General features: G+C 36.2%; 8 protein-coding genes across 9 annotated transcripts in view; 4 read left to right on the top strand and 4 right to left on the bottom strand.

The window, feature by feature from the left end:
- Positions 1-672: 672 nt before the first annotated feature.
- Positions 673-4,514, bottom strand: LOC131650727 (ATP-citrate synthase alpha chain protein 1). The gene is made up of 13 exons (XM_058920426.1): positions 4,336-4,514; positions 3,984-4,093; positions 3,092-3,268; positions 2,796-2,957; positions 2,603-2,683; positions 2,425-2,476; positions 2,167-2,281; positions 1,961-2,042; positions 1,706-1,801; positions 1,513-1,614; positions 1,290-1,406; positions 1,083-1,199; positions 673-994 (listed from the first exon to the last, which is right to left on the bottom strand). The coding sequence occupies exons 2-13, from the start codon at positions 4,080-4,082 to the stop codon at positions 923-925; spliced, it is 1,272 nt and encodes a 423-aa protein (XP_058776409.1). The 5' UTR covers positions 4,083-4,093; positions 4,336-4,514; the 3' UTR covers positions 673-922.
- A 9,721-nt stretch (positions 4,515-14,235) lies between these two features.
- LOC131650729 (uncharacterized) lies at positions 14,236-17,069 on the top strand. The gene is made up of 6 exons (XM_058920429.1): positions 14,236-14,608; positions 14,697-14,779; positions 15,498-15,584; positions 15,825-15,973; positions 16,188-16,319; positions 16,569-17,069. The coding sequence occupies exons 1-6, from the start codon at positions 14,470-14,472 to the stop codon at positions 16,756-16,758; spliced, it is 780 nt and encodes a 259-aa protein (XP_058776412.1). The 5' UTR covers positions 14,236-14,469; the 3' UTR covers positions 16,759-17,069.
- Positions 17,070-18,251: 1,182 nt separating this feature from the next.
- Positions 18,252-22,332, bottom strand: LOC131650728 (uncharacterized). Of its 2 annotated transcripts, XM_058920428.1 has the most exons (10): positions 22,125-22,332; positions 21,617-21,979; positions 20,803-20,836; positions 20,613-20,637; positions 20,425-20,522; positions 19,675-19,764; positions 19,253-19,318; positions 19,078-19,169; positions 18,947-18,994; positions 18,252-18,619 (listed from the first exon to the last, which is right to left on the bottom strand). In XM_058920428.1, exons 2-10 carry the CDS (start codon positions 21,961-21,963, stop codon positions 18,502-18,504), a joined length of 918 nt encoding a protein of 305 aa, XP_058776411.1. In that variant the 5' UTR covers positions 21,964-21,979; positions 22,125-22,332; the 3' UTR covers positions 18,252-18,501. The 2 variants fall into 2 exon arrangements, with proteins under 2 accessions (XP_058776411.1, XP_058776410.1); XM_058920427.1 differs by having other exon boundaries at positions 20,425-20,637; positions 22,125-22,325.
- A 22,844-nt stretch (positions 22,333-45,176) lies between these two features.
- Positions 45,177-45,838, top strand: LOC131650730 (ubiquitin-ribosomal protein eS31 fusion protein). The gene has a single exon (XM_058920430.1). The coding sequence runs from the start codon at positions 45,239-45,241 to the stop codon at positions 45,704-45,706; it is 468 nt and encodes a 155-aa protein (XP_058776413.1). The 5' UTR covers positions 45,177-45,238; the 3' UTR covers positions 45,707-45,838.
- Positions 45,839-82,552: 36,714 nt separating this feature from the next.
- Positions 82,553-84,765, top strand: LOC131646189 (axial regulator YABBY 4). Its single transcript, XM_058916311.1, has 7 exons — positions 82,553-82,772; positions 82,858-82,995; positions 83,091-83,196; positions 83,308-83,356; positions 83,459-83,534; positions 83,902-84,006; positions 84,404-84,765. Exons 1-7 carry the CDS (start codon positions 82,692-82,694, stop codon positions 84,482-84,484), a joined length of 636 nt encoding a protein of 211 aa, XP_058772294.1. The 5' UTR covers positions 82,553-82,691; the 3' UTR covers positions 84,485-84,765.
- A 5,802-nt stretch (positions 84,766-90,567) lies between these two features.
- Positions 90,568-91,042, top strand: LOC131649099 (uncharacterized). Its single transcript, XM_058918844.1, has 2 exons — positions 90,568-90,702; positions 90,797-91,042. The coding sequence occupies exons 1-2, from the start codon at positions 90,568-90,570 to the stop codon at positions 91,040-91,042; spliced, it is 381 nt and encodes a 126-aa protein (XP_058774827.1).
- Positions 91,043-95,431: 4,389 nt separating this feature from the next.
- On the bottom strand, positions 95,432-97,370 carry LOC131646190 (DNA-directed RNA polymerase subunit 10-like protein). The gene is made up of 4 exons (XM_058916312.1): positions 97,220-97,370; positions 97,014-97,072; positions 95,824-95,918; positions 95,432-95,741 (listed from the first exon to the last, which is right to left on the bottom strand). Exons 1-4 carry the CDS (start codon positions 97,253-97,255, stop codon positions 95,716-95,718), a joined length of 216 nt encoding a protein of 71 aa, XP_058772295.1. The 5' UTR covers positions 97,256-97,370; the 3' UTR covers positions 95,432-95,715.
- Positions 97,371-143,820: 46,450 nt separating this feature from the next.
- Positions 143,821-144,179, bottom strand: part of LOC131649100 (uncharacterized) — a 3,400-nt gene continuing 3,041 nt past the window's right edge. Inside the window, exon 2 of the mRNA XM_058918845.1 lies at positions 143,821-144,179. This exon is cut by the window's right edge and continues 837 nt beyond it. Coding sequence (XP_058774828.1) covers positions 143,821-144,179 — 359 coding nt within the window.

Raw genomic sequence — 144,179 nt, forward strand, 5'->3', positions numbered from 1 at the left:
AGGACTTTGAGTTGAGAGTTGTTCATGTCAAGAGAGATTACCAACTTGAACGTTAGAGTGTTAACCTTACAGGTCCACCCCTTCTCCACTGCATCGAAAGTTTGATCCACTGCACTAGAGGACTGATATGTCGTATCTAAACTCCATTTCATCACTTCATCACATATCTCTAGTTCCTAAACGGAGCATGATGATTCCCACATCTACGTGAACGACTCGTATCAAGTAGGATCAGGACCCACATTGTATATTAGAAAGACTTCCTATTATTCCTGCACCTCTTTAGAGTGGATGGCGAACCCAATACTTTGTTTAAACTACAACTTGTTTTAGAGAATTTGTTTCCTCTTCTCTAGTTGTCTCTTGGTTTCAAGACATGTTGAGCACTTCTATTCTAATGTTGCCATCCTTTCCTCTTTAACATAAGGCAGCTCACAATCAACTTGGAATTGTTTGGTGATGGGATTAGAGAGAGCTTGGCTCCCTAGGCCCAACGCTAGTTTTTGCTATAGACTGCTATATGATTGGGTTGTATGACCCAAACATTCTTCCAATTTCATGCTCATGTGAGAGATTTTATTTTAATTACAATTTTACCTTTCGATATAACTTCACGTACCATGTGGTTTAACTACATTGGAGAACATAACTGATAAGAAATGATACTTGATAAACACTGAAAAAAAACCTTTATTGTATCAAGACAGTTTATTGTATCAAGACAGTACCATCAAATTCTACAACAGAAAAATGATGCAACATTCTCGGCCACTCTTTTTGGATAACTTGATTTTATAAACACATGGTGTAACTAAATTTACAAATTCCAGGAATGCGAAAGGAAATTACGAACCAACGTTCACTTCAAATTAAACCTGCAAATGACACGAATACTTTCGAAGCATTGACCTAAAATGGATTCTTAAGCGGAAGCAGTAATGCATTGTATCGCCTCTTTGCATATACCAGTCATCGTTGCTTCAGGTCCATACACCTGTAATGAAGATATTCAAAAGGATTAATAAACATTTCCTCCAAACAATTTTTTCTATCATCAACAAACCATTGATTAATCAACTAACCTCAAGAGGGATTCCAATTTCCTCTCCGAGTGCTCGCATTTTAGCTAGACCCTTTTGGTAGTTTGGACCTCCTCTCCTCACATAAATGTGCATTCTTGCTGCCTTTAACTTCGATTCCTAGATTGCAATAGCTTGAGATTCAATTAACTAGACTACAAGAAGATTCTATTGATATAACTAAGCAAAACTTTATGATCATTGTGTTACCTTCTCCTTTAGTGCCCGAATGATGCCACTAAAAGTAGCAGCAACATCGGTGAAGTTAGCTATGCCTCCTCCTATAACGAGAGCCCTTTTTTGGCCATCGGGATCTGCAGTTGCACACTGGAAAGAAATAAAAAGATTACCACTGCGCCATTGTAAGCACTGCTGTTCGATCTCTAAATTGAATAGGTACATAAAAAATGAAGCGTATATGAAAATGAATTACATCAATCACAACTCTGGCGTATTGCAAAACCTCCTCTTCATTGGGTGCACCGCTGTATTCGGCATAGTTTCCAAGCTCAGATGCAAAGCCTAGATCTCCAACCTGATTTAATAGTAAGCATAAAAGATGTCACTTCATGCTGCAGATACGGATATTCGGTATGAATTTGGTTTGAAAAATAAGAGACACTCACTGTGTCAGCATAGATGACACTAGCACCTCCACCAGCAACCATTGTCCAAATTCGGCCCTTTGGGTTCAACACAGTGAATTTCAGAGATGCACTGGTCTGCAAAAATTAAATAAACATATAAATTAAAAAATTTAAGAAAATAGAAGCGATTGAATGTAACTACATGTTCGATGACGTGTTGGACAACGGAATCGGAGATGTCTTAACTGAGTTGAACAAGATTGTACATTTAGGTCAGAAGTTATATAAGCGTACCTTTTCATCTAATCCATGAATGAAAGACTCGGTGGCACTCATAACCCTTCCAAATGGTAGTGGAAACTCAATGTTCCCCCACCTGCAACCATTACGACAACGTCTGTTTATTTAAAAATATTTACTGCAAAATATCGATCGGTATGAACTAGCACGGGTATTCCGTCCTAAAAATAACACGTGTTAGTTAGAGAGAAAGAACCTACTTCTTGAAGTTCTTGAAAGCAGCAGTGTCATCAAGTTCGCCTCTCATATCCAAAGGATAAGGCTTTCCATCAACCAATGTGAAAGGATTCATCTCTAAGAAAGTGAAATCCAGGTCTAACACAAAACCAAAATAAACAATTAAATATATAAATTTTAAAGAAAATAGTATTGTTTAAATGTAACTACGGTTGATAAAGCAGACGATTACACAAGTCCATCCATCGGTGTATTAGTATATATTTTGTTACTTTGTATACCTTGAAACAAAGTGAAAACCACCTTGAGAAATTCCTCGATTTCCCCTTTGATCTATAAAAACACAAAGTACAGGGTAATCAATCGCATCAAGTTATATGCATAAATATAATATGCATAAAAAGTCCAAAGTTAGTTTGTTTATAAAATATAAAAAACTGGTAGTAAAATTGAATTTACCTCCAAGGGAAGGGTTGCAACAAGTGGAGCAACAATTTCTGATGTAACAGACACTCCCGTTGGAACAAATACAGTCTTAACCTGAAATACGAACAAACCACTTTGTAGCCTATGGGTATTATAAGGGGAAATTTTATATGTGGAGGACATAGATTGTGTTCAATCTGCGAGAGGAAAATTATTGTTGCAGTACCTTATCCCAATTCTCTTCAATATCGATTCCTCCACATTCTGAAAAGCTTACGCTGTTCCCGAGTCTGTCAGAGACAATGTTAAGGTAAAACTCTTCATTATGTGGGATGAAAGGTTCAACAATGAAAGTTGTTATCGGTCCCTTGCATCCACCCATTTCAACCTATATATTCAATAAACACATAACTAAAATATATCAAAAGGATCAGAAGGAAAATACTCAAAACAACTAGAAAAATAAAATGCAAGATCATGAACGTAACAGTCCGAGAGACCGAGCCAGAGATCGAAAAATACCTCTTTACCGAGACGCTCTTTCACAAATGAAGCAACTTGTGCCAAATCCAAATTCAAGGCAACCAAACCACTTTTACCACGCTTCCCAAATAACATGTCAGGCTTCACAACCAATTTAGAAGAAGAAAGCCAGGGTTCATTGTCTTGCAGCTGAGTGATATCAGTGGACTCCGTAACCTTAAAAACCAAAACAAACTCATTACCAAATCCGATATGCACGCTAAACTGAATCAAGAAAACATTGTGAAATCTTATTGATTTCTGAAATATTAACCTTTTTCGAACTTCTATCGTCACAAGTACTAAATCAGTAAATAAACTCAAACAAGTCCATCCAAATAGGCCTAAATTCTTGTACGATAAGCTATTATCGAATAAGCACTTAATTAAGTGTGTGTTTGGTTCTACGGTGAAGATAATTGATTTTGAGTGAATTGATTATGTAAAATTGATTCCGACTAAAAGTGATTTGAGAGTAAAGTGATTTATGTTTGAATAAATTTTTGTAAAGTGAGTTGAACTGTAAATTTCAATATAAAAACCACCTTTAAACTCAAAAGCTACAAATCTTAGCTTCAAGCAGAATCAATTATATAAAGCATAATCAATTCTATTCTACTCAAGGGCAACCAAACATGTCAAAATCAATTTTACATATCCAGAATCAATTCTAAGTCCTCCAAACGAAACCAAACATACAAACTTATGCTAATCAAGGCAACATTGTGAAAGCTTATTAATTTCTGAAATATCGACCTTTTTCAAACTTCTATCATCACAATTACTTAAGTAAGTAAATAAACTCAAACAAGTCAATCCAAATAGGCGTAAACTCTAGTACAATAAGCAATTATCGAATAAGCACTTAATTAAGTTGATTAAGAGTACTTACTTGTGCAGACTTGATAGGTAAGTCTTTGCCAGATAGTCTCTTAAAGTGTTCCTTCAACAATCTCTTGGAATCATACTCTCTGATCTTCTTGCGTGCCATTTCTTCTTAATCTAATTCATCAACCAATTAACTCAATTATCAAATAATTCATTCAATAACAAAACATACAATAAACTAAAACATAAAATCTCACTCAGGAATTCAATTCAATTCAATTCAATTCAAGCCAGTATAATTTCTTTGATTAAACAAAAACCCAATTCAGAATTAAGATAAAAATCGAGGCTTTAAGATTCAGCAATCTGAAAAGAGTAAATTTTAACATGAAAGAAAGAGAAGATCTAGGGATTACCAAAAGAGGATTAGGCGGATGGGATGGGTCGTTGGATCTAACGAACAGATGAACGAACGATATGGGTTTGTGTGATGGCTGTATTTATAGTTGAAAAGTTTTGATTTTTTTTTAATATTAAATGAAAGAAAAAAACAAGGGAAGTAAGAATGATGAGGTTGTTGGGTTGGTGAAGAAGATGGTAAGACATGCACATGAGGGGTACCTAACTATATTTAAATTTTCAACCTTCAACAATTACCTGTATTGAGTCATGTTCTTTTTTTTCTTTTTTTTCTTAAAAAATAACATTTTTTAGAAAATACTCGATTCTCCTTTTGTTATCTTAATCTAAATTAATAATTAATTTTTTCCAACTCACTTTTTTATTTTCCAACTCACATTTCACTTTTCACTTTTTTACTTTCCAACTCACTTTTCACATTTTACTTTTCATTTTTTATTATTTTATTATTATTTCTAATAAATTATTAATCAAAATATTTCAATAAATTATTTTTTATTAAAAAAATTATTATGATCATTTTAAATGATTGTCAATTTACATTTAAATAATATTTTTTAAAAATTAACTTTAATAATTAAATATTAATAACGAAGAAATATAATTTGAAATAATTTTTATTTTAAGATAGAATACTTGATCTTATCGAGCAGATCAGATGGCCAGCAACAAAGAAGGCTTGAAATCCGGAGTGGTTGGAAGGGGAAAAAAATGGTTGTACCTGCAAGGCACTCCGATCCAAAGTAAGTGTGTGATCCACAAGGTACAACAAAGTGAGAGATTATGGGGGTAAGAAAAAGATTATCTTGCCCTCTGAGGTTAGAGGGTTATTTATAGGATAGTCCCAAGCGAAATTGGCTCCGCTTTGCAAGGCGTGAATCTAGACAACGTGTGAGCTGTCTGCTACCGGGCACGAGGCTCTCTCGTGCTCGGTTATGTTTGGTGTTTGCCCGGAGCGGACGGGGGGAGTCTGTCGTGCGCGTGTCCAGAGTGCCTTGGGCCGAAGGCTGGATTGGCCCAATAAGAGTGATTGGGCCGGTCCAGAACAGGAGCCCCCCAAGTCGTTGCTTCTGCTCGTGGGAGTGACGACTTAGAGGGCGTCGGTCGGAGGAGACCTTCCGGGGAAGTGGACCTGGCGTTTCCGAGGGAGATCGGTCTTGAGCTTTCGGGGAGAAGAAGGGTCAGGTCGGGAGTTAGGAAGCGTGTCGCTTCAGAGTTGTCAGTTGGGGAACGTGTCGCATTTAATGCGAAATGATGGCTATCCTACTTGTAGGCTGCTAGGGTTAATGATGGCCATACCGTTTCCCAGAGCTCGCGTGCGGTGCACGTGATGTTCTCAATTGCTTATAAATATCAGGGGTTGTCATTTTCCTCAAACTTTTCAAATTCTTCTTCGCTCTCTTCTCTCTGCCGCCGATCGTGAGCTCCGCCGCAACGTTCCTTCTTTAATCTTCATTCCTTCCTTCAGAATCATACTCGTAAGTTTGTATTTCCTTTCGTTTTTAATTTTTTTTTTCATGCTTTGATTGTTCTAGAAATCGTTTGCATGCGATTAGGGTAGGTTTTTAGGAATGGTTTTGAGAAAGGTTTGGGAGTTTGTTGGTGGTAGACGGCGGAGGTAGCTAACTTCTCCGTCGCTGACGGCTACATGCGACTGAGTTATTCGTTTTGAGCCACCTTATGGTTTGTAGATTGTCGTTTGGAATCTTGATCACGCGTTAGTGCGTTTTTAGCGTTTTTTCCAGAGAAATGGATCATCGTGATGTAGCATGAGTTTTTGCCCTTCCCTTTGGCGCGAGTCTTCTTCTGCTCGACGACTGTTTTCCTGGGGAAGGGCATGGTCGGGGGGCCATCCAGTCCCCGGACTGTTAGTGCGCCCTTTCACTCTAAACGGTGGTGGAAGGGTGGATTTGATTGAACTGTCGAATTCACTATTCTCCCCTGTTTTTCAGGTGAACATGGCCGAGGCAGGTCATCCGTCAACGTCGGGTTCGTCGTCCTTAACTCCCCTGGCTCAGCGGGAGGTGCCTCTGTCGGCTTGGGTGCTCCAAGAGGCGTTCGGCATTGAAATTTACTTCGTGGAGGATGGCTCGGACATCTTCTTGGAGATCGGGGGTCACGTGGATCCTGCCGGGGACTCCTCCAGGAACGGGTGGTCGGTCCTTATCCCTGCTGAGGAGGACCGCATCTGTGATGTGTACGCCCCCGACCTGATCCCGATGTATGAGGTGGTTTTTCGGGAGATGGGGTTCCGCGTCCCCTTTTCCGAGTTTCAGATGGCTGTTTTTAATCACCTGGAGGTGGCTCCCGGGCAGCTTCATCCTAATGCGATCGCTTTTATCCGGGCGTTTGAGCTGACATGTTCCCACTTGAAAATAGAGGCGACGATCCCTTTGTTCTTTTTCATATTCTGCGTGCAGCGGATGGTAAGGGATGGTCGTTTTGGATGGGTGTCCCTGAAGCAATCTAGAAAGATTTTTAAGTCTTATTTGGATTCTCTGAAAAACTACAAGCCGCGTTTCTTTCTCATCCGTCCCCAGTCTCGGGAGGCCTGCGACAACGTTTTTGCTCGAGTGCCGACCTTAGATATTCATGGTCGTCCGGTGCTCAATGATATTGGAGAGCCTGTTACTGCCCGCAGGCAAAAGTTCAGGTTTTTCTGGTCTCGAGACCATTTTGAGTACTGGACCGACCAGTATATTACTAAGATTTCAGATTTGGACGAGGATGCTCGGGCGGATTACGCCATCCTTCAGAAGTTCGTGCAGGGCCTTCCCCTGATTTCGAAATTGGATCGATCGGGGAAGCCTGTTGTTGATGAAAATGGGGTGATTGTCAGAGAACCGGGCGTATTCAATATAAAGGAACTTCTGGCCAATGGGACCGATGAGGGTGCAGGATCCTATCTGGGTATCTGCTCCCTCCTTTGTTCCGCGTCTGATATATTCTTATTTTTGTTATTTGTTGTTATATATATTTTACGGTGGTGACGGGATGACTCTTGTGTGTTGCGTGTTTTTCTTTTTCTTTTCAGAGTCGATGGATCGGGCACGCCGTGAGAGGATGCTCAAACAGGCAGTCAAGGCTAAGGCGGCCGTTAAGAAGAGTGTTGGCCCTCGGCTAGCTGTTGTGCAGAGGTCCCCGGCTACTGGTTCGGGCACTTCCTCTTCCTCCTTGACTGCTGTTGGTTCACCGCTGCGGGCTTCTGACCAGGGCGAATCCCTGAGGCCGGTCATGGTTCTTCCTTCTCCTCTCCGTCAGCAGCCGGATCCGAATGCGCTAGTTTGTCACAAGCGGCAGAGGGTCGAGGCCGTGGATCTAACCCGAGAAGAAGTTGGTGATATCTTCACCTTGCCTTCATGTTTCCTCCAACCCCGGTTCTTTGAAGGAGGGCCCTCTCTGACTATTCCTCGGGCAGAGTCTCTCCATATTGAGGGTCTGGAGTCGTCTGTTCGTCAAAGGTTCCTGGTGCAAGATGCTTCAGTTGTGGTCAGGGTTCTCGAGCTAGCTACCCTATATGCTCGTTCGGCGCCTTTGTCCGTGGAGGCGGCGAGGCTGCTCGAGGAGGATGCTAAGGTTAAGGCGTCTGCTTTGGCAGAGCGAGACCAGAAGCTGAAGGAACAGGGTGAGGAGCTGGCGGCTGTGAAGGCTCGGTTAAGTGCTAAAGAGGATGCTCTGGCGGATGTGCAAGGCCAGTATACTCTGCTCTATCGGACTCTGTACGGGGTGATGCTGTCTTCCTCGGTGAAGGAGGCTTCTCTTCGCCGATCTCAGGCTCTTGCTGAGGACGAGACGGATGAGGAGAAAGCCCTCTTGACTCGGGCATATTTGATCCAGTACATAAGAGTCCTGGGGGGCGATTGTGTTGCTGCTGCCGAGGACACCTACAACTCCACTGTGGCCCAGCTTAAGTTGAAGAACCCTGGGGTGGAATTGGTGACCGAGGGCACCGGGCCGTACCATCGCATGGAGGGCGACCAGATTGTCTCTCCGAACTTTGGGGACGAGCCATCGACTCAGGAGACCGGGGAAGTTCAAATGGAAGAAGGTGTATGAAGATTTTCTGTGTTTAAGTTTTTGGCCTGCGTGCCATTGTTTTTTGTTGTTATGTTCCGGGGGGTATGCCGCCCGTTTTTTATTTGTAATAATATTATTGGCTCGGTCGTCACGGCCGTAGTCGGGCACGCTTATTGGGCTACGTGTCCGTTTTAATTTGCACGTACTTTATTTTTAACGCATCTGTTTATTGTGCCCGTTTTTTTGAAGTCTGTGTGCATGCGTTCTGACTTCTCGGACGGCGTGTCGCTGGGTTCCAACATCTTTGTCCTTTAATGACTTGTCCGTTTCCCAAGCGTTTCTATCCCCATTATTCTTCTATAAAAGGAGGTCTCATGGACCTTTCTTTCTTCAGTTTTACGCAGGAATGGGCGGCTCTAAGGGAAAAAAGGTTTCTTCAACCTCATGCTCTCATGGAGTGAAAGAGGTGAAGGAGAGGAAGAAGAAAGTTTCTGTAACACCCCAAATCTACCCGATAAATTATACGGAAAATCAGAGTATAAATTCCAAACAAGTTCATTTGAGGTATCACATATTCGTCATCTCAAAAACATTTACGACTTACTTGCCTTCATATAGATACATAACACAAGAATTTAAAACGATAATCAAATCATTACAAAAAAAATCACTTTGTTTAAATTCAATAACTAACTCACAGCGGAATCAACAAACTTCATAAATATTCAATTCAAGTCGTAGCATCATTGCACGGTAACTTTAAGTTACAATTTAAACCAAAACCATATAAAAATTCAGCAAAAGAAATAATAATTAAAACAATCGTTTTATTCCCCGAGTGCTACGTATCAAAGCAAGACACCAACTCGACTAACATCAACTAAAGACTTCATAAAATCACTTCAAAACTTCCACTGCTATCTTGAGTACCTGTCTGTTTCCCACGGTAAGGGAAACATCATTCAGAAGGGGTGAGATATCGAAAGATATAAACAAAAGTATGATAATTAATATATTAGATCAGATCATAAGATTATCACCACCTTCAAACAACAGTTATAATAACATCTAGCAACAAGTTATAACAACAATTATAACAACCATCAGCAACAACTATTATCACAATAATTACAATAATTATTTTGCAACTCAAACCAACACAACTTATATCAACATCAACTCATATCAACATTAACTTCACAACGACTCAAAATGCGACACTACTATGACCATGCATGTGGTACCCAGGGCTTCAGCCCCCATCGCTAGTTGCTAGTTAAACTGAGGCATCAAGGCATAAGCCTTCGTCACTAATTTTCCAATCCAGGCCATCGCCAAAATGCATATGTATATGAATGCAACAAACACATACAACAACAACAACATCATCGTCACAAAAGGCATAAGCCTATATCGTCGCTATACCAATAAATAGAGGTATACATCGTCACTGAAACATACTTCAACTTCGCATAAAACAACAACAATATACACATCGCTCATAAATCACAAAGAAATAACAACACAACGTACTTATCATAATTCACAAAACAAGCCGATTACAATCAACTACTAGCATATACGAACTACCTCTATAATTTTCAATTAATTTCGGATAACTAAATACACCTAATCTCACATACAATCATCATATTCCCGGTTATATAATTCGAACCCCACCCTTACCTTGGTAAATATGGACTCTTTCATCATAGCTCTAAGTTTTTCTCCAAAAGAAATTCTTTCTAACATCAATTGGAAACACACCTAAACACCAGTTCGGGAATCAGCTTATCAGACGAACTTAAAACCCTCAAAATCAAAATCGCTCCGGTCAGAAGTTACCTCTATGAGTCAGGAACATTGTGTCCAAGTACCATGACGATCCAACGGTTAGATTCAGAGATACGCCCGATTTGGCAAGGTGACTCTATGCTGAAACTTGCTGCGAAAAATAAGGCTTCCTCCATAATTTTCTTCTTCTCTCAAGTGCTCCTCCCTTCTTTCTCTTCTCTTTTCTATTTTTCCTTTCTCCCCAAAAATAAGTTATGAGACTCAACCTCTAAAACCCTAATTTTCTCCTCTTACTATCTCTTTTCTCTTAATGGGCTTAACCCATAATCCATCTATTACGTTTCTACTACTAAGGCCCAGTTAATTATATCTCTCATACAACTTAATTAACCCAAATAACACAAACACACGTACAATTAAATATTTCAAATAATTATTATATCAAATAATAACTAAATAAATAAATAATATTAAAAAATACCAAATAGTATAATTACTAATATAATTAATAAAAATATTAATAAAATCGGGATATTACAACTCTCCTCCACTTAGAATATTTTCGTCCTCGAAAATCTATACGACATCACCATACTTAACACATCCTTCACATCCAATCCTTCGATCAAACGACAACCCGGTCACGGTTTAAATCTAGTACTTATTCCATCAATCTTCTAATACGATTGCAACATAATCCTTACTAGCTTGCCAACCATTTTAGCAATATCTTGAAACATCTTACAACGTAGCAATAGCTACCACTTGCTTACATCTGGTTATACAATCTCCCTTCATCGTCCTCAGCAACCTATTCAACACCAAACGCATACGCAGTTCTTATTTCCATACTTGTCAATACCTTTCATAATCATCAAATAAAATATAATTTAGTGATAAATAATTAATTTCAATCTAATCAAAATGGTTATGATACATTATGATTCTTGTTGGTCATTTTTTAGCTCCATCTTATTTCAACCATTTTCACTTGTTCAGTCAAAGCATTTTACTTTGGTTGGAGGGGATCAAATGTTCATTTCTTTTATTTGCCCGATCAATTAGGCCACGTCTATATCCTCCTCCTTAGCCTCACCCTTCTTTTTGGTATTGCTATAAAACCTGGTAAATTCCCTTTGCTCCCATAAAGTCAGCGTTGATCGTGGTCGATTCACCATGTACATTATGGTTTTGAGTTTAAGATTGATGAGGGAAGCTACCACATCTAGGGTCGCTGCAAAAGGCCTACCCAAGATGAAGTTGTACACTCTCTTCTTGCATGGGATAACAAAGAATTGAGCGTCAATGGTCCTAGTGTCTCTTCCATCCCATAGAGTAACCATCAACTTTACATACCCCAAGGAAGGGTCACGATGTCGTTGAAGGTTTGCAGGCAAGACCCTTCATAGGGCTACAACTTTTCTTTCTTCAATCCCATCTTTTAAAAACGATCAGAGTCCATAATATTGAAGGAACTCCTTCTATCAATCTATATCCTAGATACGTCGAAGTTGGAGATCAGGGTCGTAATGATGAGGGGAAATTTTCATCAGGGATTCCCCAATTTTTCTCTCACCATATAGGAATATTTAATAGGGGATTCTTTCATACTCCACAAACAAATGAGAAGGGAACACCTATACCGAGAGCCCTAAATCGTGTTTGGACACTCCTTTAGATCCTCTTTCTGTGACGTGTTCAACAGAGTGTACTAATCAAACCTTGGACAAGTCCTGCATTTGCTTTCTTCTTTCTTCCGACCATAATCCTTTATCGGATAACTCTCTATAATCGAGTAACCTTTCCACAAACACCTGGAATTTTAATGTTGCACCATCAAATACATATTGTTCAACAGCTCATTAGCCCCTTGTTGGCTAAGATTAGCTTGCGATATGGGTGTTCAGGGTGCGGTTTGGATTAGTTTTGAGATATAAACTCACTTGATCCAAAGATAAATTTATTTGCGATTTGGTTCCGTTTTGGATGACTGATTAAAAAAATTGATCTGATCCAATTTCATGCGGTTTAATTTGAATCGTATTTTGAATATCTAAATTACAAATTATATTTATTATTAAGATTATAAAATTCTAATAAATAATACATTTAATATAATATATAACATATATTATATTAAAAATTAATATTACAAAATGAGAAAGATCGATTATGGTTTAAACAAATAAAATAATAAAAACAAATAAAATAAACTAAACTAGTAAATTGTATAAAAAATAAGTATTATCGAATAAAAAATTAACACAATATATCATATTAATAAAAAATAAATAAGTATAAACATATATACTTGGTTCTCTTTCATAATACTCTTTCATATACAAGCGATTTTGTTCGGTTTGGATCGGTTTTGAAAAGTCAATCCAAAATCTGATCTTAATCGAGCGATTTTTACAAAATGACATCCAAAAACATCCTAATATTTGTTTTTTTTTGCGGTTTTTGGTTTTTTTATCAGTTTACGATTTTTAAATGGATCGATTTGGACTTGAACACCCGTAGCTCACAAGAGTTGGAAATCAGGAAGTGTTTCACATTCACTCACATCAAGTAGCAATGTGGGTTTGAAGGAAGGCTCGCCAAAGTAGAGTTATGGAGCGGTTCCAGGGAATGAAGGAGGTTGAGATATTTCTGGATCTACCCTAGGTTGGACAAAGCTTGATGGTGAAGGAACAAAAGGAGTCGTCAACACCTGATCGTCTGTCCCTCAAGAGGAGGAACGAATTGATTCTCTATCAAGATGGGATCATTTGTTCCTCTAAGATGAGGAAATAGGATTCTTAGTCGTCTGCCGTCGAACGACGTAATGAATGGCTTTGGTAGTTGCCATCATTTTGTGCATCAGATGTAGCGGCATTGGTACAAAAATCAGAGGAATTGGTCTGGAGATGGGGAGTTATGCTTCAATTAGAAGGAGATCTAGATTTGATTCAGTTGAATAAAAAATTAGTGAATCGTGAAATTTTCAAGAATCAAGTGTCGATTCCCACAGGCGACGTCGATGTTATGTTTAGGACTTTGTGGAGATTAGTGGAGTGAGATCCACAACGAGTTACGATGGTTTTGGGTTTTAGATATGGTGAAACATGAGGGGGACTGACCTGCAAGATTAGTACTCTAACATACAAGTAAGTAAGAGAGTGATAAATAAAATTTGAGTGAAAAAATGAATTGTACCTTGAGAGTGATGTGCCTTATCCTTTAAATAAAATAGGTAGTTGATAAATACACGTGAGTATGTGGCTGACCACTGGGTTGTTTTTTATTTTTATGCAGGATGATTTCGTGAAGAAAATTCTATTCTATGGAGAAAAAATGGGATCACATAATTTCTTTGTGACTAATGTTTATCCAACTAATAGACTTGGTCTTGTGGCCGACTTGGAACAAATATCTAAAAAAATATATTAGACAATTCATGACATTATGATTAGCTTTTTTAAGGCTATCGTTATTAACACTAAAAAATTGACACCCAATTTTAAATGTACAAATATCATTTCTCTGATTGAATACAACAAATAAGATTGATTAAATTTCTTCATTATTTGATTATTGTGAATAATTTTATAAGGAACTAACACCGTAAATATTTCAATCATTCTCGATGTGTATTAAATTGGATAATTAAAAAAATAATGTAAGAATGATGTTAAATTGCATAGTTGTCTATGCATGTTAAATTAGTATATAGAAAATGTTATCCTAAACAATCCTTAATCCTTAGATTAGGAAGATAGGACAAAAGAAGATGTATATGAACTGGAATGCCATGAAGAAAGGGGAAAATGATCATAAAATTAATGTTTTATTATTCTATATTAAATTTTAATTAAATAACTTGTGAACTAATATTGAGGCAATGTGTCAAAGATACTTCATTGTCAGCTATTAAATGTACCTACCACTTCTGAAAGGACAAAAAAATCTTAAAATTGTAAAATAAATAGAAAAAGCTAAAATTATCAAAATAAAGAGATGAATATTTAAACTTATCTATTAAAAAATATATTTTTTAAAAAATGATTAAAAAATGGTAGTATTGTAATTAAGGAGGGAGAGTATATACTAAAACGACACACCTTGTTGCAGTTTCGCTCTACAGTTCAAACCCCCTCGATTCTAGGTCGTCACCCCAGATCTGCTGATTTTAGCACCGTCAGCAGCCACCGTGTACGGCGGAAGACCTCCGCTTCCTATTCGAAACCCTCCGTCATCTTCTCACTCTCCAACCGTCGAGCACAACACAGAAACGAAACATCTTAACACTCTGAATCCAAAAAACCCTAAATTTCACAATGCAAGAGTTAGATCAATGGAAGGAACAGATTTCTCACCTCTTGAATGTCGCAAATGATTACATTCGTGAAATTCCAAGTGATCAACTCTATGCCGCTGCTGCTATCGCGGTTTTCACAACCCTAATTCTTCTCCTGCGTGAGTGAGTTCGTCTTGTTGCTGAATTCTTACTCTTTTGAATGATTTACAGTTTTTCACCGATGATTTTTTGTTTTTTTTTTTGTAGTTCGGTTTTTCAAGCGCAGCAAGGCTAACACCATTGTGTTGACCGGACTTAGTGGGAGTGGGAAAACTGTTATCTTCTATCAGGTAAGATGATAATAATGTTTAATTTAATTTTGTGTTAAACCTAAATTATTTTGGTTTAGTTGTTGAATTGATGAGTTACTGTATCTTCTTAATTTTGTTTATTTATGAAATGAACATTGCATTGCATGCGTGAAATGAAGTGATATTTAGGTAGAATGAATTGTAATGCAGGATTCTGTTTGTTTGTGGTATTTAGCAATTATAGTATTGAGCTAAGATTCTGAATATTGGGTCTATGATATGAAAACAATAAATAAATTGATTTTTGTAGGTCTAATTTGTGGTGAGCTTTTCGGTTATTGATGACGAGTTTTTGAACTGCATAACCTAGTTTAGTTTGTATTACTACGGCAAGAAAATACAATCGTGATTAATCAAGACTAAATATTGCTTGTATAGTTTATGTAAGGGGAAAACAGTAATGTCAGTCACATATAGCGGGAGAAAGGGGCTATGTAGTTGATATAGCCACTATTTGACAGCATATCACATAACAATTGCGATTTGTTCAAATTCCACTACACTATAGCGTTGGTGTAGCTGCTATTTAACAACACTGAGAAAAAAGAATCAAGGTTAGGTGGTTGATAATAAACCGAAAGCATGTTATTAGTATTAGCATATTACATGGTGGGATATACAACTATTAATTTTCCTTCTAATCATAATTCCTGTGCTGACATAATGTTCTTGGCACACTTTCTTTTGCATGTGTCAGCTTAAGGATGGGTCTACTCATCAAGGTACTGTTACGTCGATGGAACCGAATGAAGACACTTTTATTCTTCATAGTGAAACAACGAAGGTAGTGTAAGCCTCCTGCACTCAAACACTCGGATGAATGTAGTAGTTTAGTCCTGCATAGATTGTTACTCTCACCTCGATTAAATGAGAATATTCATCCTTTGTTGTTAATTTGAGAAACACTTTTGCTTTTCAAATTGGTTGAAACTATATATAATATTCATATGTTTCATTAATAATGATTTGCAATCAGACCATATAATAGACCAAATATTGTCTTATGGATTTTATACTGTGACAGAAGGGAAAGATAAAACCGGTTCATATTGTTGATGTTCCCGGACATTCTCGTCTTCGACCCAAATTGGATGAGTACTTGCCTCAAGCAGCTGGCACCGTCTTTGTTGTTGATGCTTTGGACTTCTTACCGAATTGCCGTGCTGCCTCAGAGTAATTCCTTTCTTCATTAAGTTGCCAGTCATCATCTTTTAATAAAGTAACACTTTGTCAGTATTAGCTGTAAACCCACTGCAAGGAATGTTTAAAACTCTTAAGATGTTACATCATTATAATTTTAATAAGTTATCATTTCTCACTTTTCCTGAGAAAGAAGGGATAACAGTAATTTTACAAAGAAACTGACATTTTTGTTTTATGTATTAAGGTACCTATATGATCTGTTGACTAAGGGAAGTGTTGTGAGGAAGAAGATTCCACTGCTTATTCTCTGCAACAAAACCGACAAAGTCACTGCTCACACCAAAGAATTTATCTGCAGACAACTCGAAAAAGAAATGTATGGCTTCATGTCATTAAATTTGATTACCTTTACTCATTTTATCATTCAACAATTACTTCGTCCATGTCCCTGTCTGTATGCACATCCATATGCTGTTGATTGGTTATATTGAAGAAATGTATTATATTTTCTTTTATCTAATCAAACTCTCCCAGCTTCAATACAGACATATCATGCAATGTATGGTAATCTGATTCTTTTCATGATTTCACCTGTCGGCTACTCAGCTAGTTGTTTCTTTTTCAGCGACAAATTACGGGCATCAAGAAGTGCAGTTTCAGATGCTGACGTTACAAATGAGTTTACTCTGGGGGTGCCTGGTGAGCCATTCTCGTTTAAACAGTGCTCTAACACAGTTACAACTGCAGATGCTTCTGGTTTAACTGGAGAGATATCTCAGCTAGAAGAGTTTATCAGACAACATGTGAAGCCATAGCTGAATATTATGTTTAAACTTAGATTGTTGTAAAATGAAATCTGTTCCAAATGGGTTGTTCCTTTTGGTTTTTACCTCTTAAAACTCAACACAGCCTGAACTAAAAGAAAAAGGGAGGGGGAGGGACAGGGTAGGAATCACTATGTTGGGATAAATGAAGATTTGGAAGTCATGGAATATTGATTGGACTATAATGATTCAACTTTATGTCCCAGTACTTGCATTTTCTTTAATATGCTCGTCACCGATACTTAAACGAGAATCTCTCTTTTGAAAACAGGGGACATAATTTCATTTAGTTACATCTAGCTTTTGTTCTCGGCTTTATTTTGAGAATGTTTTGTTGGCTGTTTTCCATTGGTTTCATAATAAGAAAAATATACATGGTCCTTAACAGCATGATGCAACTTTGAATATTATCTCCCCTATCTTGCAATCATGTTGACCCTTCTCATCAAGTTGAGAGATGAATGATTTTCTATTTTGTCTCGCAATAGCAGAGTGATACAAAATTTCATCATTTTAAATTCACTGTCTTATTTTTTAAATTGTGGGATCAAATTTGGATTTCATTTCACACATTACTCAATTATCATTCGCGGGAAACTTTTTGAAGACTTGTGAGAAGCGTTTTGGATTTGAAATTATTTGTTATTGGTGGGACATAGAGAATGAATATATTCTCAAAATTGCATTGATAGGGAATGAATATAGAGCTCTCAGATGACATAACTCCTCTTATTACAAGGCCGAGAACAAAATTATGTACAAAAATATAACTGTACAAGGGATCTAAGAAATGCCATGATTTCATGTCACTTAATATTTTTCATAAGTTAGAAGATGGAAAGTGTAACAATGCAGCACTGCTCGTGGAGTTTACAATGCAGCATTGCTCTATTATTTTAAATGGAAAGAGTTAGCAACTCTTTTTTAACACTCTTTTTATTATACTTTTAGTTGTTAAATTTCTAATGAGTCATACAAAATCATTTGAATTCCACTTAAATTAGGAGGTATCTATATAAATTCCATCTAGTAAAAGAGTTGTGTTAAAGAAAAAAAAGGGTGTTCTTAACATAATCCAGTTTTTACCATCTTGCATATAAACATTGCACGCCAAGGAAGCCATATGCATGTAAAGCACTTGGAGATAACTACATTGATCTCTATTGGAGTTTGTGCCAATTATACCAACACCATTTTTTATGCCAATTATACCTACCTCATGTTCTTAAACTTTGATATTTTTTCCTTTTTAATATTTTATCTTACTTGCAACAACTCCAACTATTACTTAATCTATACTACTCCGGCATGATTTATAAGCAAATATTCTCTTAGATTCATTGAATAATGAATGTATCTAGTCTACATAAAAGACCAGATACATTCATTATTCAATAAATCTAAAAAAAAGCATATTTGCTTATAAATAAAGCCAGAGGGAGGATCTTTTAATTTACTTAAGATAATTTAATCTATGTATGATATGGTGGAAACTTTTAACTTTGATGGAAGACATCACAACAAACACCAACTTACAAAACAGATCAGAGAACTTTTATGAGTTTAATCTTACATCATAAATACAAATATGCATCCTCAAAACTACCCCTGCATAAAAATGCAACCTCTGTACATTTTTTTTAGGGCCTAAGAGGATCTAAATTTAATCTTCACAAATCAAAATGCTTTGGACAGCTCTACTCCAAAGATTAATTAATGTTTGGAATGCTGTTTTCATCGTACAAATTGACAACAACCAGGACACAATTTTGACAACCACAAGTGCTTCAACTTCACTATTAAGGCAAAGATGGCATAGCATGGAATGTGAATTATGCCAACAGCCAAGTACCTATAAAGTCCAGAAAGATGGCAATAAACATATATCAGCTGAAATAGCCCGCTCCAATCAACGATATAAATTTCATATCCGGCAATTGTTGATATGTTTGGATTTGTGGTTTAAGATCGAGTGAAGTGAAACACAATGGAATGGTAAAATTAATTTTTTTTTATTTTAAATATTGCCAGTCTACTCCATTTTACCAATCCAAACATACCCGAGTCAGCAAAAATAAGATTTACATGCGATGTTACACGGTAAACTGTTTCCTGCTTGCAAGTTTATTTTAAGTTTCATATATTTGAAGACCTTGACCAACTGAATTTAAGAACATACCATAAGGGTGCAAATGGGGATGACAAATCAAGGAAAGGATAAGGCCACCTGTAATGAAAGGTTAGGAAGTTTATGAACAGAATTGTACCAATTGAAAAGCCATAGAAATAAGATATGATAAACGTTTTTACCAAAGCGAAACAACGGCATGGATGAACCACTGAAAAATCACAAATGCAGCCGTCCACAAGATAAAATATGCAAATCGAAACACTGGAAAGCTCTGCACGTGTTTAAAAGAAATAGTTGTAAATTTAAAGTAGATAATTACGAGAAATATAAGAAAAAGAGAAAAAATAAACTCACCATGGAGTTTAATGATGTTTCGCCAAGGAGGAGCACAGCATTAACAGAGTGCATACCAACCGTAAACTGCAAATTGAAAAGTGAAAACATTTTCACATAAACTCTGTAACCAACAATGCTTTGATGTTGATTCTATGCCAATAGCCTAGTATCATCAATAATCAAAGGAAATCTCTAAACTGTTTTAACCTTTTAACTAAAATGAAACTACTAAGCACACACCAAACATTTTTCTATGTGGCTGCATTTATTAGGGATTAAGTTTTTATTTCCTCATCTTTTTCTGTTGCTTCTTTTTTCTTTCTTATCTTATGTAGTAAAAGAAAATGCCAAACAATCCCCAAAAACCTTATCAGTATATTAGTAAAACTCCTAACCAAAAGAAAATATTACAGGCCAGCAAAAAAATCGATTATACTCACTATATCGAGACGGAAGTCTTTGGGTGTCATAAAAGGATAAAGAACGAGCCAGAATACACTGTCAGTGAGCATCGAAGCACCTGCACAAGTCTACATATTTAAAAGAAAATTAAAACCAATTGATAGATTGCCCCGAAGTTTAATCAGTTAATAACACAATAAAATCCAAATACAGTTAAAGAGAATAACACAATAAAATCCAAATACAGTTAAAGAGAGACTGCAGCCTTTTGCAAACTTCTGATAGTAGCACAATTATTCATCAGCAATCCCATTTTTAAAAATAATAAGCTTTGGATTTCAATTAAAGTTTTGAATATTTTACTTTTTATTCAAATAATTAACCAGGAATTTTTAATCTAGAGGGTTGTTAATATCAATTAAATTTCTTGGTAAGGATAGCATAACTACTACTCTAATCTAAGTATAGAGCCGAATCCTTTTTCAGCCAAATGATGTTTCGCAGTAAATGGAAAATAACAGTTTGTTGAAATTCCACTACGTTACAATGCTACTATAGTCACCATTTGACAACACTTTGTATCAAAGCTCATATTGCATAACAATAACGACTCATTAAATTTTTCACTATGCTATAGTGTCATTATAGTCGCCATTTGACAATATCAATCAGCCCTAATTTGATCAAACACTATTACAGCAGAAACTATCTCACCTAAGTTGGACTCAGATGATTTAAATACCCTGAACTAAAAAAAAAAACACCAACAAAATCATTGAGTAAATTACCTGAAACATTATTTGAATAATATAACCCCATACACCAGCAGTATTCTGATTGATAGTTTCCCGAGAAGCATGAGAACTCTTAGATAGGATAGGTACATCTGCAATTCCATCAAGTGTAGGAGCAACATAAGAGCCTCGTTCTGCATCTAATGTATTTCCCTCAAATTTTGCGTGGTTAAAGTAAATACTATAGAAGGAGAAACAAGACGCAATCTGAAATTGAAATTAAGAGCGCAAGTTACTTGCAGAAGATTGAAATGAAAACAGAAAAACAAAGTTGATGGACATTTTCAGCCGATTTTTCTATGAAGCATATAATAGCAGAATTTCAATAATCTGACTAGATCAAATTCAAGAAAGATTAGAGAAGAGTAGTACCGCAAAGTAAATAGTGACCAAAGTAAATGTCCACCTGTTCAGTAGCCAAACAAAGATAGAGAATCAGCCAGCATAAAAGGAATGCTCAAGATAGCAGTGTTTCATCAAAAGAAAATTTCTTCACGAAAAAAGCTCACGAATTATAGTTAACCAATAAAATTGTTTCTTGGCCGAAAAACACGGTAAGTGAATAGCTATAAATTTGTGTCAGATTCTCAATTACATGTTCGTGATATTGCCATGAGCTATTTTTTCGTGACAAGTAGCATTTCCATTAGTAAAAAAGTGTCAATACTTTGCTTATTTAGTGGCATTGTACAATAGTTACAAGATTGACAATAAAGAGAGTGGAAAGAAGGCTTGAAATCCAGCTCTTTAATAGTATAGTACAGCAGATTACATGTAAAACATAAACACGTACAAATTAAATATATTAAGGAACCAACAACAGTTTACTTATTCAACATCAACGAAGAAAGCATGCAAGCAAACAATGTTGCCAAATTGCGACTATAGCTAGCTCTACAACAATGTATTATAGCAGAATTTAAATAAATCGCTATTGTTTTGCGACACGCTATTTAAAATAATGATTTGTCAAATTAAGGCACTATCATACTGAAATTTGAACAAACTGCTACTTTTCTGCGTGCTGAAATCGACACCATTGCATTCAAATCTATGAATCATGGAAATTTAGTTACTTAAAAAAAAAGTCTATAACTTATGTAACCTAATTTTCTAATTACATATCTAAGCAGCTTCAACATTCATGCAAGACAACAATATACAAGACATGTGTAACCTAACTTACTGAGTGTAGAAGTAAAATATGCCAGCACCAGCAACAACTACATTAGCAACAAGCAAACCCAAAAGCACAAGAAAAGCAATTATTCTATAAGCAAGAAGCCATTTAGGATTAATCCCTCTAACACAAGTAATCCATGCTTCATCTTCATACAGCAATCCAGCAGATTCCCGCCGCCCTTCTTCAACTACCCTCTCGTTTCTTGATTTATTGAATTCTTCATACCTCCATATCAAAAACGATCCCAATCCCATACTGAATAAAATAAACAGTGCTGAAAGGAAGAATCTCCAATTCAACCAGTAGCTTAAAGTATTGGTATCTGGCATCATGGTAGCAGTATTTTCCATATATCAATTGAGAATCCTGTTTATCATCATCATACGAAATTAAAGAGAATTAAGTCGGAAACATCTCGAATTCTATTTTTCAGCTTAAATGATAAGCACTTATGAATAAGCTGAAAACAGATTATGAAGCGAAAAGGCAAAGGAGTAGAAGAAGCACTTACAGTTGAGAAGTGAAATTCAATCAAGAGAGAGAGAGAGAGAGAGACGTATGCAGTATGAAGATGTGATGAATCACATAAACCACTAACCAATAATAATAAAGAAGGAAAAAATTAATATATATAAAATTGGTTTATGTGGTTGTTGTTGTTGTGATTGATGAATGATACCAAATTAAAGGCTTTTCTTGTGCTTATGCTAATAACAACACAAGGGATTTAAATTTAATGGGTTTTTCTGGTATAAAAATAAAAAGAGATTTAACCGTGTAAGTTAGTATTTAGATAGTTTAATAAAGGAGAATGGTTAGTTGTAACGAGAAAAAAGCTCACAAGTTAGAACAATATCATAATCTTTATATAAATTTGGCTTATTTATGTAACGTGTTTTTCGCCCAAAACGTAAGCAAAATAGAAAACTCTGATTATAATTAAGCATACGATGATAATGATTTATATATTAAGGATATAGTAGTAGTATTTATTAATATGTGGGTGAAAATTATTGTGGTTTTTAAGATAGAAAGGTGAATAAAGAGGAGTCTGCAAGTTCACGTGGTAGGAACTATTCAATTATGTATAGAAATGGCATAGTACATAATTCAAAATAACTGAGGACAGAGGACCAGAGGACAGGTCAATCATAATAACTGAGGTAAAAGAAATGGCATAGTACATAATTCAAAATGTTTTTTAATATAAAATATAGTTTTATTTTACATGGAAAAAACGTTTTCTTTTGTATACAAGGTAAACATATAGGTTTCTCAATTTTTTTTTTTTTTGAGTATATGTGTAATCGCAGTATACTATCTACTATCTATCAAATACTAAGAAATTGCTCAAACTGTCCATTTTGCCTTTCCCTTATAATTTTTTTTATCCATACAAAGGGTTAATCATGTAATTAACAAAATAAAAAATAGAACATGACAAATGTTGTGTTCTCATTGGTCCATTCTTTCAATTGTTGTACTTGCATACACCTTTTCCCTCCAACCTCTTCAATACCATTTTCATTCTCTCTCTTCCATTTTCTCTCGTCTCCCCTCCCTTCTCCATTAAACCCTAGCCGCCGTTGGCCCTTTCTCCGGCCACCACCACCTTAAATGAAAATATTAAGTCCATTTTCATATTCCCCATCTCACGGGTGTCACAAGGAACTGGTTGGATTTTTATCTCGAGCGATCTCGCCGTCGACCGTCGCCTCTCCTTCTCTGATAGTGCATCTCCTTCGTATTCCATAAATATTAAGTTTTTCATGTTTTAATTTTTAAAATTCATCGTTTATTGGTTAGCAATGCACTGAAGCGTGAACTCAAGAACACGAGAGAGAATAAAGTCGGTCAGAAAACGATGGTGTCTTAGCTTTAATGTTTGATTTCGGTAAGATTTACATTTGTAATGTTTTTCGTTTTCAATCTTTCTTTTCTCTTCCTTTTGGTTCTTTAATTTTTAATGGTTTTTGATGGGTCATTGTTGTGTTGGTTTTAACAAATCTAGAGACTCTGAAAATTTCTCAAACATCATTGTTGTGTTGGTTTTTGATGTATCATTGTTGTGTTGGTATTTGCAAAGGTAACATTTAAGCCTTCAAGTGGAGCAAGCTCTGCACTTCTGCCTTTGGTAAGTAACATCTAATCCTCCATCAATTTTCATAAATGGTATTGGCACTATCTGATAAATACTGATTTTGAAAGCAATATTTCAGATGGAAGCCATTCGTTTAAATTCACTGTGCCTCATACGCCGATGCCTTCATCTCCACCGTAAATCCATTATTTTAAACGAGCAACTTTGATACTTTCTAATATTTTGTAATACTTTCTAATACTTTGCAACTCTGTTACTTTCTAAAACTTTGTTGCATTTTACCTATTTGTGTTATTGCTTAAAAGAGTTTCATATTTTCAAATGTTTATGCTTAAAACAGTTTCATGTTTTCAAACGTTTAGGAAAGTGAAGAGTATCTTGAAATTGTGGATGAATTCAAGGAAGTTGTTCATGCGCGATGGTCAAGGCTATTGTTCAGGTTTGCATTTCTTATAGAACATGTTCTTGAGGTTTAAATTAGAAACTGGCTTACAATGACTACTTTTTTCAGTTCGAGGATTTCTAGATGAAGCGGGCTTTTGAAACTCTCAAACGACATCGCCAAAGGTTTTGCATGTTTAATGACGATATACAGGCGAGAAAGTGATATATCATATATGTGTTCAAGCATTTAAGTGATGGGTTGTGTCCTTAAGTAACTACTGAAACTTTGATTTCCCATAGATCCAAACCGTCCAGACACTTTCTCATCTGCAAGCATCTTCAATTGGAAGAGTCAATTGGAATAATATATTGCATTTAAGTGCAGTTCTGACTCCAGCAGGTTCATAGAGTATTGGGTTCCTGCACAGCTTTCCAGTTTGTAGCTTGAGTAGTATTGCTCAATATTGCTTTCAAACTCATTGCCGTTATGCTCAAGCCAAAAGTCTAATTATGTTGATGCCCTCCGTGACCTTATCATCTCAAGAAGGAAGGTAGACATGATAAGAAACATATAAGCTGAAACTTTGAATTTCACACAATGGCTGTCCAATTTTAGTTAAATTTTCCAGCTAGAGCCAGAACAAACTTGGACAGCTGTGCAACATCTTACCATTTCATAATCAGTGACCATGGTTCTACATTTTCTAAGTTTGGATTTGCATTTTGAAATTCTCACTTCTTGGTGCTACTTGGCTGTAGAAATGCTTAATCTACAAACATAACCGTCACTGCCCACTTTGAACAAGTTTTTATGGTCAAGTGTTTTCACCATAGAAACTAACATGTAGTATTCAAATTATTTGCAGGTTTCATTCCGAGTGAAGGTGAAAAGTTCCGCTCAGGGAATTTCTATGAATGAAGAGACACCACTTACCTGCTAATCCTAAATGTTCAGTGCTTGTGGCTAGAGATCCTGAAGATAGGACTGATTTGGTGATCACTTTACATGGTGACTCTATATTTGTAAGTTTCAATCTTCTGTTCATTTCCCATTAGTTATATATCATTTCTTTTTAGTGAACACTTTCAAGTTAAGGGTTTGTTTTGTGGTTGTCTGATGTTGTTATCTACTGATGTTGTTAATTATCAAACACAATTAGAATTGATGGAAAAGCACATCACCACACTAATACCGGTAGGCGAAGGAAAAACACATCTCATGTATTCTTCACATTTTTCAATTATAATCATTTTTTATGATTTTAAAATTTTCTACTATTATAAGTGATCTTGCCAGGTAATGCAACTTTATCATTTTACTGCATGTTGCAGTCGTTTTCTCCAGTTGGAATTTTTGTGGGATACAACTTTCCTTCGACTCTTAGTTTCTCGGCTAACGATAGTCCAATGTCGCTGCAAGTTTGTCAGTCGTATCCATTACATGATTTATATATTGTATTTGAAATGGAATCATATTCATTTTGAAAGTGATAATATCGTCGGTTTTGTTTTTTAATAGATTTTGATTCATTCTGCATATGTTTGCTTTTCCTTTGAACTTCTTACCTTTCTGGAAAAATATGAATTGCTACTTTCATTTTTTTAGTGAACTGCTACTGTAATTTTTTTTGGTCACTTGGTTTTTGATACTTTAATTAGAATCCACTATGTTTTAACTCATTATTCTATGCTCACTCACGTTATGTCACAACATGAGTGAACTAGTGTGCAATGCATGTTCCTTTACGCAGAATAACCTATATGCATATCTTAGTATCTATACTCAGTCTACCTTATCAAACCAACAAATTTGGAGTCCAAAGACATGTTCAACCACTACCCTAACTAAGAGGATTACTGATACAATTGGCCTCAATGACATTTTAGCTGCTGAAATTCTAACCCAAAATTATTCACCAAAATGAAATATAGAAGAAAGAATGATCAGTATTTTATGACTTTGTCTTTTGAGTGTGTTTACACATATTTTGTAATGGTATACCTTAAACTATATGTTCATAAGTTAATACAGTTTCATGTGTTTCTCTATTTTAGTTATAAATTATTGACCATATATATAACTACTACCTACAACTTTTTTCTATGTCAGTTAATACTTAATATTAACTGACTTTGAATAGATAACATTTATGGATTTTCTGCACAATATGATATGTCATGGTAGTCATGCTTTTTCATTTGTTTATGTCTCTTAATATGTGTCTTAATCATTATGGTTTAAAATGTGAAAACCAACTTTTGAGTTAGTCTCATGTTCTTATATATGAACTTAACCTACTAATCTTACTGCTACTGTAAAAATTATCCATCATATTATTTGTAATAAATAAAAATTATCAATCATATTATTTGCAATAAATAAAAATTAATATCTAAAATTTTATAAATAAGTTAATCATTTTAAATTTTGTATTTATATCTACATTTTTACATTTATATTTGTTAAATTTCTTTTTTTTTTCAACTCACATGTTCTTTTTTATATGGTTATTTAATATAGTTGAATTTTTATGATTATTATTTATTTGTAATTAAATCATTCATTTTAAATTTACATGTTTCTAAATATATTTTATACAATAATAAATAAATTTACATGTTATTAGGCTGTATTTTACGGGTCACTATCAACCGAATACATATTTTATTTATTTTTTCAAATGTTAAAATTCTTTTTATCCTCTTTCCATCTCATGGGTCAATTTTTTTTCTTTGTATACTTATTTAATAATGAAGTAATTAATTTCAAATTTATTTGTATTTAAATGATTTTATACCATATCAATGATAGTATAATGTATTTTTTTTAATTTTAATAACATTAAAAATGTATTTATCTCACGGGTCACTAACAAGACAATATTTATTTTAGTTTAAGCAATCATAATTTTAATTTAAGAGACAAAATTTTATTTTTAAATATTAATTTTTTCTCTATCTCACAATTATATTTTTTTCTTCTTTGTAATTGATTATTTAATATAATTAAATCTATATGATTAATGTTCATTTTTTAAAAAAAGTATATCATTTTAAATTTTGCATTTATATTTAAAAGGCTTAAATGCACCTTTGGTCCCTGTAAGTTAGCGAGTTTTTGATTTTCGTCCCTGTAAGTTTTTTTGCTGGGTTTGAGTCCCTATATTTCACTTTCGCGTTTGTTTTAGTCCTTAAAATCAAAATCCGCAGGAAAACCTGCATATTTTCCTACGGATTTTGGCTTTAGGGACTAAACCGCAAACAAAAAGTAAGATATAGGGACTCATACCAACAAAAAAAACTTACAGGGATGAAAATAAAAAACTCGCTAACTTACAGGGTCCAAAGGTGCATTTAAGCCTATTTAAAATTGGGTCATGCTAACATGTGCCCTAAGGGCACATGTTAAGGATACTATAATTAGAGGTGTCAATTTATGGGGCCAATTAATTTGAGCCCCAACCCCATAATAATGGGGCCTAAAAAAAATTCAAAAATAATAGGCCCTTAAACACATAGGGCCCAAACTTAAAAGCCCCAAAATTTAAAAGAGGGCCATTAGGCTCCAAATCAAATAAAATTTAAATTTAAATTTAAAAAATAAAATAATAAAAAATTCAAAAAATAATAATTTTAAACAAAATAAATATATTAAAAATTATAAATAAATAAAAAGTTTTGAAACATATATTATAGAATGGTTGATTACTAACATAAATTATATTTGCAATAAAGTTTTGAAACATAAATTTAGTTTTGATTACTAACATAAAGCAGTTTGATTCCTTATTAGTATATTTGCAATAAAGTATATTTGCAATTTTTATTTTACACATGAAGAAACGCTACATATGCAAGTGTTAGGTTGTTTAATAACAGAACCTGGTTCATTTTCTTGTTTATTCATTTTGTATATTTGCTATTTTTATATTAAAAAAAACGCTACATGTAATGGTTTTAAATTTTAATGTAATCAATTTTTATCTTTATAACTATATTGAAGTATATATCTTATATATTTTCAATTTTTATTTTATTTAATTTTTTCAAAATTTATTTTAAATAATGGCATTTTAACGAGTTAAAATTTTTACCATACAATTAATTTACTTGTCATTTTTTCATGGTGAAATATTGTGTAATATTATTTGTGAATAACACTTTAAAATTTTAGTAATTTATTACTATTTTATTTAAATTATTATTAAAGAGATAATAAATTAATTTATTAGATTAAAAACATTTTTAAATTTATTTTAGCCTAACTTTTTTACAAGATACTTTTTTTCCTAATTTAGATTTAGATTTTATAATATCACTTTAAATTTATACATGCAACTAAATCGTAATACAATTTCTTAAAATTTAAAGGGTTAAAGTGTAAAACATAGACTTGTTACTGTTAATCCTACTTTACAAAGTACAAGAGTAATAATCCATATTAGAACTAGAAATGAAATTTTTGAAACAAAATAAGGGCCCCTCAATAGGGCCCAAAAATAACACATTAATTAAGGGGCCTAAAATTATGGGGCCTAAAAAATTTCTCTTTAACAAAGGGCTTAATAAAATTGGGCTTTAGTGGGGCTAAAAAATTGGGGCTTTGAAAAATTGGGCTTATTTGACAGCTCTAACTATAATTAGAAAAAGTCAAATATAATTAAATGTAAAAAAGTCATATTTAAAATATCGAGGCATTGAATGCACATGTTTCAATAAAATATTTCTATAAATAGCTTATTAAATTGTGCCCTTGGAACACATGTTAGCTTTTCCCTTTAAAATAATACATTTGTATTTGATACTATCTAAGTGTTATGACATTGTAATTGGGCGAGTACCGTTTGTACTATTTTCTATGATATATTTCATTGCTCATCAAAAAAAAAAGTTATGATATTAAGACTCATTCATGTATTATCATATTAACAAATATTTTATTTTTTTATTTCATAATTATTATTTGAAGATTCTAAATTCCTATATATTTTTTTTAATTAATTACACTATCATAATTAAATTACCCGTGCGGGAGCATGGGTCTTTTACTAGTTTAATTATAATAAAATAAATAGATGTTCTATTTAAATATAATTTAACTTGTGACAAATATTTATGAGGTTTTATTTAAATGATCGTGAAATTTTTTAGGTTATGTAATTCGTCTTACATACCTTCAAAGATTATCCTGTATAACTACAATCATAAATCAACTTATTTAACGTTCGATCGAATTAAATATTTAAAATCGTAATAATGTAAAAATTCTATTTATACATATTAAGCGTGTCCTAAATAATATGAACACGCCTAAGCAAAAACATAAGGAATCGAGTTATCTCCTGTCATCGTTGTGTTTTTGGTGAGTTTCGAACTCCAACTCCGACAATTTGTTTCGAGATTCTTCTAAGCTCTTTCTCATGATGGTATTGGTTTCTAAATATGTGAGGGAGCTTAGGGGCCTAAAAAAATCGTATTTGTAACTCCATAACCATCAATGGACATTATCACAATCTCATTAATATGTATATGTTATGAAATTTAAACTTGGGCCATTACTAGTTTGCTAAAAACACACCCCATTTTGCTTCATGTTTGGTCCATTAATTTATTTTTACTACCTTTATTTTAATTGATTTTTTTATTTAGCTTAATAATCATAAAAAAACTAAAAATATCTTCTTTAATTATTTTTAAATATCTTTATTTGATCAAACTAATTAAATTATTAATTAGTTTCTTTAAATAATCATATTTTTAATTTAATTAATCCTTTTATTAAAATTAGATTTTAATTAATTACATGTGATTGATTGTTTCTTGTGTGTTTGTGTTTAAATCCAAGGGAAAGGATTGCATTTGTTGACTATTTTATCACGTTTTAGTCTTGACTTGTATGTCTGTTGTTTTTTTTTTTTTGCCCATCTTTGTTTTTGCAAACAAACTTTTTTAACAAAAATACATATTTTTCAAGAGGTTCCTATAGAATACTATAGATACATAGGGTGCTAATACTTTCCCTTTGTATAATCAACCATCGTACCTTAGATCTCTTTATTGCATTGCTTTTGCTTTACTTTTAGTTTTGCTTTCTGCTTTGCATGTTTATTGGCCCCTAAAAGCAGTTGTGCAAACCGGTAATATCCAAAAGAGGATCGTAAACTTTGAGAACTTTTAGAAACTGGTTCTACATGTGATTAAACCCTTAATACATACCTTATGGGATGGTTAGACTCATGACTTCATGCTCATGACGTCGAACCTTTGAACCCCATTTATGATCATGTTTGTGTTTGCTGCATCACCATGCATTCATGAAACTTTTTTTCACTTAATTTCCAAGGAACTCTTAAATATTTCTTTGTAAACATCACAAGTTTCATCAACCTCAATGGATCTTGGGTGTTGATGGGGTGAAAATCCTAATCCACCAAAACAGACGATTGATCTTGATGATAACTTGATCAATGCTTTGATCCAATTTAGGATTTACTTTCTTCATGCTTTGATGTTTACATTTTAATATCTTGAATTCCTTGAAAGTTAAACAAAAAACCAACAATTTCATCATTTGCATACTTCATGCATACATCCAAGTTGTCTAGAAAACTTATTCTTGTTTGTCTCCATCTTCAGAGTTGTCTGTTCCCCGTCAAGCTGATTCTTTGACACATTGAACTAGAAGTATGTATCTGAAGATTATGGAAGAACTTCAACAAGACCAAGATTTGCTAAGAGTAGAAGTTAGCCAATTGAAAAGCCAGATGAATCATATCATGGGAATCCTACAAGTCTGGTTAAAGAGAGAAGGCAACCTTCCTCCGTTTATTACAAAGTAAGTGGATACTCCTCTAACCTTTTCGATTGTTACTATGATCCAAGAGCAACCATCTGTTATGTCGTGTAATTCATATCCTGAAGTAGAGAATGCAATTTTAGTTCGCTTTCCCGAATCAGTGCTTCCCTAGACCCTACATCAGTATCCACTGTCTGTTCCTCCTTCAGGCAACCGAAACCAAAAACAGAATCAGAATCGCAATAGGGTTGACTTTGATCCTATTCCCATGACTTATGTTGAGTTGTATCCATCTTTGGTCTAGAGAGGGTTGATTACAACAAGAGATATGCCTCCCCTTCCTCGACATCCTCTTCCAGAAGGTTTCATATCTGATCTTCATTGCCCTTTCCATCAAGGTGCAGCAGGCCATGATTTGGAAAGCTGTTTCCCTCTGAGAGAAAGAGTTCAAGATTTGGTTAGATCGAAGATTATCTCTTTTAAGGATGTTGGTCCCAATATCATCAGTAATCCTTTTCCAAAACAGAGTGGCTGAAGACAGAGCAAGCTAGAGTTACTTTCCTAAAGTTAGTGTTTCTGACAGTACAGCCCATCCTCGGTGCTAATTAGTCACTAGCCTTATTTCTTTACTGTTTCCAATTACATTGTATATATTATATGCTGCATTGAACTTTGTTGGTTTCTTGAATGTTAATTTTAATGAAATGAGCATTTTTTATATTTGAATCAATTTATGGTTTCAATGACTGCTTTTGTATATCCTTTGTTTTATTTTGTTTATTAAACTTTTGTTTATGCAAAGATTGGATGGAGGATGATGAAAACGAAATGCCCAAATTGCTGAATGGTATGCTTTCAAATAAAACTTTGCTGAGGATGTACAGGAATTATTTCAATTTCCAAACATGGGAGAAATAAGGAAGTTAATCCCTCGTTCAACCCCTTTGAGCCTAGAAGTTTGTGTTTCTTCCTGTATGAAAAAACCCATAATCTTAACCTGGGTCAGGGTAGTTCTCTGTTAATTTGGTTATGCATCCAACTTCAAGAGAATCATTCAATAAAGGTAGCAACTACAAGCTTTCTTTCGCACACATCAAAGATGTGCCGAAAATGTCTTTAAAATCAAAAGCCAATGATAGTTCACTGTAAACATTAAGCCAGACAGTCACTATCTTCAAAATCAATCAAGGAAAAGCCCGCTGAGTCAAAACCTATAAAGGAGACTTAGGAAAAAATTGGGGCATCCCGCTGACTATAATCTCAAATGAAACAGTTCATGAAAAAGTTAGGGATAATAAAATATCAAGAGAAGTCACTAAGATATAAGTGACTGCCATTTCAAGAATTCCTTGGCTTTTGAGCCATCATCATTATACCAGTGTTGCGATTCCAAAATTTCTTGGAACCAGAATGCATAGGTTAATTTAACTGCACGTAGTACTGAAGATCATCACGAAGAATAGGGTGGGTACAAATATACTTTGAGCCTATATCCTTTGTTTCTGAAACCGTGAACCAAGCTACATTACAACCCTCAAAAGACCTAAATGAAGCAAGGTTTATTTTGAAAGCGTACTACAACAAAGTTGCGTCAACTGACTCCAAAGTTTCCACTAATCTTTTGTTATTGGCATTACGCCTTTGCTTTATCTTTTACTTTAAACGTTGTGTTTTAATCAGTGATCCTTTGGTTTATCTTTTACTTTAAATGTTTAAACCATTGTGTTTTAGCCAATGAACTCTTTGCTATTTCATTAATGATGTCTTTCCAATAGTGATTTTGATTTTAATCTTTTGCATAAGCTTTGCATTAAAATTACATTTTTTTAATGAACAATTATATTTGCAAACATGTTTTCCTCATCAAGGAATTTTCAAGCTGTCAAGAAACTTGGTCTATGTTTTAATCAGGGGCAAGTATCTTCCGGGTCCTGTTGGAGCTTATTCCAGGATTTATTTAATAATGACTGCTTCTCTTACAAATTTATCAAAAGTTCTTCTTCAAGACTCATGTTGGGGCAAGTGTGCCAGGTATACAACAATGACCTGTCATTTTACACCCGTCAGTTGGGTTTGGAGTCATATTCTTCAGTAATCCCTAAGCAGCTATACAGTCCTTCATCTAAGGATATCTTTGTTCAATACTGTTCACATATGTGATAGAAGTTTTTTTAAGACATCTTCTGATTCCAGGCTTGGCAATGTTCCTTGTGTTGAGGAATTAAAGTCCAATATTTCCTCGCAAAGGATTCTAACCCAGTTGTGTTAGCGTCATTATAGCATAAAGCATTCATATATCATGCATAGAAAAAATTCCATGTATCTTATGGCTTTGATCTCAGATTTTTCCCGCTACACATTGCTGCTACTCTTTTATTCCATGTATCTTGCAAAACATTAGAAGGTGATTCAGATGCATTTTCCTCTGCCTTACTCTTCCTTTTTGCTGTTTGTTGTCCCATTGGACGCTCCATTGGTGATGATGAGTTAAACTCATAACTTGAAGGTGTCGCGGGGTTAGACGATGATGAGTGTGCCCCACTAGTAGAAATCTTTGTTCTTTTTGAAGAATTTCCGGTCGATTCCCCCATCCATTTAGGTTCATCTTTTAACAATCGTCATGTGTAACACCCCACACATATATGTCTAGAATAATATGCATAAAGTATTAATTATGGTTCATAAGACAACGATTACATAATGTTTGCAGCAGAAAATAGCAGTACACGAATACATAAGCCGAATGTATCATGGCCAAAATACAAGTACATCATATCAGTACATGTCCAAAATACACGAACTAATAAGCACGACAAGAAACTAAAAGAAACATCCAAGTATCGCCAAGAGATCTAATCCATCTTTCCCTTACCGCGATCTTGCCTCGAACCACCTGAAAAATAAATAATTGGAATGGGATGAGATTACTAAATCTCAGTGAGTCCGCCTATCCTATTAGTCCGCTCGGATCTAAAAGGAACATACAAAATAAACGAATCCACCATGGATTTGGGGTTATTCTCACTTCCGGTACAAGTACGGAGTAAACAAAGCGACTCGTCCACCATTGGACTTGTCTCAAGCAAATACACATTGTATAGCAAACAAGTATGCAAACCCGCATCCACACACGGGGAATCCAGAAGTGTAACAACCTCGGCTAGATTATGGAATAAATGCATCCTCGATGAGTAACCTCCTTCCTATATGTCAAGGGACTTGTACAAGCACACTGCAAGACGGTTAAACGGGTTCGCACAAGCCTAAATGGCCGCGAGATGACTTTTGCCTAACTGGCGTCATCGTTCCGTTAACCTCCTTCACGCTAGTGAGTTACGCCGAGTACAAACCGCCACCTTGACGCCTGAGCCCATCGGGCGAAAGCCTAGTATTAGTCTACGTGACTTTACTAGAGGCGAGTTACCACATTATGCATTAGCCTACATAGCCGCATAACCCCACCATACCGAGCACGCAAGTGTGTTAACGGCAAGTGAGTAAAACCCCGTACGGAAACTCACGAGCACACTGCAACGGTAGCTCAGATGCACACCATATCGAACAATACACATGAAAGGGTTGTTCCATTGGACTACACGGTCCGAGAGGGCTCATAGACTACATAGTCGGAGCAGCGTCCCAATCTAGCCTTCCGGCCACTTCGATTCAAGCATACAAAAATATGACATAAAGTCAAGGTCACAAACAAAGCAATCAATCCAATCGTTTAACCAAAACGACCGTGTCCATAGATTTTCATGTATAAAACATAATGGCATAACGCTTTCAAATATGGGTACCACAATCATAATAAGCAATAAACAAACTATGCCATGCTTAACATAAGAATTATTAATCAATTGGTAAAGATATAAGTTCCCATACTAATTCATTGATTCACTAAGTGGGGCTCCACTATTATTAAATCAAACATTCTGGTTTGGGGACCAATTTTATTAGAAAGTACGCGTCGCTAGCTTTCCAACGATATAAAGTTTGCGCAATTCCGATACCCGAGCCGAAAGTTACGAATTTCCGAAGTTTGCTGATTTTTTTCCCCTGCGCCCAGGGTAACCGATTACCCAAACTCAGTAACCGATTACTGGCACTAAAAATAGTCCAAAATTGCATTTTTAACAGAGTAATCGGTTACCCAAAGACCCGTAACCGAATACCCTGTAGCAGAATCAATTTTCTGCGTTTTAAAAGCTCTAAACCAGTTTCAAACATCCTATAGTTGATCCCCTATACTTGTATAACAATCCAAACGAAATTGTAACACATAAACACATTTAGAAAGATCAATATACAGAGATTAGGGCAAAGCAAACAGATTTAGCATCATTGATTCATAGGTTCATTCACAATCCCTAAACCCCAATTGAACCCTCACATGCAAACCCCATGGCTACTAACTAGGGACTCACCTTAGAGATGAAGAAGATGATGATAGAGTTGAAAACAAGATGGAGATGATGATAGAAGCAAGGTTTGGGACAGAATCTGCTGCATGCAAGTGAGCTTTGGACCAAGTTTGGAACTTTCTCCTCTTCCTCTCCCTTTCCACGTTTTTGTTTCTTCTTCCTCTACTAAAGCAAAATTCTGGTTTTGGAAAGAAGAGAATGATCAACCAAACATGTCCCAAGTTCTACTTAAGGGTGAAAGTACTATTATGCCCCTCTTATTGCCACTAATAAGTTTAGTTAGCACCATAAACCAATTAGTAGAAATATATATCATATTCATCCATCTTATTTTATACTAATTACATTAGTAATAATAACGATCGAATAAATATAATACCGGGTATTACATTCTCCCCCCTTAAATAGAATTCGTCCCCGAATTCAAAAACTTACCAAAACAAGTGAGGATAGGATTCCCGCATCTCTGACTCAAGCTCCCACGTAGCTTCCTCAAGACGCGTCTCATCCCACATCACCTTCACGATAGGTATCTCCTTACTCCGTAGAGACTTGCTTGCACGCTCCAAGATACGGTAAGGTTGAGGATCATAGGAAAGATCTGGTTCTACTTCAACCGTATCCGGAAGAATAGGATGAAAGGTATCGGGCACGAACTTTCGGAGCTGAGATACGTGGAATACGTCATGCAGCCCGGATAGTTAAGGTGGTAATGCCAACTGATAAGCCACTTCACCTACCCGACTCATAATCTGATACGGTCCTACATATCTCGGACTGAGTTTTCGCGTTTTGAACGGTCTTCCCAACCTCAATCTTGGAGTGACCTTCAAATACACATGATCACCAACTTCAAATTCTAAAGGTCTCCTTCGCTTGTCCGCATAGTTCTTTTGTCGGTCTTGGGCTTTCTTGAGATTACCTTGGATCATCTTGACTTTCTCAGTAGTTTCTTGTATTATCTCCGGTCCAAGAATACTCCTTTCCCCTACTTCGGCCCAACACAGCGGTGATCGACACTTCCTCCCGTATAGAGCCTCATAGGGAGCCATACCCAAACTAGCATGGTAACTGTTATTATATGCGAACTCCACCAACGACAAATGATCCTTCCAACTCCCGCCTTCTTCTAGAATGCAAGCTCTCAACATATCCTCTAACGTCTGGATTGTCCTCTCCGTCTGCCCATCAGATTGAGGATGGTTAGACGTACTTATATCCAGTCTAGTCCTCAATTCCTTATGAAACATCTTCCAAAATCTCGAAGTGAATTTTGGATCACGATCAGACACTATACTGGATGGCACGCCATGCAACCGTACAATCTCTGCTATGAAAAGCCTTGCGAGATGAATCACCTTGTGAGTGGTCTTTACAGGTAAAAAGTGAGCAGACTTAGTCAACCTGTCCACTATTACCCATATAGAATCATGTCCGCCTCGGGCACGAGGTAATCCCACAATGAAATCCATGGAGATAGAATCCCATTTCCACGTTGGTATCTCCAGTGGCTGTAATATTCCTCCTGGTCTCTGATGCTCAATCTTAACTTGTTTACAAATGGGACATTGTGCTGCATACTCTGCAGTCTCCTTCTTCATCCCTGGCCACCAAAAGTCTTTCCTCAAGTCTTGATACATTTTGGTCGATCCAGGATGAATAGAAAATCTACTCTTGTGTGCTTCATCCAGAATCAAACGCTTCAACTCAGAATCATTCGGTATACACATTCGTTGCTTAAACAAGATTACTCCATCAGGTGCTGTCACAAAATCAGACATGCCTTCGCTCGCTTGCAATTGCTCATCATACCCTTGTGATATCCGAACTCTTTCTCGTAGCTCATTCTAGATGCTCAAGTTACTGATCAACACACCACTGGGCGTCCATTCAAACTGAAGGTTAAGATTTCGAAACCTTTCCAATAATTCATGTTCTAACATCATCAACTCAGCAACTCGAAATTCCTTCCTACTTAATGCATCTGCCACTTTGTTTGCCTTTCCTGGATGATACTTCAATTCAAAGTCATAATCTTTGAGGTACTCCATCCATCTCCTTTGTCGCATATTCAACTCCTTCTGGTCAAAGAGATATCTCAAGCTTTTATGATCGCTGAACATCTCAAAGTGAACGCCATATAGGTAATGTCACCACACCTTGAGTGCAAAAACTATTGCAGCAAGCTCAAGATCGTGGGTCGGGTAATTCTCTTCATGAGATCTCAACTGCCGAGAGGCATATGCTACCACCTGACCATCTTGCATCAATACTCCTCCTAAACCTTTCTTAGAAGCGTCGCAGAACACCTCATAGGATTGGTTTGGGTCCGGAATTACTAACACGGGTGCAGTAGTCAACTTCTTCTTAAGTTTCTGAAAACTCTGTTCACACTCGAAATCCCATTCAAAGGCAACCTCCTTCCGCGTAAGCTTTGTCAATGGTAAGGCTAACTTAGCAAACCCCATAATAAATCTCCAGTAATAACCTGCCAAACCTAAGAAGCTTCTGACTTCAGTCACACTCCTCGGCCGATCCCAATTCACCACTGCTTCTACTTTAGAAGGATCCACTGCCACGCCTCCTCCAGAGATGACGTGACCAAGAAAACTTACTTCGGATAGCCAAAATTCACACTTACTGAACTTGGCACACAATTGTTTCTCTCGAAGAGTAGACAACACAATCCGCAAATGCTCTTCATGATCTTCGGGAGTACGAGAATACACCAGAATGTCATCAATGAAGATTACTACAAACTGGTCCAGATATGGTTGAAAGATTCGATTCATGTAATCCATGAAAACTGTCGGAGCATTAGTCACACCGAACGACATAACTAAAAACTCGTGGTGACCATACCGGGTCCTGAATGCAGTCTTAGGTATATCTGAGCTCTTCACTCGGATTTGATGGTACCCTGACCTAAGATCAATCTTCGAGAACACACTGGCTCCTTTCAACTGATCTAGGAGGTCATCAATCCGTGGTAAAGGATATTTGTTCTTTATGGTAACTTTGTTCAGCTGACGGTAATCGATGCACAGGCGCATACTTCCGTCTTTCTTCTTCACCAAAAGAACAGGAGCTCCCCATGGAGAAACACTGGGTTGGATAAAATGCTTAGCAAGAAGCTCTTCCAATTGGCTCTTCAGTTCCCTGAGTTCAATAGGAGACATCCTATATGGAGTGATGGAAACTGGGGCTGTTCCAGGAACAAGATCGATTGAGAATTCCGCTTCCCTTTCCGGAGGAAGAGAAGTGATATCCTCAGGAAATACATCAGGAAATTCGCACACCACCGGAATCTCCGACAATTCAACTCTCACATAAGGTTCTTTGGAAAGAACTAAAAGAAAGGATCTTTCTTGAGAAAAGAGATAATTAACCGTGCTGATTGTACCTTCTATCAACTTGGTAATTGCATCATCGGAGGAAGTCTCTTCAGCAGGAATGAATATGGTCTTCTCTTTGCAACCAATGTACACCGAGTTAAGAGACAACCAATCCATCCCTAGAATAACATCCAGCCTCTTGAGGGGTAAGCAAATTAGATCAATCGGGAAGTCACGACCATTAAAAGACACCGAACAATCTTTACAAATTAGTCGAGCTTCCACAGTATCATCCATTGCCGAAGAAATAATCATAGGTTTGGATAATGGAGTAGCTTCCAAACCAAGTCGGTAAACACACTCGGTAGAGACAAAAGAATGAGTGGCTCCACAATCAACTAAAACACATAAAGGTTGATTGTTAACATAACACGTACCCGCAATGAGATTGTTGTTTCCCTTGGCCTTCCTCGAATCCAAAGTGTAAACACGACCTGCATTCTTCTCAGGAATCCTCTTTTGTGGACATTGTGGAGCTATGTGGCCCTGCTCGCCACATCTAAAACAAGTCACAGAAACGTACTTGCACTCCCCGGTATGCTTCCTTCCACACTTGCGACAATGGGGCGGTTGAGTCGATTGATCACCATAAACCTGCTTCTTCTTTGGTGGAGGGTTACGGGGCCTCAAGTGTTGAGTAGATCTTCCTTGCTCTCTAAAATTAGCCATGTTCTGGTTCCTCTCTTCTTGAACCCTCTTCAAGCTATTTTCAGCAACATAGCATTGCCTTAGACATTCAGCATAAGTAGTGAACTCTCTTTGGGAAACACTATGAGCAATGTCGGCCCTCAAACCCATCATAAACTGATCAATCTTCCATAGTTCATCTGGAGCATAAACAGCTTGTCGGGAGTAATCAGCCAAGTCTTCAAACTTCTCTGCATATTCTGAAACAGACATGTCACCTTGCTTGAAGTTCTGGAATTCTCGCTCCTTCTGAGTCCTCACACTATTAGGGAAATACTTCTCCAAGAACGCCACTTTGAAGTGTTGCCAATCCTTAGGAATCTCTTGTGTGGTGAAATAAGTGGATGCAGTGTTCCACCACCTAAGAGTTGGTCCCTTCATCTTCTGAGTAACAAATATCACCTTCTCTTCTTCAGTACACTGAATAGCTTGAAACACCCTCTCCATACCAGCTAACCAATCATGAGCCAAGAGTGAATCAAGTCCGCCAACAAACTCTGGAGGATCCATCCTGAAGAAGGCACGGAAATCAGGTCCAGCTGTAGCTTGAGGAACGGGAACTTGAGTAGGAGGTCGTTGTCCCTGCATGCCTTGCATCATTTGAGCCATCATCTGGTTTTGCTGCATCATCTGCTGCATCATCTGTTGCCAAGGCACGCCTGCACCTCCGGCTTCATGCTCGGGCTCCACATTCCTAGTTCTGGGCCTTCCGGGACCTCTGCGTTGCTCAGCCATCTCTCTGTCTGTCCTACGCATGGAATCAAGTTGATCAGGCTCAATACCATAAATAAGACATAAGGAATCATACTGATTATACACATATGAGGCAGAATTGTACTGCATTATGATGCGTCTTAGCGAAGTCGAGGATCGACCTGCTCTGATACCAACTGTAACACCCCACACATATATGTCTAGAATAATATGCATAAAGTATTAATTATGGTTCATAAGACAACGATTACATAATGTTTGCAGCAGAAAATAGAAGTACACGAATACATAAGCCGAATGTATCATGGCCAAAATACAAGTACATCATATCAGTACATGTCCAAAATACACGAACTAATAAGCACGACAAGAAACTAAAAGAAACATCCAAGTATCGCCAAGAGATCTAATCCATCTTTCCCTTACCGCGATCTTGCCTCGAACCACCTGAAAAATAAATAATTGGAATGGGATGAGATTACTAAATCTCAGTGAGTCCGCCTATCCTATTAGTCCGCTCGGATCTAAAAGGAACATAAAAAATAAACGAATCCACCATGGATTCGGGGTTATTCTCACTTCCGGTACAAGTACGGAGTAAACAAAGCGACTCGTCCACCATTGGACTTGTCTCAAGCAAATACACATTGTATAGCAAACAAGTATGCAAACCCGCATCCACACACGGGAAATCCAGAAGTGTAACAACCTCGGCTAGATTATGGAATAAATGCATCCTCGATGAGTAACCTCCTGCCTATATGTCAAGGGACTTGTATAAGCACACTGCAAGACGGTTAAACGGGTTCGCACAAGCCTAAATGGCCGCGAGATGACTTTTGCCTAACTGGCGTCATCGTTCCGTTAACCTCCTTCACGCTAGTGAGTTACGCCGAGTACAAACCGCCACCTTGACGCCTGAGCCCATCGGGCGAAAGCCTAGTATTAGTCTACGTGACTTTACTAGAGGTGAGTTACCACATTATGCATTAGCCTACATAGCCACATAACCCCACCATACCGAGCACGCAAGTGTGTTAACGGCAAGTGAGTAAAACCCCGTACGGAAACTCACGAGCACACTGCAACGGTAGCTCAGATGCACACCATATCGAGCAATACACATGAACGGGTTGTTCCATTGGACTACACGGTCCGGGAGGGCTCATAGACTACATAGTCGGAGCAGCGTCCCAATCTAGCCTTCCGGCCACTTCGATTCAAGCATACAAAAATATGACATAAAGTCAAGGTCACAAACAAAGCAATCAATCCAATCGTTTAACCGAAACGACGGTGTCCATAGATTTTCATGTATAAAACATAATGGCATAACGCTTTCAAATATGGGTATCACAATCATAATAAGCAATAAACAAACTATGCCATGCTTAACATAGGAATTATTAATCAATTGGTAAAGACATAAGTTCCCATACTAATTCATTGATTCACTAAGTGGGGCTCCACTATTATTAAATCAAACATTCTGGTTTGGGGACCAATTTTATTAGAAAGTACACGTCGCTAGCTTTCCAACGATATAAAGTTTGCGCAATTCCGATACCCGAGCCGAAAGTTACGAATTTCCGAAGTTTGCTGATTTTTTTCCCCTGCGCCCAGGGTAACCGATTACCCAAACTCAGTAACCGATTACTGGCACTAAAAATAGTCCAAAATTGCATTTTTAACAGAGTAATCGGTTACCCAAAGACCCGTAACCGAATACCCTGTAGCAGAATCAATTTTCTGCGTTTTAAAAGCTCTAAACCAGTTTCAAACATCCTATAGTTGATCCCCTATACTTGTATAACAATCCAAACAAAATTGTAACACATAAACACATTTAGAAACATCAATATACAGAGATTAGGGCAAAGCAAACAGATTTAGCATCATTGATTCATAGGTTCATTCACAATCCCTAAACCCCAATTGAACCCTCACATGCAAACCCCATGGCTACTAACTAGGGACTCACCTTAGAGATGAAGAAGATGATGATAGAGTTGAAAACAAGATGGAGATGATGATAGAAGCAAGGTTTGGGACATAATCTGCTGCATGCAAGTGAGCTTTGGATCAAGTTTGGAACTTTCTCCTCTTCCTCTCCCTTTCCACGTTTTTGTTTCTTCTTCCTCTACTAAAGCAAAATTCTGGTTTTGGAAAGAAGAGAATGATCAACCAAACATGTCCCAAGTTCTACTTAAGGGTGAAAGTACTATTATGCCCCTCTTATTGCCACTAATAGTTTTAGTTAGCACCATAAACCAATTAGTAGAAATATATATCATATTCATCCATCTTATTTTATACTAATTACATTAGTAATAATAACGATCGAATAAATATAATACCGGGTATTACATCATGCGTACTCAAAATTGAATGATGTACCTTTATCCTGTAGAAAAAAGCATGTGCAGCGGCCGAGATATCTTTCTCCGATGTCCCACTTTTATTTCCATTTACAGCTTGTTTGTAACACCTAACAAATTTTTGAACCAAACCATTTATTCGATGCCATCAAGATTTTTATTGCCCATGTAGTTTTTCTCGCGACTGCCCGCGATACTGGTTATAATTGGCAGCGACTCTTAACCAAAAACTCTCAGCTTTTTGATCAACTCTCACAATTGGATCATTTGAAACATTGAGTCATGATTGCATAAGAAGAGTATCCTCTTTCCTTGTAAATAGCTTTCGAGATTTTTTTTAACGACACACCTTTCTTCTTTTTCAATATCAACTTGAGGTGAAAATTGTGGAACTTGACTTTCGGACATAAACCCAATTGGTGTTTCCGGGTCATGACGAACAAATTCCATCCTATGATTATTTATTGGAGATCTATGATACATATTTGGATAGTTTGGTGACAGAAAAAATGCGGCACAGTTTGTTGGCATTAATGGAAATTGAGAATTTTGAGGATTAGGATTTTGATAATTTTGCATGAAACTGAACATAGTTTGTTGAAAATTATATTGATTAGGATCCATTTAGCCTAAACAATATTAAATTTGAAGTAACATAGAGAATTTGGGTAAAATATATTGTCAAATAAAGGCTAATGAGAAGAAATTGAAAGAGAAAAATTTAAAAATGAAGAGCAAAGTGATGAAATTGTGAGAAATAAATTCAAATTTTAAGAGCAAATAAAAGTATGAGAGAAATTTTGTGTGTACAAATTTTCAAATAGGGGTATTTATAATAAACTATAGTGCTAAAAAAGGAAAAGAATGAAACTAGCCGTTCAACAACAACTATTTTTTTATTAATATTATATTTGAAGGACCGTTAGAATGCAATTGAACGGTATTCCACCATGGTCAACTCAACAACACTTGAATTCAAGTTGTTGTTTTCTAGGTTGGGGGTCACTTTGAAATACTCCCGTTGGAGTTACTCTAAGGCACTTATTATGAGACGGATGGAGTACCATTGGATTAAAAATATAATTAAATGACATTTAAGTTATAGTTATTAAAAATATAATTAAATGACATTTAAGTTTTAGTTATGAATATAATTAAGAATGCAATATTAAATATTATTATGTAAAATTTAATAAGTACAACATTGAATTTAATTTTTTTAGACCATTCTCTTTTTTACAACATTTGGGTTTAATAGTTTTTCTTATGAATATTTGATTTTAAAAACATAAATATTCATCTTCCATCCCAATTTTTTTATAAATTAATATTTCCATGACAAATTGGTTACAAATACTCAGTCCAGGGGTGGCAAAACGGGAGAAGCCCGTAGGATCGGCCCGTTTGACCCGCCATTTTGGACGGGTTAGGCTGACGTTCTCGGGTCAGCACCTTAAGTTGGCCCGCCCCGCCTAACCCGCTTAAAAAGCGGCCCGAGGCGGGGGGGGGGGGGGTTTGCCCGCAAAGTTTTTGTTAAATTTTTTTATTTTTTATTTAGAATTAAAATAACTTTAACTTTAAAAACAACACTCTTCTCTTAGAATTATGTTGATTGAATTGTATTCTAAATTATTATACATACAAATTAAATTATAATTATAACAATCTTTCTATAACTTTCTAATACATGTGTTAATTCGAAAAGTTTGAAATAAAAGAACACTTGTATAACATGCATAATTATTAAGTTGTTAATACATTAGCTCACATGTTTTCTTTAGAAATAGATGTTGATTTTAAGAAAAAGAGGGATTTGATGAGCCTATAAGTGTGACAAAATTTGGATTTAACTATTAAGAAATCGGTTAATATAAAAGTTTATATGAAGTAATTAGTGAGAAAGTTAGGTGTTGGTATTTTATGTACTACTATTTTATGCGCCGTGATGTATTATGCGGTGTAATTGTTATCACTGTCTGTCTTATGTAAACTCTTAATTGAGTTTTTTAGTAGTTAGTTTTTAAATAGGATTAGAGTGATATGTATTATTTATTTTGATAAACTTTTTATTGTGGTTGAGTTTATTTCATCATTTTTTTCTTGTAATTGATCTTTATTTATTTTATTTTTTGAACTGTTTGGACTTAAGACATGTTGAAGTTCTATTTTGCGTTGTTAAGAAAAATATTTTATCGACCTTTTTAGTAATAATTATTTTTTTTTGTAAATTATATGGTAAATCAAATTGTAAAATAAAAAATAAATAAAAGTTGGCGGGCCAACCTGCCAACTCGTTAGTAAACGAGACGGACTTGACTTTTAAGCTCGGACGCTTAAGTAGGCCCGCCCCACTTTTGAACGGACTTAAATGTGACGAACCTAAACAGGACGGGCCACCCGCTTTGTCACCCCTATGTCCAAACATGTTAACATATTAGTTTATAAATTTACCGTCAAAACAATATTAATTTTATAAATTTAATCATATATATGATTTAATGATTCAATTAAACCAAAAAAAACTACTCCTACTAAACAATAAATTTAATAATTATTAATAATCTCAAAATATTTTCACCCATTATACCCATAGAAGGCCTTAATGGGCTTTTTTTACCCTAAAGCCCAATAACCAACAAGCCCAAAACCTAAACCTAATTCCCAAATATAAATTTCTCAAACAAACCAACACACTCGAATTCCACCCAATTACCCTCTCCGGCGCAAACCCTAACCCTCTCCGAAGATGCAGATCTTCGTCAAAACCCTAACGGGGAAAACCATCACCCTCGAGGTCGAGTCCTCCGACACCATCGACAATGTCAAAGCCAAGATTCAAGACAAGGAAGGAATCCCACCGGACCAGCAGCGTCTCATCTTCGCCGGCAAACAGCTCGAAGACGGCCGCACCCTTGCTGACTACAACATCCAGAAGGAATCCACTCTTCACCTTGTTCTCCGTCTCCGTGGTGGCGCCAAGAAGCGCAAGAAGAAGACCTACACCAAGCCGAAGAAGATTAAGCACAAGCACAGGAAGGTGAAGCTTGCTGTGCTTCAGTTTTACAAGGTTGATGATTCGGGGAAGGTGCAGAGGTTGAGGAAGGAGTGCCCGAATGCGGAGTGCGGTGCCGGGACTTTCATGGCGAATCACTTTGATCGTCATTACTGTGGCAAGTGTGGTTTGACCTATGTTTATCAGAAAGCTGATGCTTGATTTTGGTTAATGTTTAATTTTGATATTTTAGTTTATTAAGAATTGTTGTTTATGGTTTTGGATATTTGGGTGAACAATTTTTGTGATTGTTATGACTGAATGAATGGTTTAATATACTTTTGTGTTAGTTAATTAAGTTATTTGCGATATTCTATGAGTATGCTGGTTATCATTTCAAAATATTTTTGATTTGCCATTATTTTGATTTTGATATTATATATGTTATTGCTGTTCTAGTTGATTAGTTTATTCAATTATGATTGTTTTGTGGTATAAAAATTGCCTGTTATTCAATTGTGATTGCAGATCAATTTTCTGCCCATGTTAGTTTGATATTCATTAATAATTTAATTATGTTGGTTATGATTTGAGTTGTGTGTAAACTTTTTAATCGTGGAACTATGTGTTGTTGTATTTGTTTCTTTTTGAAGGAATTACATTTGGAATTCCATTGGTTTTTTCAAAACGTGATTGTAAGAGTGTTGGAGACACCCTAATATGAGTAGGGTTTAGAAACTTTGTATTTGCCTTGATCACTTTTGTATAAACTGCTTAGGCTTTGTTATCTGTTTATGTAGTTTCTGATGCAATGTAGTATAGGGATGGTTGCACCATCCTTAAAACTTGTTTGATCATATATCAGTTTGATGATGTCTCGGCTTTATTTGTTCTTTGATGTGGATGTGTGTAGTTCAAGAATGATATATGTTTTTGTGGTTTGTTTGTATAAGAGGATATAGTTTTTGCTGGTTTTTTGATGGATACATTGTTGAAGCTGTTGATTGTATTGTTTGTTAAATATAAACATTTTGATATTGATTTGCTAGTATATATTTTCTTCTAAAATTTTTGGTAGTTTCTTCTCTATGTGAAGAGTCGAAGATTTTGCTCAGTCTTGGTAAATACGATTTGAGTATACTTCTTGTTAGTGATGATTTTGCTAGTTTTTTAATTAGATAGAAAGCTGAAATTCTTATTACTGATGCATTTTTTGAAATATAAATTTTAACTTTTTGTTAGTGATTCTTTGCATGTGTTTTGTTAAAGATTTTCTAGTTTTAATTTGGTAAATGAAAAGTTTAAATCAAGTGATTGTTGTCTATTTTGTTCGAATTGTGTTTTATGCTACAACTGGGTAGTGTATGGTTGCTGATTTTGAACTTCGTTTTGAATGTGTTGATTTGTTGAATGTTTTATGTAATTCATACCTGTTTGCACTCCATAAAATGTTTCATTTCCCGATTCACACTATTCTAAGAGAAAATGGGTGACATATCGAATTTTGTAAATCTAGACTAAAATTTTTAAACAACTACTTATATTATTATATGATTATATGGCATAATCACATTTATATTTTTATTGGATGACTTAGTGTACCATTAAACCCATATGACTTAGTGTACCACCATTTAAACCCATAATCTAATTTGTTATCTATTGATTGAACTTACCTTTTACCTCTGATTTATGAAAATATGGAGTTGTTTTGAGACTCACATTTTCGACTTGAGTCATCCGGGGTTCAAGATAGAAGAATGACACCCTTTGTCCAGAGTCCATACTAAGCACATTAAAAACGAATGGTTGGACCAAAATTTGCACCCCAAATCCCATTGATTTAATAATTATCACTCGCTTTCAATTAATCTCGTTCTTGATGGCAGTAATTAGGAGTGATAACATGTTCAAATAAAAGTATTGTTTTCATCATAGTGTTGATGCATTTTTTTACAAAATCTCACGCTACTAGTTCTAAAGAGACATATAGTTTACTTATAAGTACTATGAAGGTGACAATTAGGTCAAGAAGGTGAACTTACAATCCCTTAGAAGGCAATTTGAGCTAATGTGGATGGTGAAAAATGAGAAAACTGTAGTGCATGTGACAAAATATTAGACATTGGCGAGTTAATGAAGACTTACGAGGAGGCAAGACTTACGAGGAGGCTCTAACTTCTCACTGATGGTCATTGAGAAGATCATGCTAACTTTGACCCATTAAATTGATCATGTTGTGGTAGGACTTGGGGAATCAATTGACATGGTTGCATTGAAAATTGGGGTTTTGTAAGAGTCTTTGGTGGCTCATCAATTGAGAATTGTTGACCAGAAAAGAGTTCAAAAATGAATTCAAGCTCTGCAAGCCCAAACATTCAAGAAAATGGTTGATATGATAAATTTAGCGTGGTTGATATGAAAATGGTTGTCACCATTATTCTACGGTATCTTTTGTTATTTCTAATATTTTAGTGTGTTTTCTAAATTTAGTCTATTTTTACCGTTATTTTAATTTCGCAATTTATTTTTAGCTTAAATAGTTAGTCGATACAGTCTCACTGTGCAGACCATAGTTTGCTGCGGGAATCAGATTGACGCGTTTTGATATTCATTGAAAAGTTAAGAGAAAAAGATACAAGTTTTGTGTTGAAGTCAAAAGCTGGTTCGGAGTGAAAGATGGTCGAATAATTTAGTTTAGTTTCAGACTTGAAAAATAACTAGTTTTGGGCCGGTTTTTTATGTTTTATGGGTCGATTGCTACTAAGGCCCGACTTCCTTTACTTTTGTTAAAATAATTTTCGTAGCCTTAGGGCATCTATTCAGTATTCACAAAATAAGAAAGAGGATTATGAATTCTATGGAGAGCTAATAAGAGTCGATCTGCTGTATTCATATTCCACTTTGAGGTATTTACAATTTTCAGTTTAATTTTGATTTCCTTTAAATTTTTTCTATAATCTCGTATGCTTAATTCATTTGCTCCTGTTTGCTTAATTCGATTGTTGCTTATAGGATAAGGTTGATTAAATTCAATGTTTTGTATGATCTTTAACTGTAATTGCGCTAGCGTAGTTTTTTCGTTATCGCGTTTGGTTAAGTCGCGTTTGTTTAGTTCGCAATTGCTTAAATGCGTTTGCTTAATTAGAAAATTAAGAATATAGATCATACAATATCAATTGCGTTTGTCAGTGGATATTGTAATTGAGTAGGATCAAATCTGCTTAGGGAATTGGAATGACAAAAATTGATGATAAGTCAGAAATCGATACAATAGATTAGCTTATTTATCAATCTTGCTTTTACCTTAATCATCTTCAATTTAAGTTCTGAATGTTAAAACCCTCCTCATTTTCAATTGGTTGGTTAAAGTATTCGAGAACACTTGTGATACGACTCTAGTGTCGCTTCCTTTTTACTACACCTTAATTACTCATTTTGACCCGTGTGCGATAGCGGATTAAGGGCATTATCGGGGTTTCTGCCATTTTTGAGTTACCGATTCCTGTGTTATTTTACAATCTAAATTTATTTTGTCAGTTATGTAGTATACCTGTCATACACATTGTTACACCATTGTGTCTAACATCTTGTTATCTAGAGAAGATAATTTCAATAATTATTTCAATTAACTAATACTATGTATCATGTCATGGATATGATCAATGCAACATTTTTTATTGAGTGAAAACTACTTGGCCAAATAAATCCTACCTAGTGAGGAAGTGATCCTTTGATGAAAATACACCTTACTTATTTCACATTTAACTTAAATCACAAGAAATCACATGAAAACCCATAATTTATCATAAAAATGAGATAAAACATTTGACTTAACGTTTTAACTATGTTATTCATAAATACAAGTGGAAATGTCCAAGAAAACCGCAAATCATTAAAGTTAAGTAGTAGATAACTCGCTTGGTGAAATAGGGGTTCGTCTAACCAAGATAAGACAGAAGTAAGGCAACATTTCTGATTCAATTTCTCCAAGAAAATACAAAATATCGTTAGGAGAGCATAGGCAGTTTAGGATAACTTTCAGGCCAAGTAACTTCAACCAGAAGCAAGGCAATTTGTTGAGCGAAGGGACAAACTTGCTATGAGAAGCAAGGAAGTTTAGAGGCATTTTGGATAAGTAACTTTAGGTTAAATAAAAGGTTTTATCATTGGGAAAATCAAGAGGCTCATTGGGCGAGATAAGGCGGACAAACCTCACATGGATGAGCTGGACATAAGTTCAGAGTGAAGAATGTAGGCTCGTTGGGCGAGCTAAAGACCTCGTTAGGGGAAAATGCTGACTCAAATCCCTTTACAGAGGTCCCAAACAATCCATTGAGGTATCAATGGTTCCATAATTAAAAAACATAACAAGAGATAATTAAGAGGGATAAATACAAAGAGAGATATTGAAGATAGAAAGTGGAGGCTCCGTCCGGTCATAGAAATCACTGCTGGTTCTATTCCATCTATTTCTTCTTGATTATTATTGTAAAAGTACTATGAATAAGAGTATCTAAATTCTCTTTTGTTGGGGTTAGATGTAATTGTCAAAATACTCATGTATTGATCTTGATCATGACATTGTATATATATTATATTTGTCCATTAATATTGATGATTATATTTTTTTAATGCTTGATATAAATTAGTTACTTATAACTTGTTATAGTATTTTTAAATTGAGATTAAGAAATACTTTTCTTAACTAGATCAAACATTTTCATCTGTTCGATGCTAAATACATGGAGACATACTTAGGTCTAGCTTTCACACATATTGTCAAAATTTAATGCTAACATATTGGTTAATTGGATGAGAAATCATTAGTTAAGCAATACAATTGATTTCTCGTTGTTGTTTAGACATAAATAACATACATAGAGTGAATATGTGATAATATTAACCGATGGCTAAGAATATTGATCACGAGGATACACAAGGATATGATAATGAATCTAACCCGAACAATCTCATTTTAATATGTTAGACCTTATTTCCCTTTACTGTTACTTTAAATTAGTTATTAAACAAACAACTTTTCCAAAACCATTCTTTTAAAACCATAAGGATTATGGAACAACATTTTAATATTGCATTAGTCCATGTGAAGATGATAAACACAAATACTTACTTTTGTTACTACTGATCAATAATTGGCAGCAAGGCTTCCTTCAAAGAGTCAACCTTGCCTATTGATAAGTATGTGTGCTTATTTCAAGGACTGAATCAACTATGTTAAATTAATTTGGTACGTGCAAGAAATTAGTCCATGTTTCGTGTAAATGTAAAATTAGTGTTCCTAAATGGTCCAATTAACGAAGTAGTTTGTTACACAAGCTCATAGTTTTTTTGATTAAAGGGAAAAATATAGTGGTACAAAAGCTTTACAAGGCTCTACAAGGCCCCCGAGACAACCATTATAGCTTATAACAAAAGAATAAACAATTATTGGTTCAACTAGGATTCTTTAAGTGAAAAGTTGAATATAATGTATATGTACAATCTGCAACATCAAGCATAACCCTTGTATGATTGTATGGTGATCATATATTGGTAAATATTAGTAAGATTGCTGAATTGAGGAGATCGAAGGAACTCATGATGTCAGAGTTTGAAAATTCAAAGTTGGTAACTTTATCCTAATTTCTAGACACATAATTTACTAAAACTTAAAAAGGTATAATATTACATTAGAGATAATATGAAAGAAAAGTTATTAAGAAGTTCAAAATGAATGATTCCAGGCTCACCCACACCAATTTAAGTAAGCGTGAAACTTGAGAAAATCATTGAAGAGGAAAAATGGATTCAATAATCTCTGAGAAAATTGTTAGATCACTAAGATATCTTTGCAAGAACATGTAAGGATGTAAATGAGACAAAAAGTATGATGAAGATTACTTCTTCATACCTATCTCCGTCACTAAATATATTCCCCCGTTCCCGTTCCTCACCACAAGGAGATTTTAATCCTTTCCATCGCCCCTTTGAATCCATGTGGTTCTCACGAATATCCATCAACATAAAAATATTGGAAAGTAAGATAGGGTCTTCTATCTAAATACTTAAAGGCAACGACATCAAGAACTATTGATTTTTTTTAAGATTGTATGAAAATTGGATGAAGATATGAGTATAAACTCATAATTTGATCATTAATTTGGCCGCTAAATATCCTATGACCAAATTATATAGCAAATTATGGGGTTATGTTTATATCCTTATCCTTAATCTTTATAGTTTCTTCACAATCCATAAATTTAATCATTTCTAGTGAATCTTCAATATTTGTTCGATTATCTCTCTAGCATTATAAATTGCTTATTAAAAATCAAAAGTTATGAAGGTGAATAGTTATTTCTAGAGGAATGATTTTTTTTGGATTTCTTTTCTAGGTTTGGAATGGTATGAGAACGATGAGATAATATGAAGATTATGAAGGTAATATAAAGATGGGATTTTAATTTTAATTTTTATTAAAAAAATAAATTTAATTAAATAAATGGGACATGTCTTAAAAAAATTGAAAAAAATAAAATAAAACCACACATTCAACACGCCATCTAGGTGTATTTGGCGAGTCATATATCATAAGCCCACGTCACTAAGGGATGTCTAATTATTTTCATATAGGATAAGCTAATATGTTTTTGTCCTATCTATTATGAACTTCTTATAGCATACGCCCGAGGACATGGATGAATTTTATTGTGAAAAATGATATTAGTCTACAACAAATCAATTGATCACAATTACAATGAGAGTTCAACATTAAAATGTGCAACCGACAGTTAGAGTGATAAAAGGTGGGAAGGGCCACTAAGGAATGAAGAGTCAAAGGAAACTCCATAAACCTAAAAGATAAGCACAATCTACCTTTTATTTCACTCAAACCATATTTATGGATCTAATTACTTCATTGTAATATGAATCATCATTAAATCTTATTAAAACTAAATTTCTTTGTAAAGTCAGTAACCACCAAACATAGATAAATGAACCTAAAAAATGCTTCGTATTGTTTGGATTTGCTATAGGGAAGTTGGAGAATTATAGTCTGACTAAGCACATGCACTTGCAACAAAGATGAATGGATCCTCGTAAGAAAGGCAAAACATTTTCTAAATGGGAATAGTTAGAAAAGCCATCCCTGAAAGAATGGTTTTATCCTCACCTTCACACATAATTTTTCATATCCAGGAAAAACATAAAAGTTATAGGATTCATATCTTTAATTAGTCAGTGATATCTAATTTTATATGCAATATTTTATATAATTATGTTGCTGATGAAATATTTTGTAGATAAAAGAGACTAATAATAGCTTGAATAACGTAGTGTTATGCCTCACTTAGCTCATCAGTTGGGACTAAGAGGGATTATACAAATCATAAAAATAATTATGCCCCACTTAATTTATAAATTCTAATAAGGAGAGTCATGACACTTTTTGTTCTGAAAAAGGAAATCAGACACCTTAGCTAGGTTGAACTAACCGATGATTATTTGAAGTAATAAACACTTTCTTGGAGAATGTTGACTTTTGATTTTGTTTAGGACACTGTAAGGAAGTCCATTTCCCAACGCCCTTATGCAAAGGCATATGATCCATATACTCCACCAAGATGGATTTACATCTAATCAACTTCAACAAGTTGAATTCTCCCTCCAAAATCTTACACTTGGTTGAATGAGAATCTAGGCCCTCTAATTATGAAAGTCAGATACCCCTTCTAAGTTCCCACACTTTATTGAGCGAGAATCTTGATCCTCTACTTTAAAAAGTTAGATTACCCTGTACAACTCCAATGATACACAAACACTGTTTCTAAGTTGTTGATTGAACATTTAGAGACATTATTCGGTTTTATGATAAACATAATTTGAACACTCCATTTAGTGGAGAAATTCTGTTATTCGGGCGGGATTTTAAGCAAATTTGACCTGTTATACACAAAGGAACAAAGCCTGGAGTTGTTCATGCTACAATTAATTAACCAAACTTATGGAATTTATGTGAAATTTTCAAATTGAATAAGAATACAAGGCTTCAAAATTGTGCTTCAAATCCACATAAGGAGGAAATGAAACTTTCTTCTAAGTGAGTTTTGGCCATTGGTGATAGTTCAATTGGAGAGTGTAATGACATGAATACCCCACCTGGATTTCTTATTCCAACTTCAAGCAATAATCTTACAACGATTGATTATAGGACATATCCAAATATTGTAGATAATATGAGTAATATATTTTTTCTTTCAAAATAGGCCTATATTAGCTCTAAAGAATTTTATTGTTGATATGATTAATGATTATGTGTTGGATTTATATCCCGGAGAAGAGACAATCAATTTAATTTAAGATAGTCTATATTATCCAATTCCAACAGTGATTTAATCCATGATACTCACCCAAGAATTTATGAACACAATTGCTACATATAGACTTTCAAACCACAAGTTCAAATTTAAAGTTGGAGTATAAATAATGTTATTAAGAAATATAGACCATTATGCAACAAAAATTTGACTAATAATTACAAAAAAGGGAAAATATGTTGTTGAAGGAAAGGTGATTTCATAGAGTAATATCATATATAAGGTTTTTATACCCCAATTGTGCTTAACACCACATGATTTCAAATTTCAATGGAAACCATTTCCATTGACTATTTATTTTTCAATGGCTATTAATAAAAATCAAAGTCAATCACTTAAGCATGTTGAAGTATAAATTCCTTTTCCGGTCTTCTAACATGGTAAATTATACGTTGCAATTTCAAGAGTCATTCTTGATAATTAATGAAGATAATGAATGTACTAATTTGACTTCAAATGTTGTATATGTAGATTTTTTTTTGGAATTTATAATAATGATATTATATTTTACATTTATTTTCTTCTTTTTTTTTATCGTAAATATAAATTTCTATACAGTAACGCCAATTTTATGATAAAAATATTTAGTCTTAGAATTTAGTTAATGATTTTCATAATATAATAAAATGTAATCGACCAATGAGTTGAACGGGTCAAAAAGTCTAGTTTCAACTATTCTTTGAAAAGCAAATCTTACACCTTATGGTAACCATGATTAACTGGATGAGCCAATTAGATAAACAAAGAATGATGTATCTTTTTCCTTAACAATATCCACGTGATTGTATTATGCTTACATGTTATGTCTACATGAATTAAATATAAATAATTATACACTCTAACACAAAAAACTACAATCCACCCCAAACAAAGAATGAAAGGTAAATGAAAAACAACAATTGTAAAAACATAAAAACTCTAAAATAATGGTTTTAGTCTCACCTTCATACATAGTTTTTCCTATACAGAAAATACATAAAAACTAAATGATTCATATCCTTAATTAGCAGAAGATATCTAATTTTATATGCAATGTTTCATACAATTGGGACTAAGAGGGATTGGATAACTCAGAAAAATAATCTCCCTACATAACTTCTCGGTTCTAATAAGGAGCCCCCTACATCGGAAATTGCACTGATAAAATAAAACAAAAAAAGTTACCGAAGAAGAAGATAAAATAAAATCAAAACCATCATTAGGAGGATATGCATAGAGATATATAGCAGGTTATGAAGTGATGGATACTTATGGCAAGAGGTTGGCAAAGATTAAAATACTATAGTAACTAAAATCAACGTGTAGTCTATATCCTGTGTAACCTACTGCTATATAGTAAATTACCATATAAGGGTTATAGAAGCACACTACATTCATGCATATTTTACACAGAACCAACACAATAACTTTTCTCAGGTAAATAAATCTCCTTTCTAAAAACTGTCATTTTGATAAATTTTTACAGGTAGTGCATCTCATATAAATTTCTATGACTAAACTATCAATTATCTCAACAAGAAAATTTAACAGATTAAATTATATACTAATTTAACATGTTAAAATCTTCCACTTTATAATATAGTGTGTTCATTTTTTTTATTACACTAGCCATATAAACAAGGATAATTCCTTTTAAAAATACACTCTCGCTGTTAAAAACCAGGGTGTTACAAGGGTCTTGACACTTTTTGTTCTAAAAAAAAATTTGACACCTTATATAGGTTGAACTAGCCCATAACTATTTGAATTAATAACACTTTCTTGGAGTTTGTTATATTTTGTTTTTGGTTTTGTTATGTAGGATAAGGTAAGGAAACCCATTTCTCAATATACAAAGACATAGGATACATATACTCCACCAAGAGGAATTTAAATCTAATCAACTTCAACAATTCAAACTCTCCCTTCAAGCTCTTATGCTTAGCTGTGTGAAAATCTTGTCCCTCAAATTCAGAAAGTTTGATTCCTCTTCTAAGTCCCCACTCTTTATTGAGTGAGAATCTTGATCCTCTACTTCAACAAATTGGGTTGTCCTATCAAGCTCCCACATTTAATTGAGTAAGAATCTTGACCCTTGAATTAAGAAAGATGGATTTTCCCTAAAAGTTCTCACACCTAATGGAGTGAGAATATCTGCCCTGAACTTCAAGAAGTCAACTTTCCTTTCTAATCTTGTCTGTTTGATTGAGTGAGAATCTTGTCCCTCAACTTCAGTAAGTATGATTCCCGTTTCAAGCTCATACACTTGGTTGAGAGAGAAAACACAACAAAAGGGCCCACAAAGATGAAACATTGAAGCATAGTCCAACTAAGGAAGAAAATGACATATCCCAAAAAAATGACTTAAGATGGTTCATGTGACACACTCTATCGACTAGCCACTACCAAGATGAACTTCCCTCGCAAGAAATCCATGCATTTTATGTTTTTCAATTGGAGAAGAGGTAGATTAGAGATACCATTGACCAGGAACACCTTTACAAGTAGACATGCAAAAAAATATACACGAAAGGAAACGATCCTAAAAAACAACAAAGAAGGGATCAAATGTAAATCATAACCGATGAGGTTCAAAATCACATTTCAGGACTGATAGGATACTCCTCGGCCCAATAAAAAATGTATTAAAGCTAAAATGATTGCGTTCATAAGTCAACTCCATTATTGGATAAATCAACAAGTTTAGTTGACGATATTCTGAACAACATAATTATAATCAGCCATATACAGGCTTAAGACAACACTGAACTTAAGCCATCACATGACTCTGCTAGTTAAATAATTATGGGACTATTGTTTGGGTTTGGGCTAATGCTCATTCCATGGGTAATCAGTTCACCCAAGTCTTAAGAAACTAGTTAGATTAGAAGATGAATACATCATAAAGACACATTTGATAAGGGGTGATCGACCCTTATAATCCTTCAAATGACAAGGATTTACAATATCTTATGATATATGTCCTAAATAAAGTTTTAGGGCCTCTTGAACCTAAATCATAACTATGAAGTCTAAAAAGTCTCAACTTCAAGTCCACACTATTCTAATGTTAAAAATTTACAGTCATGACCCCTAATAACTGAGTGTCAATATGTTTGAAAATGCATTTTCCTTTATTGGGCCACGATAATGATTTTGATCAAATGTCATCACCCTCTGAAGCTATTGTGAACCTGAATTATATGTGGCAACAATATTCATTATAGATACATTACTATTTATGGATTAAAAAATTTGAATTTGAGGAGACAAAATGATGATGCGTAAGGTTTAGAAGATTAGACATGAAAAATTTAATCCATTGAATGAGTTTTATGTGTTGAATATAATGATATAATGATTATTATATATAGTTTGTTTTGAAATAAATATTTTTATTTTTTCTTCAATTTAATTTTTTAATTTCGATTTTTTTTAGAAAAATTTATATATTTATAAGCAAAAGTTATTTAACTTTAATAGTGAAAAATGCAATTTCATTCAGTTTTTGTTTAACATGTTCCACTGTTTACAAGTAGATTATTATATTTAAATTTGAATTTGATAAGTTTATGTATATTTTGTATCGAATGTGATTTTTAAAAAGACACACCCAAACAACTCAGTAAATCTTAATATTAAATTTTAGTGTTGAAAGTATTACTTGAGGTTGATCCCACTAATTTAGAGATTTAAAATCAAAATTTAAATTAAAGTAAATAATAAATAAAAATCTATATAATTTATAGATATTTTTAATTAACATTTTTAGAAAAAATATTAATTCTTAAGATTGATTAATTCTTTAGTAAATCAATTAATAGAAAAATTAATAAATATAATTGATACTAAAGATCTAAAATAATTAATATTAATTAATTTAAAAACATAAATTTGAAACTTAAAAATATTTGAAGTCTAAAGTAATTGTGCATTTCAGAGTCAATAATCTCAGTATTTAACATATTGATAATGATTTTGGTTTTCAATAATATAATTTTATAAGATGAGAATGGAAGCTCAATTGACATTAAGTTGACTTATATTGTTTCAAATGGTTAGTCCAGGGTTCAACCTATAATAACAATATTTTTTTAAAAATATTTTTCTTATCAACTCCATAAAGCTAGCTACAATTTAACAAAATATCTATAAGGCCAATTAAATAGTGTAGTACCTCTGACAAAGTAAGTTGTATTGACAAGTGAGTAGTTGAAAACTTTTGATTCGATTTCAATTGACAACAGTGACACCTCAATGTGTCACTCTACAAGGTTTAATGATCTCAAATTTGATTCACCCATTTTAGTTCAAACTTCAAAAAACTTTCAAATATTTTTAGTCACTTTCCTTGAGGTTGAACTACTACATCTCACAATTATGAGATACTAGTCTATTCAAGCTCAGATCAGTGTCTTAAAAGCCAACTCAATTTACTCTTTCTCTTTTTAGCATTATTTGCCATCAAATTGGTGCATAGCTTTGCACTTTATAGTTTTCTCAGGTTCATGTACATAGCAAAAGTTTCAGTGTGTCAAAGATACCAAGGTATTCCAAATGTGAAATAACAGCTTGGAATTGAGTTGTATATATGGCAACATTTTATCTCTTTTAGAATAAGAACAAAATTTGGCATCTTTTGGTATATATGTCCTATGCAAAGAAGCTTCATATATATTTACCTTTTGATTCTCAAAGATAATAAAATAGAACTCTTCCCATTATTTATAAGATAATACCATACTCTGTCCCTAAATGTAAGTTTTCTGTGAAAAAAAGACCATTCTATAAGTATCATATTTATATTTCCTAAACATATTTCTAACTTTTTTCTTCTAAAACTATTATTACTAAGTATCTTTTTTTGTAAGATGGTTAGTCAAAGTTAAACATCCATATTTAAAACAGTGTTTTTATAAAATTATTTATATGCTTCATCAAAATAAAAATATTGATATACAAAATTGACATATAAGAATTTTTCTTTTGAAAAAATTTATTTATTTAAAATAAAAAATTATTCATAAAAGTTTTCATCTGTTTATTATATATTTTTTAAAAAGATAAGTTAGATCATGAGGGAATTCATATTGTGGAGAAAGATACAAATATGAGCTCTAACGTTAATCAATGCCTTTGTAAGTTTGCAGATGGTCGCGAAAGTGTTGGGGTCATACGGTGTAGCCCCCTATAATACACATACTATGAAGGCTTTGGAGGCTAAACACCCGTACAAACCACCTCCCTCCATGTCGACCACCTCACTCTCTAAAGCTCATATAGTGGCTGAAGTCGATATACTATATTTAGGCGTATTAAGTCATTTTCCAAAGGAACTTTATGTAGTAGAGATGGTTTGTGAGCACAATATTTATTAGACACATTATGTGAAGAAGGTTCTATTGTGTCTAAAGAACTGTTATGTGCAATCACTATAGTTGTTAACCTATGATTGAGAGGGAGATGTCCGATGAGTTTGACAGAGTTTGTTGCCTCCACACCCTTGACGTCGTTATTAAAGCCTGATGGTGGGATACAACCAATTATTGTGGATTCTATTTGGAGGCGGTTGGTATCCAAGGTTGCAATGAAAGGGGTCAACAAGGATGGGGCACAATATCTCAATAACCTCCAATTTGGGGTCAGTGTATCAGGTGGTGTTTATGCCATTTTGCATAATGCCAACATAGTGCTGAGAAAGCGACATGGTGATGCCTCTTTGACTATGCTCACAGTAGATTTTAAGAATGTTTTCAATCTAATATATAGATCAGCCATACTGCGAAAGGTGAAGGTGAGATGGCCATCTAACATCGTTACATACAAGGTTTTCGTTACACTCTAGGTAACTCTCCTTGTATTTAAAGGCTTTAGATCCTCAACAATCCTCACAAACTGCGTTTCAACAATGAGCAAAATTTCCAAAGATTCTGATGCTAAGGAGGATGATCTCCTAAAGTCCAATAAGGATAAAGGAAGTGATTCAAAGAAGGTTGGTGTCAACATAATAACAGAAGTTGAAACATCTACTAGAGCATTCAGAATAGGGAAAACATATGTGACAAAGATGAATTTCCTAAAGAAGAATCATGATCATCTACATGATTCAAGCTTAACTGTTGAAGAAGACTGGGTGAATTTTATAGAATCACGAGGGAGATTTGGATAGCTGTTATAAGCTATATGTCAAAAAGATAATTAAAAAAAAGAGAAAAGAAAAATACAAAAAATCTGTTTATTTCTTTTAAAGTCTGTTTTTTTTTCTCTCATTAGTTTTTGTCTCTTTGGTCTCTTTGTTTTGTTTCCATCTTCATAATTTTTTTTTCTTTTTTCCTTAGTCCAGTCATTGGTGTTTGTTTTTGTTGAGTTAGTAGGGTCAAGCCCCTAGTTAGTAAGTCAGTTTTTTGTGTGTTTTGGTTTGGTTGTTTGTGTCTGTTTCTTTCTACTCTTGTTTTGTCAATTTTTTACTAAAAAGGGGGAGATATGTGTCATTGAGTCTATTAAGTCCAGTTTCTAAGTTGAGGAATTCCACAATTTAGAGGGAGTTTGCCTTTTGTTTTATTCTTAAGTCTGTCCTTGTTTGAGTCTTGAGTCTCTTTCTTTTGTGTGTTTCTTTTCTTTGCTTCTGCTGCTAAATCTGTTCTTTGTTGGGGTTTGCACAATGTCATGTAGGATTCTCTAAAATCCTGATTAGGTCTGTCTTGTGTCTTGGGGTGTGAGTTATGAGAATGATTGTGTCTTATTCTCTGAGTTATGTGATTCTTTACATACAAAGTTCAGGGTGGTATATTGGAACTGTGTCTGAGGGGGAGTTTATTCAATCTTCTTCCTTATGTACACTGTGTTAAGGGGGGTGTCTCTTATCTTCTTCCTCATGTACAAAGCTTACATGTTCAACATGTAGCTTGTGTTTGTGTAACTGCTTTTGAATTGACATATATTTTTGCAGTTTGGTCTTTGTTTGTTTTAGCCAAAATTTAGAGGGAGATTATTAGCTCCTTGATTTTGGGGTTGACAGAACTTTACTAAAACATGATGCTTGAAGGATGTTAATCAAGATGTCGTAACATCTTGATCTCTTGTTACAACTGAGTGTGAGCTTATAGGAAAAACCAGATGTCCAGACTGATATCGTAACATCTTGTATTAGAAGATCAGCACAGGCTGTTTGGAATCTTGACATATTTGATTTGTTTTAAATTTATTCTATGATATTTCCTTTGGATATATTTAAATGATTTACTCAAGTCAAGAATATTTAATCTGGAATAAAGGAATCAAATCTCCACCATAATTAAAGTTTCTAAAATTAGAAGATTGAAGCAATATTTGTTTTCAAGATTCAAAAAGATTTCTCTGCAGATTTGTTGCAACTCTCAGCTTGTGGATCAAGTAAATAATCTCGAAGCCCATGGATTGTTGGAGACTATTTAAAGAGTTTCCTAGACCTAATGTAAATACGTTTTTTTCACAATTATAAAATTAGGGGAAGGTTAGAAAGCTTAGGTTTTGAGAGTATCTTGTGTTTCAAGTCTCCTGCATATCTTTTCATACTGTGTAGTAGACTGTATGTTGCTTGACTATTTGTCAAGCTATTTGTTCTCACTCATAAGCCTTTAGGTAATACGTTACGTTATTTGTTCTCACTCTTAAAGATTTTAAGCAAAAGAGTAGAGTTCTTGTATTGGAAGTATGATCTTCTAAATTGAGTATCAAATTCATTATGATGAATCTGGTTTGTTTCCATATGTCATAACATCTGTCTTGACATCATGTAAGACAATTATGTAAGCATTTGTTATGCCTATACCAGAAATTTCAGATCCTTTCCACCTTATCAGGCTTATTCATGTTGGACCTTCACTGAAGGATCCTTTTCGCCTTAACATGCATATTTATGTTGGATCTTCACTGAAGGATCCTTGCCGCCTTAATATGCATATTATGTTGGACCTTCACTGAAGGATCATTTCCTCCTTATCAGACATATTTATGCTAGAACTTCAGTGAAGGATTATGTCTGCCTTATTTAGCATATTCATGTTGGTCCTTCACTTAAGGATCATTTCCGCCTTATCAGACATATTCATATTGGACCTTCACTAAATGATCCTTGCCACCTTATCAGACATATTCATATTGGTCCTTCACTGAAGGATCCTCGCCAAGGGGAAATAAGTAACATTTAAGGGACTCTCCCCAAGAAATTCTTGAGGGACTCGCCCCAAGCAACAGTTGAGGGACTCACCCAAAGAAGTTCTCGAGGGACTTTCCTCAAATAAGAAATTTATACAGTCAGAGCGATATGAAGGACTTCGAAATTAATTAAAAACTACGAAAAGAAATTTGAATATTTTAAAAGGAATCTCCATAAAGGATTATATTTTGAATTAATATGCCTAAAAGGGAGTCATTACAACAAGAAGGTATCTGAGGGCACTGGTACAAAAAGATAAAAAGACCTAACCTCTAAGGTTGGGATGATTCAGGCTCCGAGTAGCCTCTGAAGAGGGGTGTTCTCCTCTTGAAGGGTCGCGTTCTAAACCACTCAGTCCTCCTCATCCACCAGCAGGGAATCCTTGATGAGCTTGGCAAGATCAAGCTTACTGAGATACAAATTGGGATAGAGATAAGCCATACGAGCCTTTACTTTTTAACAAACCATGTCCTCCGAGGCGACAATGTTATTATGGGAATCCGTTAAATCTTTTCTAACCTACCCTTATGATGGTCTCATCGTATTTTGTTTATATAAAATCCTTCAACTGATCATGCTTTTCAATAACATAGTTCATAAACACTTAACCCTCAGTCACCACCTCCCTTTGGGTATTCAATTGGACTTTTAAGTCAACGACCATTTGATCATATTGAGAATATGCATCATCCATAGTGTGTTCCAGCAGGAACCCCCTCAACATGTGAGTCTCTAGTGTGTTATCCAAATGCTTGTCTCTCATATGGACTGCCATGATAGGGTAATTGGGAAAGTTCGCAGGGAATTTCAAGTAAGTCTACATATAAAGCTTGGCATCGAAACCCTTGTCCTAGAAGGAATGCATCTTATTTCTAGAGGGAGCATAGAAAAATTCCTTTTTTGGGTGTGTCATCCAGATCAATGGTTGGCAAAGTTTGCATTTAAGCAGAGGAGATACTTTGGGATGTGAATCCCTCGTGTCCAGTTGTGGTAGGCTTCATAGTCTTCATAGGGCGGTTAGTGATGATGGTTCCCGCATCACCCGTTTTCCTTTTTCCAACAGCCCGTGAGGATGGATCTCAAGGTCCTCAGACCATCTCTCCCTGTGAGCTACCTTTTCTTAGCGTGTAGAGCCCTTTTCTATTTAATTGTCAAGGGTTTCATACGTCTCACAAACAAAAGAAATGATATAAGTAAAAACCATTAAGTACTTAAGGAACACCCTAATAATGATTAGACTTACACAAGTAGGTGCCAGTTTCCTCTTGCTATTATCTCTCTTTTCAAAATAACCTATAACCTTAGAACTCGTGATGCAAAATTCGTCCAATATGTTAAGGACCTCTTCCTCAGTTTCAGTAAGGAATTCATAGTTGAACCCATTTAACACCATATGAGCTTCCGTCCAATAGAACAAAAATTGGTCTTCGTCCTTCTCATCAAACATTATCATAGAAAAGTTATCTTTCCCCTTCACAATCACGAACCTATCTTTTTAGTTTTTATAATTATTCAAATAAGGGAAGATGATGACTCTCCTAGGCAGGGCGCCCAAGGTGACCTAACCACCCTTGCTAGTCGTCTTGGTGCCATAGTAGGAAAAGAACAAACCCCTGATATGGGACATCTCTAGGTTCCTACACATAATCTCAAACGCTCTGATAAAGGCACGTATGTTGGATGTCAATTGTGTAGGGGCGTTCATGGGTTTGAGCTTTTTTTACTCAAACACGATAAAAGGATTAACCCTCCCATAAAATCCTTGATCACATGAAGGTACATATAGAAGATTCACTCTCTGAGTTGTAAGAGGGAACCATGTAAACCCTTTCATCTTTAACACTAGGCTCCAAAATGATGTCATCCTCGCCCCTTGAGTCAGACAAGTGCAAGCTTTCACCAAAGGAGTCCACCTTTATTTACTTGGTATACAACTTATAATAACTTTCAACCCCTAATATTTTAGATAACTTGGATGTCACATATAACCTTGAATTTCCTAAGAAAACAGAGGGAAAAACAACTCATTATTAGTATCACTATCACTATCAAAATTAGAGGTGCTCTCATAACTCTCAATGATCCCTGTTTCGAAAAAAGCCTATAATCAATCGTCCCATCAACATGCCTAGAATTTTTCATGTATTATTCCCACATGTCTGTAAGCTCCGTAGTATTAAAAGGTTCGACCATGTTACTACTCTCATCTAAATCCTTAATAATGGCCATAGCCAGGAAATGGAAAGTAATGGATGGAAAAAAAGGGAAAAATGTAATACCAGAATCTAAATGAAAGAGGAAGGAATGAGAGATCAAGTCTGGTAGAATTATCAAGGGGAAGCTTTTGCTGGGAAGAAGGTGAGGAATTTGAAATAAAGTGAATAAGAATATAGTCCTTCACTCACTTAAGTAATGATGAAACTGCCTAGGCCATGTAGGTCATCATTGACCTAGCAGAGGGGTTCCCCTGTTGGTAGAAAGAGAAATCACCTATAGTTGGATGTGTCTACATGCATAGGATCTATGACCCATACACTATAATGAATAACACTTTTATGACAAAGATTTTATCTCAAACAAGCTAAAAACCAAGAGTATATGTCCTAGGAGTGCCTCGTTCAATTTTTTTAAATAAAATAAACAACATTTTACCTCGGTGTTATAAAAAATTGAGGTAACAAAGATATAAGTGAGCGCCATTTCTTATACATAAAAATAATGATAAACCTATTCTCTCATTTTTTTGGGAACCTAGGTAACATAGCTATAAGGTATCTTTCTTCGAATCCCCTTTACCGCATTTAATTTTTTTCAACGATTCATCACTGGGCATCTTTTCCAGATTCTATGTTTTTCTTTGTTAATTATCAATTCTCAAAATCTTTGTTATCAATAAACAAGAATATGCAATAACAGAAAAAGGAAATATTTCATTGATAATAAAAAAAAACAAGACAATATAGAAAACTATTCCACATATTCAAACTTCTCAGTCCATTAAACTTCAACACCATTCCTAACTATCCCTAACTTAGAGAAAAGTTCAGAAAGAACTCTTCCATATGATATGAGGAAAGTCATTTCTTCCCGAGAAATGCTTATCATTTCCTTCAAGAAGTTGAAAATGGTAAGAGGAAGATTAACTCTAACGTTGTAGCTGAGGAAGTACAATAGATGCTTGTTATACCAAGTACGCGTTTCCAGTTGTTTCTCTCTTCGGCGGAGATTTGCCACTAGAAGTTGAAACAAAAATTTTGCAATATGCCTGAGAGAAGTAGGACTGGAGGGCTTATCTTGGTTGGCATAAATTCAGTGAAGGCGGATTGAGTAGATATTGTTGAATTGATAATGTTCGACACAACTACCCGTCTCTTGAAAATTGATTGTAATAGCAATCAATGATAGAGTAATGGAGAAATGAGAGCCGTTGACATACGACTGGATGCCTTCATCATGACCAGCAGGCACAACTGAGGTATTCATCCAGAACTCTTTAACGAGATTAGTGTATATGGAGCCATGTAAAATGTGAAAGTAACCATTCAACCCAGGGGTGGCCCTGAGCACGGGCTCGTGGGGCAGGAGCCCAGGGCCCCATAATTTTAGGGGCACCAAAATTTTTTTTTACCCCTAATATAAAAATACTTGCTAGAATTTTATATTTGAAAAATACTGAATAACAAAATTATAGGGGCACTACAATGTCAAAATTAAAAAAAGAATGTAATTTCCCATAAATATATAAAGTAGAATAAAATCAATTAATTCCCCTAAAATAAAATCAATTAATATTATGATGAAAATCCCCTAAAAACAACACTATGATGAAAATCCGTCTCAACTCACGCAACTGAATCTTGAGTTTGCAGAAGAGTCTTTCCGAAATAAATATTTCTTATATATTGTAGATCAAACAATTGATTCACTTGATAGAATATTTGAGCAGTATAGCACATATGAAAATATTTTTGAATTCTTGTTTAGTATTGAAAGGCTTATATCATTATCTGGTAGGGACTTGAAAGCATGTTGTAAACATCGTGAAACTTGTTTAAAACATGACGATTCTCTTGATCTTGATGGTGGAATTTTGTTTGAAGAATTTAAAGTTATTATAAAAGTTTTAACAATTGAATCAAAATCGAGCTATATGATATTGATTTCTTTAAATACTTTTAATTGTTTTCCTAATGCACACATAACTTATAGAATAATATTGACTATTCCTATCAGTGTTGCATCTGCTGAAATAAGTTTTTCTGAATTAAAATTATTAAAATCTTATTTGAGATCTACTATGTCACAAGATAGATTAAATAGTCTTGCGTTGATTTCAATTGAAATTTTTTTTTTTGAAGAACCTTGAGTATGAGCAAATTATTAATGATTTTGCAATAAAAAATACTAAGAGTGTTATGAAATTAACCAAAATAAAATAGAGATGAAGGAGATATGAATGAGAGAAAGAGAAGAGAAAAAATAATATTGTATTATCATCTTTCAAGTTGGTCTCTTTACATTGCAAAGTGGTCTCTATTTATAGGATATTAGGAAGGTGGAAAATCATAACCTTACTATACCACTTAATAGGGAATATGAAGATAAAAGATAAGAATATATATGGACATCCACAATAATTTATTCATAACACTCCCCCTTGGATGTCCATTGAGGATATGCCTCGTTAAAACCTTACTAGAGAAAACTCAGTGGGAAAAAATCTAGTGAAGGAAAAAGAGTATAATATCCTTTAAGTGTGAACTGCCTCGTTAAAAACCTTACCAGAAAAACCCAGTGGGACAAAACCATGGTGAAGGAAAAAAGAGTGCAGAAAATATTTATTTCTCCCCCTCATACATATATTTATATGTGAGACGATATTATCTGTAGTAGTTACTTAAAATGTCTTCTTAGAAGTGACTTCATGTAGTGCTAATAGTTATGCGAGACTTTATGAAGTTATTTCCATGATTTGTTTCATAGATCTCCATGAAATGGTTGTACCATCACATGTAAACAAATAACCTCTTTCTGATCTACCATTCTGAGAATCTGACAAGTAACCTGCATCTTTAAGATAACGAAGCATATGTTTGACCGCTTTCCAATTTCTTCGTGTAGGTGAATAATTCTATCTTACTTATAGATTGACCGCAAATGATATATCGTGATATGTATAATTAGCAAGTTGCATTAGTACTCCAATTTCACTAAGATATGGTACTTCAGGACCAAGCAATTTTCATCCTTTTCTCGAGGCCTAAAAATATCTTTCTCCATATCTAATGATCTAACAACCATATTGGAGTAGGCAACATATGACATTTGTCCATATAGAATCATTTAAACACTTTTCTATATAGACTTCTTGATGTACAAATATTCTTTTGTCCACATGCTCAATTTTCAAACCTAGACATATTTTATCTTTTCTAGGTCCTTCATCTCAAACTCTTTATTTAAGCAATTTATAGCTTTTGGAAGCTCTTCAGGAGTTCCAATAATACTTATGTCATCCACATAGACAACTATTATTGCAAATACTTTTCCACATCATTTTATGAAAATACAAGGGCAAATTGAGTTATTTGTATATCCATCATTTAGTAAATATTCACTGTGCTGATTATACCACATGCGTCCAGATTGTTTCAACCCATAGAGAAACTTGTTCAATTTGATGGAGTAGTTTTCTCGAGATCCAAAATTATGTGCCTCTAGTATATTGAACCTTTCAGGAAGTTTCATGTAAATGTCACTATTAAGTGAACCATATAAACAATATGTCATAACATTCATCATGTTCGAATTAAGCCCTTCATGTGTTACAAGGCTAATTAATTATCAAAAGTCGATTGAATCCACTACAGGTGAATATGTTTTATCAAAATCAATCTTAGGTCTTTGTGAAAATCATTGAGCAATAAATCAAACTTTATATCATTTTTATTTTTCTTTTTCACAAAAACTCATTTATATCAAATTAGTTTCACACCTTGAGGTGTTCGGAATACATGTCCAAAAGTGAGTCACTTGTAAAGTGAGTTTAATTATTCTTCAATTGAATATATTTATTTTGGCCAATTCACACTTAGTCTACAATCTTTAATAGACTTTGACTCATGATCCTCGTTATCATTGATCACTTTTAGCGCTATATTGTATACAAAGACATTGTCAATATTGACTTTATTTAGTTATCTCAATTTCGGTTCCATTCCATTTCATCCATGACATAATTTATCGAGATCTCTTTATTTCATATTTCAAGTGCTTGATTTGTTCTTCTGGAACTGAAAATTAAATTAGATGAAAGTGCTCTTAGCATTTTCATATCCTCACTTGGGTCATCTTTAGTTTCTTTTCTTAGTAGATGACTTTTAACATTGGAACCGACTTTCATACCACGCTTCAGGCGCAGCTACAACTTATTTGCAATATTATATTATCCAATAGGAGAATCCACTTTGAGTGGGGTATTACCAGCTGATAATTTATTTCATAAACTTTGCAAATGAATAATATTTTGAACTTTTGGTTCATATTGATTTGTACGAGGATCAAGACAACAATTTATTTTAACTTGTTCATTTGAACTTCTTGTTCATGATTTCAGCTGTTCATTTGAATTTCTTGTTCATGATTTCAGCTGCTTATTCCCCCCCTAATATTGGGAAAATTAATTTATCAAGTGATAATCAGCCTACTGGGTTGTAATCAAGTATTTGATTATTTTCTCAAATTATATCCTCAAAATTGAGATTTGTATTAATTATATTTTCCAATATTCTTTCATGACTCATCTTAATGTATTATATTGGAGCAATTGGAATATACACAACACATCCAAATGTTCACTAAGATGAGAAATATTGGAATAAATTAGGGAGGACTAAGATATAGTATCTTGTTGGCTTAATGCGAATAAATATCTTAATATCATAGTTTGGGTGTTTCAAATATATAATTTAGAATTGATGATCTCATAAGTATCAACCATATAATTAACTTTAGACGTCTAAAGAATGGATCTTCGGGTCCATTTTCTTTTTATGAACATATATTACATGATATTCAATATCAATTTTAATAATATATGTGATACTTATACAGGAATTTCTATAAAAAAATCTAGAAAACAAGATCTTAGTCTAATTAGTTGAGAAAATAATTTCACAAACTTCTGGTTGTGAATAGAGACATATGCATGATATTTTAGTCGATGCAACAATTAATGTCATAAAAACACATTTTCTCAAATTTTTATCTTCCTTTAGAAACACACAAAAATTGACTCGATTGAAGAAACTTCTGGTTCTTCAATACAAATTATTCGCATCGTATTATATCCTAGATGACCCAACCGGTTTTACCAACGATACATTTAAGTGTAATTTATAAACTACTGGTTTACAATGACATGTGCTTCAATTGTACTAATATAAGTGTAGTACAAGCCCAAGGGAAAAGCCGATAGTTTTTCTGTTATACATTTTATGTCCAAATTCATTTATGTAATACAGAGATATTCAATACCTCTAATATAATTCATGTGAATTATTTATTACGAAAATATTTGGCAAGACATAAAGAGAACACACAAAAAGAAAATATAAAGGATAAAAGTTCATTCGAATCTCGACTCTATCTAAATATGAGATTACTTTCGTGTGCCTTTAAGATGGACTAACAAATGTCATCCATACACTATACTTGTAAAAAGAAAATAATAGTATAATTAATATTTATATGAGAAATCTAAGCACTATTATAACAACTTTAAAATATGTAGCAAGTTTAGACTATTGATATATTCTTTAATAAATTACAATGTCTTAATTCTCTTATTAAAATATCAATATTTAGAAATAATATGAATAAAGAAATTGTATCAACAAGACTTTGTTTAAATTAAGTACTATATCTAATTTGTATAATGATTGACAATATATTCAAAACCAATATGATAGTATCCCATGATTATTAATTTTAAGCATACACACGCATATGAACATATTATCATATAATTATCAAAATTATACAAAATCATATCATCATATAATTATGTTGTTTTACTATCCTTCAGGGATGTTTGATAAGATCTTCAGTAACTATATAAATAATTTGTTATAAATAATGATCGAAAACATATAACCATCCTGCTGGGATGCGTTAAAATTATTTGTATTATTCTTCTGGAATGAAAATCTTTTATGAGCATATTACAAATTATAAATTTTTAGATCAATACAACAACAAAAATTTATGAAATCCTTCAGGGATATTTTAATATTACTCTTGCAATATTTTTGGGATGCATTAAGATCACAATTGATATTATCCTGAGAGTTTCGTTTTACTTAGAAAATTACAATATTTGCAATCCTTCATATATGCATACCATTAAATTATGAAAGAAAATTGGATCATTTTTATGAAATTTTATTTCTCAAAAATGTAGGTTACAACTTTACATCATCAATAAAAGAGAAATCAAATTTCTTTGTGAAATCCTTCTGGGATACTTCACTATTTTTGATTCAATCATTTTAGAACTCGATAATATTATTGAAGCAATCATTTTGTTAATTTTTAACATAATTAATATAATCCTTCTAGGATTTAATAATATTATAGATGCGACCTTTTAAAGGTGAATGAACGTTGAATTCTTCTGGAATTCATCAATTATTGTAAACACAATAATTGATTAAACTCAATCTTTGAACAATAATTTGGAGATAGTTTAATATTAATCTTTAGTTCTACAAATATCACATCACAAACTATTTCCATAAACAACGGTCAAGAAAATTATTCTTTGTGCAATCCTTCAGGATATGTTATTAGTACAAATGCAATTCTTCTAGGATTCATTAATATCATGATGAAATTCTTCTAATATTATAGATACAATATTTTAAGGTGTGAGAAATCCTTATTTTAAAATTTTAACTCTTCGGGAATTATAGATCACAAATAATCTTCGTAGTGATAAAATTTTTTTGTAGTTCTTCAGGAACTCAATCACAATCACCATTTTTTTATAGTTCTTCAGAAACTCAATTACATTTTGTAGTTCTTCAGGAATTATATATCAAACTCAATATTATCCTTCTAGGATATTTGATATGTTCTTCAAGAACTATATAACAAACTTAATACTATCTTTAATGGATATTTGTTAAGTTCTTCAGGAACTATATAACAAACACGTTGTTTTATAATCCTTTAGAGATTATTGATAATCTAATAAGATATAATATCAAAATTCAACACGGATAATGAGAAAGAAAAATAATAAAATAATAAACTAATATTACCTCTAACAGTTAGGGCTTCAATTTTTTTTAAAGTTTGGTAGAGCTTCGTGCTGATAACGTGTTATGAAATTAACCAAAATAATATAGAGATGAAGGAGATATGAATGAGAGAAAGAGAAGAGAAAAAATAATATTGTATTATCATCTTTCAATTAGGTCTCTTTACATTGCAAAGTGGTCTCTATTTATAGGACATTAGGAAGGTGGAAAATCATAACCTTACTATACCACTTAATAGGGAATATGAAGATGAAATATAAGAATATATATGGACATCCACAATAATATTTATTCATAACAAAGAGGAAGATATTTAAATAATTTTAAAGGTTGGATAAACTTTTTTATAGAAAAAAAGATCGGTCGGATCAAGAAGAAGAAGAATTCTTTATAGTGATTTATGTTTTGATGTAGTATAAACATTGATTCAAAGATCCATACTTGTATTCATTTTGCACAATGTCAAATGAAAATGTGTTTTTATCCAATTATTTCTTTTATCCTTATGTATTTATTGTTAAAAAAATTTTTAGGACACAACTCTTTTAATTCGCCCAGGGCACCCAAATTCAAAGGACCGGCCCTGATTCAACCTTTGTTTGTTAACAAATTTCCTTAGTTCAAAATGATCGAAATCAATGAAATCAACAAACTTTTCATTGATAATGAACAAATTATTTGCATCCATTTTTGAATAAAAAAAAAGACTTTGAAACAAGGAAACAAGACACAAAGAGTTTGAAATGAGACGTTGAAAATATGAAAAGACTTTGAAACAAGGTTTGAAGAGACAAAGAGTTGGCAATGAGACGTTTAAATAGCTCAAAAGCCTCCTTAAAATCCAAAAGAGACGTTACAAATTGAATATAGATGATCATTGTTATTCTAGTGATATAATTTCAATGCATGCATGTAACACCCTTTTAATCCACAAATAATATTCACAATATAATACGAAATGGATCAAATAAAACATCCACACAAGGGTGTCACCTTCATAAAACTTCACAATACACGTCCTGCTCTGTAACACGGGCTCTCAACATTATTCAAACATTTATTTCATTGGAAGTATCATCAAGAACTTCACACATCGCAGCAGAATTTATAGTGTGAAAACATCTTTATTAAACTTCATTAAATTCTTCATACTTCATAGTTCATAGTTTATAAACCAAAATACCATAATACCGTAAAGGCAATTAATCATATCAAAACGATTACAAAAGAAACATGATAGTTCCAAAAACACACGATCCCAACCCCCGATTTTACGTATCAGAGCAAGACTCCCTTTATTCTAAGCAAATGATAAAAAGGAATCCACGAAGCTATCTTTTAACTTCAGCGGACTACTCCTGATTACCTGTACGTTACCCACGTGGAGGCAACATTCAAACAGAAAGGGTGAGTATTTCATAATTATTATATAAGACATAAGGAATAAATATAGTAATGGTAAATAAATAATCAACAACCACACATATACTGATACAACGTATCCTCATGCTTCACATACTTACTAACACCTGCACATCATCATCACACAATTCAATCATAATCATCATTTAAATCATTCACATCACGAATAATTGTCGTCCTCGATTTTTTTTCGTGGGATACGAACTGACTCTTCTTTTTATTTTTGAGTTGTGAAAATCAGAGAGTCGCCACCGACTTTTATTTTATCCAATTAAGGAAAGGTTTATAAAAGAAACAGAAAAAGACCTTAAAGAAATTTTGGGTTCGGGGGTAGGTTATACAAAGGGAAGGTGTTAGCACTCCTTTGTATCCATGGTTATCCATGTGCTCTTAATTGCTTAGCTCACTTGTTTGAATCGTTTGTCTTGCTTTGAAATGCTTGTATGTGGTTTTAAATACTTTTGTAAAGAATTAACTTTGTAATGATCCTTGTATAGATGTATACAAAGTGTTTATCTTTCGAAAGATATTTTGATGGTTCAAAAAAAAGATTTTTTAACTTCGTAATGATCCTTGTTTGGATGTATACAAAGTGTTGTCTTTTTGAAAATTTTGTTTTGGAAAAACAGTGATATGTGAAAAGCTTTTGTTGTCTTTGATTGAGCAAGCAATTAGGAGATCTACCCTAAGTTTGTAAGGTCCTTTTCTTATTTCTTTTAGAAAATTTTCTTTGACTGGATACAGAAAGAAATTATTTGAATCGCCTTTGAAACAGTAGAATTGGTTTTGAAAAGAGTAACAGAGGGATTACCCTAATAGGTGCAAATGTGATTGTGTTTGGTTTCAGATATTTTTTGTCTTTGAAATTAGTGATCTAGCGCTTCAGTTATTATTCTTGCCATACACGCAGTTTTATATGTACAGAAATTAAAGTGCGGGAATGTAAAATGCGGAAAATAAATCTACGCTATTACATCGATTGTGCGAGAAATATAAACTACGCTATTTACATGAATTTGACAACCTATACACTTATCTATGAATTTAAATTGCAATAAGATAAAAGGAAAATGTTTTTGGATTTTTGGATGGTTGATTTTAATTAAAATTAATGCATAATTAATTTAATTAAAAGGTTAGGAATTAGAAATAAAATTTAAACCTAAAAAATTAAGTCTAAAATATGTCCAAGTTGTTTGTTAATTAATTTTAAAATAAAATTAATTTTTTTGGGATTTTTGAAATTGTTTTGGAGATTATTAAGCTAATTAACATATAATTATACACATAAATTAAACTTAAAGAGAAAAATATTCTAAATATGTACAAAATTAGTTTATAATATATAAACCTAATTTAAATAAATGAAAATATTTTTTTCTGATTTTTTGATGGGTTAGAAATAATTAAAAGATAAATATAAAAATATTATCTAATTAATTAAACAAAATATTTTAATTATGAAGAAAAACAAAATATTTTTGTGTCAAAAATTAATTAAACATTTTATCACCCTAAAAATATTTTTAATATAATTTTTTGATTTTTAAAACTATTTTAAATTAATTTTACAAGGAAAACTAAATAAAATAGAAAATAAAAAATAAGTGATCAAGTGTGGTTGGCTGGAGAGTCCATAGTATGGACTAGCGTGTCATGGGCGTTGGAGAGCTGGAAAGTTGATCTGATGGTGATTGGAGTGAAGGCGCGTGGTAACAATAGGACCTGCAAAGCACTGAATCAAATATTATTTTAAAAATTAAACGCACGCGCCCTCTAGCCAATAGGAGGGAGACACGTCTCGTCTTCTTCATCAGATGGGCTTTTTACACCGCTCGTTTACAGGGTGCTGTAAAAAACTTATATCTATTACACCTGTGCAACACGAATAGGGGTTAGACTAAAAATAAATTTGGCGCGAGATCATGGTTTCGTTGCAAATGTTTCACAGATCACAACCATGACCTTAGTTTGGTCTAATTTTGCCTCTAACGAAAAACCCCAAAAGAGAGCTCAAGAACCCTAAAATGGTATCTTCGTGAATACGTGACCAAACTCTAATTAACTATCCAGAAACGATCAGAGAGGCAAACTAAACTCAAATATATGTTTACATCATGTTAAATATGCATGTATAATTATATTTTGGTAGGTTTTGGTTTGAACAAACCGTGAGCTATAGTACTCGATTCAGTGAGTTTCAAAGCTTGAAATTGATTTGGATAGGTTCAGTGATGCTTATGGATCGTGTTTGAGTGTTTAGTTTGGATTGAAATTAGCTTAAATTCAGAATTCGAAATTCAAATTTCTTTGAAAATTTCAAGTTGATACAAGAGTGATACAAGCATATGTTTAGTTCTGAATTCATGTCCCCCTGCTTACTGAAGTATTCTAAGCTATTTATGAGCAATAAGAGTGCTGCAAACTTAAGCTAACAATTATTGATTGTCTTTGAACTTTTGAATTTTTTAATATAAAAAGCTTTGAATTCTTTGGCCATGGCTTCATTTTTCTTCATCCCTCTTGGTCTAGGCCTGCTATACATCTCTATGCTGCAGAAGTTAAGCTATCTTGGTGACTCAAGCTAAGGACAAAAGCTTTGGATAATTGTCTTGAACCATTTCTTTTTTAATTTAATTTTAAATGTAATAAAATTAAATTAAAAAAGAAACAAAAATGTCATAGGCCAAATGTTGGTCATGGGAGCCCTTTAACATCATTAGAAACATGTTTGGATCATGAATGCTTGGCCTCTTTTGGAAAAAAAAACATTTTTGATCAATCTTGGTTTCATGCATTTTTCCAAAAAATAGCCAACTTCAACAAGGCATAACTCCCTCAATTTTGATCATATGAAGGAGTTCTTGTACTTTTTAGAAACCTCACGATGTCCTCTACAAGCTACTTTGGAAACTTTTTTGCATTTGGAGAAGTTATCTTGATGTTATGGGCTTTGACAAAAAACCACTTTTTGTTGACTTTGAAAATGACCTGTAATGTCTGAGCTCATATTTTTCAAATGGTAAATCCAATGACCATGGGATCAATTTCATTTGAAAGATAATTGAATTTCCTTCAAAACAAGCTTTGGTTGGAATTTTTTGAATGAACGAGGAGAGAGTTATGGCCGGTCAAAGTTCAGTTGACTTTTTAGGAAAAAACCCTAATTTTGAAACTTAGGGTTTTGTTGATTTCTGGACTTTTCTTGATGAATTATGATCAACCATTGATCAAAAGATAAATCTTTTGACAAAATATGGATGTTGACAAAAAATTTCATTTTTGACTGTCTGTTGACTTTTCGGTCAAACTGGTCGTCTGTTGACTGTTTGAGCTGCTGACTGTGCGTCCGAGCAAATCGAAGTTTGAAAATTTGTCTGGTGGTACTTTGAGACATATGTAGATCCATGAAATCCATTTGAGATCTCAAAAAAACTTGTTCTCCTGAAAAAAAACAAAAACCCTGATTAGGGACTGTTTGTGTAGGAGTCAGTTAAGCGTACCTGATTTTTGTGCAGTGTTGAGTCTCTGCTGATCATGTGATTATCAGAAGACTTCTAGGAAAAAAATCTTGGAATTTTTAAATGCAAAAGATTGATTTGAATGATGATACAAAACACGGAGAATCGTGTTGTCAGCGGGTTTGACTGTTAACTGGCTGTCTGGGCATTAACGTAACAGTTAAAGTGAAAACTTAACAGTTAAAGTTAATTTTTTCTTTTTGTTTTTTGTTGTGTTAATGGTGAAAATTATTTATCTGAGTTGTTAGAAAAACACAAACATAATAAATAAATAAAATATACCGTACGCGAACGAAATTACCGATAATAATCTTGAAAAATATTTAATGTACAGAAAAATAAATATTTATCTAGCAATAAACACACATAATATTATCTCGATAATTAAACGATGGTACAACAGACAATATAATATTTAATACTGACAGTACAAATATTACATAATATAACGAACAGTATAACAAATATAATGAACGGTACGTTATTTGAAAGCGAAAGATACGACAAACTTTAAATATGACGATTAAAAACCCATGCTATAAATAACAACATATAGATGCACGGGAGTGTAAGCATCCCAGGTCCGCATTTCTCAGGACTATGTAGACAGAAAAAGGACATGATCACCACCAAAACAGTGATGACCATAAGAAAAAATGTATCCATCCACTTTGCCATTTTTGCTGGGGAAGAAGAGAAAATAATTATGAAATAGAAATTTGAGAAATGAGTGAAATTTGATGTGAGAATTTATGGAAAAAATGAGGGGTATTTATAGAGTGAAAAGAAGGATAGAGACGTTGGGGAATGAAGTGATTCCGTACAAAAGAGGAAAGTTTGAATGATAGTAGGATTTGAAAGGAAGTGTATGGTAGGGTTTGAAAAGAAAGATGTATGGAATAAAGTTAGGATTTGAGTTGAAAGAAAGAGATTTGAAAAGAAAAGAAAAGATTTGAAAACAATAGTATAGTACAAAAATTAGTGGGAAACAAAAACTAATAATAATTTAATTGTTACCAGTACAGTCTGAATCCCCGGACTCTGCGCCTGCAAAAATTTAATTTTGTACCAATTGCGTCAGTACTATTTATCTGCAAATAAATCTCAAATAAACAACGTGTGTGAAGTGATAAACAGTACTTGGTGTTTGTGTAAGAATAAATTCAACAGTGAACCAAAATACCGTATAAAAATATTCTAAAAAACTGAGTATTCATAAAATCAGGATATTTATGAAATAAAATCCAAGATTATATGAAACTCCCAATTTTTAGACAGAAGTCTGTTGCCTTCTCTCTGAAAAAAGATGCGGGCAAATTTTGGGGTATAACAATAATCAAACATCATCCAATCATGCAATGTCACAAACAATGCAATGAAACACAATGGGACTCATGCACGTGGTACCAACACTTCACTGATGACTCAATCATCATTCTCCAAAGATCCCCACCAATAGGATCGGTTCCCGCTTGAAACCGGAGCACTTCACAGTATCGCACTCAATTCGCACAATGGGATTAAGACCATCATTGGACCAATTGTCCTGCAAACATCACTTGACTATCATCCTACAAATATGATATGAATGTATGATGCACAACTTCCCAAAAAATCAATGACCACAGTTAGTCAAAATGACATCTTCATTCATCTACTCATCAAATTATATCATCATCTCAATTATAAAAACATCACAAACATCTCAATCAACACAACACATACTCCACAATCATCATGTCATCAATCATCACAAAAATATATAATTGCAACAAGTATATACATACAGGTAATCACATAATCAAGTTTCATGCAAATAGCCCTCTAAACCCATCCAAACGCATTTTATTAAATTCTAGAAAATTGTTCAAAAATTATTATAAATCATAAGCTTTTGTAATCTGAAATCATTTTTCAAAAATAACAAATTATGTCCCAGTATACCACGCTAAGCGGGATTCCTGTCGCGCTAAGCGCGTTCCTCAGTGACTTGACTCTTGTTTTATTTTCAAAAGAATGCTAAGCGGGCTCCACCGTGCTAAGCGGGGTCTGCGATTTCTACAGAAAACGCTGTGTGACCTGCATCAAACCAGTCCCAAACTTTTGCCCAAAAATATGTTTTAATCATTATTTTCCTACGATTTAAGGCCTATTAACCTAGTTCTAACATGCATAATTTGTTCTAAACGTTAAATCACAAATGCTCATCACAACTTCATGAATCCTCGTCAAACCCTAGACCTTCAAATCCATAAAAATGGCTGATTTGACTCTATTCACCAATACAACAATCATCAACATCATACATCATATTAATCATACAATCCAAATAAACAATCATCATATTTCATCAAAGTTAGCAAATCATCACCAAAAATCTAACATACAATTATCAACACCTTAAATCACATATAATAATTAGGATAACCCCTCTTACCTTAGTTTATTGGCTTGTTTGATTTTCTTCCCAAATTCTACGATTAATTCTCCTTCTTCTCTTCTTACTCTAGCTCTCTCTTTCACGCCTCTTCCAATTTTCACGATGAATGAATATTTTCTCTCTTTTCCTCTTTTTACGTAGTTAGCCTTTGGACCCCTAATATGATATTCCTATTATGCCCTTACTAACTCCACCTCACATTATCACCTTTATTTTAATTAAATTAAATAGCAATGCTAATTAGAAACTATATTTATTTATTATTCTAACTAACACCTTAATTCCACTATCTCACACATATCAAAATAAACATCACAAATACTCATCGACAAATCAAAATGAATTATATAATCACACCAAAACAATCAAATAATATATTAAATAATCAAATCTAATTTTCGGGGAGTTACAATGCGCGCCATGTTTTAATTAGTTTGAAAAATAACATATTAACTCGGTTTTTTGCATAACCGAAGGGAAAACCAAAACTGAAACCTCTATTTTTATTATATTTTTTATTTGAAAATTAAATTATTTAACCCATCGATTTTCATAATAACAGAGGGATAATATAATCATATTTAACTATAAAAGCACTCTTCAAATAGATTTTACCCTAATCCTAACTTGTATGCATCATTCTTTGGGATAGATGCTTATCATTTCCTTTAAGAAGCTTGAAAAAGAACTCTATAATGGATTGCAAGTGCAGAAAAACATTTTCTAATGGTTAGAACAAATATCTCCTTTAGAAGTTGGATACAATCTATCCGTATAACATTTTCCAATGTTTGGAATAGATAATTCCTCGCAGCTATGAAGTTGGATTTGTTACAATATTGTATTTTAATATTCTGTGTACATAAAAAAAGAAGATTTTGCACATCGGTTTGGAATAGATAACTCATCGATTTTAATATTCTGTGCATAAAAAAAGAAGAAGATTTTGCACATCGGTTTTCCTAAAAATCGAGAGGATAATTAAGCGTTAAAATTGAGGATATTTATCAGCGTCCTTAATCAAATCCTCGCCGTCCATTTCATGACTATCAACGCTCAAGACACTACCATTAGTGACCCACGTGAAACATAAATAACTTACATTATAAAAGCATTCTGAATATCAAAAATTGATAATGAAACATGATGAAATGCTTGAAGGTTTGCAAGAGTGTTTGCCATGAAGAATTCTCTATAATAGATTGCAAGAGCAGAAAAATATTATGGGTTTAAGGTTTGTGTTCTTAAATATTTATTTGAGAAGAAAATCATTTATTTATCTAACCCTTTTTTTGTTCATATCAGAAACAAATGCAAGCAAAATACGTAGAGAATATCATGCACCCATCATTTGATGTTCCCCAAAATTATATGATTTGAAGATCTAAAATCTACATCTTGGGGAACTTAATTTTTTTCAGTGCAAACAATGAAATATTCTGGATAAACAATGTTGTTTGTAAAAAAATTATTTTATTAATTTTCTGTGTAAACAATGTAACGAGTTTTATTTATAAAAAAAGCTAATTTATCCCCCAATTTTATTGATTAACCGAGATAAATGAGGCGCCAGTATTGTAAATAATAAAAGTTCAAATGACAGGGTTCGAACCCATGCGCAAATAATTTTACCCCTCGGTGTTTTAAAAACCGAGGTATTAAGTCGTTACTTTTATGACGGCTTTTGTTAACTCGATTATATAGCCGAGGTAAAACGCATTTCGCGTCCGAGGTTAATAGAACTTTTATAGTAGTGATAATAACCATGTCTTCCGAAGACAAGAGTTAGCGTGTCAGGATATTAAATGTTCTACATGCATCAATCAACACTTGAGAGAATCGCTTGTAGCAATTCTCGAAGTCATGTCAATGAAATCGCCACACATTTTAGGTTAATCACTTTATCCTTCCAGGTCTCGTGCTAGAGGGGCTATGGAGTGAGATAATTTTATTGGGTCTAACAGAGGGAGCGTCCTAAAGCAAAAGCAGCATAAACAAATCGCAGGAACACTTGGCAGTCACGTATTGGGTCTCCTGGTTGGATCTGGGTCGCCGCGTTCGATTCAGGATCCATGTTTCTGTTCGCACATGGTTTGTAAAGTGTATCGAAAATAATAATCCGTAGAAGTTGTAGTCAAAGAGAAAAATGACTTCCATACTATCCGAGGAGGAAACGGTTCTCCCTAATTGTCTCGCCTTACCAAAAAAATTGGAGAAAACTATTTCTCTCCTTGTGATATGTTCTAATCAATTTTCCATAAATAAATAATCCAATCTTTAAGAGTTCGAGATTCATTCATTAATTCTAAGAAACTCTACTCTCAAAAACTCATAAAAAAACTCATGAGACAATTTCTTTCATGATAATTATGACCATGGTTTCACAACCTTATTCCAACTATATAAGTAAGTAACATTGATTTTGACTAATCATATAGCACCCTAATGTATTTAAATATTAGTGTGAATGCCTTGAATATTAGTGTGAATATCAGAACCAAATAAATCTTCCTAAGCACATTATGATTATGTGATTTTCCTATTTCCTTGAAAGTGATTTCCCAAACTCTTCTAACAAGATATAACTAATCTCTAAAGTAGGAGTGGATATAATCAATGCAAAGAGGGAGCAAACACACAATCTTTAAGGGTTGTGACAAAATCGTCCCAAAAGAAAAGTCCAAAATATAAACAATGAGATTATAAGTGCAAGAATCCAAGAACATTTTTATCTCTATAAGTATAATAATAGAGTACAAAAATTGACTTAAAATACAATAATACAACAATAAGAGAGGTATATCTGCGGTTCTTGATTCCTACCTACCTCACAACTTTCGTTCATTTTGTTTGTGGGACATAGCTATTTATCATAACATGTAGTAATGAAGTTTCACAAATCTAGTCCTAGTCACCCTATAAAACTAGGTCTAGTAGACCTATAGGAATAGTATTGCCAATGTTAGTTGTTTGCATTAAAGAACCTTAGGGCAATTTTCATATTAAACCCCACCCTTCTTTAATGCAATGACCTCATCAAACAAAATCTAATCCAAGATACTTTGAAGCTAAACCTCATTGTCAATCTTGTTATAGCACAGTTTCTTTCATCTTAGCACTTGACTCTCCAAAACCTAACTCATGTGCAATCACATGGGAGAGAGTTAAGGAAACAACAGAAAAAGGTTATGAATGAAATGGATAATACATGGTTTAATGCAGAATCCTATAACTCAATATGAAACAAAAATAGATGAGAAGTGACACATGCCAAAGTTTCTGCACTTTCATTTTCATCTTGGACTTAGAAAAGGCTTCCAGAGTTATAAGTGTCAATAAAAGAGAAAACAACACATGAAAACAAACAAGTACTTTAACTCATTCTGTAAACTATCATAGAACTTTGAGCCACTGCAACCAATGGAGAAGTTTGCCAGTTATTATATTAACATTCAACCAATTAGGTCAAATTATCATAAACTCTTTCAAGGGTCTAAATTGTAATTTTACCCTAATATTTATTAAGATTAGATACTATAGTCTATCTAAAATATGTTGAATCAAGTCATGTATGTGTCTGAGTGTGAGACGTGTGTTAGATGTAAGTCCGAATTAATTATATAAATGATGGAAATCCTCACCTTACAATCGGTTTTTCTATATGTTATTTGACCCGAAAATTATAAAATAAAAATTTCAAACATACCATTTTTCTTAGCTTGAATGTTGGAGTGGTTTGAGGCAATGAAAATCAGCATTATATAATATAATTATTTATGTGAGATGATGATTGATTATGAGTGTTCAACTTGAACTATAAATGCTTCATTGTGTCAAAAGAGTTACATTACATCTTCATATCTTATATCTCTTCTTTCTCTTTCTCTTTCTTTTCACTTCACACAAACACTCACCTAGCTTCACATTCCCACAGACACACACTCATGTCAACACTAAACCATCTTTTTGATCTTCCAGAACAAATATGTTACGTACAATGTGGATTCTGCAACACCATTTTAATGGTAATCATTTCTAACTGCACTTCTTGATTAACTAACCTAATTTATTCACAACTTTTTTTTGTAAAGTTCAATATTGAGTTTGCAGGTAAGTGTTCCATGCAGCAGTTTATCCATGGTGGTGACAGTAAGATGTGGTCACTGCACAAGTCTCTTATCAGTTAACATGATGAAAGCTTCTTTTGTCCCTTTCCATCTTTTAGCATCTCTTACTCATCTTGAGACGGTATTCAAATCACTTTGTGTTTATTTTCTTCTAGGTTTTTCAAGTGAATCTCAATAACATAATTTGAGACTTTTTTTTTTTTTAAACTTTTTTAGCCAAAAGAAAGTAGTAGTCCAGATGAAGATGCAAACAAGGCTTTGATAACTTATTCTGATTGCGAGGATGATGATATAATTCCAATCACGAACGTAGTCAATAAGCGTATGTAAAGCGATACAAGAGTTCGAATTTCTTCGAGAACAGTTGTAAAATAGTATAGTTTTTTTTTTTGTTTCTATATTTATTTGATGGATGAGTCATTGTTCTATGCAGCACCAGAGAAGAGACAAAGAACACCATCAGCTTATAACAGATTCATCAAGTAATGTTACTTACACTAAACAAAGTTATACACTTGTTAATATCATTATATAAAGTGGTAAATTTTGAATTCTAATATTTTGTGAGTATTATTTTAATGCAGAGAAGAGATTAGAAGGCTAAAATCTCAACACCCTGATATGGCTCACAAAGAAGCTTTCAGCACAGCTGCAAAAAATGTAACTTATAGTTTTCAAACTCATACTTTTAATATACCTTTGCAATAGTACTATTGTTGCAGAAACCTGAAAAACTCGTTGTGAACTTCAATTTAAAACCATATTTTTAAAATGCATTTGTAATAGTATTATTGTTACAGAGATCTCTAAAACTCGCTGTGAACTGCAATTTAAAACCATAATTAAAATTGTATAATAGACTATTAGTTCATATTATCATTTCAAATCAAACTAGAATTTTTTAAAACCATAATTAAAATTGTATAATAGACTATTAGTTCATATTATCATTTCAAATCAAACTAGAATTTTTTTTTAAGATTGGTGAATTAATTATAATTTTGAAAAATATATTTTTCATTTCTAGTGGGCCAATTGTCCTCAAATACAGTTCAAAGGAGATGAAGAGAGTTGTAACTTGACAGATCAGCTTGTGGATCTTGACTCTCAAGTGGACCCTAATGATGCTGAGGTAAAAAATTAATAATGTATAATTAACTTAGTATTTTTTTTTTTGATTATTTAACAGGTAATTAGTTCTTATAATTGAAATTAACAAACTGTTTTAGTTTATTAAAAGTTGCTATAATTAGGAAATTATTTGGTTTGGCACAATGTGCATTTATAGTGTCACTTGTCTCTATCTTTATATCACATGATGAATAGTTAAAGTTAGAGTTCATGCATTGAATGGCAAAGACTTTATCCTCATTTTGGTTTCCAATCAACAAGACATTGATCCACCTATTTAGAAACTTATTCTAGAATATTCTCAATGAATTATATTCTATTATTGATTGCCATTTTTCATTACATTTTGCAAAAGTTTAGAAGATGTCATTTGATGTGTGAAACATTTGATTTTTCAGGTGAATATTGAAGAAGAACAAGGTTTTCGTGGAAGAAAGGTAGCAAGAAATTCCATCTTGGAAAGGACAGCATTTCAGTGAATAATTAATAAAGCTCTCTCTCATCTGAATATATGACAAGGAAGAAAGCTGCTACTATATGCTGTTTAACATTAAAGTTCAATGCATGCATCAATGAAAGTCATTTTCATTCTGAAAGAGAAACAAAAACAAAGAGATGCTTTTGTCTTGGTAATGAAAGAGAATTAAGTAGGTTTCATTTGAGAGATGAAAATTTGTGACACTTTGTTTAATAATTGACACTTTTATCTGACACCTTTTATCTGTTTACTCCATCTATCTATTAAAAGTATCGAGGGTTATGAGAATGTTTTCTTTCTTTGTTTAAAGACTATGTCTAATGTTGAAAGAGTTTGATCTGAACAAGATTAGTTTAAAATAATTAAATACAAAAAGAATGTTTATAAATAATTTATCAATGAAAAATGATAGGTTTCTATCAAGATTTGTATTTGATAATTGAACAAATATTCTGCATTTAAAATTGAGGAGATAGTATGGTTCATATTGTAACATAATTATGAATGGTTGAGATAGCTATGAGTTGTGAGATGTTGAGAGTATAGTTTATATTGTATAGATAATTATGAATAGAGATAATTGTTTGTTGAGGGAGACTGAAAATTAAGGTTTTAGATAAACTGAAACCTAGTATTATATATATGGCATGTAACACTGTAATCCAATTAAAATTCATAACACAAAAATAAAGAAAATTATAGCTACTCAATAGTCGTAGAGGTAGACATCATTGGCCGAACTGCGTTAACAAAGATCGATCGTGTCCAATGTATTTTATTTTCGTTTATCTTTAATCTTCTATACTAATTGTTTTTCTAACAATTGGTATCATATGGTGATTAACCTTGGAGTGAAATTCGAAGTAACAAGGTTCGACGGGACGAGTAATTTCAAATTATGGCAAATGAGGGTTAAGGATATGTTGGCTTAGCAAAATTTACAGAAGACGATGTGTGAGACGAAACCAAACAACTTGAAGGATACCGATTGGGAAGAGAGGAAGGAGAAGGATGCATGATTGATTCGTCTATGTGTTTCATATGAGGTGATATATCATATTCTTGACCAAACGACTCCGAATGAGGTTTGGGACAAATTGGAGAGTCAATATATGTCAAAGACGTTGATGAACAAATTGTTCCCGAAGCAGCGACTATACAGTTTGAATATGCAGAAAAGATTTGATTTGCAACAACACGTCAATGTCTTTAATAACATAATCATTGATCTAGTGAGGCTTGGGGTGAAGATTGATGACAAAGATAAGACATTATATTGCTTTACTCGTTACCAGGTTCTTATGACCACTTGATCACTACTCTTACCTACGGGAAAGATATTATCAGTCTTGATGTGATTACATGGACACTTTGATCAAATTCTCAAAGGAGACAGAGTGTAGAGAAAAGAACTAAAGGGGATGATCTGTATGTGAAAGATGATCAAGATCGTAGGCGGAACAAGGGTAATGGAGGCTCTAGAAATTAAAGATCTAAATCTAGGAATCAAAAAAATAGTAGAGTGTTAAAGTTGCAAACATATTGGGCATTGGAAGAGGGATAGTCCAAACATAAAGCAAGGCTCGTCTAGTTCTACAAATGTGGTTCATACCGATGATTCTGGAAATGAAGCTGATATATTGTGTGTTTCATCCAATAAGTGTACATATGCATGGATTATTGACTTAGGTTGTTCATACCTCATGACGCCACATTGGAAATGGTTCACTATATTCAGGTTAAGTAATTTTGGATTTATTTATCTAGGTGATGATAAAGCTTGTACTATCACTGGAATGAGACAAATTAAAATTGCCATGGACAATAGTGGTAAGCGAACATTGAATGAAGTCACATTTATTATAAAATTGAGGAAGAACTTGATTTCCTTAGGTACTCCACATACAATTGGTTTCTTCTACAAGTCTGATGGAGATATGGACATTATGAAGGATAGCAATGGTGCATTGACTATGAAGAGAGCAATGAGGACTATAGGTAACATCTATAAATTATTAGGGAACACTGTTTTAGGTGATTTTATATCAGTTGAGTCAGATAATGATGCAATAAAATTATAGCTGATGCTTTAGGGCCATATCACTGAACGTGGGATGGTGGAACTTCATAAGATAAATCTATTGAAGAGTGTTCGTAGTTGCAAGTTAAAATTGTGCAAGTATTATATACTTGGGAAATAGCATTGTGTTCAGTTCAAGATCATGAAGCATAAAACAAATAAAATTTTAGACTATGTGCATTCTAACGTGTGGGGACCTACCAAAGAGGTTTCCATGGATGGTTTCAGGTATTTGGTGACTTTCACAGATGATTCTTCTCACAGGGTTTAGGTGTATTTCTTGAAACATAAATTTGAAGTCTTTACCGAATTCAAGTTGTGGAAGGCAGGGGTAGAGAATCAAACATGCCAAAAAAATTAAGTATTTGAGGTCAGATAATGGGATAGAGTACACTGATTTGAAATTCAAGAGGCTTTATGAAGAACACGATATTCAAAGACATTTTTCAGTATGCAAGACACCACGACTAAATAGTATGGCAGAGAGAATGAATAGGTCTTTAACTGAAATGGCAAGATGTCTTTTGTTAAATGTTGGACTATAAAAATGTTTATGGTTATCAACATATCACCATGAGCTTTATTGGAGGAGAAGACTGCAGAGGAGGAACAGACATGTAATTCTATTGATCTTGACCATTTAAGGAGTTATTAATGTTCTGCTTATGTGCATATATCCAATGAAGATCGATGCAAACTTGATTCAAAGTCGAAGAAGTGTGTCTTCGTCGGCTACACAAAAGATTTGAAGTGGTTCAAGTTATGGGATCCGCTTAAAAAGAATATGGTGATCAACAAAGATGTTGTTTTTTCATGAGCAGTTAATGTTTAAGCAGTCAGTTACAATAGATGTATCAACATCTGAAGAAGAAACTTTCAGCAAATAGGTGATACAAGTGGATGTTGATATGCCGCCGGTTAACAATTTGTAGCTATTTCCTGAACAACGGGAGGAACCATGCTATAATACTTTAATTGACCACGAACCTGAAGTTTCAGTTGGAGTACAAGATTAAATTCTTGTACATGACATGGAGCACTATTCAACCAAGCCACCAGAAAGATATGGGTAAGAATACTTGATTGTCTATGCACTTCTTACTAGTTCTGGAGACCTTTCTAGTTTGCAAGAGGCTATAGTTAGCAAGGAGAAAGATAAGTGTACGGATGCAATAATACATGAGATGAAGTCCTTGAAGAAAAATCAAACATATGAGCTTGTTCAACTTCCTAAGAGAAAAAGGATCATCGATTGTAGGTGGGTGCTCAAGAGAAAACCATATGTAACAGAAAAAAAGGGAAAAAGTTCATGGCTCATCTTGTAATAAATGGGTAGTCACAACAGAAATAGATCGATTATGATGAGATTAATTCTCCAGTTTTCAGACATACTTCTAACATAATAGTATTAGCCTTGGCAATCAACCGAGACATGCATTTAGAGATGATGGATGTGAAGACAACATTTCTTCAATGTAATCCAGCTGAACAACTTTTCCAACGGTTTAGGGTACCAATGGTTCAACTTTATTTACCCAAACCCGCCGATGTCAATCCAGACCAAACCGCTAGCCTAAATGAACCCGCCCAAATTCCTTTTTTTTTGGTTGGGCAGGGTCTCATTTTTTGTCCAGTCCTACTTACTAGTATATGTTAAAAGTCATCATTCTCAGTAATTTAGCTGAGTGAAAATTTAATTGAAAATTTAAGATGTTGGTTGTGTTCATCCAAATTAGTGACGAAAGATGGAAAGAGGAAGCATTGGTTAGTGTTAAGAAATGTTGTTTGCCTTAACTCATCCCTACAAAAGCGACTTGTAGGGTGAGGATTTTCCCCACTTGTAAGGACATGTCCAGGCTATATATTATCTAATGTGAAACTCTTAATACACCTCCCTCACGCCCAAGACTACACAACTGGAACGTGAAAATAAATGGTGTGTGGCCTAATAGCGGAAACCTCATAGCATGTAGTAAAAATATTAAATATATATTATAGGGGATAACTTTTGCACTTAGGGGGCAAAAGACATAGAATTTAACATTTCAAAAGGAGTGATTAAAAAAATTATAGAGAGTGAAGCGAATTTCGCCTATATTACAGGGGATATTGTATATTTAACCCAGAAATAAATTTATTTTAGGATTTCAATATGGTCCACACACCAAAATGTCAACCCAAAAATACCTAAGAATATCTAACAAGGAATTCAACTCCCTATATAACGCTTGTTCCCACTTAAACCATCTAAAATTTATACTCCCTCCCTTTTCTATTATAAACAAATTTTATTTTTTAAATTCGTTAAATAATTGTTATATCTGATCAATATATAAACTAAATATAATAAACTATTTATTAAACTCAAAAGTTAAAATTTACTAATGAAGATATTATATCACAAATGAGATGTTGCCTCACGAATAACAAAAATATGACAACATGAGGAGTTCAAGATAATACTCCTTATGTCTCCCAGTCCCAGTGAATGATCCAATTGATCATTTCACATAAATAAAAAAGAGATATTAATTAAAATATAGAATTAAAAAAGATAATTAATATTATATTAAAATTTGAAATAAATTATTTATCTTAGAACAATTTTATTTTACAAATAAATCACTTAAGATGGAATAGAGAGAGTATTATCCTAACACTTCCAAGTCAATGGGAGGAAATTAGTGCTACTACTAGAAGAGCCGAGATCTTGTAAACAAGAGCCTAGCATATCCATGTAGGCTGAATTGGTGGAGAAAGGATCATTGTGATCATGATACCGCTGTCAATAATCAATCCCTTTAGGAGAGGTTAGTACCCTTTTACGATCAAGATAAGATTTTACTTTAGCTCAGTCTCCTAAACAAAAATCTCCCTCCTCCATTTAAGGTCATATGTCATGCCTCCCAAAAGAATGTCCTCCCATTGTCTGATCTCATTGCACCGAGATCTAAAAAGGACATGGAAATTGGACGTGGGGGAAAACATGCTCTAGTTAGGGGTGTTCGTAAAATGAGGTGTGAAATCAAACTAGTCATAAACCAATAAGAAGTAGCATCTAGATTGGTGCTAAGGAGTGTTATCTTCTTCAACCAATATAAGGTCGATCTAAACCAATAAGAGCTAAATTATAGGAAATTATTGTATCTAAAAATGATCTTGAGCATTTTAAAATTATTTAGAAGACAATTAAATGAAAATATAACCATGAAAGATAATTATCTTTATTGTTTTTTTAGTGTTTTTTTTTTATCTTTAACTTTTGTTATGAGCAATTGCTCTGTTTCGTAAGATGCAATTTTAAGCTTATAGTTTATAAGCTCATATGATAATTTAAATTTATTTAGTAACAATATTTTCATCTCGAGTTTATAGCTTATTTTGTTAACTTATAGCTTATTTTTCAGACGCTATTTTAAATAGCATTTTAGCTTATAGCTTATCAATTTTTTCTTCCTTTTTTTATTCTTATTATATTAGTAAAACTCACTTTTATCCTTTATAATTTATTTTAATTTAAAATAAAGTAATTATATATTAAATATTTTTTATGTCATTTTACATTTAGGCTTAAATGCACTTTTAGTCCCCCTATTTTGGTGTTTTTAACTTTTTAGTCCCCAAACTAAAAAAGCCAAGTTTCAGGTCCCCCATTTTAATTTTTGATGAATATTTGAAGGTCCCCCATCACTTAAGTGCAATTTTAATGACATGGCAAGTAATATTTGGTCCAGTCACTTGCCACATCACTATTTTTATTTTAATTTCATTTTTTAATTATTAACTTAATATTTAATATTTTCATAAAAGATTTAATGTTATTATTATATGGATTAAATTGAACCCTTAATATTGGGTTGTCTTCTTCGTTCTTCATCCTTCAACGCAGAACTAGGGCAAAAGCCAAATCTTCATCCTTCAACGCAGGAAGTCTTCTTCTTCAATTTGAGTCTTCGCCTTCTCTTCTTGTTTCGTTTCGTTTTTCAGAGATGTCTCAATGCACGATGGCGAGTAGTATCGGGGCTACACGTTCATGTGAGTTTCGAAGCCAGTGCAGGTGTGGGCTTGAAGCTCCATTGATGACCTCATGGACTGATTCGAACCCAGGCAGACGTTTTTTTGGGTGTGGGATGTACAAGGTAACGTTACTTTCACTGTAACTGATAGTGTACAGTTTCACCTCATGTGTAGCAGCAAAATTAATTTGTGATTCTTTATATGTTTGGTTTGCAGGTACAGGGGCGTAAAAGGTGTAGCCACTTTGTTTGGTACGACGATGAACTCTCATCAAGGGCCAAGGAAATTATCTACTCCCTGCAGAAAAAATTGGAGCATGAAAGGGCTAGATTGGATGAAGCTAATACAAAAGTAGCAGAAATGAAGACGAAGTTGAATGCAATGAACTTATTGATGAAATTCTCAGTTTCCATGACATTAGTTATGGCAGTAGGACTTGTGATGCTTAATGTAATGAAGTAGGGTTTATGTGATTTTAGGGCATTTATGTTGTTAGTTCATTTTCTTTGTAGCCTTGTTCTTTGATGTCAATTGTAATGGATGTTGCCCCATTTGAAATCTAATGTAAACTTGTGTTTTGAATTGAATTGACAGCACCCTTAGTCTTACCATAACATTCTGATATATAATTGAATTGGAAACTGAGAAATTCTGATATAGTTGGCTTGTATCATATAGTTGATTTGAAATTGTAAAATTCTGATATAGTTGGCTTGTATCATATAGTTGGCTTGTATCATATAATTGAATTGACAGCATATGAACACAAAGTAAACAGATCTTGCCATAACATTAAACAATACATTGTTCTAACTTGTTCATGACAATAAACATTAAACATTGTTCTAACTTGTTCATAACAGATCTTGCCAAATAAATAACAGGATAGCTTAACAAAATAGACATAGCAAACACTTGTTCATGAACTTTTCAAAAAAGCTTAATCAAAATAAACATTACATAAAGGATAATCCTATAACTATTCTTGAGTAGGCTGTGTGGCAGGTGGTCCTTGTGATGATGAAGCAATGTCAGGTTCATTTGTCTTAGCCTTAGTTGCACCCTTAGTCTTTGCCTTAGCTTTAGCAGCACCCTTACCCTTAGCAGCACCCTTAGAAGCTCCCTTTGTCTTAGCAGCACCCTTAGAAGCTCCCTTTGTCTTAGCAGCACCCTTAGAAGCTCCCTTACCCTTAGCAGCACCCTTAGTCTTTGCCTTTTTGTTCCCACCAACAGGTATGGATCTATCTGCAGCTCTTTTACCCTTGCAACTTCTAATGTTATGTCCAACAGCTCCACATTTCCTACATGAGACTGTTGACAAAGTCCTTGGCAGCACATTAGGGTTTCTTGGCTCATCATTTGACTTGTTCCTCATCTTTTTTGGGCGCCCAATAGCTCTTCTCATCAAGGGTGGGTTGACTGCAACTACTCCATCAATAACAGGCCACAATTGTGGTCCATTAGTTGGATAAATTATGTTGCCATAACACTCCAAATATTTAGCAGTCCTACAAATAACAGCCATAACAATTTATTAACATCAAACATTTAAATCTTAGCAGTCATATATATACAAGCTATAAGTTACTTGAACTACTAATTTTACCAAACACTTCAATTAGCTTATCAACTATCAGTTTAAACTATCAGTTACAAGCTATAAGTTATCAGTCATCAGCCAACCATCAGCTATAAGCTATCAGCTAACTTATCAATCAACTGCTATTTTTACCAAACACACCCTAAATAATTAAGCCATTAATAAAATGGATTTACTTAAAAATAAAACTGTACAAACAATTCATCTATAATCAATATTGATCATTTGTCATTTGTCATAATTTATGTTAGAGTGATTAATAAATTATGAATGATGTAAATCCATAATTAACTAATTATATAAATTATAGATGATGTGAACTCAAAACTATTTTCTAAACTAATATTCTTATTAAAATAAATTAATCTTTTTATTTTTAATTATTAAAAGGGTTTTCTGAAAATCGCATCCAATCTATAAAAAATATAAATCCGATGAGTCAATTCAAAAGGATTGATCTTTTATTTCCTTTTTATAGGGAATTGTTTCACCTATCCTAAGTGGTAGAAAAACACCCTAAAGAAATTCAAAAATGTTCCTAAAAATTAGGAAGTACATTTTCTAACACACTATTTTTACACTAAAACAGAACCTAAGTAAATTTCATCCTATTTTTTTCCCACAATTTATTCACCTCATACGCACCTCATACTTTCCTTACTGAAAAACACTAATTTTGACATAACTTCGCACTTCATGCTTTCTTTACTAAAATATATTAATTTTGACATAAATTAATTCAGAGATACACTTTTAAATTCACCCATACTCACGATGTATTTGTTTTTCACAAAACTATGAGTTAAAAAACTATGCTGCAAACTTCATGCTTTCTTTACTAAAATATATTAATTTTGACATAAATTAATTCAGAGATACACTTTTAAATTCACCCATACTCACGATGTATTTGTTTTTCACAAAACTATGAGTTAAAAAACTATGCTGCAAATTCTCAGGTTCATTGATATAGAAGATTCCATCAAATGTTCCATCATTTTAAAAAATATGTATTTGTTTTTTTACAAAACTATGAGTTAAAGCTATGCTGCAGATCTCCAGGATCATTGATATAGAAGATTTATCAAATGTTCCATCATTTTAAAAAAAAGATCTCCGGCGATTGAAGAAGATTGAAGCATCTAGGGGTGTTCAAAATCAAACCAGCCCAATAGAAAACCGCAAAATCGAACCAAACCAAACTGAAACCGCAAAAAACTGCATTTGGTTTAGATGTATTCAAGCCATTTTTAAACAAACCGCGTGGTTCGGTTTGGTTTGCGGTTTGTATTTTAGAAACCAAACCAAATCGAACCAAACCACATTATATTACAACCCCCAAACTTCAATTAACTTATATCCAACCCAAACTCAAACCTATTATGCCTTAGCCTTACGATTACGAATGATTTTCTCTTCCTCGCACTTAAGGTTTTAGTTTAAGTCTTCTCAAATCTCTCCTAGCGGTATTACACTTTTTTCTCATATTCTTTTTCAAATACATATCACATATTCTTTTCTAGTCTTTCTTCTCTTAGGCTATGTTTGGATACAATAAAAAGAACGGAGCGGAATGGAGCGGAGCAGGATGGAATGGAGCGGAACAGAGTGGAATGGAATAAATACGTCATTCCATTGTTCGGATACTTCACGATTGAATAGAGTAATTTTTTCACTCCGCCCAAATCGGAGGGTACAAAAAATGGTGGAAAGTGATGGAATTGGATGGAATGCATTCCATCCGATACCACTCCATTCCATCCGTTTTTAATCGATCCAAACGATGGAAAATAAATTTATTCCATTTCATTCCGCTCCATTTCATCCTATTCCATCAATCCAAACATACCCTTAAGTTCTTTCTTTTTTTATCTTATTATTGTTATTCTATTGTTCTCTCTTCCAATTACGTTTTTAATGTTCCTCTTCTTATCTAATTGCATTTTTTCTGCTCTTTCTTTTTCATCTTCTCTAATATTTCATCTCCTCTTTTTTCTATTTCATTATAATGTTTTTGATATTATTTTATGCTACTATTTTATGTTTTTTAGTCCACTTTTATCTAATATTATTTTTTGTATATTAAATGGAAAGTTGTTATCCAAATATAATGAATTTTGTTGTTATTTGATAAGGCATAAATGACTAAATATACAAAGTTATGTTGTCATCAATATGTGTATGTATGACTCAATAAATTTTTGTAAAAAAAACCGAACCAACCAAACCAATCCAAACCACATTGGTTTGGTTTGGTTCGATTTTATTTCTAAAAGTCAACCGAACCAAACCAAACCGCACACTTTTTCCTCTTGCGGTTCGGATGATTTTTCACGTCAAAACCGTCCAAACTACACCGCAAACACCCCTAGAAGCATCGATTAGAACACATAACATTTGACATTTGAAAGCATCGATTAGAACACATAACATTTATTTAAAACTTCAACCTGGTTCTACTCGATTACACCTTGCACATTATAGAACTGACAGTTGGCTAGAACTCAGTCCACATAACATTTATTTAAAACTTCAACCTGGTTCTACTCGATTACACCTTGCACATTATAGAACTGACAGTTGGCTAGAACTCAGTCCACATAACATTTATTTAAAACTTCAACCTGGTTCTACTCGATTACACCTTGCACATTATAGAACTAAGTTGGCTAGAACTCAGGCCACATAACAGTTATTTAAAACTTCAACCTGGTTCTACTCGATTACACCTTGCACATTATAGAACTCAGTCGGTACACCTTGCACATTAGACATGAAGTATTTTCCATAACATAAGCTAAGATCCAGTGTTGTTTTTCCATCTGAATCATAGCCAATAAATGAAGTTCTACTTCTACCAAATACATAGTGCAGATTATAAGTTTTAATATTGAATGCATTGAAGAAGAAATATTATTGTGTTTGTAAACTTTTTCTGTCAAGCTTTTCCTTTTTCAATGACAGTGTTTGCTCAAACTATAGAAACAAATTCTCCCGAAGAATATTGCCAGATTCAACCCGAATTGAATGCGTCTGAAAGTGCATTTTCAAATTTTAAGAGTAGTTAAAAATTTTCACTAGAATGGGAGAGCTATGCTACAAATGCCCCCTTAGGGTGGGAATAACAACCCCTTTTTAAAATTGAGTTGAGAAGCAACTGCCCCTGTTTTTTATTTGTTTATTAATCAAGTATTTGAATTCTAATTCATGTTCTTTGCTATTCTGGCAATGGTAGGAGAGGCGCCCTCAAATTCTCAACCTTGAAATTAATATTGTGGTCTTAATCAATATGTCAATGTGTTGCAACATTCAAAATTCCTAAGCATTGGTTAAATTCTGACATACTAAATCCCATATCATAAAATCCGATTTTACAGTTTCAGTCTATCATAGCAGTGTAGATCCATTAACACCAAAACAGAGCTTCGCATCACACCTACTAAATTTAAAAACTAATAAGTTGCAAAGGACAAAAAAAACATTGACACAAGACTACAGGATTCCCAGCGCAACTGACACATCTTGGTAAGAATCCTTAATTGGCATCATGCTTTTCCATAGCTGCAACCAGATGAATGTATGATCAATACAAACCCACCGATATAGAAAATTGATACATAATAACATAGGGATCAGAACTTACTATTGTAATTGAGTAGCTTCTCAATAAGGTCAACATGAGTCATAAGCATGCGCCTACAACAATAACGAACCAGACCCAAAGCATCTAGTGCATCTCTGCAAGCCATCCAACACTATGTTAATACTAACGTCATTCAGGAGATAAACGTTAAAACGCTGTCAAGAAATCTAGTATATATAAGATGATACCTAATAACCTTTAAGGGTTCGGAGAAGATCAATATTATCATTGCTTTTTAAAAAAGCTATGCCAAATGCACAAACAAAAACGTAATTTATGACCATTGTTTAATATAAAAAATGTTGCAATAAGCAAGAGTCTAGTAGTCTACACCAAGTTTTCTACTGCCTAACAAGTTTTTCTACTGCCTAACAAGTTTTTTCTTTCTTGTGGCGGAGTTCACAATATTGAAAAGGTAATAATATAGTAGCCAGCAATTACAAATATGACTTAAGATCACTGAGTTACAACTTCAAATATTGCACGGCTAAGACAAGCCAAAAATTTCGGAACAAGAGAATCATAAGCACGGATTGGTTTACCCTCACTCATTCAATAAGTTTAAAAAACTACAATTTACAAGTTACCGAGCTCGTTCTCAGAATCTATTACACAAAGAGCAACTATAAGGAAACATGCCAATTGATTATATGTCCATACCAACAACTTTGAAACAGGCTTTACAAATTCTCGTGCTACTACAAAAGGAGACTAGAATTAGATACAGAATCATGATCATACCCAAAGAATACCAAATGGCAGCAAAAATAACTGTGAAACTAATGACCGGTTTCAAATAACTTATTTCAGCTTATCTGCTTGCATAAGCACTTGTGAAACTGTTTCGAAGAGTCAATAAAAATGACATGTTTACGGGTTCTGTTTCCAGCTCATTAGTATAAACACTCCAGAATAATTTTAGGAAAATAATTTATAGTTTACATAAGCCCTTATATGATAAGCTCTTTTACTATAAGCACTTAATTGAGCTGTTTATCCATATAAACCCTAAGTCTTGAATGAAAAAGCTATTCAGAAAACAATAAACAAGAAAAAAAAAACCTAAAATTACTGTCACTACAATACAATATTCAGATAGATGAACAAAAAAGTATTGAATATATGGATTAGGCAACAAATGAAAAACCCTAGACACACAAATAGGAAAAGATATTGAGTAAGTTACCGACCCTTCAGTGTAATCAGCTTGGAGAAAATCAAGATATGAATCCCACTTGTTTCCAATGACCTAATGAGAAGAAAACGAAAAAAGTTTAGCATGAATTAACCAAAACCCTAAATTTCAAAATCGTTAAAAAGGTCAAAACTTTAGAACTCTAATCTATGAGATGCAGGGAAAAAGAGGAAGGACGAGAGTATTGAGAAGAGTAGAAACCTTTCCGCAGGTGAAACAACGAACGGGGATAATCATCTTTCTCTGTGTGTTACTTTCTGCTCGCGCTAATCTTCAGGGTTTTGCTATACAGTGTGGAAAGTATTTAGACTGAAATGTTGATTCGTGTTTTAGAATAAATAATGAACGTTGTGTTTCGATAAATGGGTTGGGCTTTAAAAAGTCTATTGGGTTTCAAAATAAATATTCAGTTTTACAAAAGGAAATTTCTTTATTGACCCCCTACCTTCTTGGTCACCCGTGGCGAAAAGCTCAAAATGACCTTAAACTTTGGAAATATATTTTTGAAGTCACCTTTTTATGAGAAAAAATGTGGTTTAGGAGATGCACTTCCGAAAACATGTTTTTTTTTTTTTGAAAAAAATTAATTTTGGAAATGTACATCCGAAATAATGTTTTTTTCCAGAAAATAGGTGAATTCGGAAGTGCATCTCCGAATTCACCCTCTTGGAAGAATTCGAAAATGTACTTCCGAAATAATGTCTGATACAGAAATAAAATAACAAACAACAACGATTCGATTTATTTAAAGCATAAAGATTACAAAGATCACATTACATAAAATTAAAGTTACATATTGTTAAACACAGGTAATTGACGATGAGTTCGATTAGATTCGGAATTTGACGGATCTAAAATAATTATCCGAGTCCGAGCGAAACAACCATACAATATCCAAATTAAACAACTAAATTACCCAGACACCCACTCCAACACGATTGATTGCACAAAATAACCAACGGTCGGTCGTTTTGAATCTGGCGTACAATTTGTTTGGTGTTGACTGATTGATTGATTCCTCTTCTTCTTCTTTGGCGATACTTCCTTCTCTCTCTATGTTCTTTTTAGTACTCTTACCAACATTTCTTTCTCTCTTTCATTCTTAAAGTATCTCATCACATCACATTCCTAACGTTCTATCTTATTCCACTTTCTCTCTCTCTCTCTCTCTCTCTCTCTCTCTCTCTCTCTCTCTCTCCACTGATGCAAGCAAAGGTAAACTGACACCAATTAAACTCATACAAAGCTAAAGTTGTGTTTCTTCTTTTGTTATTGTTCTTGTGTTTGTCACAATGGCTGGTGTTTCGAGTCGTACTCGAAGTAGGAATGTTCCACTCTTCGGTAGTATTCCATTACATGGCTCATGTGTGTGTTCGTTGAAATCTAAATGTAAAAAAAGTAATATGGGTTTGATATCTAAAAAAAGAAAGCCAAATGAAAAGCCTTTTGTGTTGCATGAAGATGTTATTTGCATTGACAGTGACAAGGAAGGAGATCAAGGGGGGTTGAAGTATTCTGATAAGAAACTTTCTGAGGCATTGTTTACGGTGATTTCCGGTAAACAACCGCTAGTCCTCCAAACTATAAAATATACTTTGGTTACTCGCAGGATCGACTAGATTGATCCTAGGACATAGTCAAACAAATGTCTTTTGAAAGGATTCGATTCATGTTTGCCTGTTCTGACTTCGAGAAAAACTTGTTTTATGATTCGATCTTATGAATGTTCACTTGAAACAGCACTGGTCATACGAGTCAATACAACGTTCAAAGAAACATAAATAAAAGCATGTAAATTGCATAAAAAGTAAAGTGCAGAAATATAACATGCAATAATGTAAAATGCAAGAATGTAAAGTGCCTCGAAATGAAAGTTTAGACACAACGAAAGAAATGCAAGAAGATAAATAACAGGAAGTAAATGGAAGCAGTAATAATGAAAAGATACTTAAATAATGGAAAACACAAATGTATTTAAATTGATGTTGGTGTCATACGTACATTTCTCAGCGAACTCGCTCTCTAAACACTTGATACTTGAGTGATTTGTAAAAAATGAACACACGGAATCCTAACATTAAGACCCTTATTTATACTAATTTCGACCCTAACGGTCCTATACTAATCTAATGCCACGTTGCCCACAAGAAAACCCTGGGATGCCATCTGTCTTTGTGCGGTTACACAAACTACTTCAAAATTCAAATCATCCCGCCTGAATCTTCTTTTGACACGTAGCAACGCAACCAGAATCGAGAATGCCACGAAGACACGTTCAGCCTCAGTACTTTAAGTATTTCTCAAAAACGTTTAAGTCTTTTAAAGATATTCTTCTTCGAATTAGCTCTAAGTCTAACCATCTTTATTCCAACTCAAACCAACATCCTCGAAACATGGCCGTCAGTAGCCATTTTTAAACTCAGAAATGGTCATCAGTAACCATCTTCCTTCGATTTGTAACTCTTCAAAGGATATTCTTTCCAAACGAAATCCCCAGCCAACAAATTGCCCCCAATAAATGCTTGTTTCGAAAAACAAGAGAAATAGGCGTTTCTTGTTATAATGAGATTTCGTTTTACTCACTTCTGAGAGTTCCAAGACAACTGACTAACGTCATAATCATTTATGGCTCTACTTTCAAAACGTCTTGTCATTTTCAAAGATGTCCTCTCAGAACTTACATTCCCACATTCTGTCATTACCTCATGATCATTACTCCTATATACTAGGAGTAAAGCTAATAATTATTCAACCGCCGTTGGATTAAATCAACATCTGCCGCGTGTCTTTGACTTTTACCCAAAAGATTTGAAAGGGTTTCCGTTAAACCTTTAAATACTTGAACTTATATCCTTGCATAACTTCCACTTCTATTTTCTTTATCCTCAACACAGAAGAGAAAAATCTTCTTTGTCCTCTTTTAACCTATTTCTCAAATCAAATTCATTCATGGCGTCTTCTTCAAATGCTCTTCAACCCATTCAAAAATTCCAACGTCCTACACAGATAAAGAATCAAGAACACCTTCCAGACCCAAATGACGCAGAGGCGCGCGCTATCTACGCTTCTCAGGTAATCATCCCTTTTGAACTTTCTGGAAAAACTAATGCTTTCATGGGTCCGTTACCAGGAGGAAATAATCCCTCTTTGAGTAAATTCTTCCCTGCCTATTACAAAACTAGGCCCTTAGTTAGCAAGAATAAGATAGATGATGAAGGTTACCCAGTCTCAGCTAACCTTGATAGCCCAAAAGAGACCTCAACTGAAACTCCCTTGGCCTTAGAGAAAATTAGGTTAAACTATGTAACCAATTTTGTGAAAGTCTTTAGGTCAATCCCTTTAGCAAAGGATCCTGAACTGTATTATGCTTGGCTAACGAAGGTAGAAAAGCAAAAAGCGCCTTTCTGGAAACAACTAGGGATTTATGACTTAATCCAATTATCCAAAACAGGTTTAGAATATAACCAAACCATGTTAGTAGCGTCAGTTTACTTCTGGGATGCTTCTCACAATACTTTTCACCTTCCATGCGGGATGGTTACCCCTACCCTCTTCGATGTAGCTGCCATTACAGAGCTTCGACCAACTGGGGAAACCTTCGACCCTAATTTCATGGATACTGACACCATCAATTTTAATGAAGCAACAGTCACCTATACTGCCTTCATTCAACAATACCACAACGAAACGGACCCAGACGTTTCTGACGAAGAAAACAACGCATTTCTAGCACTTTGGCTCTCGAGATGCGTCTTTTGCTCTAGGTCCATACAAGTAGCAAAAAGATATCTTTGCATGGCTAACCAGCTAAATGCTGGGATAAAGTTAAACCTAGGCCAGTTAATTCTAGGATTTCTTTATGAGAATCTTGGTGAAGCAACGGACCTTGTTAAAAATTACAAAACAGGATCTCTTCTTTTCGCTGGTCCTTTCTGGCTGTTGCAACAATGGCTTAATGCCACTTTTGAGGCTCACCTCCCATATAAAAATGTTGTGGATGAAGAAAGTGCAGCCATAAAGGATCGAACAGTGGAAGGAACCAGATTGGCTTACCTAACTCCAAAGGAAGAAAGTGGCAAACTTCGTGAAACCTTCCTGGCATTCATAATGATGTTCGCTGAACGTTATCAATTCACTCCTTCGATGGCTCCATTCGTACAACGTAAGGTGGGTCCCGAATGGTTTACTCGAGAGTTTCCAACAACTTCTCCTGATCAACAAGCTGAATCTATGGCCATCTGGGAAGCTTTCCTCACCCCAAAGCTGTTATATCACCGACTTCGATCTTCAAAAAGTCATTGTTGTCTCCTTTGCTATCAACCCAATATGGTTTCAAGACAATTTGAGCTGGTTCAACTCAAACCAAAGTGTTTATATGACAAAAGGAATCACATGTGTCTACACACTTCGCATCTGGCAGAAGATGACTATGAATCAAAAATCTCCCGATATGTTGGCATCACCACTTTGTCTCCCGTTTCTTTCGAGCCTGCTTTTTATTCTACCATAGATTTTCATCAATGGTGGACAGAATATTATTCTACGCAAATCTTCGATGCTGAAAGCCTTACTCGGGAACTAACTAAAGCTTCTGCTGGTGTGCAGGAGAATTTCCAGAAAGGTACTTCGACTCATATTAAAGAAATTCAAGCATTTCAAAAGTTCTTTGAAACTATCTACAGGCCTGATGACCTTAGTCGGACCGTTCGTGAGGCTGCGGTTACTTTACGTGAAAAGTTTTCTGCTAAACTGGATAAGTTGAAATTGCCTACGTCTGTTCGACCTGAACTACGTTATAAAGTGGCTTTTGAACTTCATCCTCCAAAATTTCCTCCACTTCCTAGTGCTGATTTTGGGGTGGCCTTAAGCCCTCCTTTTCCATACTGGTTTGTGTGTGGGAATCTCATAAAATTTCTTCAAGAAGAATCTAAAAAACGCGCTGAACGAGTGGTCCTGACTAAGCATACCTTGGATACTTTCAAAGGACATCTTCATATAGATCTTGAGCTCGTTCGCATTTTGACTCCAATACTTGAAGGTTGGGGTTTAGACAATCCTTCGACTAATTTTTCCTTTTTCATTGAAATACTGATTTATATTTTGTTCGCAGCTGTTGCTCGAAAGAAACAAATCAAGGAAGCCCCTGTACAAAAGGGTTCTGGAACTTTGAGGAACACCAGGGCGAGTGGGAGTGACTCTGTCACCACTGGCAAGAAGCCTCAGAGCTCGAAACCTCCAGCGCCTTCGAAGCGAAAAGTTCCTCCAACAGCCAACTCGGACGATGAAGATAAATCTCCTCCTCGCACCAGACAAACGATAAAGAAAAGACAGAAAACTGCCACCCCTTCAGCCAAAGGAAAGGGATCTGGGACTTCGAAGCTCACTTCTTCGAGTGACAAGATATCTTCTGAGGACTCACCCTTGAAGGCTGCTAGCAATATCCCTATTGTGGAGAGTCATAACTCCAGTCCAGACAACATTCCGACCAAGGTATTTTGGGTTTCACAATTTAACCATTTCTTTACACTCTAATTCTAATGATTAAGTTCACATTTTACCTTGTAAATGTAGGATGATGCTGGTACCGCTACTTCTGATCTCAAAGCCTCAAGTTTACATATTGACCTTGACAACCTTCGAGGTAAATGTTCGCTCTTTCGAATGACAGATGGACTTTCTGCCCTTTTCTCCATTTTGATCGATTCTAACTGTCTATCGCAGGTGTTTCTCAACACAAATCTCATGTGCTTTCTCCCGTTCTCGAAGATACTCAACCTCTTGCAACCATCATTCCGACTGCGTCTGCTGAAGAAAGCCATTCAAATGATGAGTCTCCACCCATTCATCAAGATGAAACTATGGAGGAAAATCCGCAATGTTCGGATAGTGGTAACGCAGCTGGACAACCAACTGGCAGCAAAGACACTATATCTGAACAAGATGCTGCAGAAGAAACTTCCAAACTGCCTACACCTGGTTCTAATGAAACTTCGAACCTTGGGACTACAGTCACTCCTGTGACTACTTCGAAGCAAGCCCATGCGATGCTTACTCCCTCAAAACTAGAGCAACTCAAGAAAACTGATCCTGTGAGCTTCCTCAAGACCATGATGAGTATTGATAGCGCTTCGTCCCTTGGAACTCCTTCGACTGTCTTGGAAGGTGCTGGTGACAAGGATGATCTTCCTAAACTCCTTCATCAGATAAGGGAGAGGTTCTTTGAAACTAACCTCGTCGAAGCTCTCAGCAAGGATTCCACCAAATACTATGGTCTAAAAAACCTTCTGAAGAAAGTGGACTTACTTCTTGTTCCAGTGGAAGTCTCAGAAGTAATTGTTTTATTGAGTTCTTTGATTGAACAACTCCAATCTAATCTCCTTCGAAAACGGGATGTTGACGGACAACTCACAGCAAAAATGACTTCTCACAGTTCTTCATGGGAAGCTGCTAACAATGCAACGAAGAAGGCTGACACCCTTAAGCTCGAGCGTTCGAAGAACCAGCGAGAATATGAAGAGTGTGAGACGAATATCAAAGCCTGGAAACAAGAAATTGAGCAACTCAAAGGGAAGATAAAGGATGCCCAGTCTCGTCAGGTAGAAATCTAAAAAACCAATCAAGATGAATTAACTGAAGTGGCGCAGTCGGGGATTCGACACTTCGAGACGGCACAGAAGCTAGTGCCAGAGATCGAAGAACTGAAAAGACAACAGGCATTGATCGAACGTCATATGTCCTTATGGGAGATCCAGTACTCGAAGATAAAAGATAATCTTCCCAAAGATTTTAATTAGCCACTTTGGACCTTAGATTACTCTTCTTGTATTCCGTACTTATTTTATTTTGTAATCGAACTTCCTCTAAAATCTATATGCAATTTTATCTTTCGCACATCTAATTTTGCAGTTGTCATGAGTAGTATTTTAGCAATTCTTAAAATTTGCCAAAATATGTTTTTATTTGTCACAGTGATTTTAATAAATGTAACTACGTGACATGATTACCCTTCGCAGCCCCTTGAACCTAGACTTGACGTTTCCACTTCCCTTAGGCATAACCATCATTAAATGATGACATCACCTTTTTGAAAACGTCTATTTGAGACGTGCGTGCATCAGTTTTCAATCATGATTACTTTTCAACTTCCAAGGCAGGAAACAGAGGAGACCATAACTTCTCTTGGGGATACCAAACGCAGTCCAATCAATAATCAAGATATAAACCGTTCCTTCTGCCAACATAGTCTATATAAGGGTTAACGTTCTACTCCTTTCTTCACACTTTCACTAAACTCTTATTAATATTTTGCTCTCTTCCTCTTGCATCCTCTCAAACCCAGAGTTTAACAAAATCTTTTTCTTTCTCAAATGGCGCAACCCTTAACCTACAATACCATCAGAGCTTGTATCAAGAAAGAGTTCAAACTTTCTGAGGAGGAGTTTGATGAAAACCATATCAGCTTCAACGCACTCTTTGCTAACCAACATCTTCAGTTCTATCCTGAAATCCTGGAGGGATCTATTTATCCCAATATGTTAGCAGATTTCTGGATGTTTGCGTCTCTGCGCATAGATCCGGAAGGGAGGACCACTATCGTATCTGAGGTTCGAAGGGCTCACATTACCATCACTCCTTCCACCATCTCTGACTTGCTGAGATTCAAAATTTTTGGAGAAGCTTTTGATGACAACACCATCAACATGACCACCTATCGCATGTTGAGGACCCTCATGGAAAAGGACCCTTTTAGTAATAAAGTCATCAAGATTTGGCACCAGCTTTTGGTGGGCAACTTCCGCCCACGAAGCCATAACCTAGACAGCATCATGATGGAAAATCTGGAGTTTATACTCTGTGCCCTCCGGGGAAAGAAGATAAACTTTCCGTTGCTAATCTTCAAAGGGCTTGTCGAAGCTGTTTCCATGGCTGCTTCTCGCCAAGGTGTGGTCACGTGTCTTCCTTATGGAAGATTCTTGTCCTATATGTTCCTCAAAAAGGGCATAGTGAAAAGAATGCGCAATTCGGGGTCTCTAGATATGTTCGAAGCAGAAAGCTTGCCCTTACTATCCTTGGAAGGCTTAGAGCAAAGGATTAACTAGAGGGTGCTTTGTTTGAGGCTTAGATGAAGGCGTTATAGGCCTTGGTTTTATTTTGGATGCTTTTTTTTTTGTTAACCTCTAGTATATTTCTTTTCTGTAGTCCCTTTTGTTATTGGAAACATAATCTTTTCCAGAAATGTAATGTATTCCAATCTTAATGAAATGCATTTTGATACTGCTTTGTCTGTGTTTACTTTACTTACCACATAACACTTTTGAACATAAGGCCATTTTGGTGCTTGTTCAACCATTTTGGCCTACGTAGCATCCTTTGAATATCTACGTTTTTGCAATTTTAACTTCGTGCATGCTTGGTTTGTATCTTTTCAGATACTTTCCATTTACCCTTAAAATTCTACGATCTTCTGCCAATTCTTCTATCTCATAAGCGTTATTTGAGAACACTTTCAAGATTCGAAAATGGCCTTCCCAATATGGGGACCATTTACCTAATGCCTGATTCTTTCGATCTATAGGTAAAATAGCTTTCCAAACTAAGTCATTACTGATAAACGTTTTACCTTTCACCTTTTTATTGTATGCTCTGGACACTCTTTCTTTTTGTCTTTTTATCATCTCCAATGCTCGAAGTCTGTCTTCGTCCAAATCTACTAATTCATTCATCATCAATTCCCAGTAAGTGTTTGGAGGAATTTCTGCTTGCCTCTGGATCCTGACTGATTGCAGGTATATTTCGACTTGAAGCACTGCGTCGTGTCCAAACGTCAATTGGAAAGGTGTTGTGTTTGTAGCTTCTTTTGGCGATGTTCGACAAGCCCAAAGCGCTTGGTCCAAAGTTTTATGCCAATTCTTGGGTTTTTTCCCTACATGTTTCTTTATAAGACCAATTATTATCTTATTTGCTGCTTCGACTTGTCCATTTGCCTGAGCATAGTAAGGTGTAGAGGTAAACAACTTGAACCCCATATCTTTGGCGAAATCTTGCATCTTTCGCCCAGTGAACACTAATCCTTGGTCTGTGGTTATACTTTATGGGATTCCGAACCTGTATATGATGTGTTTTTGAATAAACTCAATCACAGCCTCCTGATCCACATTCGCAAGTGGTATCGCTTCGACCCATTTTGTGAAGTAGTCTATTCCTACCAAAATATATCTTTGACCTCTAGAAGACTCGGGGTGAATTTCTCCAATTAAATCTAATGCCCAACCTCTAAAAGGCCATGGTTTTATTATTGAACTTAACTCGTTTGCAGGAGCATGTTGAATACCTGCATGTTCTTGACATTCCTGACATCCCTTTGCAAATTCTATGCAATCTTTCAACATAGAAGGCCAATACATTCTTTATCGAAACAAAAGCCATTTCATTTTGTGCCCCGCTTGGTGCGCACCACATGCTCCGCTATGTACATTTGAGAGAGCCAAATATGCTTCTGCTTCGCCCAGACACTTTAATAAAACTCCTTCGGGAGTTTTCTTAAACAATTCATTTCCCATTAAAAAGTATGATAAAGCTCGATATTTTACCTTTCTATCCGTGTCTGTCGAAGGATCTTTTAAATAGTTCACAATTGGACTTCTCCAATCTGTGTCTGCTAAAGAGTCTATATTCAAAACTTCAAACTCTTGTTTGTTGGCAAAACCTAATTGTGAGTTCTCCAAGTCACTTGGGGAGAGCCTGGTAGCCATTGCCTTGCCTCTTACTTCGATCAGCTCTTCTAGTTTTTCTTTCGATACCCTGTATCCTGAAGCTAACTGTGCCAAATCATTCGCTTCTTGATTTTTCACCCTTGAAACGTGATTTAAATCCACGTACTCGAATTTTTTGAGCAGCCTATTTGCTATGACAAAATACATGATCAAATTTTCTTTGATACACTTGTATTCTTTTGTCAACTGCTTAATCACTAGTTCAGAGTCTCCTTTAATTTCGACTCTAGTTGCCCCCAATTCTAACAAAGCTTCAAGTCCAGCAATCAGTGCTTCGTATTCAGCTTCGTTGTTGGAGCATAAGGGACCTTCAATTTTGTACTTGAGCTTTGTTGGAATTCCATCAGGAGAAATTATTAGTACTCCAACGCCAGTTCCTTCTTTATGGGTTGAACCATCGAAGTATAGCTTCCAAGGCTTCAATTCTACGTATTGTTGAGGATTTTCAACCACTGCATGGTCAACAATGAAATCTGATACGATCTGACCTTTCATTGCTTTAAGGGGTTGAAATATCAAAGAGTACTCAGTAAGGGCCAACGCCCATTTGCCAATTCGACTATCCAATATAGGCTTTGATAGCACGTGTTTAATCACATCACAATGAGACGAAACATAAACATCAACTAGACAAAGGCAGAGTTTTTCTATTGCACTATACCTAGTCTCTGCATCATTGAGTACTCTACTTAAGTAATAAATGGCTCTTTCGATGCCATTATCGTCTTCTTGAGCTAACATGCTACCTATTGTATTATCTGACGCTGAAATATACAGGCGCATGTGTTTCTTCCCATTTGGGGGAGATAAAATTAGTGGATGCATCAAGTATTGCTTTATCTTCTCGAAAGCTTCTTGATGTTCGGCACGCCATTCGAACTTTCCTTGCTTTAGTCGAAGTAAAGGAGAAAAAGCTTGCGTGCGTCCACTCAAGTTAGAGATGAATCTTCTCAAGAAGTTTATCTTTCCCAGTAAAGACTGTAATTCTTTCTTCGTGGATGGAGGCTTCGTTTCCATAATAGCCTTTGTTTTATTTTGATTAATTTCTATTCCCTTTTTGTGGACAACGAAGCCCAGGAAATCTCCAGCCTGCACAAAGAAAGCACATTTAAGGGGGTTCATCTTTAAGCCATGTTTTCTCATTCTCTCGAATGATTGGCTCAAATGGTCCAGATGACTGTTATCTGAAACAGATTTCACCACAATGTCATCTATGTATACTTGCATGAAAGTTTCTATAAAATCATGTAATATAGAATTCATTGCTCTTTGATAAGTTGCCCCAGCATTTTTTAGACCAAAAGGCATTACAACCCATTCGTAGGTGCCTATGGCCCCTGGGCAACGAAAAGCTGTTTTAGACACATCTTCTTCTGCAATGAAGATTTGGTTATACCCAGAATATCCATCCAACATACTTAGATATTCGAAGCCTGCGGCTGAATCTACTAACATTTCTGCCACAGGCATGGGATATTCATCCTTAGGCGTTGCTGCATTAAGATCACGAAAATCTACGCATACTCTTAATGAACCGTTCTTTTTAATAACCAGCACAATGTTAGCAATCCATTCGACATACCTCGTAGTTCTGATGAACTTGCAACGTAGAAGTCTTTCGACCTCTGCTTTGATCTTCGAATGAATTTCTGGTGCGAACCTTCTAGGAGTTTGCTTGATGGGCTTTTTCCCTTCCTTTATGGGCAACTTTAATTCGACCAAATCTCGCCCTAAACCAGGCATCTTGTCGTAATCCCATGCGAAGCAATCTTTGTTCCCCTTCAACAACGCGATGACTTTTTCCTTCAAAGTTGGCTCTAGTTTTGCACTGATGTATGTTACCCTCCTCTGATCTCCATCTCCGAGATTTACTTCTTTGAGTGGGTCTTGGGCTAACATTTTGATATTCGACCCCATTGGATCTTTCTCGAATCCCAAAGGTTCTTCGTCGTAGATTGCATCCAGCCTTTGACTCATCTCCTCTCCTGAAATTTCTTTGGCTTGAACTGGATCTTCGAGGAACTGGGGGGTAGGATGTATTCCAGAATCCCTCGTTTCTGCTTCTCTTTGAACCGTACTGACTGTCATGTGAGATAACTCGGCTTCGAGAGCCGTGTTTCTTTTGTTCTCGGCTATGTAAGCCGAAATCTTTTCGAAAAAAGATGCTTCAGACATGACCAACGTCGTCATCCCAGCCAGTTGGCCGTATTGTTGGTAAATGCTCCACCGGTGGGGTATCTTCTGGACCGTCCATTATCTCTCTATTCCATTGGAATCCATTAGGATGTAAAGACAAATAGTATAAAGCATTTCTGTTTGGAGTGTATATATCTTCAGCAGCATGGCAAGGTCCTATGTTCGCCAAATTCCTATCGAAACTAGTTTTATTGACCTGATTGACTTCAGCCATGTAGTAACTTTGATCTCCTTCGATGTTCTCTACTATGTCATTTTCTCTCCAAATGGTTAGTCTTTGATGCATCGTCGAAGGCACAGCCGCCACTCCATGGATCCACTCTCTTCCAAGCAAAAGATTGTAATTAGCCTTTGCTGGTATCACCATGAACAACGTTGGCCTGGTGACGGAACCCACAGTTAAATTCACTTGAATTACTCCTAAAGTTTGCCCTATCTTGCCTTCATAGTTGGACAGAACCATGTTATGTGGTCTTATATCAGTATCGAACATACCAATTCTCTTCAACATGTATTGGGGCATTAGGTTCACTGCTGCTCCCCCATCTACTAAGACTTTGTTAATGCCAACATTCTCAATCTTGGCTCTTATGTAGAGTGGTTTCAAATGATTCCTCATACCTTCATCAGGCCTTTCGAAGAAAGCGTTCTGCTCTTCGACTGCCCCATTGTTCAGTATATAATAACACACAGGTCTGTGTCTTGCCATCTCTTCCTCATCAGCTTCCTCACAATCCTCAACTTCCGTTTCTTGGTTAAACTCATGAGGGAGTACTGACACAACATTGCAATTTAGGTTTATCGACGATACTCCGTCTGAGTCGAAATCATTTGTCATCTTATCGTCTTCCTTCCAAGGGCTAGAATGCATTTTTTCTTCTTTCTCATTTTCAGAATCGAACAGCTTACGCTCCACTGGAGGTTTATTTGTCCTTGCCCCCTGCATTGGGATTTGATTGCTACTTGATTCTCCAGTCTCCCTTGGTTTGTATTCCCTTTGGGCTTTCTTCATCCTCTGGTGCCTTCTCCATTGGGATCTGGACATAGGATTTTTGCCTTTGTAGTTCTCCAACCTGTACATCTCTCGATTGGAAGTCTGGAATTGCTTCCTATATGCCATTGCAGTTCTTCCTCCTTGGTCCCAACTTCGCCATTTGTTGGTTCTGGCACCAGCTTGCATCCATCTATCCCTGGGTATGTCGGCAGGAACTTTGAATGTGACCCTTCGAGCTCTAGGGTGTGGGCTGTCAGGCCTTCTTGATGGGGTCCTGATATCGAACCCATACAAGTTGGGACGAAGTCCCTGAGTTTCCCGACCCATGTAGAGATACACCCTTTCGAATGATCTTGCTAGTAATTCATCATAAACTGCTCCACACCTAGGGCACAGTGCAATCTCAGAGTTATCGTTATGACATCTGACCAAGAAACCCACCAAGCTTTCTTCAGTCCTTGGGTACACCTTCAGCAATAAGTTTCCTCCTCTCCAAGGCTGCTCCATTCTTTCTCGCAGGGCCCTCTCAAAATTGGCTTGAACCCTTCGATTCAGCATAACTGAACATCTTGGGCACATCAGCATTTTTCCACCATTTTTCACATGACAATCCCAGAGATAATCCTTCAGACTGTTCCCTCTTGGTGGAATTTCAATATTTCCTTTCTCCCTTATCAGCCATTTTTCTAGTTCTTCTATTTCAGATAAAGGCCGTCTAACATTGACCATGTTAACGACTGCCGGAGGAGCCTCAGAAATTCGTATCTGCTGAAGCTTCACTGTGAGGTCTTCAGTGGCCTCACTTGTTTTTCCTTTCAGATCTTCAGTCATCTCAGCATCAAAGGATTCTTCAACATCAGTATTGAAGATCGAATTGGCATTTAGGCTTTCAGTAGCCTGCTTTCCACCTGAATTTATCTCCGATTCAGCAGCATCAATTTCAGATACTTCCACCATGTTGACGTCAAGTGGTTCACACAAGTTAGTGTCAGCCACACTCAAAGGATCTGTGTCAACCTTCATATGGTTCTTGGTTTTGTCAGCGAATTTCAGACGTCCATCCTTGATAGCATTCTGAATTAGATCCCTGAAAAGAAAACATTGTGAAGTTTTATGGCCTAAAAAACTGTGATATTTGCAAAAACCTCGCTTCTTCCGTTGTTCTAACGGAGGAATTTTTGAATTGGGAGGTACTATCATCTGGCCATCTTTTACTAATAAATCAAATATTTCGTCACATTTAGTGACATCAAATGTATAAGTTTTCTTAGGAAATCTATCGCTTTTATCATTCTCTACTAGATTTTTTCCATTAGAAGGGGTGAGCAATTTGCAAGAATAAGGTGGCTCCTCTTTTAACTCAGCAAGATCTATTTCGACCTCTTCCATGCTGTATGAATCTTCGAAAGGTTCGTCATCAACGTCGTCTACTTCGACGTATGCTACTCTCTCCTTCTTGTAACTTTTACTTGCTCTGGCCTTTTCTGCTTTTAGTCGTTCGACTTGTCGAACCCTGTCTGCCAATTGGGCCATATCCCTTAGGTATTGGGTATCCAGTTTCTTTCGAATTGAATAATCTAGGCCACCTGCAGCCATTTCAACTAATTCATGCTCTGGGACAGTCGTGAAGCATCTTGATTTCAACAAACGGAACCTGTTTAAGTAATCATCTATAGATTCCATGAACTTCCTCTTGATGCTAGCCAATTCTTTCAGACTTATCTTGGTTTGACCCATGTAAAATTGTTCATGGAATAATCTCTCCAAGTGTGCCCATGCATCTATGGAATTTGGGGGCAACGTAGTGAACCAAACAAAAGCATTTTTTGTTAGCTAACTAGGGAAGTATTTAATCCTTAAGTCTTCGTTCCCTGCTAGATCCCCTGCTTCCGTCAGATATCTGGCTATGTGCTCCACGGTAGACTCATTGGTGTCCCCTGAAAATTTAGTAAATTTTGGTACTTTGGTACCCCTTGGCAATTCTGTTTGCATGATATATTCTGCTACTGGGGATGTATAATTTAGGCGTCGAAGCCCGGTATTAAGGCCATTGTTAGCCATTATTCTCTCTATCATGGCAGTGAGATTGTTCTCTGTTGCCAAATTGTCTCTCCTAACCCTATGGACTACTTCGTCAGGATGTTCGTTTCTTCTTACTACAACTAGATTAGGCTGTTGCTGGACAACTGCTTGTTGGCCTACGTTAGTCGTTTGCCTTCGAGTTTCTAAGTCTATCACTTGGTTTTGTTCGACTGGTGTTGGTCTAGGTGGCGGTGCCGTGGCTCGAACTTGTTCTAGAATGGGTTCCCCTTCCTGATAAGTTGATTGGTTGTTCCTTCGTCTATTTTGTGGAACTCCTAAAAAATCTGCCATTCGATTTATTTGAGATGATATTTTTTGGAAAGTTTCCATATTATCCTGGTTAGTCCTAGCAATGTTTGTTGCTAAGGATTCAAGATGGAGCCCAATTCTTTGGCAAGAGTTCCTAACATATCATGGTTACTTGCATCCATTTCCTGTCAAAATGCTGCTTGACTATTTGTGGTAAAAGGAGGTATTTGGGCAGAGAATCCAGTATTCTGTGCGCTTCGACCTATCGAACTGACATTCGGCAAACATGCCGTCAGGTTAGTTTTAGTGTATGTAGGCCCTGATCCTCGTAATCCTGTCATATATGAATATGGCATTCCATATGGATTGTTGGGTCTCACCCCTTCGACAGTCGATGATGGTCCTGGGGAAGATAACTGACTTGTAGCGTTTGTCGAGAAAGGTGGTATCTCGCTTGCGCTAATGAATGGAGGCGCGGTGGTCGAACTCAAAACTGGTACAGTCCCTGCTGTCCCTGTAGTATTTTTGGGTATCGCATGGGAACTTCCAATGGGTTCAGATCCTGTCGAAACTGGTATAGCCTGCGCCTCTTGAGTAGAAGTCGAAACGTGCGTAGAATTTGTCGCTACTGTTCCTGACCCTTGTGGGGGATCTTGATTTCCCCCTCCACTGGCCGTATTGACCATTTTCTTGTTGTACCTTCGTTTAGGAATCGGTTGTGCACTGTTGGTTAATTTACTGTTCCTAAGGTTCATACAAGGTCTTGATATTTTCTAGACCAAACAAAACAATCAATTAATAACAATCTGTTTGACACTGTCCCACCGGGTATGCCAATTTGTTTACGGTGATTTCCGGTAAACAACCGCTAGTCCTCCAAACTATAAAATATACTTTGGTTACTCGCAGGATCGACTAGATTGATCCTAGGACATAGTCAAACAAATGTCTTTTGAAAGGATTCGATTCATGTTTGCCTGTTCTGACTTCGAGAAAAACTTGTTTTGTGATTCGATCTTATGAATGTTCACTTGAAATAGCACTGGTTATACGAGTCAATACAAAGTTCAAAGAAACATAAATAAAAGCATGTAAATTGCATAAAAAGTAAAGTGCAGAAATATAACATGCAATAATGTAAAATGCAGGAATGTAAAGTGCCTCGAAATGAAAGTTTAGACGCAACGAAAGAAATGCAAGAAGATAAATAACAGGAAGTAAATGGAAGCATTAATAATGAAAAGATACTTAAATAAAGGAAAACACAAATGTATTTAAATTGATGTTGGTGTCATGCGTACATTTCTCAGCGAACTCGTTCTCTAAACACTTGATACTTGAGTGATTTGTGAGTGATTTGTACAAAATGAACACACGGAATCCTAACATTAAGACCCTTATTTATACTAATTTCGACCCTAACGGTCCTATACTATTCTAACGCCACTTTGCCCACAAGAAAACCCTGGGATGCCATCTGTCTTTGTGCGGTTACACAAACTACTTTGAAATTCAAATCATCACGCCTGAATCTTCTTTCGACACGTAGCAACGCAACCAAAATCGAGAATGCCATGAAGACACGTTCATCCTCAGTACTTTACGTATTTCGCAAAAACGTTTAAGTCTTTTAAAGATATTCTTCTTCGAATTAGCTCTAAGTCTAACCGTCTTTATTCCAACTCAAACCAACATCCTCGAAACATGGCCGTCAGTAGCCATTTTTAAACTCAGAAATGGTCATCAGTAACCATCTTCCTTCGATTTGTAACTCTTCAAAGGATATTCTTTCCAAACGAAATCCCCAGCCAACAAATTGCCCCCAATAAATGCCTGTTTCGAAAAACAAGAGAAATAGGCGTTTCTTGTTATAATGAGATTTCATTTTACTCACTTCTGAGAGTTCCAAGACAACTGACTAACGTCATAATCATTTATGGCTCTACTTTCAAAACGTCTTGTCATTTTCAAAGATGTCCTCTCAGAACTTACATTCCCACGTTCTGTCGTTACCTCATGATCATTACTCCTATATACTAGGAGTAAAGCTAATAATTATTCGACCGCCGTTGGATTAAATCAACATCTGCCGCGTGTCTTTGACTTTTACCCAAAAGATTTGAAAGGGTTTCCGTTAAACCTTTAAATACTTGAACTTCTATCCTTGCATAACTTCCACTTCTATTTTCTTTATCCTCTACACAGAAGAGAAAAATCTTCTTTGTCCTCTTTTAACCTATTTCTCAAATCAAATTCACTCATGGCGTCTTCTTCAAATGCTCTTCAACCCATTCAAAAATTCCAACGTCCTACACAGATAAAGAATCAAGAACACCTTCCAGACCCAAATGACGCAGAGGCACGCGCTATCTACGCTTCTCAGGTAATCATCCCTTTTGAACTTTCTGGAAAAACTAATGCTTTCATGGGTTCGTTACCAGGAGGAAATAACCCCTCTTTGAGTAAATTCTTCCCTGCCTATTACAAAACTAGGCCCTTAGTTAGCAAGAATAAGATAGATGATGAAGGTTACCCAGTCTCAGGTAACCTTGATAGCCCAAAAGAGACCTCAACTGAAACTCCCTTGGCCTTACAGAAAATTAGGTTAAACTATGTAACCAATTTTGTGAAAGTCTTTAGGTCAATCCCTTTAGCAAAGGATCCTGAACTGTATTATGCTTGGCTAATGAAGGTAGAAAAGCAAAAAGCGCCTTTCTGGAAACAACTAGGGATTTATGACTTAATCCAATTATCCAAAACAGGTTTAGAATATAACCAAACCATGTTAGTAGCGCCAGTTTACTTCTGGGATGCTTCTCACAATACTTTTCACCTTCCATGCGGGATGGTTACCCCTACCCTCTTCGATGTAGCTGCCATTACAGGGCTTCGACCAACTGGGGAAACCTTCGACCCTAATTTCATAGATACTGACACCATCAATTTTAATGAAGCAACAGTCACCTATACTGCCTTCATTCAACAATACCACAACTAAACGGACCCAGACGTTTCTGACGAAGAACCCATAGCATTTCTAGCACTTTGGCTCTCGAGATGCGTCTTTTGCTCTAGGTCCATACAAGTAGCAAAAAGATATCTTTGCATGGCTAACCATCTAAATGCTGGGATAAAGTTAAACCTAGGCCAGTTAATTCTAGGATTTCTTTATGAGAATCTTGGTGAAGCAACGGACCTTGTTAAAAATTACAAAACAGGATCTCTTCTTTTCGCTGGTCCTTTCTGGCTGTTGCAACTATGGCTTAATGCCACTTTTGAGGCTCACCTCCCATATAAAAATGTTGTGGATGAAGAAAGTGCAGCCATAAAGGATCGAACCGTGGAAGGAACCAGATTGGCTTACCTAACTCCAAAGGAAGAAAGTGGCAAACTTCGTGAAACCTTCCTGGCATTCATAATGATGTTCGCTGAATGTTATCAATTCACTCCTTCGATGGCTCCATTCGTACAACGTAAGGTGGGTCCCGAATGGTTTACTCGAGAGTTTCCAACAACTTCTCCTGATCAACAACCTGAATCTATGGCCATCTGGGATGCTTTCCTCACCCCAAAGCTGTTATATCACCGACTTCGATCTTCAAAAAGTCATTGCTGTCTCCTTTGCTATCAACCCAATATAGTTTCAAGACAATTTGGGCTGGTTCAACTCAAACCAAAGTGTTTATATGACAAAAGGAATCACATGTGTCTACACATTTCGCATCTGGCAGAAGATGACTATGAATCAAAAATCTCCCGATATGTTGGCATCACCACTTTGTCTCCCGTTTCTTTCGAGCCTGCTTTTTATTCTACCATAGATTTTCATCAATGGTGGACAGAATATTATTCTACGCAAATCTTCGATGCTGAAAGCCTTACTCGGGAACTAACTAAAGCTTTTGCTGATGTGCAGGAGAATTTCCAGAAAGGTAATTCGACTCATATTAAAGAAATTCAAGCATTTCAAAAGTTCTTTGAAACTATCTACAGGCCTGATGACCTTAGTCGGACCGTTCGTGAGGCTGCGGTTACTTTACGTGAAGAGTTTTCTGCTAAACTGGATAAGTTGAAATTGCCTACGTCTGTTCGACCTGAACTACGTTATAAAGTGGCTTTTGAACTTCATCCTCCAAAATTTCCTCCACTTCCTAGTGCTGATTTTGGGGTGGCCTTAAGCCCTCCTTTTCCATACTGGTTTGTGTGTGGGAATCTCATAAAATTTCTTCAGGAAGAATCTAAAAAACGCGCTGAACGAGTGGTCCTGACTAAGCATACCTTGGATACTTTCAAAGGACATCTTCATATAGATCTTGAGCACGTTCGCATTTTGACTCCAATACCTGAAGGTTGGGGTTTAGACAATCCTTCGACTAATTTTTCCTTTTTCATTGAAATACTGATTTATATTTTGTTCGCAGCTGTTGCTCGAAAGAAACAAATCAAGGAAGCCCCTGTACAAAAGGGTTCTGGAACTTCGAGGAACACCAGGGCGAGTGGGAGTGACTCTGTCACCACTGGCAAGAAGCCTCAGAGCTCGAAACCTCCAGCGCCTTCGAAGCGAAAAGTTCCTCCAACAGCCGACTCGGACGATGAAGATAAATCTCCTCCTCGCACCAGACAAACGATAAAGAAAAGACAAAAAACTGCCACCCCTTCAGCCAAAGGAAAGGGATCTGGGACTTCGAAGCTCACTTCTTCGAGTGACAAGATATCTTCTGAGGACTCACCCTTGAAGGCTGCTAGCACTATCCCCGTTGTGGAGAGTCATAACTCCAGTCCAGACAACATTCCGACCAAGGTATTTTGGGTTTCACAATTTAACCATTTCTTTACACTCTAATTCTAATGATTAAGTTCACATTTTACCTTGTAAATGTAGGATGATGTTGGTACCACTACTTCTGATCTCAAAGCCTCAAGTTTACATATTGACCTTGACAACCTTCGAGGTAAATGTCCGCTCTTTCGAATGACAGATGGACTTTCTGCCCTTTTCTCCATTTTGATCGATTCTAACTGTCTATCGCAGGTGTTTCTCAACACAAATCTCATGTGCTTTCTCCCGTTCTCGAAGACACTCAACCTCTTGCAACCATCATTCCGACTGCGTCTGCTGAAGAAAGCCATTCAAATGATGAGTCTCCACCCATTCATCAAGATGAAACTATGGAGGAAAATCCACAATGTTCAAATAATGGTAACGCAGCTGGACAACCAACTGGCAGCGAAGACACTATATCTGAACAAGATGCTGCAGAAGAAACTTCCAAACTGCCTACACCTGGTTCTAATGAAACTTCGAACCTTGGGACTACAGTCACTCCTGTGACTACTTTGAAGCAAGCCCCATGCGATGCTTACTCCCTCAGAACTAGAGCAACTCAAGAAAACTGATCCTGTGAGCTTCCTCAAGACCATGATGAGTATTGATAGCGCTTCGTCCTTTGGAACTCCTTCGACTGTCTTGGCAGGTGCTGGTGACAAGGATGATATTCCTAAACTCCTTCATCAGATAAGGGAGAGGTTCTTTGAAACTAACCTCGTCGAAGCTCTCAGCAAGGATTCCACCAAATATTATGGTCTAAACAACCATCTGAAGAAAGTGGACTTACTTCTTGTTCCAGTGGAAGTCTCAGAAGTAATTTTTTTATTGAGTTCTCTGATTGAACAACTCCAATCTAATCTCCTTCGAAAACGGGATGTTGACTGACAACTCACAGCAAAAATGACTTCTCACAGTTCTTCATAGGAAGCTGCTAACAATGCAACGAAGAAGGCTGACACCCTTAAGCTCGAGCGTTCGAAGAACCAGCGAGAATATGAAGAGTGTGAGACGAATATCAAAGCCTGGAAACAAGAAATTGAGCAACTCAAAGGGAAGATAAAGGATGCCTAGTCTCGTCAGGTAGAAATCCAAAAAACCAATCAAGATGAATTAACTGAAGTGGCTTAGTCGGGGATTCGACACTTCGAGACGGCACAGAAGCTAGTGCCAGAGATCGAAGAACTGAAAAGACAACAGGCATTGATCGAACGTCATATGTCCTTATGGGAGATCCAGTACTCGAAGATAAAAGATAATCTTCCCAAAGATTTTAATTATCCACTTTGGACCTTAGATTACTCTTCTTGTATTCCGTACTTAGTTTATTTTGTAATCGAACTTCCTCCAAAATCTATATGCAATTTTATCTTTCGCACATCTAATTTTGCAGTTGTCATGAGTAGTATTTTAGCAATTCTTAAAATTTGCCAAAATTTGTTTTTATTTGTCACAGTGATTTTAATAAATGTAACCACGTGACATGATTACCCTTCGCAGCCCCTTGAACCTAGACTTGACGTTTCCACTTCCCTTAGGCATAACCATCATTAAATGATGACATCACCTTTTTCAAAACGTCTATTTGAGACGCGCGTGCATCAGTTTTCAATCATGATTACTTTTCAACTTCTAAGGCAGGAAACGGCGGAGGCCATAACTTCTCTCGGGGATACCAAACGCAGTCCAATCAATAATCAAGACATAAACCGTTCCTTCTGCCAACATAGTCTATATAAGGGTTAACGTTCTACTCCTTTCTTCACACTTTCACTAAACTCTTATCAATATTTTGATCTCTTCCTCTTGCATCCTCTCAAACACAGAGTTTAACAAAATCTTTTTCTTTCTCAAATGGCGCAACCCTTAACCTACAATACCATCAGAGCTTGTATCAAGAAAGAGTTCAAACTTTCTGAGGAGGAGTTTGATGAAAACCATATCAGCTTCAACGCACTCTTTGCTAACCAACATCTTCAGTTCTATCCTGAAATCCTTGAGGGATCTGTTTATCCCAATATGTTAGCAGATTTCTGGATGTTTGCGTCTCTGCGCATAGATCCGGAAGGGAGGACCACTATCGTATCTGAGGTTCGAAGGGCTCACATTACCATCACTCCTTCCACCATCTCTGACTTGCTGAGATGCAAAAAATTTGGAGAAGCTTTTGTTGACAACACCATCAACATGACCACCTATCGCATGTTGAGGACCCTCATGGAAAAGGACCCTTTTAGTAATAAAGTCATCAAGATTTGGCACCAGCTTTTGGTGGGCAACTTCCGCCCACGAAGCCATAACCTAGACAGCATCATGATGGAAAATCTGGAGTTTATACTCTGTGCCCTCCGGGGAAAGAAGATAAACTTTCCGTTGCTAATCTTCAAAGGGCTTGTCGAAGCTGTTTCCATGGATGCTTCTCGCCAAGGTGTGGTCACGTGTCTTCCTTATGGAAGATTCTTGTCCTATATGTTCCTCAAAAAGGGCATAGTGAGAAGAATGCGCAATTCGGGGTCTCTAGATATGTTCGAAGCAGAAAGTTTGCCCCTACTATCATTGGAAGGCTTAAAGCAAAGGATTAACTAGAGGGTGCTTTGTTTGAGGCTTAGATGAAGGCGTTATAGGCCTTGGTTTTATTTTGGATGCTTTTTTTTTGTTAACCTCTAGTATATTTCTTTTCTGTAGTCCCTTTTGTTATTGGAAACATAATCTTTTCCAGAAATGTAATGTATTCCAATCTTAATGAAATGCATTTTGATACTCCTTTGTCTGTGTTTACTTTATTTACCACATAACACTTTTGAACATAAGGCCATTTTGGTGCTTGTTCAACCATTTTGGCCTACGTAGCATCTTTTGAATATCTACGTTTTTGCAATTTTAACTTCGTGCATGCTTGGTTTGTATCTTTTCAGATACTTTCCATTTACCCTTAAAATTCCACGATCTTCTGCCAATTCTTCTATCTCATAAGCGTTATTTGAGAACACTTTCAAGATTCGAAAAGGGCCTTCCCAATGTGGGGACCATTTACCTAACGCCTGATTCTTTCGATCTATAGGTAAAATAGCTTTCCAAACTAAGTCATTACTGATAAACGTTTTACCTTTCACCTTTTTATTGTATGCTCTGGACACTCTTTCTTTTTGTCTTTTTATCATCTCCAATGCTCAAAGTCTGTCTTCGTCCAAATCTACTAATTCATTCATCATCAATTCCCAGTAAGTGTTTGGAGGAATTTCTGCTTGCCTCTGGATCCTGACTGATTGCAGGTATATTTCGACTGGAAGCACTGCGTCGTGTCCAAACGTCAATTGGAAAGGTGTTGTGTTTGTAGCTTCTTTTGGCGATGTTCGACAAGCCCAAAGCGCTTGGTCCAAAGTTTTATGCCAATTCTTGGGTTTTTTCCCTACATGTTTCTTTATAAGACCAATTATTATCTTATTTGCTGCTTCGACTTGTCCATTTGCCTGAGCATAGTAAGGTGTAGAGGTAAACAACTTGAACCCATATCTTTGGAGAAATCTTGCATCTTTCGCCCAGTGAACACTAATCCTTAGTCTGTGGTTATACTTTCTAGGATTCCGAACCTGTATATGATGTGTTTTTGAATAAACTCAATCACAGCCTCCTGATCCACATTCGCAAGTGGTATCGCTTCGACCCATTTTGTGAAGTAGTCTATTCCTACCAAAATATATCTTTGACCTCTAGAAGACTTGGGGTGAATTTCTCCAATTAAATCTAATGCCCAACCTCTAAAAGGCCATGGTTTTATTATTGAACTTAACTCGTTTGCAGGAGCATGTTGAATACCTGCATGTTCTTGACATTCCTGACATCCCTTTGCAAATTCTATGCAATCTTTCAACATAGAAGGCCAATACATTCTGTATCGAAACAAAAGCCATTTCATTTTGTGCCCCACTTGGTGCGCACCACATGCTCCGCTATGTACATTTGAGGGAGCCAAATATGCTTCTGCTTCGCCCAGACACTTTAATAAAACTCCTTCGGGAGTTTTCTTAAACAATTCATTTCCCATTAAAAAGTATGATAAAGCTCGATATTTTACCTTTCTATCCGTGTCTGTCGAAGGATCTTTTAAATAGTTCACAATTGGACTTCTTCAATCTGTGTCTGCTAAAGAGTCTATATTCAAAACTTCAAACTCTTGTTTGTTGGCAAAACCTAATTGTGAGTTCTCCAAGTCACTTGGGGAGAGCCTGGTAGCCATTGCCTTGCCTCTTACTTCGATCAGCTCTTCTAGTTTTTCTTTCGATACCCTGTATCCTGAAGCTAACTGTGCCAAATCATTCGCTTCTTGATTTTTCACCCTTGAAACGTGATTTAAATCCACGTACTCGAATTTTTTGAGCAGCCTATTTGCTATGACAAAATACATGATCAAATTTTCTTTGATACACTTGTATTCTTTTGTCAACTGCTTAATCACTAGTTCAGAGTCTCCTTTAATTTCGACTCTAGTTGCCCCCAATTCTAACAAAGCTTCAAGTCCAGCAATCAGTGCTTCGTATTCAGCTTCGTTGTTGGAGCATAAGGGACCTTCAATTTTGTACTTGAGCTTTGTTGGAATTCCATCAGGAGAAATTATTAGTACTCCAACGCCAGTTCCTTCTTTATGGGTTGAACCATCGAAGTATAGCTTCCAAGGCTTCAATTCTACGTATTGTTGAGGATTTTCAATCACTGCATGGTCAACAATGAAATCTGATACGATCTGACCTTTCATTGCTTTAAGGGGTTGAAATATCAAAGAGTACTCAGTAAGGGCCAACGCCCATTTGCCAATTCGACAATGCAATATAGGCTTTGATAGCACGTGTTTAATCACATCACAATGAGACGAAACATAAACATCAACTGGCTTTATATAATACTTTAGTTTGATACAAGAGAAATATAGACAAAGGCAGAGTTTTTCTATTGCACTATACCTAGTCTCTGCATCATTGAGTACTCTACTTAAGTAATAAATGGCTCTTTCGATGCCATTATCGTCTTCTTGAGCTAACATGCTACCTATTGTATTATCTGACGCTGAAATATACAGGCGCATGTGTTTCTTCCCATTTGGGGGAGATAAAATTGGTGGATGCATCAAGTATTGCTTTATCTTCTCGAAAGCTTCTTGATGTTCGGCACGCCATTCGAACTTTCCTTGCTTTAGTCGAAGTAAAGGAGAAAAAGCTTGCGTGCGTCCACTCAAGTTAGAGATGAATCTTCTCAAGAAGTTTATCTTTCCCAGTAAAGACTGTAATTCTTTCTTCGTGGATGGAGGCTTCGTTTCCATAATAGCCTTTGTTTTATTTTGATTAATTTCTATTCCCTTTTTGTGGACAACGAAGCCCAGGAAATCTCCAGCCTGCACAAAGAAAGCACATTTAAGGGGGTTCATCTTTAAGCCATGTTTTCTCATTCTCTCGAATGATTGGCTCAAATGGTCCAGATGACTGTTATCTGAAACAGATTTCACCACAATGTCATCTATGTATACTTGCATGAAAGTTTCTATAAAATCATGGAATATAGAATTCATTGCTCTTTGATAAGTTGCCCCAGCATTTTTTAGACCAAAAGGCATTACAACCCATTCGTAGGTGCCTATGGCCCCTGGGCAACGAAAAGCTGTTTTAGACACATCTTCTTCTGCAATGAAGATTTGGTTATACCCAGAATATCCATCCAACATACTTAGATATTCGAAGCCTGCGGCTGAATCTACTAACATTTCTGCCACAGGCATGGGATATTCATCCTTAGGCGTTGCTGCATTAAGATCACGAAAATCTATGCATACTCTTAATGAACCGTTCTTTTTAATAACCAGCACAATGTTACCAATCCATTCGACATACCTCGTAGTTCTGATGAACTTGCAACGTAGAAGTCTTTCGACCTCTGCTTTGATCTTCGAATGAATTTCTGGTGCGAACCTTCTAGGAGTTTGCTTGATGGGCTTTTTCCCTTCCTTTATGGGCAACTTTAATTCGACCAAATCTCGCCCTAAACCAGGCATCTCGTCGTAATCCCATGCGAAGCAATCTTTGTTCCCCTTCAACAACGCGATGACTTTTGCCTTCAAAGTTGGCTCTAGTTTTGCACTGATGTATGTTACCCTCCTCTGATCTCCATCTCCGAGATTTACTTCTTCGAGTGGGTCTTGGGCTAACATTTTGATATTCAACCCCATTGGATCTTTCTCGAATCCCAAAGGTTCTTCATCGTAGATTGCATCCAGCCTTTGACTCATCTCCTCTCCTGAAATTTCTTTGGCTTGAACTGGATCTTCGAGGAACTGGGGGGTAGGATGTATTCCAGAATCCCTCGTTTCTGCTTCTCTTTGAACCGTACTGACTGTCATGTGAGATAACTCGGCTTCGAGAGCCGTGTTTCTTTTGTTCTCGGCTATGTAAGCCGAAATCTTTTCGAAAAAAGATGCTTCAAACATGACCAACGTCGTCATCCCAGACAGTTAGCCGTATTGTTGGTAAATGCTCCACCGGTGGGGTATCTTTTGGACCGTCCATTATCTCTCTATTCCATTGGAATCCATTAGGATGTAAAGACAAATAGTATAAAGCATTTTTGTTTGGAGTGTATATATCTTCAGCAGCATGGCAAGGTCCTATGTTCGCCAAATTCCTGTCGAAACTAGTTTTATTGACCTGATTGACTTCAGCCATGTAGTAACTTTGATCTCCTTCGATGTTCTCTACTATGCCATCTTCTCTCCAAATGGTTAGTATTTGATGCATCGTCGAAGGCACAGCCGCCACTCCATGGATCCACTCTCTTCCAAGCAAAAGATTGTAATTAGCCTTTGCTGGTATCACCATGAACATCGTTGGCCTGGTGACGGAACCCACAGTTAAATTCACTTGAATTACTCCTAAAGTTTGCTCTATCTTGCCTTCATAGTTGGACAGAACCATGTTATGTGGTCTTATATCAGTATCGAACATACCAATTCTCTTCAACATGTATTGGGGCATTAGGTTCACTGCTGCTCCCCCATCTACTAAGACTTTGTTAATGCCAACATTCTCAATCTTGGCTCTTATGTAGAGTGGTTTCAAATGATTCCGCATACCTTCATCAGGCCTTTCGAAGAAAGCGTTCTGCTCTTCAACTTCCCCATTGTTCAGTACATAATAACACACAGGTCTGTGTCTTGCCATCTCTTCCTCATCAGCTTCCTCACAATCCTCAACTTCTGTTTCTTGGTTAAACTCATGAGGGAGTACTGACATAACATTGCAATTAAGGTTTATCGACGATACTCCGTCTGAGTCGAAATCATTTGTCATCCTATCGTCTTCCTTCCAAGGGCTGGTGTCGCTACCGCGAAAATTAACAGAGTCGCCACTAACATATTTATCCTGAAAAGGAAGGGAATGCCAGCAAACCACAAAACAAAACAACGGTCTCACGACCAGAGAAACAGGGTAAGGGAGTCGGTTACGCGAGGGGAAGGTGTTAGCACCCCTCGCGCCCATCGTACTCGATGGTATCCACGCTTGTGTCTAAAACTATGGGTGTGTAAGCAAACTGCGCTAATCTGGACTAAAATGCATGCAAAATGTAGGGAAAAGAAAGAGTTATACTCGCACGGGCCCTACCCCGCTGCCTACATATCCGTTTTGCGGAATCAGAGGTACCGTAGCTCGGCTAACTAATTTTTGTTTGTTTTGTGTTTTTTAGGTGAACGAGTTACATTCACACTCCGCTGCTCGACCTTTGGAGACTTATGCTTGGGAATGGAGCGGAAATAACAAGCTCTTAAGAAAAGAAAATCAAAGAGTGTGGTTTGTGTTTTAAAGAATGCATGAGGAAGACCTAAGCTAAGGGGGGAAATCTTACTACCTAATGTTATCATACAAAGGGTACAAGTCTAAGCTAAGCTATCAACCTACGAGGGAAAAGGGGAAGCACACAATAATATCACACAAACGAGCATCCGCTCGTAAAGCAAACAAAACCAACGGTACTGACCGAATGGTAGAAAAGCGGTCCCGCCATAGCCAAGGGGAGCAGCTCAACCCAAGTCAACCAAGCATTAGACCTCGCGAAAATGATCGGGCCATAGACAAGAGGGCGGACCCCTCTCAGCAACCAAGCCGTCACGGATCGTAAAGGAAAACGGTGCGTGCGTACACCGAGCATCAACGTCGAGCGACGCGAGCTATAAGAAAGGCGGGGGTCCGGCTGCATGAACCCTTTTCCTGACATACTCGATAACAAGATCTTGTGCAGGTTTAGAAGCGAGCAACGCGAAGCGTGCGCATACCAAACGGACTCGATGAAACTAGGCGGGGGTTGATTGCTAACCCTTCCCGCGTGCCTTCCATGAGGACTTAACGGAGTGCCATATAGGACTTATTACACCGTGACTCCCTGCCGCAAAGCACAAATATAAACACACCAACAAAAACAGAGCCTCTTTCGAGGGCTTGGCCAGATGCATGTCTAGGTCCTACTTCTCATGTTATTGGATGATGCGAGAAAGCGATAAAGTGCGAGAAAAGTAAAATGAAACGGGATCAATACCAAACGGATGATGATCCGTAAACTAAGGCGAAGCAAAGCGAAGAAAGTAGAATCCCGCAAGCGAGCTAGCAAAGCAAAAGCAAATAGTCAGCACACCGATTAGCCACAAAAGCGCACAACGATCAACGTATGCATCAAGCATGATCACAATACACCTGCAAGAGGAACAAGCAAACCAAACAAGCAGATATAAAGTAATAGTGATCGTGTCTCCCGGATGAGAACACGATACGAGTGAATAGGATCGTGTCCGCAAGTGAAGCGGAACACTTGGGTAATAATCGTCAATCGGTGACTATCCAAAGGCCTTGCACACTAGCACACAAGTTAGAGATAACAAACATCGCAATCGAAATTGCGTTATTACCATAAAACGAAAGGAAATCGACAAGTAAGGTAAACATGAAATGGATAATGAAACATCAAAGAGAAATCAAACATGGATGATCTACAAATTAATGAAAACAAAACATCTAGCAAGATAGTACGTCTCATAAGCTTTCCGACGATATAAAGAACGTGCAAATCGGAGTTACGAGTAAAAAGTTATGCAAGATTGAAGTTATAACAGAAACACAAAATTTGCACACAGGAACCGGTTCCTGCATAGGACAACCCGGTTCCCCATATAAAAAACCAGAGAAGCAACATTTCAGAAAACTGGGAACCGGTTCCCACCTAGGGACAACCCGGTTCCTGGTACAAAAACACAGAGAATCAAAATTTCAGAAAACTGGGAACCGGTTCCCACCTAGGGACAACCCGGTTCCTGGTATAAAAACACAGAGAACCAGCAATTTTGGATTGAGTGGGAACCGGTTCCCGCCTGGGACAACCCGGTTCCTGGCGTAGCAAAACAGGTTTTTATGCATTTTTAAGGCTCCGGAGCCATTCGCACTCAATCCAAAACCGTTTCCAACTTGAAATTAGAGCAAACAAACATTGAAAATTCATGCTATAAGTAAATCCGCGAATCAAGTGAGTCACATATCAATAAACATGCTAAGTGCGACGCGTCAAGCAAGGCAAATATTAAGCAAAAGCACTACACATGCATTTGTGCAAACACTTTGAGTGCGACACAAATAACATACATGAACATCAACAATTAAGCACACAAAATCATCCAATAATCACGGATTCGAACACGAATATCACAATTCATCATCAACGAGCAACAATTATATGCAATCAACATAAAATCCAAACACAATTCTCATGAACACGACAAATTCGAACAAAGTATGAACAAATTCACCGATCAATTATCAATTAATCAAGAACAAGAGGTAGATCAAGATCCGAATTCACATAATAATCAACAATTAAGCACTTAGTTCGAGATCCGAAAGCTTACCGAATGAAGATCTAACCGAAGTGCGAACACGAACACGATGCGAACGCGAACACGACACGAACGCGACACGAACTCGAACGAAATCCGGAGGGAGAGGGAGTGAGGGCGCGCGAGATGCAAGGAGAAGAGGAAGAGAAATTCGAACTTCGATCTTGATTCTTCAATCCATGTTCTTGATCTTGATGAAGATTGATGAATCTTGATGGAAGTTTTATGTAATTTGTGGTTTTGATCTATGAAAATTGAGAGAGAATTGAGAGAAAGTGTTTGTGAAGAGAATTGGTGAATTGAAATTATGAGAGTCCTCCTTTGATTTGTGAAGAGCAAAATGTTTATATATTGTCAACGCGAAATGTCCAAATTGCCCTCGGTGCGTCTTACTTTAGCTCGTTTTTAAGGAAACTCGGTTCGGCTCCGAATTCCGGAACGAAACCAATGCCACTGTGAAGATGACCAAATTCGTGACTCATCGCCGCGAGAATCACCTCAATCCGATAAGCGATGAAGAAAATACGCCCGTTTGAACGACGAGAAACGCCGATTCATCTGGTGCGACTGTGCAGAATTTTGTGAGTACCGCTCAAAGAACTCGATGAAACTCTATCTTCGGCTCAAAATCTGAACAAACATGTGTGACGAAGAAACGAAGCTAACAAAATTTCTGAGAAAATGCCGCCAGAATGGACTTCATACGATAAAAATCGAAGAAGTTACGAATTTTCAAACTCGGCGCGACATACTCGAAAACACACTTTTTACCGGAACAACGCGGTGATCCTTAAAATTCTGGGAATTTTCCATGCATAATTGGCCTTCGGTCTGAACATATGAAATCTTGGTAATGATGGTACGGAGCTCCAGTTAAATTTTCAAGTGAATCCGACGAGCGGATTAGGAGATATGAATTTTCCGAGGTCCGAAACCTTACATTCAGCATTGTTTTTCACTACGAAACCTCAAGTAATTTGCAAATCTGGCAACCTTCCTCAAAGAATTGGCTTCCGAGCCGAACACGAAAGTTGTAGATATCGTCAAAACAGTCAGGACTACGCGGGAACTTAGCTCATATCACCTTCCAAATATGACTTGCGAATTTTCTCGTATTTCCACTGTTTAAACCATTTTTCCACACCTTATCTTGATAAACCCACGAAAACTCTTTTTTATTTTTTCCATTTTTGAATGACGAAATAAACGTCATTATTAGCTTATAGCTCCAATAAAGAGGGCAAATTTTGGGGTGCAACAGTTGCCCCTATTCAAACTTCTTGAACCTGGCGAGTGAGAAACGAAAGTTTCGAACCGTTGAGGTGGAAGGAGGTTGAATACCAGAATGAACTCGAAAATTTGCACTCTTGATCAATAGAAGATTCCGTCTTGTAACAAGAAAGAAATGTACCACCCCACAAGCAGGGAGAAAAAACTTCGATTGATCTGTATAATAAATATGCTCCAACTTGTGAAAAAGGAGGAACGGGCACCCACAGGCAGGGGAAACACTTCAAATGATCTGGGCATCAAGAGAAGGAACATCTCGACTGATCTGAGTATCAGGCGTAGCAGATGTCTCCGAACTTGCATCGGGATAGGTGTCTTAAGTCGATCTGGGAATCGAGAGAGATACATCGGTTGAATCGGACATCAACGGGTAACAGGTATCTCTGATCTGGGAATCATGATCTGGGAATCTGGGCAAACATCTCTTCTGATGCAATTAAATCATCAGGTAGATATTCCTACTAATCTGGGAATTAGCGGCTAGCTCCTTCGTAAGACCACGGGGATCCGGAGGCGGTTCCTTCAACTGAACTGGTAATCAGGATAGGAACAATATCTCTTCCGAACTGTGTACGCCGGGGAAAGAATGCCTTTAAACTGATCTGGACATGATGCCAGAAAATAAGTAGGACAATTTTCATCTGAAAGACAAAGTCGATCAGGCAAACATCTCCATCTGATCTGCTGATATCAGTGGCTTGCTCCTTCGTAAGATCACGGGGATCCGGAGGCGGTTCCTTCAACTAATCTGAATCTGAATATTAGGATAGGAACAGATGTTTCTTCCGAACTGTGTACGCCGGGTAAAGAAAACGTCCTCAACTGATGGTTAGGCATCAGGACTGGGCAAACGAATTTCTTCTTCTGAACGAACTAAATCGTCAGGGAGTAGATATTTCCAACTGATCTGATGTATCAGAGGGCTTGCTCCTTCGGAAGATCTCGGGAGATCCGGAGGCGGTTCCTTCAACTGAAAGTCTGATTTATCATGAATGGGAACAAATATCTTCCACCGATCTGGGGGCATCGGGAATAGGAATGTCTTTGAACTGATCTGAGCTGTGTCAAAAAATAAGTAGAACAATCCTCTTCTGATTCAAAATATCAGGATAAGTGCCTGTAATGACTAGGCGAATATTGCTCTATAGGGAGCATTTGAATCTGGATAACTTTCCTGCAGAAAGAAACATATATGATATGATTTATGCATGATGCATGTATGAATGTGCATGGAATAACGTTCCCGAGGAGGAAGACGCTACACGCTTTTGAGAATGTAATGCAAATGATGCATGATTCGAACGTTGCTTAGGGAGGCAACGGATAAGCACTGAATTGCTGAAGAAGTCCTGGAGAGAGAGTACGGAACTCTGCGGGGAGGACAAGATGAGTGACCAGGGGTCACAAACTGCGAGCTGACAAAGATGGATCAGAAATCTGCTGGAGATGATCAAATTTGTACGCGAGCTCTGGCTAGGGAATAACTCCTGTTTGGGGATAAGAACATCCCACTTAACCGCTTGGGGAAGACCCTCGCAACTTCACTAGAGAAGCAAATTCTCGACATACTGGGGATGAGGAGATAAAGGCAAGTCATGATGACAACTTTGATGGGGAGTGATCAACTTGCTTGTATAAGATGCATTCCGCTGGGGAAATCCTAGATGAGAACAGATCCTGCTGAGGATGCATGTGAATCTTTGCTGAGGAAAGAAAACTCAGTGGGGAAGATGAATACTTCTGCAAGGCGAGCTACTGGGGATATGAGAGATCCGCTGGGGATAAGGAACTTAGCATAAGAACCTTTTGTTAAGGCAACTCCATTGGGGAACAAGATGACTCTCTTGGGGAAAACAAGTCAATCTGTTGGGGAGAGAAACACTCTACTGGGGAGGATGAGGAACTCGGGCAAGGAACCACATTAAGAGCTTGCCGGGGAATCAGATACCATCCAATCATGACCCAACTGGGGGGAAGGCATTCCACCGGGGAATAAGACTTCTGGAACATAGAGAATGCATTAAGATGTGCTTTGATGAGGAGATGAGAATCTTTGGAATAAATAAAGTCTCATCCAGATATACTCAGCTGGGGGAATGAGAATCTCTCGTTAGGATGCACTCGGCTGGGGATTGAGAATCTCTCATAGCTATGCACTCGGCTGGGGATTGAGAATCTCTCATAGCTATGTCTGTCAATATGCTGCTGCGAAGCGCTTGCAAGGACGTACCTGCGAGACAAACAAGTGAAAAATGCCCCAGGATATAGCGTGACATCTTATCCTGCCATCCTGGTCACACAAGACTTTGAAGTAATTCCAAAGATTTTATCATTTCTAATCATGTATTGTAAAAGCAATGTAGTTTTCATATGCAAAGTTTAACACAAATCCAGGACGTTTTATGCAAACAAAACAGTAAAAGAAAACAGTTGTTTAAGATAAAGAGATTTTTATTAATTGTGAACAGAATGCTCGTAAAAGAGCGAACACATTTCAGAAGTAGTTCCTAGTAAGAGGTAACCACACATTTATTGGGTACAAGAGAAATGGCAATGCGAAACGGATATCCATTGGTTTCGATCCCGCTATCACTTTTATAACTCCGACGTTCTCATCTCCTTCCTTTGGAAGACCGTACTCCTTAGGATTGATCACTGCCCGATTTAACAACTGATTGGTGTGACGTCACCGAATTTGTGGACCCGACGGGGTTTATGAGAGCCTTTAGGGATTTGAGCTGCCAGGTGCAAACTCAAGAACACAGAGTCTTGCTTATCCCTCGGTCGGGAGCCCTAAACAAAGTGATTGGAATTTGTGAATGCTTTAGGGATTTGAGCTGCCAGGTGCAAACTCAAGAACACGGAGTCTTGCTTATCCCTCGGTCGGGAGCCCTAAGCATGTATGAAGAGTGATTGCCAAGGTGGCATGCAAGATGTAGTCATTCGCTTTTGTCCCTTTTTTGCCTAAGCTGCCCTTTCGGGTTTTCAACTTAGCGGGTATATTTGTTTCTTTTTCATTCTTTTGCCTGATTCATTTTCTTTTCTTTTCTTTTTTTTTCCTTTTTTTCTTTTTTCTTTTTTCTTTTTTCTTTTTCCTTTTCTTTTTCTTTATCAGGTCTATGCGAAGTATTTTTTGACTACATCCGCGTTCACAGGGTGTGGAAAGTTCTCGCCATCCATCGTTGCAAGCATCATGGCACCGCCAGAGAACACTTTCTGCACAACAAAGGGGCCTTCATACGTCGGAGTCCACTTGCCTCGAGGATCACCTTGAGGGAGAATGATTCTTTTAAGTACCAGATCACCTGGTTTGTAGCTTTGGGGTCGCACCCGCTTGTCAAAAGCTTTTCTCATCTTCTTTTAGTACACCTGACCATGTCCAATAGCCGCTAAGCGTTTCTCATCAATGACGTTCAATTGATCCATCCGATTCTGTACCCATTCTGACTCGTCCAACTCGACGTCCTTCATAATCCTTAGAGAAGGAATCTCAACTTCAACAGGCAGTACTGCTTCCATACCATAAACAAGCGAGAAAGGAGTTGCCCCAGTCGATGTACGCACAGAGGTACGATAACCATGCAAAGCAAAAGGTAACATCTCGTGCCAATCTCGGTAGGTCACTACCATCTTCTGCACAATCTTCTTAATGTTCTTGTTGGCCGCTTCAACAGCGCCATTCATCTTTGGACGATACGGAGAAGAATTGTGATGCTTGATCTTGAAGGACTCACAAAGCTCCTTCATCAACTTGTTATTGAGATTCGATCCATTATCCGTAATGATCTTCTCAGGAATCCCATAACGACAGATTATGTTGTGCTTGATAAAACGAGTAATCACTTGCTTGGTAACATTCGCATAAGATGCGGCTTCAACCCACTTGGTGAAGTAATCGATGGCGACCAAAATGAAGCGATGTCCATTAGAAGCAGTGGGCTTAATCTCTCCAATCATATCAATGCCCCACATTGCGAAAGGCCACGGAGAAGTCAAAACATTCAAAGGCACAGGCGGCACGTGCACTTTATCATCATAGATCTGGCACTTGTGACAAATTCTGACATGGTTATGACAATCAGTTTCCATAGTAGACCAATAATAACCAGCCCTCAAGATCTTCTTAGCCATTGTATGCCCACTTGAATGGGTACCAAACTCACCTTCGTGCATTTCCTCTATAATTTTCGAAGCTTCTTCCTTAACAACACATCGGAGCAACACACCGTCATGATGCCTCTTGTACAAAACCCCACCATTGAGGTAGAACTTAGCTGCGAACCTTCTCAGAAACTTCTTATCAGTCACCGACGCTTCGGTAGGATACTCTTGAGTTTCGAGGAACTTTTTGATATCATGATACCAGGGATTACCATCCAATTCAACATCAGCTTCAAAGCAGAATGCTGGCTCATCCAACCTGTTAATGGTGATGTTAGGCGCTTCATTGGCCCATTTCACCTTGAACATGGAAGCCAAAGTAGCGAGAGCATCAACAAGATTGTTCTCTTCTCTAGAAATATGCTCGAATGTGATCTCCTCAAAGTACGGAATGAGTCTCATCACATGCTCCCTGTATGGAATCAGATTCTGATGACGAGTTTCCCAATCTCCATTGATCTGGCTAATGACAAGATTGGAATCCCCATAAACTTTCAAGTACTTGATTCGCAAATCGATCGCAGCTTCGATACCATAGATGCAAGCTTCATACTCAGCCATGTTATTAGTGCAATCAAAACAGATTCTGGCTGTAAACGGAATATGAAAACCTGAAGGAGAAGTAATTACAGCTCCAACACCATTCCCGAGTGCATTAGAGGCACCATCGAACACGAGCGTCCATCGCGATCCTGGTTCGGGTCCTTCCTCTGGTCCAGGAATGTTACAATCTCTGATATACAGAACATCCTCATCGGGAAATTCAAACTTCATCGGCTCATAATCTTCGACCGGCTGATGCACAAGATAATCCGCCAACACACTACCTTTGATGGCTTTCTGGGCAGTATATTGGATATCATATTCAGTCAAAATCATTTGCCATCTGGCTACTCTTCCGGAAAGAGCGGGCTTCTCAAAAACATACTTGATAGGATCCATCTTGGAAATCAACAAGGTGGTGTGAACCAACATATACTGCCTCAGCCGGCGAGCAGCCCACACCAAAGCACAACAAGTTTTCTCGAGCAGTGAGTATCGGGATTCACAGTCGGTAAACTTTTTGCTAAGGTAGTATATTGCATGCTCTTTTTGGCCAGACTCGTCATGTTGACCCAACACACATCCCATTGAATTTTCAAGAACTGTGAGGTACATAATCAAAGGCCTTCCTGGAACTGGAGGCATTAGTATCGGAGGTTCCTGCAGATACTCTTTCACTTTTTCAAATGCTTTTTGACAATCATTATTCCACCTGGCCGTCTGATCTTTTCTTAGCAATTTGAATATTGGTTCACAAGTGGCCGTAAGATGAGAGATGAATCTAGCAATGTAGTTCAGCCTCCCTAGGAAACCACGAACTTCTTTTTCTGTTCTCGGCTCAGGCATCTCTTGTATAGCTTTTATTTTTGCAGGATCAACCTCAATACCTTTCCCACTAACAACAAAACCCAACAGTTTTCCGGATCGCACTCCGAAAGTACATTTGTTTGGATTCAACCTCAGTCTGAATTCCCGGAGCCTTTCAAACAATTTCTGCAAATGAACCAAGTGCTCTTCTTCAGTGTGAGACTTTGCAATCATGTCATCGACATACACTTCAATCTCTTTGTGAATCATGTCGGGAAAAAGAGTCACCATGGCACGCTGATACGTTGCCCCTGCGTTTTTCAACCCAAAAGGCATAACTTTATAGCAGAAAGTTCCCCATGGTGTAATAAACGTTGTTTTCTCCATGTCTTCTGGTGCCATCTTGATCTGATTGTACCCAGAGAAGCCATCCATGAAGGAAAACACTTTGAAAGGAGCAGTATTATCCACCAACACATCAATATGGGGAAGAGGGAAATCATCTTTCGGACTCGCCCTATTCAGATCTCTGTAGTCAACACACATCCTGACCTTTCCGTCCTTCTTAGGTACAGGAACAATATTCGCAACCCACGGCGGGTAATTCACAACTTGCAGAAAGCCAACATCAAACTGTTTCTCAACCTCTTTCTTAATCTTCTCAGACATATCTGGGCGAGTCCTTCGGAGCTTTTGCTTGACAGGAGGACTATCTTCCTTGAGAGGTAGACGGTGTACCACAATATCTGTATCGAGACCAGGCATATCCTCATAGGACCAAGCAAAGATATCCGCATACTCTTTCAACATATCAATAAGCTTCCGCTTCACACTGTTCTCAAGCGCAGCCCCTATCTTGACTTCTCGGACCTGTTCTTTAGTACCAACATTTACCATCTCGATTACCTCTTGATGCGGTTGAATCGCTTTCTTTTCCTGTTTCAAAAATCTGGCCAACTCATCGGGGAGATCACAATCTTCATAAGCTTCCTCCTCAGCTTGGTAGATCGGATTGTCAAAATCATAATGAGCAATAGCGGAACTGTTACCAATGGAATCCGTGGTGGTGGAACATCTGCATGATTGATGTTTTTATTTTAGTTTTATTTTTATTAAGCTATGTGCAAGTGTGTGCAAAAACATTGCCATTTAAAGAAAAAGTTAAAAGCAAGACAAAGAGCGAAACATTTGAATGCAAAAACGTCCTTTTATTTCATGATTAACTATGAAAATGCGAACTGCATGGCCCTACAAATGATTCACTACGCCTTGGGCAGAACGTAGGAATTATGTCATGATAAGAAAAGTAAAAACAAGGAATTTACTCCTGAGCTTGTGTAACTTGGATGACATCTTCGATTGTCCAGTTACAAGGCATCTCTCCAGGAATACTTGGACGAATCCAGCTATCAAAGTCACAATCACTATCCACTTCTTCACCATTGACAATGGCGTTAACCTGACCGTCTTGAATGACACCCCCACTCACGAACTTGATCGGGCTAAGGATACTAGACTTGGGCGATGCATTCTGCCTTCCAGGATTGAAACCCAGACCACTCTTGTCAAATTTGGGGCGCACATCAATTACTTGCCCCCAACCTTCCACTCTTCCAGTCTCAACGACAACCTGAGCATCTTTCAAAGAGGACATAACCGTTTCTGGCTTCATTACCTCATAAGGAGGGGTTCTCACAGCGTTCACAGCTTCAAACGCTTGAAACGGCGTCTCATGTATTTCACCTTCGATCTCTACATATCGGAAAGAGGACAAGTGACTCACGATATAATCTTCTTCACCACAAACCGTCACCACTTTACCATCAACCGGATATTTCAACTTCTGATGAAGAGTGGATGTCACAGCACCGGCTTTATGAATCCACGGTCGTCCCAACAAACAACAGTAAGCAGGTTGAATATCCATCACATAAAAGGTTGTAGTAAAGATCTGAGGACCCACTTGGATTGGCAGATCTACCTCTTCGAACACAGACCTCCTTGAACCGTCAAAGGCGCGCACCACCAACTCACTAGGCCTTAACTCCACACCAGCATAGTCAATTCGCATGAGGGCCGACTTGGGGAGTACATTCAAAGAAGACCCAGTATCAACCAAAACACGGGACAAAGTCGTCCCCTTACACTCAATCGAAATATGCAAAGCCTTGTTATGGTTTCTCCCTTCCGGAGGAAGATCACGATCCGTAAATCCCAAACCATTCCCAGCGGAAATATTATTGGCTACCGCCTCTAACTGATTCACAGATATTTCATGTGGGACGTAAGCACCATTCAGAATTCTTAAGAGAGCATCTCTATGACCTTCTGAACACATCAGAAATTGCAAAATGGAAATCTTTGACTGGGTCTGACCCAACTGCTCAACAACCTTGTAATCAGACTTTCTGATGATTCTCAATAATTCCTCCACATCCTTGGAAGACACAACACTATCAGGTGCCCCACTCTGAATCGGAGAATTCTGGACATCAGGCACTACTTGTTTTCCTTTGGCCTTAGCCAAATCATCTGCATTGTTTTGAACAAGCTGAGGGGAGAACACCCTACCACTGCGAGTGATCCTACCAGTATCGGCGAAATTATCAGTGTTTGCAACTGAGGCCTCAACAAGCTTCTCTTTAGATGGCTCGCCTTCCTCCTTCGTGCCATAGTAATATACATCTGAACCATAATGCCAAGGGATGGCCTTCTCACTCTCATATGGAATAGGCCCTGGCACAGTAATCATCAACGCTGCTGGTTGTTCCTCATATGGGATACTGACAGGTATATGAATAGGTACTTGGATACATATTGGAACAACTGGATCATAAGGAATTGAGATCACAGACACTTCACCATCCTTACTCTTCGCACCTCTCAACCTTCGATAGAACTGAAGAGGATCCTCATCAATCAGCTTTTGTACCATACCTTTCAAATCATCTCAACCTTCGGGTTGACTTTTGCACTTCTCACAATCAACACCACAGCCCGGGAAGATACCGCTATTGATCAGATGTTGCTTCACAGATACCAGAGGAAAAGTCAAACAGCTCACATTAGATACAACATTTATCTCTTCACTCTCAATGGCATTCACACCCGAACCTCCGTGAGCAGGCATCGGATTATTGACAATATTGGGTGTAGGAGTGAACTGAATTATCTTTTGGTCCAACAAGTGAGAAGTGCAAAAGTCAACCTTCGGGTTGACTTTTGCACTTCTCACAATCAACACCACAGCCCGGGAAGATACCGCTATTGATCAGATGTTGCTTCACAGATACCAGAGGAAAAGTCAAACAACTCACATTAGATACAACATTTATCTCTTCACTCTCAATGGCATTCACACCCGAACCTCCGTGAGCAGGCATCGGATTATTGACAATATTGGGTGTAGGAGTGAACTGAATTATCTTTTGGTCCAACAAGTCCTGGACTTTGTTCTTCAACGCAATACACCTCTCGGTATCATGCCCAGCAGCACCTGAATGGAAAGCACATCGTGCGTTCGCATTGTAATTCAGAGATTGTGTGTCCGGAGCATTCAAAGCATCTCTCAAAGTAATCTTCTCAATCTTGAGCAAATGTTGCAACACTTGAGCATAAGTCATAGGAATCAGATCAATCTTTCTGTGAGGCCTAGTCCTGGGAGGATAGCGATCATTACTGGAATGTTGTCCCTGTTGTTGTTGTTGTTGTTGTGGTACTGGGATCATGACAGCATTAACCTGTGAATTGCTTCTCCCTGAACCCCTTCTTCCATATATGGCATCCGCATTTCCTTCTTTCCTTCTGGCATAGCCCTCAGTTTGCTTCTTACCACCAGCAGAATTAGAAGAAGCCCCCAACTGAATTTTCCCCATCTTTAGACCCATCTCAATTCGTTCGCCATATCTCACCATTTCAGAAAAGTTAGCTGAAGCACTGCAAGCCAAGTAATAGTGTCCAGACAAAGTACTGGTGAACATGTCAATCATCTCACGTTCAGTCATCGGTGGCTGAACTCTTGCGGCTAACTCACGCCATTTCTGAGCGTACTCTTTGAAAGATTCTTTAGACCCCTGAACCAAACTCTGCAACTGGGTCCTGTTGGGTGCCATATCGACATTGTACTGATAGTGCTTAATGAAAGCCTCCACAAGATCTCTCCAAGAATGGATATGGGTGCGTTCAAGTTGAACATACCACTCCAAGGAAGCTCCAGCCAAGCTATCCTGGAAGAAATGCACTAGAAAACCCTCATCCTCAGAATAAACTGACATCTTGCGATAGTATGCTTTGACATGAGTCATGGGACAAGTCGCCCCATTGTATTTGTCAAAAGATGGAACTTTGAATTTTGGTGGGATCCTCACACCAGGAACCAACCCCAAGTCATTGATATCCATGCCTAACACCCCTTTGCCTTCAACAGCCCTGAGACGTTCTTCAATCAGACGATACCTCTCAACTTCATCATGTGCACCATCAGCACTATGCCTTGACACCTGGTCAAAGTTCTCAACATTGAAATCCAAATTACCACGATTCTGATGATCTCTCCTTCCCAACAGACGGGACGGAGGTGGAGGTGGAAACCCGTGATGCTGATTGAAAGGATTATAGTGCCCTCCCACGTGATCAAACTCATTCGGATCATGGTGATCGTCAATTCTACCAGACACATCATCAAACAGCCCTAGATGTCCTCCATTCTCATTCCTTCTGGAGTTCTCGACAAGAACCCGCAAGTCATCCTGCCCCTTGGTCACATTAGTCAATGCTTCCATAAACTGCGCCATCTGCGCATTCATCTGCTCTGTCAATTGAGCTCTCATCTCTGCCATTTGTTCCTGAATCTGTTCCATCTGCCTTCTCTGATTGCTCCTAGTCGGATACGGGTGATTAGCCGTCTTAGCACTCCTTCTGATAACAAAATAGTGAGACATAAGATATAAGACCTGCAAAACCTGCAAATACATGACATGTATGATATATGAATGATATGCATGAAATGTTTGTCAATTTTCAGGTATCCAAGAGTTCATCCCACTTCAGATAAGACATAGAAACCCTGATACCAAATATATTTGAATAACAATCCGCGCACGAGAATAATTCAGCAAACTGAGCATACTTCATTCAAACATAACTGAGAATTTGAATTCGTACAAATAAAACACATAACCGTGTCACAATGTGCTCATATAGCATACAAAAGAAATTCAGAACATCAAAATGCAACCCCATCCAACAATCCTGGACATGGGCGACAAACATCAAGAATAAACAGCCAATCAACTCCATGGCAACACTAGGATCGCCTGGTAATAGGATGAGCTCCTCCATCTCCTCTCCGCTGGGATCGGAGGCTTGCGAGCTCTTCTTCAAGTCGAGCTGACTTGGCTTTCTCTCCCATCAACCGTTGTTCTGAATCCTGCATCCTTCTCTTGCTATTGCTTTCAGACCTTCGCAACTTCGCATACTCCTGCAGTTTTCGGTACAAGCTTTCTTCCATCAAGTCATGAGATCGCCTTTGGGCACGTGTCATGCTTGAACCTTCACCTTGCGCATGCTTGAGCTTACGAACCAATTCCGCCTTTTCGCGATCTTGAAAATACCTCTCCAAGCCAACCTCATTGTCCTTTGCTCTTAGTTTGATGTTGTCCGCTTCAGCTTGAATATAGAGTTCAGCCGCAACTTGTCGTACCCCAAATTTGTCCGACCCCTTATTTCTAACTCGCTTAGACTTTGCATTCATGTGCATACCTCCGTTAGGTCATCATCATATTGTACATAACTCATGCATTCATTGATCAAAATTTTTTTGCATTGGATCAAGGACCTTGGAAATTAGGGCTTCTAATCCACTCAAGTCTAATTCATCTGGCTATTCTTTGAGTATCAGATGGGAAATTATGGTTTTAGCTAATAGTCAGTGTAGATTTCCTTCTCATTAATCTACGAGGGCTAGTCCTCATCCAATTTCATCAAGGTGGGATCAGGGCCTTTCATCTGAGGGTTTCTTTGAGATTTTTAAATTAGGTTGTGCTCATTCCTTTGATTATGAATCCCCAAATACTTCAAGCACAAGTCATCATGTGGATTACGGTTGAATTGGTGGATGTGACATAATGCCTTCGTTTGTTGGTTTGTGTTACAAATGGGAAGAATAATTGCAAAGTGACCTGAGGTTCAAATACTCAAAGCAACCCGACTGTGGTTTAAAAGTTGGAAGAAGGTGACTCAAACACGATTTAACAATTAATGAATTGGGAGCATCTACTAAGGTCTAAACATCATTCATGTTCAACCATTATCATCCAAGTCTATCATTACATCAACAAAAATCCATTACAAAAAAGGTCTATTTCGCTTACAAGTTGAAGCCCAAAGAACTATTACATTCAAGCTATTACAAGTTCAAGACCATTCAAAGGGCCAAGTCGCAAATATCATTCACCATTCATCATTCAAAGTTATATTACAGAATTACATTCACAAATTCATCACCATTCAATATAGAGTACAAAACCAAAAGAAGGAGCATACAATTCAGAAAAAAGAGTTTGTTTTAGAATGGAATTTATCATCGAATTTCAAAAGATTACAAGGCTCCATGGTCATTCAATTTCAAGATTCCATTACAACCTCACAAGTACATTACCAAAGGAAATTTACACAAGAAGAAATTTAATCCTAATGTTTTGCTTTCTTCATGCTTCCACTTCAATCATCTACGGATCACTTGCTGCCCCAATGTTGCTTTAGGCTCCCATCATGACTATGCTGCAAACAAGAAAGAGAAGAGGGATTAGTACATGGTTCATACGAAGTCCCTAATCAAAATAGCAGATGAAACCGGCTCAGTCCTCAAAACGAGAAGCTGACAGAAAATACAAAAAGAAACAGCTACAGTTCATAATCTCCTATCTTGTCCATACTACACACAAACAAACCAGAAACAACTCAAATAAACCCCTGCATAAACCATACAGTTCAACATACATTCATACAACATACCAATCAGCATCATTCAAAAACTCACACTGCATACATTACTAATTGTAACTGTCATATCCCGTCTTTCCCAAAACAAGCTCCTAACTGTCCAAGTTACTAAACCTAACAGAATTGCCAACTGTCCTAACAGGTCATAAAACCTCCTAACTGTTTTCTAACAATTTCAACCTTTAACTAGCTTCCAGAAAATCAGTTAGCATAACCAGTCCTACCCTTTACTAACCATTCTTAACCACCTTTAACAGAATTCCCTATCCATAACAAACTTGAAACAGATTTCCAACAACCAAAACAGAATTCATAACTAACTTTCCCCCCACCTTTCAGTTTCAAACTATCCCTAACAAACCTATAACAACCTCTAACTGAATCCCTAACAGATTCTAACTAACAGAGATTAACAGAAAATCAGAACCATAACTAACTTTCACAGATCTAACCACTTAATCCTCACCCTCAATCTCCTAACCGATTCTCTCTAATCCAATGGCTAACAATCCCTCTCATCTAACTGAAACCTTTCCCTCCATCAACCTATATATTCAAACCTCTCCACCATTCTTCGGGGAACACACGCTCATTCTCTCCTTCAACCATGACATAACCTTCATCTTTTCCCTTCAACTCTCTCTGCAACTTTCACTCCACACGCCATTTCCACCTTCCACAATTCACACACGCATCACCTTCAACCACCCTCACTCTCTTCTCTCTTCGCCAAGCCATCATCATTCAATCTTCATCTTCCTCACCCTACACCAAAGCTCTGAACCGTTAGTGTTGTTAGAGTTTCAACCTCTGAAACTCTATACAACTGAGCTCAGCCACTATTTTCCACCGCGACCCCTACGACACTCTACTCTCTCATCGTTCAGCGACTCCATCCACTCTCCATAGCCTCTCAGGATCTCTCCGCAGCACACAACAACAACATCTCACTCAAAAACGACACAGGCGAATTCAAAGAAAGAAGAAGGACGTAGAAGAAGAGCAATACGGAGAGTAATAAACGAAAAGAGAGAGGAGAAGACTTATTTACCTGAGTTTCACGGTGGTCGGGAATCTCCGCCACCGCACCGGAAGTTCAAGTCGCCTAATCAGGTACGTCCGAAGCATTTCCTTACCCCTCTCTACGCGTTTCCATCCGATTAGAAGTTCTATCGCTCCAATCGTTAGAAATCTTGCTTGAATAAGTGGATCCTAAAACTTAGGGTTTCTCTTTGGATTATTCGATCCCGTTATGTTGGGAGTCTTTTGCGGAATCTAAGATCGGATATGCGATTAGAGCATGAATTTAGGTGGGATTTGTGTTTAGATCGTGGTGATTAGAGGGATTTCGAAGGCGGCGACGGGGGAGGAGTTCGCCGGAAATCGCTCCGGCAGGGGAAATTGAGGATGAGATAGAGATAGGTTGGTTTGTGAAGCTGAAGAGTCATACGAGTTAACAATGGTCCTAAACGCACCATTTTGACTAATTTCCTTTATTAATTTATTTTTGTTGCTTTAATTCAATAATAAAAAAATCTGAAAACAATAATAAAATGGACCAAAAACAACACTATCTTAGGCCATTGCAAATCATCACTCCCCTTGGCCCATCACGCAACTTTTTTGTTGCAAGAAAATCTGTAATAATAACTACCTCGGGCCACGAATTTCTGTTCTCTCACCCCCCATGTGGCCCATTGTTCATTTTTGGAATTATTGTAACAAAAACCTCCTGGGCCTCACTTTCCCTGGGCCTGCGCCTTTACTACTGTTATACCACCATTTTCAGCCTACACACCCCTCTGAGCCCATTTAGTTCCTTTAGAATATAGGTTTTAACATAGTTTTCCTCCTTTTTTAGTGATAAAAGAATCAATAAAACCCTTAAAATTGTGTTAGACTTTTAGGTTTTTTTAGAGTGTGATTTTTAGTTTAATTGGTAAAATTTCTCACATTCAAAAAACTCATAAAAATAGTAGTACTTTAGTTTAATTTTGCACTAATTCTTGGTTTGTTTCTTCCATTTTTCGCATCATTTCTATGTTAAGTTTGTATAATTGTTGTGTGATTTTGTTGCTAGCTTTCGGCCATATTTTTGGCCTATTTTGTAGATATTCACATAACTTTAGATTTAGACTTGTAAATAACAATTAGGCTTAGAGATTAGGCTAGTCCCCCACTTTTTGCATTCTTTTTCTTTTACAACACAAAACATCTAAAAATACTTGAATAAAAATCCCCATAAAAATACAAAGAAAATACTTAAAACACTAATAATCAAAGTGAAAATTCTTAAAAAGGGAATGGAACCTTGAAACATCCCTTGCTTAAGGGAATGTTCGAGTGCTTGGATCTCCCTTGCTTAAGGGTCCCATTCAGGCGTAAGTTCCCAACTTCTAAAAAACACAAACCAAAGAGTAACTCGAGTTTCCCTTGCTTAAGGGATTTCCTCGAAACGCTCAAACTCTCTCTCTCTTCTCTCCTTTCTTAAGGGCATTGTTATCTCCGCTCCAATGCATCCTAGGCGATCCCTTATGCAAGAGCGCGAGCGTTAACTCCGCCCAACTAAAAAACACAAAAACAAACAAAACTATGGAGCCGAACTACGGCGCTCTGATTCCTGAAAAGGATACGTAGGCATCAAGTTGCGGGGCTTGAACGAGCACATTTGTAAATATTCCTTCTTTTCCCCGTATTTCTTTTGCATTCATTCGCATCTAGGTTTTAGACATAGTACACACCCTTTAGATAGAAACAAACATAGGTGGATACCATCGAGTACGATGGGCGCGAGGGGTGCTAATACCTTCCCCTTGCGTAACCGACTCCCGTACCTTGATTCTCTGGTCGCAAGACCCTGTTCCTTCCTTTGTAGGTTATCCAGTATTCCTTTCCCTTATGGGATAAATATATTGGTGGCGACTCTGTTCATTTTTCGCGAGCGTGCGACGCAACTGTATCAGATTAAACCACGGGAGGTTGCTCATACAATGGACATGACCTTGCAAATGGCAACAATAGATTTGCCACTCTTGCTTCAACCCACTTTCGGTAAGGACCCATAGCAATAGGAACTTTCTTGCTCAAAGTATTCTGATCTCTCTTGTGAACTTTGGTCCAAGCATACGCTATCTTTTCTAGCTCCAGAGAATCTTTACCATCAGCAAAGTACACTGATTCAAACGCTTCTACATCATTCTGAGCCCTTTCCATTGCATATCCCAATTGACGATAGGCGAGTGTGGGATTGTAACTAATGCAACCTCTGGTTCCCATGAGAGGAACGTTGGGATATTGACCGCAACTAGTGATGATGCTCCAAA

Source organism: Vicia villosa, linkage group LG2 (assembly GCF_029867415.1).
Source record: "Vicia villosa cultivar HV-30 ecotype Madison, WI linkage group LG2, Vvil1.0, whole genome shotgun sequence".
Classification (NCBI taxonomy): Eukaryota; Viridiplantae; Streptophyta; class Magnoliopsida; order Fabales; family Fabaceae; genus Vicia; species Vicia villosa.

Excerpts from the sequence above, each read along its gene's own strand:
- LOC131650727 (XM_058920426.1), bottom strand. The coding sequence starts at position 4,082 with ATGGCACGCAAGAAGATCAGAGAGTATGATTCCAAGAGATTGTTGAAG. Across the intron at positions 2,958-3,091 it reads AAGAGCGTCTCGGTAAAGAG|GTTGAAATGGGTGGATGCAA; the intron begins GTATTTTTCGAT and ends TTGAATATATAG. Across the intron at positions 1,407-1,512 it reads ACGCCAGAGTTGTGATTGAT|TGTGCAACTGCAGATCCCGA; the intron begins GTAATTCATTTT and ends ATTTCTTTCCAG.
- LOC131650729 (XM_058920429.1), top strand. The coding sequence starts at position 14,470 with ATGCAAGAGTTAGATCAATGGAAGGAACAGATTTCTCACCTCTTGAAT. Across the intron at positions 14,780-15,497 it reads AAACTGTTATCTTCTATCAG|CTTAAGGATGGGTCTACTCA; the intron begins GTAAGATGATAA and ends TGCATGTGTCAG. Across the intron at positions 16,320-16,568 it reads AGACAACTCGAAAAAGAAAT|CGACAAATTACGGGCATCAA; the intron begins GTATGGCTTCAT and ends TTTCTTTTTCAG.
- LOC131650728 (XM_058920427.1), bottom strand. The coding sequence starts at position 21,963 with ATGGAAAATACTGCTACCATGATGCCAGATACCAATACTTTAAGCTAC. Across the intron at positions 19,765-20,424 it reads TTATTCAAATAATGTTTCAG|ACTTGTGCAGGTGCTTCGAT; the intron begins GTAATTTACTCA and ends TTAAATATGTAG. Across the intron at positions 19,319-19,674 it reads AAGACTTCCGTCTCGATATA|TTTACGGTTGGTATGCACTC; the intron begins GTGAGTATAATC and ends TTCAATTTGCAG.
- LOC131650730 (XM_058920430.1), top strand. The coding sequence starts at position 45,239 with ATGCAGATCTTCGTCAAAACCCTAACGGGGAAAACCATCACCCTCGAG.
- LOC131646189 (XM_058916311.1), top strand. The coding sequence starts at position 82,692 with ATGTCAACACTAAACCATCTTTTTGATCTTCCAGAACAAATATGTTAC. Across the intron at positions 82,773-82,857 it reads TCTGCAACACCATTTTAATG|GTAAGTGTTCCATGCAGCAG; the intron begins GTAATCATTTCT and ends TTGAGTTTGCAG. Across the intron at positions 84,007-84,403 it reads TGGACCCTAATGATGCTGAG|GTGAATATTGAAGAAGAACA; the intron begins GTAAAAAATTAA and ends TTGATTTTTCAG.
- LOC131649099 (XM_058918844.1), top strand. The coding sequence starts at position 90,568 with ATGGCGAGTAGTATCGGGGCTACACGTTCATGTGAGTTTCGAAGCCAG. Across the intron at positions 90,703-90,796 it reads TTGGGTGTGGGATGTACAAG|GTACAGGGGCGTAAAAGGTG; the intron begins GTAACGTTACTT and ends TTTGGTTTGCAG.
- LOC131646190 (XM_058916312.1), bottom strand. The coding sequence starts at position 97,255 with ATGATTATCCCCGTTCGTTGTTTCACCTGCGGAAAG. Across the intron at positions 97,073-97,219 it reads GTTGTTTCACCTGCGGAAAG|GTCATTGGAAACAAGTGGGA; the intron begins GTTTCTACTCTT and ends TCTTCTCATTAG. Across the intron at positions 95,919-97,013 it reads CAAGCTGATTACACTGAAGG|AGATGCACTAGATGCTTTGG; the intron begins GTCGGTAACTTA and ends GATGGCTTGCAG.